Source organism: Notothenia rossii (genome assembly GCF_949606895.1).
Source record: "Notothenia rossii genome assembly, chromosome: 3".
NCBI classification, from domain to species: domain Eukaryota; kingdom Metazoa; phylum Chordata; class Actinopteri; order Perciformes; family Nototheniidae; genus Notothenia; species Notothenia rossii.
The window spans coordinates 62,727,922-62,857,720 of record NC_136901.1 but is presented as its reverse complement, the minus strand read 5'-3'; the positions used below and the strand labels follow the sequence as shown (position 1 = coordinate 62,857,720).

General features: G+C 41.6%; 1 protein-coding gene and 1 long non-coding RNA gene across 4 annotated transcripts; one reads left to right on the top strand and one right to left on the bottom strand.

Annotated features, from left to right (window-relative positions):
- Positions 1-24,564: 24,564 nt before the first annotated feature.
- LOC307031348 lies at positions 24,565-27,177 on the bottom strand. 2 transcript variants are annotated; one of them, XR_013805930.1, is made up of 3 exons: positions 26,784-27,177; positions 25,960-26,039; positions 24,565-25,383 (listed from the first exon to the last, which is right to left on the bottom strand). It is a non-coding gene; the product is annotated as an uncharacterized lncRNA (long non-coding RNA). The 2 variants fall into 2 exon arrangements; XR_013805931.1 differs by lacking the exon at positions 26,784-27,177 and having other exon boundaries at positions 25,960-26,191.
- Positions 27,178-66,648: 39,471 nt separating this feature from the next.
- Positions 66,649-116,660, top strand: pcdh10b (protocadherin 10b). 2 transcript variants are annotated; one of them, XM_079668368.1, is made up of 5 exons: positions 66,649-69,669; positions 70,368-70,426; positions 72,276-72,403; positions 86,388-86,545; positions 114,991-116,660. In XM_079668368.1, the coding sequence occupies exons 1-5, from the start codon at positions 67,156-67,158 to the stop codon at positions 115,042-115,044; spliced, it is 2,913 nt and encodes a 970-aa protein (XP_079524494.1). In that variant the 5' UTR covers positions 66,649-67,155; the 3' UTR covers positions 115,045-116,660. The 2 variants fall into 2 exon arrangements, with proteins under 2 accessions (XP_079524494.1, XP_079524495.1); XM_079668369.1 differs by having other exon boundaries at positions 72,276-72,382; positions 114,991-116,657.
- Positions 116,661-129,799: the final 13,139 nt, after the last annotated feature.

Here is a 129,799-nt window from a genome sequence, read left to right as displayed (position 1 = left end):
TATGAAACTATTAATGTGTAGCACCAGATTAACGGGAAGAATCTCAGCTAACTGAAGATATTAACCATTTTTACCAAAACAAAACACAAGTCTCATAAGAAGCGTCTAAATGACCCCTGAGCGAAAAAATGCAAACTGACTTTGGCACAGAACTCAAGATAAAGATACCCTTATTACTTATCGTAACTGCACATACAATATATCCGATTAAAGCTGAGACTCCAAAGATTATATAGGTATAGTATCCTCACTGAGCGATCCAAACTTGCGACAGGGGAAGCAAGCACAGAGATCACAACACGTAGCTTTACGGAGCTTTTACGGGAGATTGTCTCACTGTAGCTGTCAATCTGATCAAAAGACGTGTTCAATGGCATTAAAACGAGAAAAAACGTGGCTGAATCGGTTAATCCATAGGTTAATAATGTGTCTGTTGCTTTGAAAAAAATATTTATAATCCATAATTTCATTTTTATGTAAAATTGCTCTCACTCCTTATTTGGTAACTTGTTTGTGTGTGTAGAACTTTTACTCGATTCCATTGGCTTTAGCGGTTATAAAGAGATTTAATTAGTCAAAATCCAGGGGGGCCAGAGATATGGAAAATCCACCCAAATGACCCCAGAAGTGTTTTTTTTGTGCTAAATCTCTCTAAAAAGGTCAAATGTACTTTGTTATATGTTGTACTTTGGATTCCTAAAGCTTTTAGTCTACTAACCCATCATCCAAGGGTAATTTTCACTATAAGTACGGACGAACACTATCATTTACTGTTTTTTACTATGTTCAATCTGAATTTTCTTTAAAATATAAAATATCTATATTAATTCTGACTTTTCTACATCCAACTCACAGGTTTATCATTACTTTTAGAACAAAGATTATTAATTTAACCCTTTTAGAAGCGAAGATATGGTCATTTGTTCTCGGAATGTCATTTTCGAGCCTGAGACCTGAAAAACAGGCTAAGGGTTGAACAGGTTAACTAACTAATACTAACATACCTGTTGGGAAGTACACAGCTTAATCAACCATATTTAACTGGCCATTGTCCTCTCAGCCTGAAATATCAATCACTTCAATACATGTTAAAACAAAAAAGGAAAGGTTCTGGCTCAATTACGGTTTAGCTTGTTAGCTTAATGCAGCAGTGCCTGTTGCTAGCGGGTTGCTAGGCCACCTCACGAGTTGCGCCAGGTGATGTAAACAAGAACACCTCTATAGACCAGACCGTCTCAGTTTGTAGACTGCTCGGTTCAGGGTTTATTTTCCAGCTGTAAATGTACGTTATCAAAAATGTTAGCCAATGTCTATATATTTAAGTTAATCATGTCTATGCATTAAAGGTGACCTATCATGCAAAATGCACTTTTGTACGTCTTTTATACGTGAATATGTGTCCCCGGTCTTCCAGGGAACTCACCAAGTGTCAGAAAACACAACCTATTTTCCTCCATACCCAAATCTCTTAAAAAGGGGCTGCAACGGATCTGATACAGACTGATCCAGATTTGATTGTCATATTCCTTTCATGAACCACTTCCTGATATCCATTGTTGCAGATAAATATAAATGATAATAGCCAAACTAACCTAGCAAGAGTAAACTGACAGGCTGCTGTACCGCATCTCACTCAAAAACCCAAACGACTCAACCCAGCGAAAAACCAGTCTTGCGCGCAGCCTTTCATTCAGAATTTCATAGCAAAATAAAAATATGATATTAAACCAATCTTTCAACATAGTTTAAAACAAAAATAAATATTAGGACAAAGCCATACAAATAACAACCATAAACATAATAATAAAACAATTAAAATGTTGTATTCAGCCCTGATTAAAACAACGGGCCCAAATTCTGGATGAGCGGGCCCGGCCCCATGGGAGTAGTTATATTCATGCCGCATTTGTCTCATTAGTATGCATACAAAAGTGACAGGTCACACCTCCCCCAATTATGCAAATGAGCTAAGTCCCGCCTCCCATTTGGTCGAGGTGTGATATCCCGAGTAGTTGTGAGATCCGTCGATAGGAGGGGGTGATGTGTATTCACAGGTGGGAAAAAGCCCCAACTGTAGCACCTTTTGGCGTCTAAAAAAAAATGCTGTTTCCATCACATTAGTATGCATAAAAAGTGACAGGTGGACCCGCCCCCAAGTGTATGTGTGTGTGTGTGTGTGTGTGTGTGTGTGTGTGTGTGTGTGTGTGTGTGTGTGTGTGTGTGTGTGTGTGTGTGTGTGTGTGTGTGTGTGTGTGTGTGTGTGTGTGTGTGTGTGTGTGTGTGTGTGTGTGTGTGTGTGTGTGTGTGTGTGTGTGTGTGTGTGTGTGTGTGTGTGTGCAGGGCTCGACATTAAGGACTGCCCGATGGCCCGGGGCCATCTAGTATTTAGCTCGGGCAATGAAGCCTCACCTGCTGGTGGCCCGATCGGGCAATCTATTATGCCAGTATCATGCAGCTCGTGGATCCAGGTAATGAGTAACCCGACAGTAAAACTAAACATATATATCACTAGTTACGGTAGTTTGAGAGGTAATTAAAATAGCTATGTGTGATATTCTAACCTGAAGTGTGTGTTTTGTCCGCTCACCGCTGCATGTGATCATGCAGCGCTGCGTGTCGACTCGTCAGCAGCAGCTGATCTCTCTTGTCCCGTCAGATTAGACTTCACTCGCGTTTATGTCCATATCGATCAGATCCAGCTAGTTCTAGCTAATGATATGGCTACCTGCTTATTAAAAGACACCTAAACAATAAGTGTCGCTATGCAACTGGGTGTGTGTGTGTGTGTGTCTGTGTGTGTGTGTGTGTGTGTGTTTGTGTGTGTGTGTGTGTGTGTGTGTGTATGTGTGTGTGTGTGTGTGTGTGTGTGCCATTAAAAAGAAACCAAATTCCTTACAAATTACTTCATATTCTACCAGTTGTTAAGTGTTGCATACATCAAAGTGTGTCTAAAAGTATCTTAGTAACACGAGAAAAGAGAAAAAAGCATTGGTGTCAACAAAAACTGGAATGTTCCATTGAAATAGCGTTAAAATCAATAGTACCTTTAAAGAAAATGTATTCATGTTTAAGGTTTTGCATACATAAAAAGTTTTCTCTTGCCAAGATACTTCTAGACATACTTTGAGGTATGTAAAACCTTAAAACTGGAAAATGAAGTACATTGTCTGATTAGATTTGTTCTTAAAGACTGTTTCTCTAAAAGGTATGTTTGTGATTTTATCACCTTTTTTTACTGACACTCTGCAGATGTGTGTGTAATTCTCTCACAAAGGAACTGTAAGATACACTTTTTATGTATGCAAAACCTTAAACATTTTTGAAAATAAAATACTTTTGTCTGAATACATTTTCTTTAAAGGCACTTTGTGATTTTAACGCTATTTCAGTGGATCAATCCAGTTTTGTTAACATCAATGCTTTTTTCTCTTTTTCTTCTGTTGCTAAGATACTTTTAGACACACTTTGATGTATGCAACATGTAACAACTGGTATAATATGAAGTACTTTGTAAAGAATGGGGTTTTCTTTAATGGGTTCAAAAACTTTAGAACGGGGTAAAATATTCATTAATTTGTAGTGAATTGAGTTTCTTTTTTTGATTTTCAACATACTATTGTACACAATGACTTTTCCATATTTTCTTTTTTTTTCTGACAAACTATACTTTTGACTTATTCTGTAAAATCATGACAAACTATTACTTATTCTAAAATTTGACCTCTTACTGCCTGGTTGGAAATGATAGATGAAAAAGCTACAAAGCTTAAATAACTTTTTTAAAAACTCTCAATTCTACAGATGACTCCCCCCATTCAATGCAATAAGTCCCTCCCTCCACTCAGCAAATCATCTAAAACTAAGGACCCCCACTAAGACGACAGTTTGAAAACTAGCCATGGATCTGAGAAAAACCAAGTCTCCCCCCGCGAGTTGCAGCCAGGAACAAACTCCTGGACTACCATCATCACCACCATTTTGGACATCCGAATCTTGCAGTACTACTGCTGCTGATTTTGCTCCTTTGGCCAAGACGTCTCTGTTTATGGACACAGTGAAATCAGTGTTGGTTGATATTGTGGAGGGGGTGATACATCGGTACAAAGAAGAAATCTGCAACGGATGCCGAGTCAGTCACCCCAGCCAGAGGCAACACGATTGTCTGAATGACATGCCCGATTTTTTCTTCAGAAACAATTACAACGCGTTAATGAAAAGACTCTGGCTCACCGACTTCATTACTGAGATCGACCAGACTCTTATGGATAAAGACACGGATGATTGGAGGATCCAAGGCGCTTCGGAGGCTTTTCTGCACAATTTCAAAAATTGCAGACGCCTCAAGGAGAGACTTGAAAAGATCCATGCCGAGTTCCTTAGTTGTGTTGGGGGGTTAGCATCAGACCTGTTGAAGGGGGGCGTTACAGGGGGACGAGTCTTTCTGGCTCTCTGAGGGATGGTGTGTGAGAGGATCACTGAAGATCAAACTTAGATCAGCACTTGTCGCAGAAGGTAGGCTGAGTGTAAACTTGAGAGAGGGGAGGTTTTGGTACACTGATGGCTGGCTTACGCTGCAAACTTCATCACCTTTTAACAAGAGAGTAAGTATATAAAACGTTATTTTGGATATTTTACACATCAGCAAAAAAAAACATATTTGATTTAAAAAAATAAGCTAGATATAAACACATACAGTTTTAAATACATATATACTCACTTTCCACAGGGAATTACTCATATGGGGTTCCACCAAAAGAGTTAATCCTGTGTAATATTCCAATTTTTATTTGGTTCAGACTTTCCTGAACTGAGACACACACAAAAAAGATTTGATTAAAAATCTACACCACATTATTTGTACATAGAGGGGTACTTTCCCAAAGCTTCTAAACCATTACAAGCCATAGTGCTGTTACAAAGAAATACAACAGATACACAGAGGTTGTTTAACACACACCAAGCAACATTAAATAATTACATGATATTATAAAATAAAAATAAAAAGTACTTACCAGAGCTTTTCAGGATCAGATCCAGGTCAAGAAAACGCAGAGAGGAAGTATGGTGCTGGCTCATTAGCCCTCTCACACTTCTTAGAATGATCCTGTACATTTTTACAGTTGAACTCCTATCCCCTTATAAACCAAAATAACAATAGCCCTTAATTAACACTAATCATTTAAAAAACCTTAAATCTAATTTAGAGAGGACAACTAAAGTGTAAGGTGACTGTTTTAAACTAATTCCTCCACTCTGTCTACTGGCATTACAACAACAACAAAACAGAGAGAGATGGCAGGAAGGGGGGAGACAGTCTCACTGTGTTTTAGAGAGAACAATACAAGTGTAAGGTAACTGTTTTTAAATTCCATCCCCTCCTGTGTACTGATAAGCTGGCAGGAAGGGGGGAGGAGGACAGGGTCACACAGTCACACAGTCACACACACACACACACACACACACACACACACACACACACACACACACACACACACACACACACACACACACACACACACACACACACACACACACACACACACACACACACACACACACACACACACACACACACACACACACACACACACACACACACACACAGTCACACAGTAATACAATGTAACAGCTGTGTAAAATGTCAGGCTGGCCTTTCTCAGATATACGGTTTGAACCAATCCAAACGTTACCCTTTCACCAGAAATAAACGAGGAGGACGAGGAGAGAATCTACATGATTTGAGGGATGGAGGAGAAGAGAAGGGGGGGAGTGTAGTGAGCTCCAGGGAATGCAAGACAACAAATACAGAGCTGAAGACACACTGAGGATACAGACACAAGCCCAAAGAGAACGTTTGCAGTCTGACACCGACTCTACTTTGTCTAAAAAGAGCTAACATTTATTCAAATATTTAATTTGAATTATTCTCATGATTTTCCATCACATATTTTTGCACTCTTCAATACTCTTAATCAAAGTAGCACTGTGTGTTTCCTTTTTTAGCAGACAGAAGCTACACCAACGTGTTGCTGAACGACAAGATAAAACCCAAAAGGCCATTCAAAGTAAGATTATTGAAGCAACAAATAAGAAACTGTGTTTATTATTTTGGGGGGGAATTTCTCAAAATGATGTCTTCAAGCTTCAATAACTGGAAGAATTATTAAGTTAAACTTTCATGGAAGGTGTAAATGTAAAACAGCCCATCCACTTCTTGTAACCTGAAGGTTTAACAGTTTTTTTAAGGCTCTACCCTTTTACATCATAAGAGCTTTGGGTCAGAGTCTCTGTGTTAATTAAAAGGAAAAAGGAGGAACCAAGCGACTTAAACGGGGCTATTTTTGTTTTGTCTGAACCATTTCCGGGGATAAAATAGATTTGGGTAAACCCTCTCATGCTTGGCTCATTACTTCTTCAAAAAACTATTTGGACAATGATTTGAAAGGGACCACTGACTTGTTATTTTCCATTGATCCGCACATTCAATAGTTGACTTCTATAAGTTCTGTATTTTGTTTTACTACCTTAAGATTAGGAGACGCGTCCGTCCCTACTCCTGTGCCAACTTTGAAGGTTGTTTGCTCCTGAAGTTGACCTCAACCAGCAATCTGTATCACCTGCTCTTCTTTAAGATGCGTCATTCAAGGGTGTGGTATTTGAATTGTTTTTATTTTAATACTGTGCCTGTCTCTGCCTCTGATCTCTGTGAGTGTGTCTGTGTGCTCCAATCAATTGTGCCTCACTAACCCCTCCGCTCGGTGTTAAGGTGCTTCTGAAGCCATTGAATGTACAAAAAGATGGAGATCCTGGCACTTCACATTTCAATTTGGCCAAATATTAATCGTTGTGAAACTAAATGTAGACATCGAACTGAACAAGGTGTGTGGTACTCCAACCTTTAGCTACAAACAAAACATGTGAACACATTTATAGTTGTTTGACTGTGCTCTGACCTTTATGAACTGATGGCATTTCAATGCTCCAGCACGAGCTCCTTGTCTAGTAAACTGAAGAGGAGGGGCCGTCTGGCATCAGCACTCATATTGAGAAAAGTGAGATTGGCTCCTTCCTCTAGTTGGAATGACAATACACATATTATCATTACACAGTAAAGGTTGTGTACATTATACAGTAAATTAGAATGCTTTTCAGCCATAAAACTTGAACAATTAAATTAAATGATTCTCTCTTCCAAACCATCAACGTGTGTCTTAGACCTGATTCCAACTAAGCTGTTGAAGGATGTTTTTCTATTAATTAGCACTTCTTTATTAAATATTATGAATATGTATTTATAATCAGGCTATGTTCCACAATCATTCAAAGTAGTAGTGATAAAACCGCTTCTTAAAAAGCACAACATCGCAGGTCTCCCTTGAAAAAGAGATCTATGATCTCAATGGGACCAATCTGGATAAATAAAGGTTTGAAATTAAATGAGAGGTTTTAGCCAACTATAGACCTATTTCTAAACTTCAGTTCCTCTCAAAAATGATTGAGAAAGCAGTCGCAAAACAGCTGTGTGATTACTTAAAAAACAATGATTTATTTGAAGATTTTCAGTCTGGCTTTAGAACACATTATAGCACAGAGACAGCTCTGGTTAAAGTAGAAAAAATGACCTTCTAATAGCCTCAGACAAAGGACTTGTCTCTATTATTTTCTTGCTCGATCTCAGTGCTGCATTTGATACTATCAACCATGATATCTTATTGCAAAGACTAGAGCACTTAGTTGGCATACAGGGAACTGCTTTAGGCTGGTTTAGGTCCTATCTATCTGAACGCTCTGTTTGTACGTGTCAACGATGAATCTTCCATGCAAACCAAAGTTAGCCATGGAGTGCCACAGGGCTCAGTGCTCGGACCTATTTAATTCACATTATATATGATTCTGTTTGGCAATATTATAAGGAATCATTCTGTAAACTTTCATTGTAATGCAGATGATACTCAACTATATTTATCAATCAAGCCTGATGAAATTAATCATCTAAATAAAATTCAAGACTGCCTCAAAGTTTAAGGTCATCCAATTTTTTTAACGTTTATTAAATGAACATGCCCTCAGACACTGTTTCCTGCAAGATGTTGCGGCAGTGCCCCGGTACCGGGGTCTCTCGGGCTTAACAGGTTAAATCACTCATTATACCCTACTGTCCAATTAGGGCATTGCGTTCCAAGAATGCAGGGTTGTTGGTTGTTCCTAGAGTCTCTAAAAGTACAATGGGAGCCAGAGCCTTTTCTTATCAAGCTCCACTTTTGTGGAATCAGCTTCCAGTTTGTGTTCGGGCAGCAGACACCATATCCGTTGTTAAGAGTGCGCTTAAGATCTTCCTTTTTGATAAAGCTTATAGTTAGGGCTGATTAGATTCAGCCCCTAGTTTTGCTGCTCTCGGCTTAGTTTGTCATGGGACACCTTACTTCTTCCTTCTCTCTGTCTATACCTGTGTACTCTCATGTTCCAAATAACCCAGCTTCTCTAAATGTCTTTTTGGTGTCTATATACGCCGGGATCCGGAGTCATGGCTGATCGTGTTGCTGTGGTCCTGACTCCTGGATCGCGAGCCCTGGATCTTGAGTCGTGGCTGGGCCTATTGCTGTGGTCCTGGATCATGAGTCCTGGATGGATAATCTCGTGGATTCATCTTCTTATCATAGACACATGCATTTCCAAACAATTGGACTACCTATGTTGCAAATGTATTATCTTTTCAATTTACACACGGCATCTATTGCACGTCTGTCCATCCTGGGAGAGGGATCCCTCCTCTGTTGCTCTCCCTGAGGTTTCTCCCATTTTCCCCTTTAAACTGTGGATTTTCTCCGGAAGTTTTTCCTTGTACAATGTGAGGGTCTAAGGAAAGAAGGTGTCGTATTGCCATGCTGATATTCTTTACAAACTGTGAAGTCCACTGAGACAAATTTAACATTTGTGACATTGGGCTATATAAATAAACATTGATTGATTGATTGATTGATTGATTGATTGATTGATTGATTGATTGAACCGTCTTTTCATTGCATCTTAAGTTCATAAAACAATATTAACAAAATAATCACTTACTGGCTTGTTTTATCATTTATGTTATTTACCTTGGACCTGGTTTTTATGAAAAGGAAAAGCATGTTACCTTTTAGTTACCAGCAGTTAGCTTTAATGCTTCAATATGGACCTTTTTAGTTTATTGTCACTCCCCCAACTTTATGGAAATTTACAAGAGCATTAAAAGATCAAATCAGATCAAATAAAGTTTTCTTTATAAAGCACATTTAAAAACGATGTTTGGTCGTGCCAAAGTGCTGTACATGTAATAAAATGGCCGTATATGTAGTAAAAGCACACTACAATAACATAATAAAAATAAAAATAGAAAAGAGAAGAATTTACAGCAGAAATATAAAGACAGTTTTATATAACGTAATAAATAGCCTAATAAATGCAAAAAAACTGTAGTTTCTGTCTGATATAACAATACATACAACTTTATTAGCTATCAAGCTATGAAATATGTTTTGCGGCTCCAGACAATACATTTTTGTTGGCAAAAGGAGCAAAATGGCTCTTTTGGTCAAAAAGGTTGCAGACCTCTGGTTTAGGGCAATAGAGAAGGCCTTGCTGGACCTGACGGCCCACCACTGGTCAAACTCTATTCTTTAAATGTACCAAAACGTTTACATTTAGTGTATATGTATAGAGCAAGTATAGTGCATTTTACATTGTACATTTTTTTACAAAACTATATTTGATTATATTAACTTTCGTTTAAATTATATAACTCAATATGGCAACCTCCACAGCACAATAAATGTACAAAGCGCATGTCATGTAGTGCACAAATGCATGAGAGATATGCCATTCGTATTACTTAGTAGCCTACAGCTGAGGTGGGAAGGTTGCTCTGTAATTATGTTAGCACTCAGCCTCCACCTTTTTTAAGAGCTATAAATCCTGTCAGGTTCAGGTCTGCTCTGAAACAAAGAGAGAGAAAGATTCCAGATAAGCTTTAGACGGCAGAGGCTCTATCTCTCTCGTCACCACAATACTTGTTATTTATGGCTTTACCTTCACTGTGAATGCATATCTCCTTGCTAAACTAAAATGCTTTTAAATGACTGACAGCAACTGTCGGAAGTATATCCAGGCAGCTATCTGCCCGACATTATCACTCTTTCCTTTCAGCTCAACAACACAGAGAATATCTCCTACGTCCTTGTTGTGTGATATTTCCAACAGCTCCATTGACTGATTTTTCTCGAAAACTACATCTTTACTATTTTCAAACATAATGTGATGACACCCTGGTCTGATGGGTAATACTCTTTTCATTGATACCAAATACAAAAGTTATCAACAAGTAGATCAGGAAGAAAATCCATGGAAATCCATTCAGACAGAGTAATTCATTTTGTAGTTTTAAGGTTTCATCCATAAAAATGTATCTTACAGTAACTTTAATAGAGTTCACTTTATCACAGCTGTACACATCTTATGCTGGGAACAGGTTTGAAGAGCAGGCTGTAAAATCAAAAGAGTGAGCTGAAGGGAGTTATAGAGCTCATTACGCCGAGGGGAACCTCCATTTGAGATTTGGGGGGGTTACGGTAGTTTGGCTGGATGGATGGTATTTCAGCATTCATGGCATTTACTTGCCAGGAATTAGCATGTTTGAACAGTGAAGCTGATATCCAGAATGTTCTCAAAGAGGGAGAAAGAGAGTAAGTTGTGCTTATATATCCTTTTCAGTTTTTTATATTTATTCCATTTTTTTTACATGGGAATACAATTACAACTAAATTAACACATTCTACTGTGATTTAATTGTAATACACATTTCAAAATGATGCCGACATAAGGCCATACAGAGACCGGTTAGTAAAACAACATGAATTAATGCTTTGACAAGTATGCAGACCCTTTTATGTAAATGTGTGTTTCCTAAATGGAGATCTGATGGATCAGGCTAAGCTAACATGTAGCTGCTCTGTCCACACTCACAACAACGTCCTACAGACAGAAATAAAGCAGCAACTGTATTCACCATGCCACAGACAGTCTGTGGTTTGAACATGTAGAACTTTCCTCCAGTTTCAGAACAGATATGAGAAGCAGTGAGCTCTGTGTGCTAACAGCTAACGGCTACTGTTTAGTTTTCTGATTCAACGTCAGTGACGGCAGGCTGAGATCCTCACCGCTGATTAACTTTCATTAGAACGCGTCACACAAATTTGATGCTCCAGTGGAAAATGTGAACTCTCGCGATTAACAGGGCCCCTTCAATTTTGTGATTTACATTCATACAAACCGATGGAGCATAATAAAGGAAAGAGGAAACCCCGAAAAGCATAATAGGGTCTCTGTTAGACCCCAAGCCTGTTTTTCAGGTCTCAGGCCCGAAAATGACATTTCCAGAACAAATGACCATAAAATAAAATTAATAATCTTTTTTCTCAAAGTATTGATAAACCTGTGAGCTGGATGAATTAGGGATCATCAATAATTTTTTCAAAGTGACAGACACATTGGATTGACCTATGGATTAACCTTCAGCCGCGTATTTTCTCGTTTTAATGCCATTGAACACGACTTTTGATCAGAATAACAGCTAAGGTGAACATATCTCTGTGTTTTGCGACCTAAAGCTATCTCGCGTGTTGTCTGTATTTTTTTCCCCAGTCATGAGTTCTGATCGCTCAGTGATGATACTTATATTTCTACAATCTGTGCACTCTCAGGATGTTATCTAAGCTTGTATGTGCAGATCCAATAAGTAAAGCGATCGGTATAAGATTTTTTCGCACAGGGCTAATTCAGAGGCTCAGCGTTAGCCTTGTGTTTTTTTTTGCAAAAAATAAATAAATCATCAGTTAACTGAGTTTCTTCCCGTTACATGGATATGAAACATTCATAGTTTATTCAATCTTAAGAAGCCCTCAGACACTGTTGCTTGCAGATGTTGTGGTTTCAGACCAGCCGAAGGGTCCGTGGAGTCTAAGAGGTTAACCAGTTAAGCCCCGAGCCTGTTTTTCAGGCCTCAGGCTCGAAAATGACATTCCCAGAACAATTGACTATATCTTCACTTCTAAAAGAGGTACATTAATAATCTTTTTTCTCAAAGCAATGATAAACCTGTGAGTTGGATATAGAAAAGTCAGAATCAGAAAATGTTTTTTTTACTTTAAAGTAAATTCAGATTGAACATCGTAAAAAGAATTAAATGATAGTGTCCGTCCAAAAGAAAACCATTACTTATAGTGAAAACCACCCTTGAATGATGGGATAGTAGACTAAAAGCTTTAGGAATCCAAACTATAACATATAATATGTACTCGCGATGGCAAAATGAAACTTTGAATGAAGCATCGAACCACTTGGAGAATTGTGTCGGAAATAGGTTCATTTCTCGAAGCTTTAGTTACAGCGACCTCTCCTGGCGAAGTGCAAGGCTGCAGTGGGTTTAATGTATCTTTGCCTTGAAAAATATTCGATGCACACACACACTAAAACTGAATATCATGTTCTATTTGCAATTAAAGATTGATAATTGTGTATAATGGGTTATTGAGAAGAGATTAGAGTGCTGGAAATTGTTTTGGGCGGAGAGGGCCTTTTATCAGTTATTAAAGTATTAAAGTTGAAAAGCAATGATTAAAAGTTCACCCATTCCGGGCTTTGAACCAGCTGCGTCGAGGACATCGCCGCATTCGGGCTGCTGGCTCTATCCACTGGGCTATCTATTCCTTAAACTATTCAACTGTTTTTATATTACTCATAATTGTATTTTTGTTCACAACTTCTCCACATTTCGAAGTGTTTCCCGAGCCAGAACGACCTATCTGTCTTCCTGGCTTGCTCTATAATGATACAATTCAAATGCAATACAAACGACAACTCAATAGCAACAACGCAAACTACGACAACAACCCACACATTGCGCATTGTTTAGAGCGGTTATAAAGTGGTGAAGCGCTCAAATTCGAAACTGTTTCAACCTGTCACCTGTCAGAATAGAGACGAGGCAGTGCATTGAATCGCGTGATTGGACCACGAACCAGTCAAGTGATTCATTCAGGAAATGAAGCAGTTACTGGTTCGGACGTCACATGTCACGTTATTTGAAGCAGTTGCTGCTTCTTGCGTCATATATCACGTGATTTGAAGCAAGCTTTGAATCACTGCTTCTATGGAATAGGAATTCCAGGGTTGAAGCTCCGTTCGAAGCTTCAGTATCAAACTGCCATCAATAATAAGTACCCTGTATCAAGATTGATGCGAAATTAAGTGACATTTGACCTTTTTAGAGAGATTTAGAAGAAAAAACCCCACTTCTGGGGTCATTTGGGTGCATTTTCCATCTCTGGCCCCCCTTGGTTGATTTTGATGCTTGACACCTCTTTTTAACCGTTAGAGCTAATAGAATCGAGGGGAAGTTCCTAAAATCCATCTAAACATTACCCATTGGTTAATGAGTGATGCGTAGCCAGAATGCCCAACACCGGAAGCTGTCATACACTCTAGTAGCTATCGTAGCAGTTAATATGAAATCTCCTTTATTGACATAAAAATGGAATGATGGATTATCAGTAATCATTTCAAAGTGACACAGACACATTGGATTAACATATGGATTAACCTTGAGCAGCGTTTTTATCGTTTTAATGCCATTGAACACAACTTTTGATCAGACAAATTGGCCGTGTTTGCTCCGTAAAGCTATGTAGTGTGATGTCTTTGTTTGCTTCCCCTGTCGCGAGTTCTGATCGTGCAGTGATGATACTTATATGTCTGGAATCTGTGCCGGGGGCATGGGGCTTAACTAAGCGGCAAACTCTGGGGCAGAGCCGGGAGGCCAATAAGGAAGTGCCTCAAACTGCAGTTCATCTAGTGGCCAGTAGGCCAGTAGGAGCAGTCTGCAGAAGGGAGCAATTTCCATAGACCCCCATGTTAAAATGCCCAACTTTACAGCAGAAATAAACATGTTTACATCGTGGTTCAAAAAACCATATTCTCTGTATAGTTAGATTCCCCCTTTATGACTATGGACCATGTGAATTTTTTCGCAACTCATCTGTTTAACCTGTTTAGCCCTGAGCCTGTTTTTCAGGTCTCAGGGTCGAAAATGACATTCCCAGAACAAATTACCATATCTACCCTTCTAAAAGGGTTAAATTAATTATCTTTTTTCTCAAAGTAATGATAAACCTGTGAGTTGGATGTAGAAAAGTCAGAATCAACGTAGATGTTTTTTATTTTAAAGAAAATTCAGATTGAACATAGTAAAAAACCCTTGGATGATGGGTTATAGACTAAAAGCTGTAGGAATCCAAAGTAAAACATATAAGTACCCTGTATCAAGGTTGATGCAATTTTTTTTAAATCTGACCTTTTTAGAGAGATTTAGCATTTGGGTGGATTTTCCATATCTCCGGCACCCCTTTGTCGATTTTGACGAATAGAATCTCTTTCTGACCGTTAGAGCCAATAGAATTGTAGGGGGATTTTCCCACACACACACATGGTACAAAAAGAAAGGTGGGGCTTCGCGCATGCAGTTTTGCATCAGAGCGAACCTATCTCTCGCTCTGACACCTGGAAACGCAAAAGCAGTTTTACTGCTTATGGATTATCAGAAATCATTTCAAAGGGACACAGACACATTGGATTAACCTATGGATTAACTTCAGCAGCGTTTTTTATGGTTTTAATGCCATTGAAGACCACTTTTGACCAGACTACGACACAGGTAAGCCATGTTAGCATTTTTAGCTACCTAGCGCCACATGTTTTGATGTCTGTTTTTGTTTATAAAGTCGCAAGTTCGTATCATTGAGTGATAATGTCTGTACCCATCGATTCTGTGTCATCTCACGATCAGATCGATGGATTGGATGTGCAGAATGGATAAATAATAAGGTTTCATGAGTGAGTTTCGGTGCAGTAAATCTGTTAGCATTTTTCGCTCGTTGCTAATTCAGAGGCTCAGTATTGTGGGTTTAAAAAAAAAAAAAAAAAAAAAAAAAGTTACATGAGTTTCTTCCCGTTACATGGATATACAACATTCATAGCTTATTAAATGAACATGCCCTCAGACACTGTTTCCTGCAAGATGTTGCGGGAGGGCCCCGGTACCGGGGTCTCTCGGGTTTAACAGGTTAATTAATATTCAGTCTTAAAGTTATGCATAAATTAGGGTGTGGTCACATTGAGTGACAGCTCTGTTCAGTGACTGCTGCTGTAAACTTCTTGTCTCTCTGCTAGCAGCTCCGTGATGCTACAGGGAATCTGCTTGCTCAGTTAATCCGGGGAAGATAACTTGAACTTGACCGTGTTTGTTTGTTCTTCATGCTTATATCGGACTATTGTGACTCGCTCCACGGTTAAAACAGACGGTGCATTAATGCTGTTTTGCGGTAAGTGAAATTTGAGTACTTTGTTTATGTGTTTATGATTTTAATCAGCTACGTAATGAATGTTAAGGCTTGGGTTAATTTGTAAGCCAGTGGTAGCTAGCTACATCTGTGCTAATTGTAGCGTCCAAGTTAAAACGTAATAGAGAAGTGTTAAGCGTTAAGTGGGATAATACTGTAGAACAAACAGCTTCTGTTTGAGGTTGGTAAAATAAGGTCATCCTTGTAACTTAGAGAGATATTTTATTATGTAGGTAACTGTGTGCATCACTAAGGTTAATTCTAAATTCGCTATGCTCGAGTAGACAAGCTAACGTCAAAGTAGTGTTGAATAGCAGCGTAGTGTATGTGAAATCAACCTCACAATAAGATGTGTGTATATTACAATTATTAATGTCATATTTCAAGATGATTACTTAGATATTACAATATGGTTGGTTGAGCTGGAGTTCATTATTGAGCTTACACGTTAACGTCACAGTCGTATCAAATCAAATCAAGTTTTATTTATATAGCACATTTATAAACGATTTTTGGTTGAGCCAAAGTGCTTTAGGCCTACATATAATAAAAATAGCCTACAGTAGAGACACTTTACAGCTAATACAACAGCACAGTTTGTTCAGAATATCAGTATGAGAAAAACGATACCCTCTATCCTTAGACCCTCACATCGTACAAGGAAAAACTTCCGGAGAAAACCCACAGTTTAAAGGGAAAAAATGGGAGAAACCTCGGGGAGAGCAACAGAGGAGGGATCCCTCTCCCAGGACGGACAGACGTGCAATAGATGCCGTGTGTAAATCAAAGAGATAATACATTTTACAGCATAGGTAGGTAGACCGAATGTTAGGAAATGCATGTGTCTGTAAGAAGAAGAAGAATCTATGAAGATGTCAACTACAATCCTGTGGGAGCCTTCAGGGAAGCAGCATGACGAGACCCAGGCAGGACCGCAGAGACAGGTTTAGCCACGACCCAAAGTCCATGACTTAATCCAGAACTCAGGATACAGGATTCAGGACACAGGGCCTCACCAAGAGGTTCAGCCTCGACTCCGTAGATATAGACACAAAACAAGAAAAAATGTGGCAGGGTTAATCGGAACAAGAGAATACACAGACACAGACAGACAGACGGAAGAACAAGCACTCCCTTAGAATAGGTTGAGGGCAAAGGGTAGCAAGTAAGAGAGTAAGAAACATAGGTGGAGAGGCACACTCAGGGAACAAGTTCCCCACTGGAGCCTTAGTTGGAAATTGCGTGTCAACGAATCGTAACACTCCCCGGCCTGTCTAAGCCACTCTGCAAACCTGTTTCCCTCTAATAAAACCTCGAGAGATTAGAGAGGGAAAAAGGTATTGGATATAAGTTATTCTTGATAAGAGAAGCCTAGAAGGCCAGAGAGAAAAAGTGAGTTTTAAGTGTTGATTTAAAAACCCCCAGGGTCTGGGCCGACCTCACATGGAGGGGCAAAATGTTCCAGAGCCTGGGGCCCGCTGCTGCGAATGCTCGGTGCCCTCGGGTTTTGAGCCTGGTCTTAGGCACTATCAACAGCAGCTGGTCAGCCGACCTTAAGGCTCTGCCTGGGGTGTAGCGATGGAGGAGTTCGGCTATATAGGCCGGAGCCAGCCCATTTAGGGCTTTGAAAACAAATAAAAGGAGTTTAAAATCTATTCTTAACCTAACTGGAAGCCAGTGCAATGAGGCCAGAATTGGGGTGATGTGGTCACGCTTTTTATGGCCAGTTAGAAGACGTGCAGCTGCGTTCTGCACTAGCTGCAGGCGTCTAATTGAGGCCTGGTCCATACCCACATACAGAACATTGCAGTAATCCAGTCTCGAGGTAATAAAGGTGTTAATAACCCTTTCTAGGTCTTTAAAATATAAAAACGACTTGGTCTTAGCCAATAGCCGTATTTTAAAAAAGCAGGTCTTGACTACGGTGCTGACCTGCTTATCAAATTTAAAAGCGCTATTGAAGGTCACTCCAAGGTTCTTGACAGTGGGGAGGATGTTTTTATTGATGGAGCCCAGAATATCAACCAGGGAGACTGGAGGTTAGGGTCCAAAAAAGATGACCTCCGTCTTGCTCTCATTGAGGGTGAGGAAGTTTTTGCTCAGCCAGGATTTCATCTCTGTTAAGCATTCCATCAACTGCTGTAGTGAGTTGGCATTTTGATTGAGAGACAGATAGATCTGTACATCATCAGCGTAACAATGGAAGGGGATATTATGTTTTGTGAGAATTAAACCTAGGGGCAGTATGTACAGTAGAAAAAGGATGGGGCCCAGAATCGAGCCTTGGGGAACCCCACAGGTAAGAGGGGCTTTGGCAGAGGAGAAGGCACCTAGCTGCACTGAGAAGCTACGGTCTGTCAGGTAGGACCTGAATCATGCAAGGGCAGAGCCTGTGATGCCAGCGGACTGTTCAAGCCGTGACAACAGGATGTTATGGTCCACAGTGTCAAAGGCAGCTGTCAGGTCTAACAGCACCAGGACAGCTGGGCTACCTGAGTCGGCGGCTAGGAGCAGATCATTAAAAACTCTAAAAAGGGTTGTGTCAGTGCTGTGCATGGGTTTGAAGCCAGACTGAAACTTTGCGTGGATGCCATGCGTGGTTAAAAAAGACTGCAGCTGGGCGTAGACTACTCGCTGCAGGGCTTTAGATAAAAAAGGTAGCTGTGAGATGGGCCTAAAATTTGCGAGAATGGAGGGATCGAGATTTTTTGCTTTTGAAGTAGTGGCTTAACCACGGCATGTTTGAAGGCAGCTGGGACACATACTGAGCTATGAGAGGTGTTTACAAGCAATAAAACACTTGCTCCAACTGATTCAAAAACATCTCTAAGGAAGCGAGAGGGAATGCTGTCTGAGGTGCAGTTTGTCGGCCGCAGGTGCTTGACTACATCCGAGAGAGAAGAGAGGGATACAGGCTCAAAGTGGTCGAGGACAGCAGGGCACAGAAAGGGAGCAGGATCTGGGGTAGCACTAGTGTGGGCTAGCCTAATAGCAGAAATTTAAGAAATGTATCGCAGAGGGTAGTCGATGGCACAATTGGAGAAGCATCACAAGGATTAATGATCGAGTTGAGGACATTAAAAAGAACCTGGGGTTTATGGCTGTTTTAGGAGATTAACAGAGAAATGTGCTCTGTTTTGGCTGCTTTGACTGCCGTCTGGTAGTCGGAAAGGCAAGCACGAAGGATTTCTAAGGAGACATTGAGTTTATCCTTTTTCCATTTTCTCTCTGCACGCCTACAAGCGCGTCTAAGAGCGCGAGTACAGTCATTGAGCCACGGGTCTGAGAGAACTTTGGTGCGTCTAAGCGTAAAAGGAGCAACGGAGTCCAGTATTAGTGTGCATGTCGAGTCAAACATGGAGATAAACTCATCAGCACTAAGAGCACAGTTCACCTCTAATTTACAGATCGGAGAAGTATTAAAAGCATCTGAAAACTGTGAGGAAGTCAAGGGGTTAATTGAACGCAGACAACGCGCAGGGGCACGTGATTCGACGCCTGCAGAAGGGATCGAGGTTGTAAACAGAACCGGTAAATGGTCTGAGATGATACGCGTTGCTGCACAGATTTCATCCACAGAGATAGACAGTCCAAACGATAATACTAAATCCAAGGTGTGTCCTTTATCGTGTGTTGGGCCAGCAACGGACTGAATGAGACCGAAAGAGTCGAGGAGATTTAAAAAGTCCCTAACCAGAGGTTTGGACTCGAAGCACACATGGACATTAAATTCTCCGCAGATCAAAACATGATCATATTTCACCATGATCCCGGACAGAAAGTCAGAGAAGCCAGTTATGAAATCCTTATTGCACTTTGGCGGACGATACACAACTGCGTAGTATAGGCGAGGCTGGGTTCAGTTCAAAAAGCTGCAACTCGAAGCTAGCATAGCTAGTTACAGGGTGAAGCAATCGGCATTGGAGATTAGCTCTAAACACTGATGCTATGCCCCCACCACGGCCGGTGGTACGGGGGGAGCTGAAGAAAGTACAGTCGGGAGGAAGAAGTTCAGAAAACGGTACATACTCGCCAGTGTGAACCCAGGTCTCCGTCAGGAACATCAAATCCAGATCACGAGAGGTGAAGAACGAACCCAAACCTTGTTCTTTTTATTAATTGTATTACCAAATTGGTATCAAATAAATAGTAAGCATTGGTAATACCAATGCTTACTATTTATTTGATTTTCATTACACTTGTGAAACCGACTATTTGTGGCTGTAGAACGTGAACATGTTTATAATGCCTGCATTTAAGGAGGATGAATAGCCTACTCAATACTTTAGGGAGGATTTGTTAAAAAATATTAGATAAGACGTTATGTGTGCTTCAGTTAAAATTAAGCTTATTCATTGCATTTCATTTGTTCTTCCAAACAAACTTCCAAAGTTAGAGTAAAATAAAAAGGCCCCTGACTCCGACAATACACAATCCAACATGGGAACAGGGGCGGTTTTGGCGCAGAGCGTTGGTCATCAGATCAAGGGGCGTTGGTGAACTCCAGTTCGAATCCCGCCTCGGCCGCCACTGCGTCAGGCCGTTGTGTCCTTGGGCAAGACACTTTACCCGTATTTGCTCTTGTGGGTAATGTCCACAGTAATGACTCTTACATGTCTAATATGTGTAATGTGTAATTGTAAAGCGCTTTGAGCACCTGTAAAAGCGCTCTAATAAAAATGTAATGCATTATTATTTTATTAAAATGTTCAACAGAAGATAATAAGTTATATTGTTTGTACACATGTTGCTTTACATATATATATATGTTTGTTTAAAGTGTCCAGGTGATGCAGACAGGCAGACACAGAACTGGACTCCTCACAGCAGTGAACTTCAGCACAGGTACAAATACTCTTACTTACTTTTTTTTGTACTTTTTTTCATACTGAACAAAGAATCAAGAAAGATATTGGTTTAAATAAATGAAGTATTTACTTTAATATACTGATATACATTCCATTAAACAATACTAAATACCAGATCACCTACACATCTGTGAATTTGAGGGTTTCCATGCAAAAGGTTACATTTAGATGTTAACAAGCAATACTACTTTGTCAGCTTTCTAATTTAATGTATTGAAGGCAAAGATATTTGACACATAGTGAGAACTGCTACTATTTATCTCTCAATATTGTCTCTAAAAAACGTGGTAAAAGTTATTATTTCAGTGAGACAACAAAGCAAGCTTCTACAGTTGCACTAAGTTTTGATAACAGTTCAATATTATTTTGATAATAATATACATTTCAATGTTGATGAATTTCATACTGTTCATTCATAATCTGATTGTCTTTGTAGCTCACTGTTGGAATAAAAAAAACATTACAATTACAAAATAATTATATCTACAGCCCCTAAACACACAAACACACCACTTTCATAAATAACACACTTGTTCTGCAATAATATGTTTTATGTTTCCTGTGATTTTTTTTTAGGAAAGGACATGCCTGAAAGACACGACATATTCTCCTTCTCTGAGGGTCAAGAAGAACATCCAAGAGGAAAATTAAATTTTCCTGTAATTTTTGTTAGGAAAGGACATCCCAGCTAGCGGGGAACGTCCTCACAACTTTGGCTAACGTTACCTATTGGTTCTAACAAGGTTTTAAAGAAACGTTTTAATCTGATGTTCAAAGAACCTTTTTAGGATGTTTATTTGGTCAAATAATGTTCCTATAAGGTTTAAGGTTAACTAAGACATAACGTTTTAACTGCAACATTCAGAGGTTGTTTTGAGGATGTTATTAAGGCCTGAGATGACAGAAACTTTTTTTATAAAACGTTCCTTTAATGCATACTTGCCAACCTTCAGACCTCAGAAATCGGGAGCATTTCAAAATGCAAAATTGGGGGTGCTAGTGGATCGTCGGAGCTGTTAGATTAACATTAACATGCTTATTGTAGTTGTAAGTGCACTGCTTTGCGGCCTGTAGCACCGTCCTTGATGGAGCATATGTGTGGGCTGGACCTGTATTTTACAGGAAAGGAGTGAGCAGAGAGTAGAGTAGTTGTCGATTCTTGTTCTGTTTTCTGTGAATATCTGCCTCACCCTCTCAGACTTTGAGTTGCGCGCGCTACTAAAGAGACGTGTTACCATGGAAACCAAACAATGGTGTAGCTTTATTAAAGTCCGAGTGGAAACAGTCGTGTGTAAATCTGATTTAGTCAGAAATCGGGTGAAATGCGGGAGAAATATGACCCCGGGGAGGAAACCGGGAGAGGGCAATGAAATCGGGAGTCTCCCGCGAAAATCGAGAGGGTTGACAAGTATGCTTTAATGTGATATGTTAAAAAAGGTGGAACATTTTGCCTGCAACATTCTAAGGATGTGTTTTGGACGTGTTGGGTAACACATTAAAGATGTTCTTTATAAAACGTTCCCTCAATATTACATGATAACAAATGAAGAACATTTTCAAAGCAACATTCTGAAATTGTTTTCAGGATGTTATTGAGGCCTGAGATGACAAAGTGTTTTATAAAATGTTCCTTTAATGTGATAAGTCAACAAAGGTGGAATATTTTGCCTCCAACATTCTAAGGATGTGTTTTGGACGTTGTTGGGGTAACACATTAAAGATGTTCTTTTATAGAACATTCCCTCAATGTTACATGATAACCAAAGAAGAACATTTTAAAAGCAACATTTGGATAATGTTTTCAGGAGGTTATTATTTTTTTATAAAATGTTCCTGTGATGCAAAATATGAACAGGGTCATGGTCAACATCAGATGTATTTGTAGTGCGCTTTAAAAAACAAAGTTGTTGCATTTGTTTGAAAAGGATGATTAAAAGAAATCTGATGTCACCACATTTTCCTTTTTAGAAAAAAACAAGCACGTAATTCATGATATTGCATGTTTGCGTAGGCATGTCTGAGTTCCCAGCTAGACATTGTTGGTTCTAAAAACATTTTGAGAATGTTACCATTCATTGTTCTAGGAATGGTTTCATCGAGAAGTTTTATTTTGGTTCCTAGAATGTACTTCTGAAAGGTAGGATAATGTTCTCTAAAAACATTCTTAAAATGTTTGGTGATAACATTGTTCGAACATTATACCCCAAGTGTTTTTATTGTTTATGCACATATCTCTATTGTCATATGGATCGAATAACACTTAGAAAACCAAAGACAGACATATAGAGGAACAGTAGGGCATAATGTTCTAACAATGTTATCAAAAACATTTTAAGAATGTTTTTAGAGAACGTTATCCTACCTTTCAGAAGAAAATTCTGGGAACCAAAATAAAAGCTTCTGCTGAAAAAGTTTTAAGAATAGTAGGGCATAATGTTCTAACAATGTTATCAAAAACATTTGAAGAAGGTTATCACCAAACATTTTAAGCATGTTTTTACAGAACGTTATCCTACCTTTCAGAAGAACGTTCTGGGAACCAAACAAAAACTCCCCGCTGAAAACGTTTTAAGAATAGGAGGGCATAATGTTCTAACACTGTTATCACCAAACATTTTAAGAATGTTTTTAGACAACGTTATCCTACCTTTCAGAAGAACGTTCTGGGAACCAAGCTAAAACTTCCCGCTGAAAACCTTCCTAGAACAATGACTAACATTCTCAGAATGTTTATAGAACCAAAAATCTCTAGCTGGGATGCCTGAAAGACACGACTCAAAATGTTCTCCTTCTCTGAGGGTCAAGAAGAACATCCAAGAGGAAAATTAAAAGCTGATGTTATGAGATTTTAAGACCAGTACAGGACATTCACTAAGAAACTACACTTTTATTGTGAAAACAAAGATTTGCACACCGAATATTTGTGTAGTCTATCAGGACCATCATTACATTTATTGAAATATGAACCAACAGTTAATCAAAAATGTTTTAAATAAAAAGCACATATGGACAGAAGGTGTAAACCTATTCAATGTATAAGTAAATATATTTAGTCAAATAAAGTGACAGATTAGGCCTGTGCAGTTGGTATCGGCTGTGCCCAGCATGGGCTCCTTCATCAGGCCTGGTCCTCCTCGCAGAGGAAAGACCCTCAGTCCTCTCCAAACCAACAGACAGGACGTCCATCACACGGAGGTTTCTCCCTGAAGTCTCTGCAGCTCTCTGGACACCATGCTGTCTCAATCCGTCCACACTGAATATGAGAGGGGAAAAATGAAAATAATAAATGCTTTAGACAATAACAAATATAAAGTTAATTGTTGAGTTGCTCAGTTTTTTTAGATTGTCAATACTATTACTGTATAAGTAATATCTCAGGTTAATGTCACGATTTTGGTGTTCTGTCACGGTTTTAGTGTTATCTGTCTGGTAATGGGTTTTGTTTTGCTGTTCTGTTCTCCCTGTCTCTTGTTTTCCTCCTGTGTCTTGATTGTCTCATTGTGTGCACCTGTTGCCCTTGTGTTTCTGCCTCCCTTACCCAGCTGTTTCTCGTCCCGTGATTACCCCTCTCTGTATTTAGTCTTGTCTTTCCCTGTGTTCCCCTGTCGGTTCATTGTTTGTCTTCCCTTCACGTCACGCTAGACTGTATATATTAATGGACGTAGGGTCCGTGACGTCACCCATAGGATTCTGAAGAGTTGCCGAGAAGCCCTTAGTAGGCGGAGTCGGCCACTAACGGCTTGACAGTGACGTCAGAGTTCAACTCCCGCCTTCTCCAGCCAACTCCAAATAAGGGCAAAGAGCCGGAGCCGAGGTGGGACCTGCTGCCACCGAGATGAAAGTTCCAGAGCTAGCTGAAGCTACCAAGCTAAGATAACATGCTCCCCATCTGCACACTGCCGTGGCATTTTACGTTTCTAAGGTAAGCGGACATGAAACTATTCAGCAAAACTATAAATAATAATCTAAGTTATTGAGTTTTTAGCATAATACTTCAGAATCTTAAAATCCCTTAACAATTGTGCTAAATTCAACACTGGAATCAAGCAAATATGAATATGTTTGCATGACATTAGTTATTTATATTTTGATATCACTTAATTATACGTTTAATACATTTAAGTCAAGCTAAGGTACATGTGATGGTAGCTAGTTAGTGCTCTTACCTGTGAGGCCTCCTCCAAATAGCATAATAACCAGACTGTATCATTAAAACTAAGTACCAGTTCTAGATCCTTGACTTTAGACAAACAATTCAAAAGACAACATGTATTTAAAGACCAATCTTTATTTGAATGTGCCTCTTAACCTGATATATTAGTTATACAGTAATAGTATTGACAATCTAAAAAAAATTAGCAACTCAACAGTCAACTTTATGTTTCTTATTGTCTAAAGCATTTGTTATTTTCATTTTCCCCCTCTCGTATTCAGTGTGGACGGATTGAGACAGCGTGGTGTCCAGAGAGCTGCAGAGACTTCAGGGAGAAACCTCCGTATGATGGACGTCCAGTTTGTTGGTTTGGAGAGGACTGAGGGTCTTTCATCAGCGAGGAGGACCAGGCCTGATGGAGGAGCCCTTGCTGGGCAAAGCTGATACCAACTGCACAGGCCTAGTCTGTCACTTTATTTGACTAAATGTGTTTACTTATACATTTAATAGTTTTACACCTTCTGTCCATATGTGCTTTTAATTTAAAACATGTTTGATTAGGTTTTGGTTCACATTTCAATAAATTGTATTTGTATTTGCACTCCTTTTGTCCATTATTCTTACTGAAAATGTTAGATTACACATTCACATCTGACTGAAGATTGGCCCCATTTATTTGTGACACTGCAAACTCTGCGGTACAAGGCACAAGTGATGTGAAGCTCATAAAGCGAGGCAAATAGAAATAATCAGCTGATGGAGTGTAGATGTGGAAATAGGTGCATTCGATCAGCTGACTGTTTTTACAATAAAAGTAGTTTCTTAGTGTACTGGTCTTAAAATCTCATAGCATCAGCTTTTAATTTTCCTCTTGGATTTTCTTCTTGACCCTCAGAGAAGGAGAACATGTTGTGTCTTTCAGGCATGTCCTTTCCTAAAAAAAATGACAGGAAACATAAAACATATTATTGCAGAACAAGTGTGTTATTTATGAAAGCGGTGTGTTTGTGTGTTTATGGGCTGTAGATATAATTATTTTGTAATTGTAATGTTTTTTTTTTTATTTCAACAGTGAGCTACAAAGACAATCAGATTATGAATGAACAGTATGAAGTTCATCCACATTGAAATATATGTTATCAAAAATAATATTTAGCTGTTATCAAAACGTAGTGCAACTGTAGAAGCTTGCTCTGTTGTCTCACTGAAAGAATAACTTTTACCACGTTTTTTACAGACAATATTGAGAGATAAATAGTAGCAGTTCTCACTATGTGTTAAATATCTTTGTCTTCAATACATTAAATTAGAAAGCTGACAAAATCATATTGCTTGATAACATCTAAATGTAACTTTTTGCATGGAAAAAAACCCTCAACTTCACTGATGTGTAGGTGATCTAGTATTGTTTAATGGAATGTATATCAGTGTATTAAAGTCAAAAAATCATTTATTTAAACCAATATCTTTCTTGATTCTTTGTACAGTATGAAAAAAAGACTCTTTGTACCTGAGCTGAAGTTCACTGCTGTGAGGAGTCCAGTTCTGTCTCTCACTCTCTGGTCCAGCCTGTCTGCATCACCTGGACACCTTAAACAAACAGATATATATATGTAAAGTACCATGTGTACAAACAATATGATTGATTCTCTTCTGTTGAACATGTTGGATTGATTGATTGATTGATTTATTGATTGATTAATTGAGTGATTGATTGATTGATATGTATTGTCAGAGTCAGGGTCCTTTTTATTTTACTGTAAGTTTGGAAGTTGTGTTACCAATGCTTGCTGTTTATTTGATACTCATTTGGTAATGCAATTAATAAAAACAACAATGTTTGGGTTCATTGTAAGTGTAAGCTCAATAATGAACTCCAGCTCAACCAACCATATTGTAATATCAAAGTAATCATCTTGAAATATGACATTCATAATTGTAATATACACACATCTTATTGTGAGGTTGATTTCACATACACTACTTCGACATTAGCTTTTCTTCATACTTGAGCATAGCCAATTTAAATTAACCTTAGCGATGCATACAGTTCCTACCTACATAATAAAATATCTCTCTAAGTTACAAGGATGACATTATTTTATCAACCTCAAACAGAAGCCGTTTGTTCAACAGTATTATCCCACTTAACGCTTGTCTATTTCGTTTTAACCTTTATATATACATTCTATGATTTTAACTTGGAGGCTACGATTAGCATCGTTAGCACCGATATAGCTACCACTCGCTTACACGCTAACCCAAGCCTTAACATTCATTACGTAGCTGATTAAAATCATTAACACATAAATAAGTACTGGAATTTCACTTAACGCAAAACCGCATTCATGCACCGTCTGTTTTAACCGCAGAGCGAGTCACAATAGTCCGATATATAAGCATGAAGAACAAACAACTACGGCGTCACCATTGGCGTCCCGGCTCTACCCCACAGTTTGCCGCTTGAGTAATATTTAACAATACGGTTTCATTAAACAAATTTAAAAAAAGGCTAACAGTTGGTTTTGCAGCGAGTCATCATAGGGCATAGGCTAACAGATTACTGTTTCCCTGTAAGACTCACATTTAGCATGTGTTGCTTGTATTGCTGTTAACTTTAAACAAACAATACAATTCACATTACTCACACTCTTACTTTAATTAGTGATTACATCAACAATTATTGTAGGGCACCTAGTTGGCCTTGCCATAATCACCCTAAACCCTGACGAATAATTGTTTTTAGAGCCTTTAATACGGTTAGAAGCTATCATAAGCTAACAGGTGATTGTTTGTATTGCCTTAAGACTATCATAGTTAACCTTAGCTAATCACACTTCATTTCAAGACACCGGAATTGTTATTAATGTTAAACAAATAAAACTTTAAAAGCACTTCACATTACTCACACTCACATGTGCGTTGTCATTCATATTAATGTATCCTGCTCGCTAGGTGGCAGTGTAACTAAAAGCTGATTGCGATCCGCCTTTTTAAAAAGAGAAGAAGGGTCCAGAAACTGCGGGCCAGAAACTGCGGTCTGCGAGGCTGCAGCTTCATGCTACTCCATCTTGTGTCCTCAAAGATGTAGGGTCATTACAGTATGGACACACACACACACACACACACACACACACACACACACACACACACACACACACACACACACACACACACACACACACACACACACACACACACACACACACACACACACACACACACACACACACAAACACACACGCGCCCAGTTTTCATCTATCCAACTGATTGGATGAATTGGTTCTTAGTTGGACCTCGGCCCTATTCACAACAATAACTGTGTGTGTGTGTGTGTGTGTGTGTGTGTGTGTGTGTGTGTGTGTGTGTGTGTGTGTGTGTGCGCGTGCGTGCGTGCGTGCGTGTGTGTGTGTGTGTGTGTGCTGTCAGTGAGTTGCTGGTAAAGCAGAGCTGACAGGTGAAGATGCCGTGATGGCCTTGCAGGCCTAAAGTCCTCTGCTTAATGTCAGCCTGCTAATGGCTCCGCTGACAGGTCCTGTCCCTCGCCACTTCCACCTGTCCCGGCTGGAAAACAAAAAGTAACACACCCTTCACACTTTCCTTTGAGCTGCTCTCACCAATGAAGATCAAGTACAGCAGAGGAGAAACTTTGGAGAGAGCATCTCAGTTAAGACGTAAAGCCTCTCTGTGCTATAGACCAGGGGTTCTTAACCTTTTTGACCTTGAGGCCCAATTTTTATAGTACAAAGTGGCCCGGGGCCCATTAAATATTAACACTGTATAGGTTTAATTGACCTCATTCTCGGTTTGATTTGTATTCAATAATAAACCAAATCCACTAACTGTTTAACAAGCAAAAACCTTATCAAATAAAATGACATGATAAAATGGGATCATCACAAATACTTTTATTAAACATGTGTATGTAAACCTACACATACTGTATCAAGACACCGAACAGGCTGATAATTCCTGGACCAAATCAAGCTGTGACAAGAAAAAATGTCAAGGATCAAGTCAGGCTTTTAAATAATAATAAAAAAGACCAATATTAGGATTTTACTTTAAATTAATAAAAAAAATATATATATATATATATATATAAATAATCAATCAATCAATAAAAGGGGGTGATAAAATAAATGCATTCAAATAATATAAATCTATTTTTAAATTAAATAAATAAAATAAATGAAATTGAAATAAAGTGCAAATGAAACTATAGCCTTATAATCTGCAAAGCTATTTGAAAATTGCTTCAGCAGTCTCCATTTTTGCATGGCAGAACCAGAATAATCTTTATATCTGTGACAAATGAACAATGACACAAATAATAACAACAATGAACAACAATAACAACAATAATACAACTCCCTTTTTATCTTGACCTCTTAATGAGACACTTGGGCCTGCTTCTGAGACATAATCAGATCCAGTCTGGGTGGAATGGGAGAAAGGCTCACTCTCAGAGTAGACTCCAGTGTTGCTCTGAGTCTGTTTCGGGCTTTGGTCTTAGTTGTGGCCACAATGGAGAATCCTGATTCACACAGGTACGTAGTTGTGAATGGGAGAAGGAGTTTCACAGCCCTCAGTGCAAGACATGGGTACTCCTTTGAGACAGCAACCCAGAATGAGCCCAGGTCCAGTTTGCCCCACTGCAGCTTTAAAGTGCTGTCAGTGGAAACGTCCAGAAGCTGGGATTCCAGGTGTGAGGGCAAAGCAACATCATTTGCAGTGGGATCCACTGAAAATGGGTCCAAAATCCACATGTTTCCCTCTCTGGGATCCTCAGGAAAGTAGTCACCAAATTTCTCTGCCAGTTGTGAGAGGTGCTGGGAGACTGAGTCGCTGATCTTCACCTGAGGGGAGTTTTCCAAAATGTCAGACAAAAGTGGAAACATGTCCATCCTATTTTCCTGGGCCCTCTTGGTCCACAAAGCAAGTTTCCTCTTGAAAGCTTCAACTTTGTCTGCAACACAAAATATGTTGCTGTTTCTTCCTTGAAGTGAGGTGTTCAGTTGGTTCAGTAGTGAAAAAATGTCACAGAGGTAGGCATGTTTTGCTGTGAACATTGTGTCAGCATAGTAATCTACAAGATTAGATTTTTTCTCACTGAGAAAAGAGAAGACCTCATTCCTCAGTTCAAACAAACGATTGAGGACCAGTCCTCTGGAAAGCCATCTCACTTCACTGTGATATAGCAGTTGGACATGATCTGCTTCTATGTCCTCACAAAGCTTAGCAAAACATCTGGAGTTCACAGCATTGTTTTTAATAAAGTTTATGGTTTTCACACTTACATCCATCACCTGGTGGAGGTCTGGTGACATCTTTTTTGCTGCAAGGCTTTCACGGTGGAGAAAACAGTGTGTCCATTTAGCTTCTGGTGCACGATCAAGGATCTGTCTAATGACACCATGATGCCTGCCAGTCATTGATGCTGCACCGTCACTGCACACCCCGACACAGTTCTGCCAGTCCAGGCCGTTCTCAGTGAAGTAGTTATCCATGCAGCGGAAACATTCCTGAGCCGTAGTTCGTGTTGGTAGCTCTCCACAAAACAGTATGTCTTCGTGCAAACTACTGTCCCAGCGATAGCGAACAAAAACAAGCAGCAGTGCAGCATTCGTGACATCCGTGGACTCGTCTAATTGCAAAGAAAAAAAAGGGCTGCTTTTTATTCTTTCTATAAGTTGATGCTGTATGTCTGATGCCATGTCCGCGATACGGTGACTCACAGTGTCGTTTGAGAGTGGGATGGTCAGCAGCTTTTTTGCAGCGGCCTCTCCGACCATCTCACGGCACATATCAACAGCGGCAGGCAGAACCAACTCCTCCGCTATGGTGAATGCTTTCTTACTCTGTGCCACACGTCTGGCTACGAGGTAGCTCGCTTTCAATGCACATTTAGAGTTGCTTGTCAGTGACACGACAGACCTTTTCTGCATCTGCAGCCCACTTTCCTTCCTCTTAAAATATTCCACCGGCTTTCCCACGAGATTCGGGTGCTTGGTCTCTAGATGCCGCTGTAGTTTTGAGGGCTTGAGGGCTTCGTTGGACAGCATTAGCCCACACTCCACACACTGGGCTTTTGGCACTGCCTCTGTTCCTCCATTTACGAAACCGTATTTAATGAAGTCGAGATTGTATTTCCGTAAAAACTTTGTCTTTTGGGTGGGGGGGTTGGCAGGACATTCGTCTTCATTTTTTCTTTTTAAAAACTTCTCCATTTTTGCCGCTTCATCTATGTGTATTGGCGCTTGTTAACAACTGAGTGGTAATAAAGATACATTGACAAAAAAAAAAACGCCACCACGTGGTCGAAAGCTGCACGCAGTCTCGCGGCCCTTGCGGCCCACAGGTGCAAAACTGAACGTTTTTTGTGGCCCTCTGGGGGGCGCTGGCGGCCCAAGTGTGGGCCTTAAGAATCACTGCTATAGACTACAGAGTGCTGTTCCATTCTCAGGCTTTTCTGCTTGAAATAGTTAAACAAGAAATGTGATTGTTTGCCAAAAGCTTTTGGAAATACAGCAATGATCTGGCTGCATAAAAAATACCAAAAAGGAGTGAGGTGCTTCAGGAGAAACTCAACACTGGTCTACATGTTCCAGTCTATAGCACTCTGAGATGCTATTTTGTAAAAAATGCAACCTTAGACGTACATTTCTTGGAATTGTTTTTTTTCTCCTAAATTATTTAAGAGTTCCAGGCGAGTTCTACAGAAATCAATTGAGCAGACGCAACATATTTTTTACCAAATAATTCTTTTTAAACACTTTTTAATCTGAAAGTTCAGCAGATCAGTGCATTGAACTTTAAAATGCAACATAAAGGATGAATTTTCCTGTAATTATTCTGGTGATTTTACATGTTAGAAAGTAATATTGTAAATTTCAACATCAGCAGGTTAGCATCAGAGCTCTATTTTTTTCATTTTGAAAGTGCAATACAATTATTTTGTCACACTTGTATTGCATATTTTGTATTTAATTTCTTACTATATTAATTGACAAATGATCATGACCTCAATATTGATCAAAAATAATGGTGATTATAATTTGGGCCATAAGCGAGTGTGATAATGTGTATTCAGTGTGCACACAACTGTTCGTTTGGATATTTGAAAGGTGTATTATAATATTTTAACATATTTGACATAATTTAAATTCCAATTTAATTCATATAAGCCCCCCGCCTCCCTGACATAAGAAATCCAAATGTAACTCCGGTTTATATAAAGATGTTATAAATATATTAAATCAACTACATGTTCCAGGGGATAGACTGTCTCTATAACACTTATATACTCTTTCTACTGAATAGCACAACTGAGGCATTTAAAAAGTACATCTCAGAGTTCTCCTTTCACCTGAAATGCAATGAGAGTGGAGAGGTCAAGGAATAGCTTTGGTTTTCTTGCTGTCTTTCCAAAATGAACAGGTCACTGTGCTGTGATTCTCAGTTCTATTTCCAGTCATAATGGCCTCACCGCACATGGTGAAGATCCTAGTGAAATACCATTCAAATCAGTGGAGATGGAGCCTGGTCTGTGGCCTTTGAGAGGCTGCCATTTTGGTGGAAATGTGCAGCCCTGACCAGCTGCCGGTGCCTAGGGCCTGTCTGCGCTTTCAAACTAAGTTTTGAATACATTTCATTTGGGCCTTTACAGTCCCTTGTGAGGGGATAAAGCTCCTGCAGAGAGTAGTAGCTCCCAGACACAATGTTCCACTGTAAGAAAGTGTAAAATAGCAGTTTTGCAGATACAGGTCCAACTATTTTGTCACGTGCAGGAGGTAATCAGGATACATGGGATGTGCACTTTCAGACTCTCTACCCTCCAGTGGTTGTTTCTCCTCAGTAAATAATTCCACTTGTCCTTATATTCACATGACAAATAAGTGTATCCTAAAACATCAATAGTTGTCATATTAATATGTTTAGCCTGTATTTTTGACAAGCCAACAGATACACAGCCAGCTTAATATTAGCAACTGATGAAGTTGCCAACATTGTGTTGCAGTATTTAACTGACACTCTTCTCATTAGTCATAGAACTGATGGTCAGAGCTCCTCAAGCCCCACGCTGAGAGTTATTAGATGAGATAGGCTTGGAGTTTTAACAAAGCAGCAGTAACTGAACGATAGGACAACAGTGAGGAAGATTCTCCTCTGTGAACAATTAATGCTGGAAATAAGATGTCAGAATCCTCTGTTGGGAATCCTCTGCAATCTTCAGTAGTGAACATGTTCTTTCATGTTCCCTTTTAGAGCGTGTCAGGAGACAGGGGAGAATCAATTATCTTCTATATTGATCAGAAGCTTCCGTCAGTTTTAAAGCTTCCAGATGAAAGGCGTTGACTCTTTAATTGAAACATTTGCTGTGTGTTATATGCAGGTCCTCTGGCAGCTGTTGTATAGAGCCTGCTTTGCATTTTCTATCTGCTTATTGACGTCTTGTCACCCTGCAGCAGCAAGTTAAATGCTAAGATGATTAAGGCCCCATTTACACGGGAACGGAAACGAAAATGAACCGAATTCGATATCAAAAAAGTCTTCCGTTCACACGGAATCGGCTCAATAAACGTGTCCGTTCACACGAGGCCGCTCGACCCGCTGGAGACGCTGTAGTACATACGCCGAGCCTTTAAGTGGCGCTGTACTTCCGCCACAAAATACACCAAAAGTAGTGAAGAACACTTCCCGAGCATGGTTGCCACGGTTGCCCTTCTGTTTATTCTCCGCGGTGGATTTAGCAGCAGAGGTGGGGAGAGGCAGGGCTCTGGCTGTTTCTCTTTTTCTCCCTCCCCGGGGCAAGCATGTGCTCCTGCTGTAAATCTCCCCGGTAGTCCAACAGCAGATGAAAAACACCCACCTCTCCCCCTCTTCCAAGGGACGAGGGAGGTGTGCGGCAGAGTTTCCGTTCTCTCTCTCCTGTCCGATTAGACTTCACTCGCGTTTATGTCCATATCGATCAAATCTAGCTGGAGGCTCCTGCTGGGTGCACTGTCCTGCGAGATGCCGGGAACTGGCTCGAAACACTCGGTTGTTGTTGTTGGCGAAACACATCAGCAATGATGCGGGTAACATGGGGGTGAACAGGAGAGGTGGGGAGAGGCGGGGATATGGCTTACAGACAGAGCCGTTTGACCCCCCAGAGCAGGGGTTCTCAACCTTTTTCACCCAGGGCCCCCCTAAATGACTCCTGTTGGAATTTGCGACCCCCCAAAACTTTGAAACTTTAATTATCGCTGTTGCTGATCTTCCCCCCTGCCCGATCTGTACTGTGCATGTGCGAGATGGTCTGCCATACTGGACAACTCCGTACGGCAACCCAACTAGGACACTTGACACAGTGGCGTTTGGCAAAGCACAAAAAGAAAATGGATTTAACTTCTGTTTGGCAGTTATCATACTGAATAAATATTTACTGTGAATGTATGCAAAAATGTATGGCATATAGCTGTCTGACAGAAGTTAAATCTATGTCTCACTTATTCTGACAATGTACTTAACCCCAAATAAAAGAACCCAATAAAAAGAGTTGTTAAATAAAAGTGAAGTCACGTTGTCATAACAATAACTCATCTCTCCCGTTTTTTTTGTGTTCTTTTTCTGCTTTGCCAAACGCCACTGTGTGAAGTGTCCTATTACAGTTGCCGTATGTAGTTGTCCAGTATGGCGGACCATCTCGCACATGCGCAGTACAGATCGGGCAGGGGGGCAGATCGGGTAGTGACAGCCGTGCCTGGTAACACCGTAAAGTTTAAAAGTCTCAAAATGCTACAACTACTGTCACAAACTGGATGAATGTGAAGTATTTCATTAAAGGAGGATGAAAGCGTAATTAAGGAGCACTATTGTAGTGACTTTGTTAGTTATTGGACTCAGGATTAATGAATTTGGATGCCCGCTGTATCAAGAAATGAAAGGACGGCGCAAGTGGAAACAATTCACAAAGGGGTTCAACTGTTTAAAACACATGCTCAAAGTAAGCCGGATTTTGGCGATGTGTTTATGTGGATTCAAAAATCGTAAATGATCTACAAAATGGAGGAGACCGATCTGATCGGAGCAACTGTGACAAATAATCCAACTGAAACCAGCACTTTACGCGCAGAAGAAACATTTATATTAAAGAAAAAATGATACATTTTTGTCTTTGTATGCTTTTATTAGCTACTAACTTGCAAATGTATGCATCATATTTATTTCAAATGTCGAAGAACAAGACACTTCAAAAGAATAGACTATGTCTAATAAAAAAATGGTAATATGGTTGCATAGGCCTGTATAAAAGAAAAATGAAAAACTGGCATATTAAGCAGGTAAATCAAATGCTTGTCTGCCATGGAACAGGTAGCAGAGAGAAGACGAGGTTCAAGTAGGTTCATTAATGTGAACCTTGGGCTTGCACGCCCGCAGCCAGGGATGGAATGTCCGGTGTAATGTGAGTGACAGCCAGTCTAAAGTCGTTGTGAACGTCCAGTGTGTTGCATGCTTTTGTTTTGATGGCAACAAGTGCGCTGAAGGCTGTTTCTGATAGATATGTCGTACTGAATGGGAGTGTAATCCTGGTCCTGGCATGCAGTGTGATCTTTGGAGCGAGGCTTGGTCCTTTGACAATCCAAAACTTTTTAAATCCTTTTTCCTGGAAGTATTTCTTTGACAGCGAGTCAGCTTGGATGTCGGTGAGCTCATCTTCGCAATCCAGGTATTCCACATCCTCAACTTTGGCAATAAAGGGATCTAAAACCCACAATTCCTTGGAGACATACTCGTCTATGTCAGCGAACCGTGATTGCATTTCCGTTTGCAGTGCATTCATATGGCGGATGAACTCGCGACGTACAGAAACAGGCACCGTTTCAGGATTGTTTTGGGATTGTTTCAGCAGTAGTGGAAACTGTTGCAGCTCCCCCCTCTCCATTTTCCCGACCCTGTACTCCAGTTTGCGCACAAATGCATCATTGGAGAATGTTGGACTCCACGCCTTGCAGACGCTTGTTTGTTTCATTGTAGAGACTGAAGATGTCGGCCAGGTATGCTGTTTTAATCCAGAATGACTCAGTCACTTGCTCTGACAGTGCGCGGTTACGAGTTTGTAGAAACTCTTCAATTTTTTCCTTCAGTTCTACAAAGCGTGCCAGCACTCGGCCGCGTGAGAGCCAGCGCACCTCGGTGTGCAGGAGGAGGGTTTGGTGTGCTTCATCCTCGCACAAGTCTGCAAATAGACGCTTGTTGGTGGGGCGACCTTTGATGAAATTGACTATTTTAATAACAGTTGAGAGTGTTTCGCTGAGGTCTTCTGACAGTTTCTTGCTGGCCAGGGCCTGGCGATGTATCACACAGTGAAATATTGTGCAGTGTGGGGCATTTTCTTTCAAGCGACTGTTAAATCCCTTGTTTTTCCCCATCATTGAGGCAGCTCCGTCTGTGCAACATGCAACTAAATTCTCATAGGGAAGCTTGTGGGATGAGAGGTAAGAATCCACTGCAGTAAAAATGTCCTCACCCCGGGTGGTAGTGGTAAGGTTGACTGACATAAGAATGTCCTGCTTCAAATCTTTCCCATCGATATATTGCACATAAACGATCAGCACAGCCTTGTCTGCTACAGTTGTGGTTTCATCAAGTTGTATGGCAAATGGCCCCTTTCCAAGCTTTTCGAGCAGCTGCAGCTCGCAGTTACTTGCCATCTTCTCAATTCTGTCTTTCACCGTATTGTTTGACAGTGGTATAGTTTTTAGCTTCTCCGCCACCTGCGGGCCGCACAGTTTCTCAACCATCTTAATGCAAGCTGGCTTAATGAGCTGCTCGCCAATGTTGTGCGGTTTCTTTGCCTTTGCTATTAAAAGTGCACATTCAAAAGAGGCCTCGCTGCCAGCCCTAACAAACGCTGTTCTAATATCCATTGGCTTGTTTGCCTTTGCAAGGTGTTGTTTCTTTATGAAAAAGTCCCTATCACGCCCGACTGTTTCTGGGTGCATGGTCTGTTGGTGTCTCTTCATTTTGCTGGGTTTCATGCTTTCGTTGGCTAGCTTCTCTCTGCATATCACACACTCTGGGCGGGTTTTGTCCGTTCCCTCCATGAAACCGAAGTTAAGATAGCTCTCTAGGTAGGTCCTCATTTTCTTTTTGATTGCAGATGAGCTGTCATCTCCTTTACGTTTTTCAGACATTTTTAGACAAAAATATTCACCTTATGAAGTCGGTCGCTAGCTAGCAAGTGCAGCAAACTGTTATTATTATGAAAGCTGACACAGTAACGTCAATGTTGGCGCCAATCGGAGGAGTATCAGATGAATTTTTTGAATTTTAATTTTAGTTAATCAATTAATTTCTATATTTTATTGTAATGTAGACAAGGCTTTTAGCGCCAATCATGTATTGCGTTACAATATGTAAAAAAATGATATGTAAAAAAAAATGATATGTACATTCTTTTTTTAATTTTTATTCTAAATATGATATTAGGCCTCAAATCATCTGAGGTCTGGCAGCCCCCCTGCGATCTTTGGCGACCCCCAAGGGGGTCGCGACCCCCAGGTTGGGAACCAGTGCCCCAGAGTGTTCCGTCCGCAGATCTACCCACCTTGAGACCCGTTATCGTTTGAGGGGTCAGTGTCCGCGGTTCCGTTACGGCCTCGTGTGAAAGAACCGTCTATAACAGGGGTTCCCAACCTTTATTGTGCCAAGGACCGGCAGATACATTAAAAAAAATCGTGGACCGGTAGTCAATTTGAACTGATTTTAATATTTACTCACCAGCAGGTAGCAACAGAGACTCATTGTATGTAACAACCTGAACAAATACTAGAACAATATGCATCCAAAACATATTAACAACGTTTAAAAAAGAAAATAATCTGTGTTTTTCGGAAAAACGGAAAACCCAAAAACTGACGTTATTCAGTTTTTAAGCCAAAACGGGAAAACAGATAAATCAACGTTTCGGTTTTGTTTGTATGATTTACGGATAATCCAGTGAATGCTGGGAAAACGAGGAGAAGGCGCATTATGAAGGAGATGCCCGGTCGCCAGCGTGTGTGTGTGTGTGTGTGTGTGTGTGTGTGTGTGTGTGTGTGTGCGTGTGTGTGTGGGGGGGGGGGGGGGTGTGTGTGTGGGGGGGGTGTGTGGGTGTGTGTGTGTGACATCTCCTTCATAAAACGAGTAATACGGGGAATAATCGGGCAGTTCGATGTGTGTAGCGGTGTGTGTGTGTGTGTGTGTGTGTGTGTGTGTGTGTGTGTGTGTGTGTGTGTGTGTGTGTGTGTGTGTGTGTGTGTGTGTGTGTGTGTGTGTGTGTGTGTGTGTGTGTGTGTGTGTGTGTAGAGGTGTGTGTGGTTAACACGTGGCAGCCTGCAGTCACTCTTAAGCTGTTCTGAAGAAGGTAAACACAGCGAAGGCGGTGCGTAGAAAGGCACAGCTCTCGGCGGGCCACTGCTGCACTTCTCAGAGGTGGAGTTACACGTCCCGCTGCCTCCTGATGCTGTAGCCATTTCATGAAGTGAAGGAGGTTTTCCTTCTATAAAACAGCTGCTGGCAGCAGATACTGTGAGAGTCCCGGACATGAACTCATAGATCAAGGCAGACTGGTTTACAGACTCTCTTGTTTTGCCAATCCGGTGCTTAAACAAATAGCTTTACACCCCTGGCCGAAATGTCCTTAAAATGAAGTCCAAGTTTGAAATATATCTCAAATAATGTATGCACTGCCATTTCTCCACATTAATTTTCAACAGTTTTCTGGTGAAAGTTTAACTAGGCTACTTGATAAAATAATATGACTGGTAGGCTATAGGTGCGAAAATTAAACATTATGATAAAATATTTTTATATTTATAATTCTGCAAATATTCGGATCGAATCTGCGGATAGTCTTTCTTGAGGTTACCACCCAGTATGAACACTTGAAGTGCATTAAATGGATGATTATGCCATAAAGTGATTTCATTTTAAAGCTCTGCAACCTTCGTTTCACTCTCATAGCGTTGTTTTTAGGTGAAGAAACAAAGCTCAAAAAGCCTATTTGCTCTACACCACAGCAAACAGGCACAGTGAGAGGTTAGCTGCTGAACTTATTTAGATTCTTCTTAGGAGTTGGTGGAGACCATAAACAGAGCTTAAAGAGAAAGACAATTGGAAAACCAAAAATATCCCCCTGACATATATACTGTTTTAACTGCAGGTGGGGCATTACAGTTAAAATGGGCTCTGTAAATTATTTGGATTATGGGATTCATGATAGATATTTCAAACTCTGTTTATAGACTCTTTGATCTAATAGTGTTATATTTTTCAGTTTTTTGTCTTTATCTTCACTTTTACTGTGACAATTTAAATTTCTGTGTAATTTCTGTGGGACAAATAAAGCAAGAGAACATTAAAGTCTGGCAGTGGCTCAGTCCGTAGGGACTGGGAGCCGTAGGGTCTCCGGTTCAAGTCCCCAAACAGACCTAAAATATGGAGTGTGGAATGCTACTTGGAGAGGTCCCAGTTCACCTCCTGCCTTGCCTTGGTGCCCTTGAGCAAGGCACTGGACACCCCCCTTCCCCCCTCACTCCCAATGCTCCCCGGGCGCTGCACAATAGCTGCCCACTGCTCCTAGTACTAGACTCCTGGTACTAGGATGGGTTAAATGCAGAGAACACATTTCACTGTGTGTGCTGTGTGCTCTGCATGTGAGACCATTAAAGAGGGTTTCATCCTTCCCAATATATAATAATAATAAGGGTTTTTGAACATTGCTGCATGTAGACATATTCTAGTAGGAACAAAAAATGAATTTGAAAAGTTAGCTAATATGATTATTTAATATTTCAAATTAGTTTAAAAGGGCTTATACTTTTTCAACAGTTTCATAACAGATGCCTCATTCTTTTAGTCTTACTCCACTCTAATGTCCATTAAGTCTCACAGCAGAGATCAATGATCTTGATGGTTGAAATTATGCCTTTCGTTTCTGATGCAAATCAACATTTCTCGACATGTAGAGGTTTTTTAGTCTGCACATACTGTACCTAAATATAACATGCTGCTCAGAGGCCTGTGTGCAAAAGTCTGTGTGTGAAAATATGTGCAATAAAAAAGAGAATTCATAATGCAGGTGATGCTTCCTGGTAATAACGTGTGTGCAGTGGAGGTGGTAGTAACTCCTGACCCTATTAAATTAATTAAGCCCCAGCTTATCATAATGGAGGGATAGAGAGAGAAAAATGAGCGTGGTGGAGTCTGGAAGTACTCCCTCTGAAAGCCCCTCGCTGATGAGGCCAGAGACTCGGCACACCGAACAAACGCATAACTTATTAAATTAGTGTCGGTCTCCACGGGTTGCTCAATAATTGTCCTCCATGTCATTAAATTTAGCCTGCTTTTGGCTGCGCTTCACAGGCTGCTGCAGCCAGTCATGTGCAAGGGTCCACAGCCACTGATATCTGCATGCACTGGCCTTGTGTGTGTCTGTGTGTGTTCAAACATAATGTACTGTCCCAAGGCTAGGGAGGACACCAATATAAAGGATACATCCTGGGCATTATACTGGTAGTTCTGTTTATCGTGATTTATTTTAGATAAAACTTGCAAAGTACATTTCAATTTTTTATTATATAAGTAAATGTATAGGTAGGTGTCTCTTTATGGAGGGCTGTGAATCAAGGACTAGCATGGTCGTCCACTTATTGCAGGGATGGGGGGTTCAATCCTCTGTTCCACCTGTTCACTTGTCTTTTGCACCTTATTTAGGTTGCATGGTAGTTCCAGCATTGAAACATGATAACCTTAAACACTGATTTTAAATGTTGACCTCTGAAGACAGTGGATGATGTAGTTAAACGGTTGGCTTGATAATCTCAATGAATGTCTTGGGTTTCCAAGTGCTCCAACAGTTTAAGCATCTATATCATAACATTTCTGGTTCTTACAGTTACAAACCCATACCTGTAGCAAACATGAAGGGTGTAGTTCAACATAGCCAGGCTTTCTTTGAGTTAGCTTAGTCTTTGCAACAATAGCTTCAGTATAACCTCAGTGTGACATTCTAAAGCAGGGGTGAAAAACTAAATTTCATGGCAGGCCACATCAGCATTATGGTTGCACTCAAAGGGCCGGTTGTAAAACTATATAAATATACATATATAAATATATAATATATATAAAATGATGTATTATATTACATTATTGCCTCTGCTTTGGATTATTATCGGATAGGGTAATAACTTCATAATTAACTACGTCTGAAAGCAGAAGTCAAGGGCAAATAATTACAAATCTCTTCAGTGGCATGTCACAAAATGAGATGCATTAGTTTATGGCCAACGTGCTTCTGTAAAGCGGCATGTAACCATATCATAAACATATATTCTTGGCAAGCTCTTGCGGACCACATAAAATGAAGTTGCGGGCCTGATTTGGCCCACGGGCCTTGAGTTTGACACCCCTGTACTAAAGGACACGATTTTGTAAGTTTTTGTGAAACATATTTTTTTGATTGAATGTTAAATAATAGATATCAGTAGACAAACACATGTTTAATAAGTGCTCTATTAGCTGCAATAAATCAGCAGTGTAAAAAAAAAGGCTTCAGGAAGTCAGCATCGAAAAAAGTCATGTTTTTATTGTATTTATACCATCAATCAATCAATATTTATTTATATAGCCCAATATCACAAATTTTACATTTGTCTCAGTCGACTTCACAGTTTGTACAGAATATACAGGACTGTCTCAGAAAATTAGAATATTGTGATAAAGTTCTTTATTTTCTGTAATGCAATTAAAAAAACAAAAATGTCATACATTCTGGATTCATTACAAATCAACTGAAATATTGCAAGCCTTTTATTATTTTAATATTGCTGATTATGGCATACAGCTTAAGAAAACTCAAATATCCTATCTCTAAATATTAGAATATCATGAAAAAGTATACTAGTAGGGTGTTCAACGAATCACTTGAATCGTCTAATTAACTCGAAACACCTGCAAGGGTTTCCTGAGCCTTGAAAAACACTCAGCTTGGTTCAGTAAACTAAATCACAAGTATGGGGAAGACTGCTGATCTGACTGCTGTCCAGAGGACCGTCATTGACACCCTCCATCAGGAGGGTAAGACACAAAAAGAAATTTCTCAAAGAGCAAGCTGTTCACAGAGTGCAGTTTCAAAGCACATCCACAAAAAGTCTGTTGGAAGGGGGAAATGTGGCAGGAAACGCTGCACAACCAAGAGAGATGACCGCAGCCTTAACAGCATTGTGAAGAAGAGTCGCTTCCAGAATTTGGGGGAGCTTCAAAGACAGTGGACTGAAGCTGGAGTCCAGGTATCAAAAGTCACTGTTCACAGACGTGTCCGGGAAATGGGCTACAATAGCCGTATTCCCATGGTCAAGCCACTTCTGAACTCAAGACAACGGAAGAGGCGTCTGACTTGGGCTAAGGAAAAGAAGCACTGGACAGTTGCACAGTGGTCCAAAGTCCTCTTTTCAGACGAAAGCAAGTTTTGTATTTCATTTGGAAGTCAAGGCGCCAGAGTCTGGAGAAAGGCTGGAGAGGAGCAAAATCCAAGTTGCTTGAAATCCAGTGTGAAGTTCCCACAGTCAGCGATGGTTTGGGGAGCCATGTCAGCTGCTGGTGTTGGTCCACTGTGTTTCATCAAGCCCAGAGTAAATGCAGCTGTGTACCAAGAGATTTTAGAGCACTACATGCTTCCGTCTGCTGAAAAGCTCTATGGAGATGAGGAATTCATTTTCCAGCATGATCTGGCACCTGCCCACAGTGCCAAAACCACCAGTAACTGGTGTACTGACCATGGCATTACTGTCCTCGATTGGCCTGCAAATTCCCCTGACCTGAACCCCATAGAGAATATGTGGGGTATTGTGAAGAAGAAGCTGAAAGACACCAGACCCAACAATGCTAATGAGCTAAAGGCCGCTATTGAAGCATCCTGGGCATCCATAACACCTCAGCAATGCCACAGGCTGATTGCCTCCATGCCACGCCGCATTGATGCAGTAATCCGTGCAAAAGGATTCCCAACCAAGTACTGAGTGCATTAATGGACATTTTCAAATGTTTGATTGTGTTTTGCTGTTATAAATCTTTTTTTTTTACTTGGTCTGAGGAACTATTCTAATTTTTTGAGATAGGATTTTTGAGTTTTCTTAAACTGTATGCCATAATCAGCAATATTAAAATAATAAAAGGCTTGCAATATTTCAGTTGATTTGTAATGAATCCAGAATGTATGACATTTTTTTTTTTTTTTTAATTGCATTACAGAAAATAAAGAACTTTATCACAATATTCTAATTTTCTGAGACAGTCCTGTATATGACACCCTCTGTCCTTAGCCCAGGGTTGGGGAACCTTTTTTGTCTCAAGGGCCATTTCAATTTTTACAATATCCTCCGAGGGCCGTACAAATTATTGACCTCTCCTTAAAAATACTAAAATCACAGCCCATTCATTTGGCCTTTCTTTCATGCTGTGCAAAGAAAAAGCAACTTCTTAATCCAGATATCTTAACATGACTCACGTGCACGGTTGTGGCATGACCACCAAAACAGAAAGATATGGACACAAGATGTGTGCAACTTCAAATGTATTGTATGGGGGGGGGACCTAACCTCCTCTAGGGGGGTCCGGGGGGCATGCTCCCCCGGGAAGATTTTTTTTTAAAGTTGAAGTTAAAAGCATCAATCTGCTGCACTTTAAGAGCAACATTAGGAGATCTATGGATACATCTCTCAACATCCATATGAAACAGAACTGTAAGCAGATATTTATTTTTTCTTTATGGATATTTTACAAATGACTCCTTTCGAACTGTATTCTTGTTTATTAATAACAACTTTTTTTACTGTCATATAGTATTTTATACCTGTTTACTTTATTCTCTTATTTTTTTAGAACTATAATGATAATATAAAGATGTGCCTTTACCTCACTGGTTATAGAAAAAGCTTCTTATATTTGTTAGCATAGCTAGCTAACCAGATGCTAATAACAACAAAGTTATTGACTATGATCAGTATGACAGATGAACAGATCGCCACTGGGATTACAACTAAGACACAGCCACGCAAAAACAGCGGCATGTGTTCGGCTCCTTATGGGCAGTCTATATGGCACTGCTTATGGGTACTGCAATTTTTGGAAGTGCCGGAGTGGCGTTCTGGTGCTCTCCGTCAGAACTGCACCTGTATCAGACGAGACATATACCACGTGATGACACGTTAGGCTCGTGTTGTGTTCCAGGACCCTGATCTTGGCTAGGAAAAACAGGCAGTCGCTTGTTTAATTTTTTTGCGGTCTAGATTTCTCAAATGTTTTTCTTTTTTGCGTGTGTTTATAAGTCACCTCGAGGGCCGTACCAAATTGTCTCGCGGGCCGTATACGGCCCGGGGGCCTGAGGTTCCCCACCCCTGCCTTAGACCCTCACATCATACAAGGAAAAACTTCCAAAGATACCCCACAGTTTAATGGGGGAAATGGGAGAAACCTCAGCGAGAGCAACAGAGGAGGGATCCTTCTCCCAGGACGGACAGACATGCAATAGATGCCATGTGTGAAAAAATACATGGAAATGCATGTGTCTATAATAAGAAGATGAATCCATGAGGATGTCAACAATCCTGTGGGAGCCATCAAGGAAGTAGTATGATGAGAGTCAGGCAGGAACACAGAGACAGGTTCAGCCACAACTCGAAATCCAAGACTCAGGATGCAGGATCCAGGACTCAGGATCCAGGAATCAGGATCCAGGAGTCTGGAACCGAACTGTTATATTGCATTCTTCCACTCCCGGAGCGGCACACCTCGCTAACCCACTAATCTTGCTTTGTCATTCTCCCCTCTGATGTAGGAAACCTCCAATTATAGCTTACTGTTTTGTTGCATGCATGATGGTGAACAGGAACTAAAGATTACACTTGATAAAATATTAAACTGTTTTTCACTTAGATGAATTCAACCATGGTGCAGTTTTGTTCCCAACTGAGAGGACAAAGTGTTCCCTGGTTTACCTGGTTCCAGACCTCGGAATATAACACATGGTTCAGTGATTAAAATAGACCTGATGTTGTGCCATTTGATGGGTTTTGGAGGAACAATCAACCTCTAAAGATATAGGAACTTGTAAGAATGAAGGAAAAGTACATTCCTATATAGCTAGCTGCCTATAACCATGCATAACTATTACAGATTAACGCTGGGTGAGATGCTGCCAGTCAACTAACAAGTCTTAAACCGACAAATTTATTTGAACTATGTGAAAAACAGATAGCTAACTGTTTCCAGCTTCTGGCTTGATTTACAATTATGTTTTAGGTGACAGGTAATCCCTGCTTCTCAAAAGCAAAAATAAAAGACAAGAAAACCCTCCTCCCAACAAACAACTTGAACACAATATCATGCTAGAATATTATCGATTTACACGGAAAACCACAAAATAAACTTGTAGTATTGGTAACCCATCAGGGTACTGATTTATCTCTATGCTGTGGGATATTGATGGCATCAAGGACACTTTAAATAATAACTTGAATTAGTGGATCTGGTTTCTCATCACACATGACAGAAAGTGTTACATGACAAGTTTGACACCGTCATTTGTAGCTTTGAAAAATAATATCTTGCAATTAGGTTGAAGCATGTAATTACAATCCTGTAAAAGAAGTGAATAGGTGTTTGTGGAATCAATGTTGTTCATCATCAAATAATGAGGCATGGAAAAGGCCTGCTTTAGTTTCAGTTGAAAAGTATTATGTTCAGGAGTTGAGCTTCAGAGAATTGCTTCAACATGCTAATGCCCTCCTTTCATATCGGGTCTCTCACTGCGTCTGACATGATGAGGAAAAACTGCCTTTTAAATTGAAGCGTCCTGCAGCGTTTGTTGGGGGAAGGAGACTGCTGGGATCAGACCCGTTTTAACCGTTAGCTCCCCGGTGGAGATCTGAGAGGTATCCATAACCCTTACCTTTCTAATCGGATCAAATTCAGCTGAGCTCTATGCTCTTTTTTGCCAACAGCCTGCTTCACATTCTTATAACACCCATTTGTACAAAGGCATGCTGAATGATTCATGGGGCCCAGAGGTTGGGAACGTGGCAGGGATGATAGATGTTTCTGTATCAGGATCCTGACTGAACAGCTTCCAGACTAATATCTGTGTATTTGACAGTGCTGTTGAAGAGCAGCTGTCAGTCACCTGTAGAATGTGTGCCTCCTCTGAGCTCCCCCTGTTTCAGACACTGTGATCTAACAACCGTTTTCCTCTTCTTGTCACCATATCATCTTCTTGTTTGTCCATTGAGCACCACATGACAACAACTCTCTCTGTAGGATGAAGGCTAAATGTCAAGACAGAGAGGGAAACAGTGGAACAAACACTCGGGTAGAGAGATACCAAACTGTGAGATGATGAAAAAGGCAATGAGTGATGGTGTGAAACAGAAAAGTGAGAAGAATGATGAAGAACGAGAGCTGTGGCGAGCTATAAATAATCAGGAGGTTGGACGAAGAGGGGGAAAAAGACTCGACAATTAAAGCTGCTAAATGATGTGCAGCTCAGTGACAGGACAGGAGGATTTTTCCACCCAAATAAACAAACAACGAGAAGAAGACGAGGGAAAGTCTGAGGGGGAGACTCTGGGAGCTGATAATGAGGACTCGCCTGTAAACAATGAAACACTTCTTGTCACAAATCTGATCCGTGACATGTGCAGAGGGGGATTCAGACACATTCTGTTAATCAGCATGGCTAATTAGTCGCAATGCAACAATAATTAATTAAAAAAGTGATATTTGAATTAATTATTGATTACATTAATTAATTCAGAGGGGGTAAGGGAGGAGTCTGGGGCTAATTAAGATAAATGGTAAATGTGTTGGTAATTAGGATTGGAGCGAGGTGATGATGATAATGATGTAAGGACAGGATGCCAGCAGACTGTCAGGCGGCTCTCCATTCATCAGAGCAGAGAGATGGATGATAGACGGGGAGAGAATAATGCTTCCAGGAGCATTATTCAGCTGGTGCCGATCAGCTGGGAGCCGTGCGCTCTGTTTCCGTAGTGTTCTTACTAATGAGAGCCTATTGATTGTGTAGCCCCCGCCCGGCCCCTTGCTTTGATCCGAGCTCTGAATCACTGTTTAGCACTCCGCTGGATGGACACATACACGTCCCTGCTGATGATTACAACAAGAGCAGACTCAAGACTCCTGCCTTCTCTCTATGTCGACGCACGAGATATCTCCAGAGCCACGCCCACATTTGTGTACAATTATCGCCGTCTGGATCAGCAGGTGTGAGATGTGGCCCTAGAGCTGCAGTCTACAATACGACACAAATCAACACTACTGTCAAGGCAATAATTAGGTCCATCTGACTCAAACCACATCAAACTAAACAACAATAAAATCCAAAGACCCTTGAAGTGGCTACCAAGACTGGATACTGAAAGATGGGACAGATTTATAGACCACTACCAAAGATATTCAGTCATCTGAGCAGACAAATAAAATATGAATAATATTTCTAAATAAGCGTATTATAACTTATGATCAAACAACATTGTATTTCATTAAAGCTGTGTCAGGACCTCGACACAAACTGATGAACCCAAATGCACGACGCAGAGACAAAGTCTTGAATGTAGTAAAATGTATTTATTAAATCCAATGACCAGGAAATCCCTCTTAACAGAGTAGGTGCTGGAATATACAAAAAGCGCTCACAAGGAGGAAAAAACTAGGCAAAACAAAAGGAGAACTTGAGAAAAATCTTAAGGCTACAAAGATATACAAAATAACATAACCTGACATGAGAGAAAGCAATCGTTTCTGAGTAGAGGCTTGGCACGACCATTCGGGGAAACAAACAAGACGAACTGACACAGGAAAGGGCAGAGACAGGACTATTTAAATGTGAGGTGAGTGGGAACAGGTGGACACAATCAGGGGCGGGGCAGACACTGATGATGGCGGGAAAAACACACAAGGGGAGGAAGAAAACAGGGCCTGAAATGAAAGACAAGAGGTAATTACTAAATAAAACAGGAAATGATAGACAAATACATAAACATAACTAACACATTTGACGAGACACAACAGTACCTCCCCCCCCCCTCTAGGGACGGCTCCTGACGGCCCAGGCTGATCAGGACGACGATCATGGAAGTCCCAGATCAGAGTCTTATCAATGATTAGTGTGGGAGCTACCCATAAGCGCTCCTCAGAACCGTATCCATTCGACCAGGTATTGATGTCCCCGGCCCCATTTGCGGACCGCTAGTAGCTTCCTGACCGTGTATACCGGTCATACTGGAGGCGGGAACCAGAGTGCTCTCCTGAACAGGCTTGATTTTGCTGACGTGGAACTTGGGGTGGACCTTGAGAGACCTGGAGAGTCAGAGACGCACCGCGACAGGGTTTATAATGTTCTGAATTTGGAATGGACCCACGAACCTTGGTGCCAATTTCCTGGAATGAACATGTAGGGGTAAGTCCTAAGTGGATAACCAGACACGCTGACCCGGTCTGTAGACGGGAGCCGCACGGCGGGAACGATCTGCCGCTGCCTTCATCCTAGCGGATGTCCGAAGGAGTGCCTGCCGGCGTCGGACCATGGCGTGCGCAGATGGGACTCTGACCTCCTCCTCGCTGGCTGGGAACAGCAGGGGTTGATATCCATAGGCGCACTGGAAGGGGGAGAGACCTGTAGAAGCTGAAGGAAGAGTGTTGTGGGAGTATTCCACCAAGGTGAGTTGGTCGCTCCATGACCTCGGGCTCTGCGACACGAGGCATCTGAGGCAGGTCTCGAGGTCGTTCTGTCTGGCTATTGGACTGGGGGTGGTAGCCGGAAGACAGGCTGACGGTGGCACCTAGGAGCCGGCAGAATTCCCTCCAGAAGACGGAGATGAACTGGGGACCTCGGTCGGACACCACATCACTGGGGAACCATGAATCCTGAATACATGGGTTAGCATGACCTCTGCCATTTCCTTGGCAGATGGAAGTTTAAGCAGAGGGATAAATTGAACCATTTTTTAGCAGGCGGTAGTCCTGTGACGAAGTCCAGCGAGATATGGGACCAAGGGCGTTGGGGCTAGGGCAGAGGCTGAAGAAGACCCAACGGAGCTAGGGATGAGGTCTTATTACGGGCGCACACGGGACAGGCAGCCACGTATTCCATCACCTCCTTCACCATGGCTGGCCACCAGAAACGCTGTTTTATGGTGAACATCGTTCGCCGGATACCTGGATGACATGTGAGCTTAGAGGTGTGTGCCCAGTGGATTACCTTGGAGCGTAACGACACAGGGACAAACAGGCGATCATTTTCTATCTGCCAGGAGACCGCCCCAACCACACAGTTCAGCTCGACTGACGCTGATGTCATTGTTTTATCAGAAACGTGGCTAAAAAAATCTATTTTGGCCTCTGACATCTCCTTAAAGGTCCCATGTCATGGCTATTTCTACTGATCATAATTCCATTGTTGAGGTATACTAGAATAGATTTATATCCTGCAATTTTCCAAACTCACATTGGTTTCTCAGACAGCATCTCTGTATAGTATGTGTATTCACCAGAGGTGGGAGTAAGTCCTACATGTGCAAGTCATGAGCAAGTCTCAAGTCTTGACCTACAAGTATCAAGCAAGTCCCAAGTCACTGTGGTGAGAGTCAAGCAAGTCAAGTCAAGTCATTGCTCAGGTCAAGCAAGTCAAGTCATGCGAAATTCTGATGAATAAGCCCATTTTCCGCATTTAAATCAGTTAAAAGACAGTGGTTATGGAAATGGATTTAACCCACACTATGATCTTCATTACATACACAGTTAATCATTTGAAATCTAATTTAGACCGATGACAATCATATTAGATTCATATTAACCCCAGAACTGCAGACAATATAGCTAGGACTCAATCAAAAAGTCTGTTCAAAAAGGCAGAATTCCAGGTAAGAAAATCATATATGGCATTTGCCATTACACATATTTAATAAACATTTCTGTTAACACTAGAACCGCCAACAGCACCTACAGAGATATCATTTTCAAATCATTTAATTTGTTCCTCTTCATAATTTCCTTATAAACTAAGTAGGACGATTTAAAACTCACTTAATTGGGTTAATTTAGAAATTGCTTCAGTTTATCATCATAACAGATCAAAAAGTTCAGATTCATTTTACAATAAATCAAGGAATGATGCACTTCTACAAACAAAAACAACATAATTAAAACATTTAAACAAACTACTAAAAGTAGATGAACTACATTATTTAAAAGTTTACAGTAACTTCTGATAATAACACAGGGGAAATAAACGAGGCATCTCTTTTCCTCTCTCTCTCTCCCTCTCCTGACAGCCCGTCAGAATCAGGGTTAGTCAAAATGAATCCCTTGGCGGTTCTAGTGTTCATTTACCGCTTTGTCTTCTCTTTGCAATGCTTAATCGATTTGAAACCAAGTCTAACGTAGCTTAAACTTAACGTTAGCTTCCTAGCTAACAACACATTCACGCACCTTTCTCTGTGGGGTTTTTTGTAGTGACGAATGAAGTTGGATGTTCTGGTGGTTGTGTCACTGATCTTTATGCTGCAGACCCTGCATACCGCTGTTCTCTTCTTACTACCGTCATCGACAACATAATCCTTGAATCAAACTTCACTATTTTTGGAGTAAAGCTAGACGCTGCCAAGTTAACTGACACTCCTGCCTTCTAGTGGGTTGCCAGGTTTGTGCGCATGGCGCTATAATCACGTTTTTTGAAAAAACTAAACGTAATATCTCACTACAAAAACAAATGCAAATATTTAATTTTAAACAGTCAAGTCTTTTCAACTCATCTATCTCAAGCTTAAGTCAAGTCTCAAGTCATGAATACCAAGTCAAAGTCAAGTCAAGTCTTTTATCAATGTTAGTCAAGCAAGTCTCAAGTCCAAAAATATGCGACTCGAGTCTGACTCGAGTCAAGTCATGGGACTCGAGTCCCCACCTCTGGTATTCACTCTCTGTCCTAAACGGCTTGTTGGAGCTCCTGCCCCTCCCTTCCCCCTCCCTGTGCTCTGATTGGTCAGCTCGCCCACTCTGTTCTGATGAGTCTACCACTATGGTTTACCACCTTTACAGCGGAACATCAGTGATTATGTGTTACAATGGCGTTGGCAACCAGAAAATGAAACTAAGGACAAACAGATGAGAAGGCTGCGTGGGGTTTGGGTGCCGTGTTGGCGGGACGTTGCGCGCCTCGCTGCTGCGAGGAGCGGAGAGTGTGAGCTGGGTTGATTTCCTGCTTGCTGCGTGGGGTCTGTGAGACAGAGAGACATTGCGAATGGACGCGGGAAGAGGGGGATGCTGAGGGGGCTTCAGCAGCACCATCTGCGAAGCTCCACTAGCCGGAAAAGCATGACATGGAACCTTTAAATGGTTACAATGTATATCGTACCGACCAACCTAATAAAGGTGGTTGCGTTGCCATTTATGTGAAAAATAAGTTTAGTGTAACCAAGTTGGTTTCCAAATCAATCAGTAAACAACTCAAATTTTTAGCCTTGAATATTGAAGTGGCAAAAGGTCAACAAGTCATGGTGGTGGGCTGTTACAGACCCCCCTCAGCAGTCAATGACTCCTTGTCTTCGTTGGCAAATCTTTTATCTCAACTTGACTATAAGGAAATAGTGCTATTAGGCGATTTTAACATGGACTGATTAACTACAGTATCAGAGGATTTTAAAAACCTTTGTATCTCTTTACCTCTTAAGCCCCACGGACCCTTCGGCGGGTCCGAAACCATGACATTACATTGCATTTAGCTGATGCTTTTATCCGAAGCGACTTACAATTAGTGCATTCGACCAACAAGATACAAACTTGAAGAAAACAGAATCATATCAATACATCAGGTTTCATAGAGCTAAAACATTTCAAGTACTACTCAACTGGCTTTAGATAAGCCAGTCCTTTATTAGTATATAAGTGCTTTGTTTGCAATTCTTTGTTAGTAATTCTATCGCTTGAAGTGGAGTCGAAAGAGATGAGTTTTCAGTCTGCACCGGAAGATGTGCAAGTTATCTGCTGTCCTGATTTCAATGCGGAGCTCATTCCACCATTTTGGAGCCAGGATAGCAAACCGACGTGTTTTTGCTGATGGGAACTTGGGTCCCCCTCGCTGTGCTGATGCAGCGAGCCGTTTGGCCAATGCAGAGCGGAGTGCACGTGCTGGGGTGTACAGTTTAACCATGTCCTGGATGTAGGAAGGGCCAGATCCATTCACAGCATGGTACGCAAGTACCATTGTCTTGAAGTAGATTCTAGCAGTTACCGGAAGCCAGTGAAGGGAGCGTAGGAGCGACGTGGTGTGGGAACATTTTGGAAGGTTCAAGACCAGACGAGCCGCTGCATTCTGGATGAGCTGCAGAGGTCGGATGGCACATGCAGGTAGACCAGCCAGGAGGGAGTTGCAGTAGTCTAGGCGTGAGATGACGAGAGCCTGGGCCAGAACCTGCGTCGCTTTCTGGGTCAGGAGGGGACGTATCCTCCTGATGTTGTAAAGAGTGTATCTGCAGCAGCGGGTTGTAGCAGCGATGTTTGCAGTGAAGGACAGTTTGTTATAGGGTCACACCCAGATTCCTTGCAGTCTGAGTCGGGGAAACAATAGAGGTGCCGATGATGATTGTTAGGTCAAGAGTGGGACAATCTTTTCCCGGAAGGAAAAGCAGTTCAGTCTTGTCAAGGTTGAGCTTGAGGTGGTGAGCAGACATCCACTGAGTGATGTCCGCTAGACAAGCAGAGATGCGTGCAACGACCTGGGTCTCTGAGCGGAGAAAGGAGACAGAATTAATTGAGGGTCGTCAGCGTAGCAGTGGTATGAAAAACCATGCGGGCTAATGACAGATCCGAGCGAGTTTGTGTACAGGGAGAAGAGGAGGGGACCAAGAACAGAGCCCTGAGGGACCCCTGTAGTGAATTGACAAGGGTCGGACTCGGACCCTCTCCAAGTTACCCTGTAGGTACGGTCTTTGAGGTATGAGGTGAGGAGGGAAAGCCTGAAACTCCAAGTTCTTGGAGAGTGCGAAGGAGGATCTGATGAGTCACCGTGGCTGCTTTAGCCGTGTGCAGTTCCTCAGAGAGAGCAAGGAGGGCAGTTTCTGTGGAGTGACCTGCCTTGAAACCAGACTGGTGCGGATCAAGAAGGTTGTTCTGATGGAGATAACAGGAGAGTTGTTTAAAGACAGCTCGTTCAAGTGTTTTAGAAAGGAACGGGAGGAGAGAGACAGGCCTGTAGTTTATAACATCGGAAGGGTTGAGAGTGGGTTTCTTTCGGAGAGGGTTTACTCTTGCCTCCTTGAGACTGTTTGGAAAGTGACCAGAAGTTAGAGAAGTGTTGATGAAATGGGTGAGAAACGGTAGAATATCAGGAGCGATAGTCTGAAGGAGGTTTGAGGGGATAGGGTCCAGAGGACAGGCAGGAAGGACAGGCAGAGGACGGACACTATAATTTACAGTTTTTTACTATGTTCAATCTGAATTTTCTTTAAAATAAAACATCTATATTGATTCTGACTTTTCTACATCCAACTCACAGGTTTATCATTACTTTGAGAAAAAAGATTATTCATTTTCCCCTTTTAGAAGTGTAGTTATGGTAATTTGTTCTCGAGCCTGAGACCTGAAAAACAGGCTTGGGGCTTAACAGGTTAAATATTACTCAGATTGTAGACAGTCCTACTCGGCCTAACATTAAGTCCCCAAATAATTCCTCCTTAATTGATCTCATTTTAACAAATGTTCCCCATAAATACTCATCTGTGGGAGTATTTGCAAATGATGTGAGTGACCACTGTGTTGTCGCCACAATTAGGGACACAAAAGTCCAAAAGGGTAAACCTCACATTATAATAAAGAGAGACACAAAACATTTTTGTGGAGCAAATGATCTGTTTGGGTTTGATAGGGGAAAAATCGATCTGTGTGATGATGTTGAAACTGCATGGTCTTATTTTTATATTGGTTTTATGGAAATTATTGATAGACATGCACCCCTGCGTACATTTAGAGTGAAGGTACGAGGCAATCCTTGGTTTTCTGCTGAATTGTCTAGTCTCCAACATGAGAGAAACAAGGCCTGGGCAAAGGTTAGGCAATCAGGCTCAGAGGTAGAATGGCTGTGATTTAGGCAGCTAAGGAATAGCTTCACATCACAAATCAAAAATGCTAAGTCTAAGTATTATCTATCAGTTACCACAAAGAACCTGAATAATCCTAGAACATTTTGGAAAGCCATAAAATTGTTATCCACCGGTTAAATCCGAAATTAGCCTTACCTCTTATCTATCCTTACTATTATCCTTGCCTTACCACAGCATCTGGCACTATATCGGACAGGGCCGCTATTTTAAATTGTTTTAATGAGCATTTTGTGTCCTGTGGCTCTCTGTTTGATTCTGTTACAAACTCTGCTACCGTGAAAAACGTGGTTTGGAAAACCCAAGTCGTTCATGAAGCCTTAACCAAGTTAGATCCTAAGAAACCGGCTGGTCCGGACAACTTAGAACCTTTCTTTTTAAAGATAGCTGCAGATTTTATTGCACCACCTCTTATTTCTCTTTTTATCCTCTCCCTCAGCACGAATACAATTAAAAAAATATGGAAGTCAGCTTATGTCCTTCCTCTACTAAAAGGTGGGGAGGCCACTTTATGAAATAATTATAGGCCCATCTCTAAATTGTCAGTTCTGTCCAAGGTTCTTGAAAGCCTAGTGAGTGAGCAGGTAAAGGTGTTTTTATGTAAAAATGACATCCTATGTAAACATCAGTCAGGCTTCAGAAAGCAACATAGCACCATCACTGCGAAAATGAAAGTGGTGAATGACATTGCGGGTATCTTAGACAAAAAGCAGAGTTGTGCAGCTCTTTTTATTGATCTTTCCAAAGCTTTCGATACCGCCGATCATCATATCCTGAAGCAGAGGCTGGCCAGTATTAGCATATCCAGCCATACAGTGGGGTGGTTTGTGAACTACCTCTCTGAAAGGTCCTAATGTGTTCATTTTGATGGGCTCACTTCGGAGTGGTTAAACATTACAAATGGTGTACCACAAGGTTCGGTTTTAGGTCCACTTTTATTCTCCATCTATATAAACAGTTTAGGTCAAAATGTGGATGAAGCAACTTTAAATTTTTATGCGGACGATACCGTGATGTATTGTGCAGGTCCCTCCGTCAAAGGTGGGGTAGGTAATTTTGGAGAAACCAGCTCGAGTGCGCTAGAATTTGAAAATACACAGCCGGAAGAAATCTGCTACTTCCTTACAGAGCCTCTCCTCCAACACACACGAACGCGCACATGACCAATGAGGGCACTAGATAAGTTTGTGCACAGATGGAAGGCTGACAGGCAGGTAGGCCATCCAGTTATTTTAGCCGGGCCGGCTAAAATGTTTGGTCGTGCTTTTTACAGTACTACGGCTTCCACAGATGACATTTTTTTATGGATTTTTTGTCAAAGCACTTAAGATATTCATTGCTATCGGGATGTTAACAGCATTCAATGGAATATAACAAAAAGTGTATCTCGAGCCGGTTTCTCAAACTTACCTACCCCACCTTTAAGGAGGCCGTTGTTAAATTACAGGCTATTTTTAATATTATTCAGACTCAGGTCTCTGAGCTTAAGCTTAATGCTATTTTCAAAAGCCAAAAAGACACCGGAGACTGGAGTTCCGGTATTCCGGTATGAGGTGTGCTGAGTAGACGTGTGCTCGGCTGGCTCCAACTTTCCCACTCTTATTTACCTTTTAAACCTCGTCTTTTTTCAACATAATTTGTTTGCAACAGTTTTATAAGCCAGTGTTAACTGCAAAGACCTCCGGCAATGTCGAAAGCAAAGGGAAAACAATCTGAAAAGGGCAAAGTGTCTCCATCAGCGTCGACTCCTAGCATAACTCCAGCTTTGACTCCTAGCATAACTTTTGCTGACATTAGCTTGCTACTGTATCTACCCTGGACAGCATACACTCCACTATCACAGACCCATGGGCAGCGTATACATTCTCTGGAAGCCAATGCTACTGAAGTCGACCAACGTCTCCAGCAACTTGAGGACGCATGCTCCGCTCTGAAGGGGGACAACGAGACACTCAAAACTAAGGTAGCGGATTTGGAGGGACGCAGCAGACGCCAAAATCTTCGGATTATTGGCCTACCTCAATCTATCGAAGGTCCCCGCCAGCCTGCCTTCTTCTCTCAACCCCTCGTTGAGACCCTCGGCACCAAGATTCTTGCTTCGCCCCCTGAGCTTGACCGAGCTCGCCGAAGCCTCGCGCCCAAGCCTGCCCCAGGAGGGAGACTGAGACCTGTCATCCTGCGCTTCGACCGCTTCCAAATTAAGGACCTAGTGATCCGTGAGGCCCGCAGGCAGGGTGAGCTGAACTACAAAGGCCATAAGAGAATTGTTTGTCCGATGTTTTTTCAGTTTTTTATTATATTGTTTATTTTATTTTTTCTTATCCTTTGCCTGTGGGCTGCTTCTAGACTTATACTAAACTTGGTCTCACGCCACACCTTTTCTCTCCCTGTCGGCGGACAGCCCGGGGGCAAAGCAGAACCCGAGAAGGGGGATTCGGGTGTACGGCCCGGGGGCAAAGCAGAGGCCGAGAAGGGGTACTCGGGCGGACGGCCCGGGGGCAAAGCAGAGGCCGAGAAGGGGGACTCGGGCGGACGGCTCGGGGGTAAGGTAGAGGAACAGGAGGTGGTCTCGGGCGGACGGCCCGGGGGCAAGGCAGAGGAACAGGAGGTGGTCTTGGGCGGACTGCCCGGGGGCAAGGCAGAGGAACAGGAGGTGGTCTCGGGCGGACGGCCCGGGGGCAAGGCAGAGTTCATGGAGGGAGTCTCGGCGAGACAGGTATTGGCGGGACCCCCAACAGGACAGGACATTGGGTTGGCAGGACCCCCGGCAAAACAGTAGTCGGTGGGACCCCCAACGGGACAGGACATAGAGTTGGCAGGACCCCCGGCGAGACAGGTGTCGGCGGGACCCCCAACGGAACAGGACATGGGGCTGGCAGGACCCCCGGCAGAACAGTAGTCGGCGGGACCCCCAACGGCACAGGACATAGAGTAGGGATCTGAGTAGGCACTAGAGAAGGGATTTGAGTAGGGACTGGAGAGGGGACTTGAGAGGGGACTTGAGAGGGAACTCGAGAGGTGACTTGAGAGGGAACTCGAGAGGGGACTCGAGAGGAGACTTGAGAGGGGACTTGAGAAGAGACTTGGAAAGGGACTCTCGAGGGGACTTGTGTCGGTCCCCTCTCGAGGGGACTTTGTTTTGGTGCAATTTCTCCACTATGTTGGCTCGACTGACTCAAGACCTCCAAGGTTGGTCTCTCCTACCTCTATCTCTGGCTGGCAGAATAAATTGCATTAAAATGAATGTGCTCCCCAAATTTCTATATATATATTTCAGTGTATACCAGTTTTCATTTCGAGACATTTCTTCCATTCACTTGATCGCTCAATTTCTCAGTTTATATGGAACAAGAAAACACCCAGAATTCGAAAAAACATTCTTCAAAAAACCAAGGAAATGGGTGGCTTAGCATTGCCTGACTTTTTATTTTACTATTGGGCCGTGAACTCTCAAACTTTATTGTCCTGGCGTTGTATTAACAAACAACCTCCACCGTGGCTGCAGATTGAGGATGCCTCATGTGGCTCTTCTCCTCTGTTGTCCCTCTTGTGCCTCCCCCTGGCGTTACCATCCTCAACATACTCCAAAAATATTGTAGTTAAAAACTGTCTCAAGATCTGGACTCAACTTAAACGGCACTTTAGGTTCCAGGGAATACCTCTACTGTCCCCTGTGCATTCCAATCCGCTGTTCACTCCCTCCATCACTGATGCTGCCTTTTCAATATGGGAGATCAATGGGATTGTGTCTGTAAAACAACTTTACATTGATGGAACATTTGCATCTTTTGATCAGCTAGCCCATAAATTCAATCTACCTAAGTCCCACTTCTTTAGATATTTACAAGTCCGAGATTTTATTCGTAATCGTTTTCCAAGTTTCCCCGCTATTCCTCCTTCTACCTGGGTTGACACTCTCTTAAGTATTAACCCTAACCTCTTGGTTACCATTTCAAAGCTATACAATACTCTTTTCACATGCCATGCTCTGCCCTCTGATAACTTTCACACTAATTGGTCAGAGGACCTCAATATAGAGATAGGGACTGAGGTTTGGCAGTCTATTTTGAAACGTGTCCACACATCATCCATTTGTGCCCGCAACAGGGTTTCACCTAGAACCAGCTAATCTCGCCCCCATGTTTTGGACTTGCCCCACCCTATCTCAGTTTTGGAAGTCTGTCTTTGACTCACTCTCAGCTATCACGTCTGTTACCATCCATCCCTCACCCTTAATTGGCCTGTTTGGTGTCTTGCCTGTTGATCATTTACTGCCATCCTATTTCGCTGAACTTGTAGCTTTCCTCACATTGCTGGCTAGGCACGTTATTTTGATGCATTGGAAGTGTCCTCGTCCCCCTTCTCATACACATTGGATAAAGGATTCCCTATACTTTGTGAAATTGGAAAAAATGAAACACTGTATTAGGGGCTCAAACTTAAAGTTCACAAAAATGTGGCTACCCTTCTTAGAACATGTTAAGTCCCTCCAGTTGGAGCCTGTCCCCATTGGCTGAGTCGCCCCCCTGTGCCACAACAGTTCACAGGAATGCTCACAAAATTACTTGAAGGTATTTTATTATTTTTTTTATTTGTATTATTATTATTTATTTTTTTCTGTAGTATTTATGTTTACATGTGTAACCAATGTGCTGCAGGTCTCCCTTGAGATGAAAAATAGATTGTTCATCTCAATGGGATTTCACCTGGATAAATAAAGGCTAAAAACAAACAAACAAATGGATATTTCAGGCACCGTCAGGTGAACAGGTGAATGTAAATATTTGCTGTTGGGAGAGGAAGGAGACAGACTACCGGTAAAAAAGAGGAGAGCAGACGCTTCACCTCCAAATCTGTTGACAGGCAAAATGATAATGTGATGGAGCGAGAGACTAAGAGCGGGTGATCAGTTGGGGAGGGAATTGGGAATAGATATGCAAGCTAACTCAATTAAAGAGGCAATTTCCACCCTCCCCTCTTGCCCTGATAGAACTAGAGCAAGTGAAGCCACTTACAATGGTGTCAGAGGACAAGTGGAACGCAGAGCAGAGAGAAGGCTGGCACCAAGATATGAAAACCTCCTGACAAAGAACCAAATCACAGCCTCTGGAGAAGAGTCAAAATAACTTTATTTATCCCCGGCGGGAAATTGGGTGATACAAATATATCGGAGATACAAAAAATATATAGGTTGAATATGTAAAGCTAATTCAGGATCTATGATTAAGTGTTAAAATGCAACAATAGAATAAAAAAGAATACTACACAAAATGTACACAGAATCAGAGCATTGGATAGCTGAAATGTTTAGTGGAGTTATATAACAGTTAGGGTTAGGGTCAATAATGCAGACTTCACATAAAACAATGATGGCGTTATAGCTGCTTACATGTGAAATAAGTCAAATGCCAGTCTATGGACTCAGTGATGTTGAGGGAGTCAAACAGTCTGACGGCCACAGGCAGGAAGGACATCCTGTGGCGCTCTGTGGTGCATCATGGTAGAATGAGTCTGTCACTGAAGCTACTCCTGTTCCTGACCAGCGTGTCATGGAGCAGGTGGGAGACATTGTCTTAGATTAACCGTACATTAGACAGCATCCTCTTTTCTGACATAGCTGTCAGAGAATCCAACAGTCTCACAAAAAAAACATGTAATATCCATGTTGGTCCACAGGGCAAGACGTACTACTGTATGTTCACAAATAACCTCTCAAAATGCGACATGGCTACAATATTTTTTCCTATTCATTTCTAATGATCGGTCACCATGACACGTGATCGCAAACTTTCCCAGTGTGACAAAAAAACATTGTGGACACCCGATTTCATTTGTGGAAAATCCTAAACTGTAGGATAGTTTAGCCTTTAAAATACTTTTTGATTAGATTTTTAGCGAGAAGTGTATATTGCACTGTTAGAATCTACGTCCAGTGGATGTGTAGGATCTATATTTTGATGGATATTACAAAAGGGATGTGAGGTCACTCCAGGAAATCGTGTATATACTACGTATGTTAGCTACAGAGGTTGCTCTGCGCGCACCCCCTGAAATTGTGAGATTGTTACTTTTTTTTTAAACCTTTCTGTCTGTGACATTTTACAAATCAGATATTCAGATGTGTAGAACTAAAATATGTGAAATAATATAGCAATATCCTGTAAAATGATGTGAAAACGTGAATCAAACTACACATCTTCAGATGTTACATTAGTGTCCTACACTAATAACACAAAAATATTATGGTATTGTATGCTGTGTGTACCTTATTTGTAACATCCTCAGAAATTACCTTTCCAACTCTCCATCGGCCTGTTTTTGACTGTTACAGGTGTATATAGGTTCATGGTACATTGCAAAAGCTTCAAATAGTCCATCTTTTCCTTGGTTATGATCATTACACATGTAAACTAACATAATAATTTATTTTTGTTGGCATTGTATAATATGTGTACTTTAAATGTCTGGATCATCCTCAGAAATTACCTTTCAAACACCTCACTGGTAGACAGTTTTTGACTAAAAAAATAATGTATGGCTAAAATAATGTAGCCATGTCACAGTTTGAGAGGATGTTTTTGTGATCATACTTACGTAGCTGTGTTTGTGGGACTGGGTGGGAGAAGCTTGAAAGGCAGGAAGACCACAGCCGCTCAGCTGGAACTAAGTAATTGTTTCTGAAGTTATGGTATGGACATGATTTATCTGATAACTAAACAATAGTTATCAGATAAATCATGTCCATACATGACCTTGTTGTGTTGAGTTCAACTTTTATTCTGAAAATCAACGGTTCCCAACTGGAGCAGGAAGGAGTGAACTGAGATGAAGCAGCAGGCTTTTGTGAACACAAGAGTGTTCACAAAAGGGCATGTTTACCTTTACGTGGCATTGTCTTGTTTGTTATTTTCTTTATTTCAGTTTTCTTATGACAATTTCAACCTCTCAACTATACACAGTTGGGAATTCTCATGGAGCTGACAGATCAGAAAAATAATATTAAAATACATTTATATAGGTTTATATAGGGATCACCAAATCGCATTGGGAGGCAATTTATTTATATTTATAGATCTATAATCATTTTATGAAAAATGTAATGTGAAATTAATGTTTTGTGTAATTCAAGGACTTTACAACATTTTGCGAACTTTAGCAGGTTTAATTTTATACTATACATCTAAACATCTGACTAAGACCTCTGCCTTGTTGTCTTCTATTAAATGCTTGCATCAAAACTAAATATCAGCAGCCAATTAGAATGTAGCGTGTCTGCGGCCTGCCTCACAGATGGTTCTTCTGTTTGTTCCTGTCCAGCCGTGACTTACTCCCATAATTCCTCTCATTCAGGATTATACCGAGCCCTGTCTCTCTAACCGCTGTACACCTGAAGTTTCAGAATCCCACACAGTGTAACTGACAGAGTTGGGTGTAACGCGTTACTGTAATAATATTACTTTTGTCGGTAACGGAGTAGTGTAACGCGATACTTTTATAATTCAGTAATCACACTACAGTTACTAACATTGCCCCGACACGCGTTACTTCGTTACTTTTATAAAATAATCACACTCACTGACAAGAGGGGTTTCCGCCGCAGGTTTGTATACATGTACGCCTACGTAATCTGCGCGATTTGCCCGTCCACATCTCCACGTGCAGTGCTGCATAAACATGGCTGAGTCTTTTCATCTGTAAACTTCCTCAACGGGGCCGCTCGCTCTCTTTTCTTGATTGCCCTCTCACGGGTGAACAGTTCAATGTCCAGCTTCATTGTAGGAATTCTGCCATATCTCTACCACTTTAGTTTGACCATCTCTGTTACTAAGTTATGGAAAACTAAATAAATAAGTAATTAGATACCTTACCGTTACTGCGCTCATAAAGAATGATAAGAATAAGAATAATGCGTCTTGAACTGGTTTCATTAATTAGTGTCTTTACGTTTCACAGACTGTTAGCTTGTTGTGGTAGGCTGGTAGCCTATTTTATTAAAGAGCATATCAAAAGAAAGACTTGTGTTATGTCTTCCTTAATGCAATAGTAATTGGGGGTGCAAGTGGAGTCTCGCAGAGGCAAAACTGTGGCGCGCTTACACTGAAGGTGCGCCGCAGTCTGCGTGATCTGCCTGTAGGGAGGGGCGGGCCGGCCCTGCGAGTAAAGTAACGAGTAAAGTAACGAGTAAATGCACACGTAACTCCAATCACATACTTTTACAAAGTCAGACAGACGCTGCACTCTGTAATGCACAGCAGTGAGCCACATAATCACATGTAATCACTGTGTTTCACATTAAAGCACAGCCTGCTCATATTGTGGTTCCTGATTCACATCAAAACATGTAGAGTCAGGGTCTTCATTAAAGGATACATTTATTACAAGTTGCTTCTTAATTAACTCTAATCCCACACCGAATCACTGCCCCCTTTAATGTGACTGTAATGATCACTGTAGTGTGTAATGTGGTGCTGACTGTGTTCTCAGATCCCAGCAATAACTTACGATTACACTGACAGTGAGGATAGCTGAATGTAGAAAAATAGCACCTAATTATCCTTTAAGTTTCAAATGATTGCCTTGGTTTACTCTGTCAAAACCAATACTCCTTGCGACAGCTCACAGTATTTTTAATTGACATGTTTCTTAAAAAAAGAAAACAAATCATCAACAAACTCCAATAGCCTACATCCAGAACTCCGCCGCCCGTCTACTCACCCACGCCCAAATCCGTGACCACATCACCCCCGTCCTCATCAAGCTCCACTGACTCCCCCAGAGAATTCAGTACAAGATCCTCCTCCTGACATACAAAGCCCTCCATAACCTGGCCCCATCCTACCTGACTGACCTGCTCCACAGACACACTCCCACCCGCTCCCTCCGCTCTGGTGCTGCCAACCTCGCTTAGCCCAAGTCTGAAGTTGAAACCAACAAGTCCCACATTAAGGTCCAAGTCAAGATCAATTTTAACTCCTAGATTGTGTTTCCTTCTCATAGGTACTGTATAAGTATATACATAATTATTTGATCCAAACAAATGCAAACAGAAATGTTAGGACTTATAGTTAGACATTTTACAGAAATAATGCTTGCCATGACAGATGGTCAGGGTTAAACATGAATTATTATGACGAGAAGAATAAGAATAAATGAAAAATCTCTACAAAAGACAAATACACTACAAAAAAAGAAACTTATTGACATAGGTAATATACGTCAAAAAGGCTTCAAATGTATTCAGTATTGTATGAACATGTTTGAAATGGGGTCACATCCTCTAGGGGGGCCCGGGGTATGCCCCACCTGGAAGATTTTTTTGAACATTTTAAAGTAAAATGCTTCAATCTGGTGCACTTTGAGCACACAATTACTAGAGACCTGATCTAGGGGGTACAATTCTAAAACACCCATATGAAAAAGATCGGTTTACATTTTAATAATCAAATAAGTATGTGAACATAACCAATAACCTACCATAGCCAATAACAAATAAATGTAACTTATTTTATTTTTGTTGTTCATTCATATCTTATTTGACCTAGTTAACATTTATTTATTTATGCATATTTTTGTATCTCTTCAACTTTAAACAATATACATTGGAATGATTTCAAACTTGTTTTTATGTATTCTAATAATTATAAAGGAGTGCCTTGGAAATATGTGTTTACATAATTTGTGGTCAAAACGTTTGAGACCCACTGAGATAACTTAGACTAAAATTAACTATCTAAATAATCAGAGAGTCCTTTACCTCACTGAGCCTCTCAGTCTGACAGGAGAGCTCTCCTCCACCCTGGTTGTAGAAACATCTACTTCTTATATCCGTTCGCGCAGCTAGCACCAGATTCTAATAGCAACAGCGCCGGTACCGGTGCGCCCTCCCTCGCTCTCTCGCTCTCCCTCGCTCGCTCTCTCGCTCTCCCTCGCTCGCTCTCTCGCTCCCACGCTCGCACTTTTACTTTACTTAATTATGAATATTTTTACATCAAGGCCAAAAATTAGGATGAGCGCCAAAGGTCAAAAATATTTTTTCCCCTCCCAGAACTACCAGCGCAGCGCCCCCCCCAGATCTGCCGCCTATGCCAAAAATCGGCCCTGCCTAGTACATACAGTGGCAATATCTCAAGATTTAGCAAAAATACACCTTTATTGAACATACGAAACACAAATACTACAAATCCACATAACAAACAATCAAAAATGAAAATCGGTCGCCACTTATTATTATTTTAATTAAAAAAGAAAGATTTAAAAAAAAAAATGTATAGCCGCCGCTATTTGTATATAGGGGAAACACTGACCAGCCCCTCTGTGTTGTTTATAGATCATTCTTAAAAACATGTTTTTTAGGAAGTCTGACATGTAGAGCACAGTTTGCTGTTGACCCCAGCCAGGTGTTCTGACCTGAGACACATCTGTCAGTCAGCTGCTCTGCATCCACAGACTCACATTGGCCTCTTACTTGTGAATAGTGTTTGGCTGCCATGAGATTGAGTAAGTATAAGACAGGAAATGTAGACTTCACAATATGACTCAACTTCATGTCGTAAGGCATATGCACACACCTCTGATTCCCAGGAGGTGTCAGTGCAGAGTCCTTTCATATTAAAAAACGGCCTTTTCTTTGGTACAAGGAGCTGATTAAATATCAGACTTTAAAAAGAAACACAGCCCTGTGCAGTGTGTAGGACACAGTGTGTATTTTTGCCATAGACGTGCTTCGAGCAGACTTTGTTGTGCTTTATGTGGCCCAATGTTGCCATCCTAACATCTAAATGTCCCCATGTGACACCACAGGGACATTTGATAGTGTGCTTGTTAAAGCTTGGTTTCAGATTACTCTTTGGTGCCTGTAGCTTTATAACACTTGATGATTACATGCTCTTTCTCCAGCTCTAATGATCGAATGGGTGCGTTTGCTTCAGGTGCCCTTTTTTGTTTTATTTAAAAACTAACTGTTCCAACTGCCCACTGCAATGTTTGAGGAACTTGATGTGTGAGAGAGACATTATTTTTACCCAGCAAAAGACAGTCACTACTGGTCGCTACACTATATTTTTACCTTTAAAATTACAAGAGAATAGGATGTTATGACCTTGTAAATCAGGATAAGAGGCTGCTCTGCTGCTGTGTGTATGAGAGACTGCTGTAATCATTTTATATAGTTAAATCATTTATTGTTCATGACTGCGAAGATGGTTTCTGTGTCAGTGCTTCATCTGGGTTACTGTGTGCATGTATGATGCATGTCTGACTGTACCACTGACCAGATGGAAGTTGATTTAGAGAAGTGATGATTCTCCTCTGTGAGCTCTGACAGTGAATCACCCACTGTGTGTTGAACTCTCTGCAGCTCAGAAGGTGGATGTGTGGCCATCATGGACTCCGCACAGCACACAGTCAGGGTGGAGCAGTGTTGGGGTGTGGTGCTGTAGTCTTTCACTAGGGGGAGCACTCGGTCTGCTGCTCAGATCACACACTTCCTGTTAGGACAGATGAGTTCACAGATAGGAGTCCAAAATAAAATTCTAAAATAAAGAAAAAATTACAAAACAACTTCTGCACACATTCTGCCTGCTAGTATATGTACTCACAAAGTTCAGGTATATGAACACGCTTCTCGGTTCAACATCAGAAACACACAGTTAATGTGGTAAACGCATTAATAACTCATTCGTCTTAAACCACATCTGAACCATCCGTTGTTTTAAAAATCTGAATACATTAAGAATTCCTTTTAAGTAAATAGTTCCACTAGCTGAGAAAACTAGGGCCCATTTCTCCCTTTGTAATGTACCAATTATAAATAATACATTAATACTCAAACAACTATGGCTTTGATGTCATGTGCAATTGCTTGATTGCTGGAATATTAATATTCTAAAATACAGACAGAGATGGGGAGTCGTGTCTGCAAAAGGAAAATGGCTCAATTGGATTCTCTGATTAAATTCCCGAGTATAAACCCTGCTGTATGTAAATGACTCCTTTGGTAGTCTATTCTCAGACTACTTTTAGTAATACTGTCGGCTTTTAATACCGTTGTATTATTCATGTTGTAATATTTTCTCTCCAATTTAGTAGGCTGCAGTATTGGGCTTGTTTTCCAACCTCATAAGACTATTCCTGTGAACTAAATCTCATTCAAATGACATGCACATTTATATTTGGATGTTAGTGCTTCCAGAGCAGTGAGTGCACCTCTGTGAATGACAGGTACAGACCATAGACTGCACACAGACCTGTGTGGCCCTACATGTGTCCATCCGTCCATGTCACACTGTCACAGTAGATATCTAATAAAGACCTTAGTTGACACATTTAGTTATTCATTGTTTGATATAGGGTAAGGAACATTGACATTGAGTGGACTTAAATTAGGTCTGAAAGGGTTTTCTTGTAATTGTTTTTGTAATAAGCACAGCATTATGGTTAACATAATTTAGTCTATTTGCTTCTTGTTATGAGTCAGACTCTGGTTAGCACGTGTGCCGCTAGGGGTCGCATGAGCTCTGCATATGCCCCTCTCCCTGCCTCCCTGTCCCGCTGCTGCGGCTGGAGGTGAGTTAATAACGTTTCAACTACTGGGTGTAATGATAACGCACATCCTTAAGAGCAGCACGTGGATGGCTGATGATTCCCTGCATACACTTCACAACATTTGCATGCATTAACATAGCAAGTCCTCCTCACTCTGAGCACGCAAAGGCTCAACTGGTGCGCTTTAAATTACGCATAGGTGGGATTGGGGGTTAGCAGCCGATGGGATAAAGTCATATCTATCCAGCCTTGTCTTTCTCTGTCCCTCTTCGCTTTTGCGTCAGGTATTCTAAAGGGAAGAGAAGGGAAGGTAGAGCGAGGTAAGAGACACATACAGAGAGAGTATGGGCTGAGCGGGCACTGACAGGCAGCCCCGTTATCCAATCAGGGAGCTCTCAGCGTGACTTAAACCCGCGGGGGCTGAGAGGGGGAGGTGCGATGCAGGGGAAAAAGCAACTAGTTGAGTGAACAGCGTCAGTAGAGAGTGGAGTGGAGGGGACGCAGTGAGGGCGCAGGGTGCCAAAGACACAGAGCCAGAACGCAAGAGGACAACACTGACTTTTATTTCTAAATAGGGATAATAACAGAATATAAAACGTTTCTGCTTTTTCTTATAAATGGATATTTATTTTCTATTTTTCCAACTTCTCTCCAGACTGGTTTCATCACCAGCAGCACTGTGCCTCATCGTAATGCGCGCTGGAGCTTCTCCGGGACACATCTGAAAAAACAAGGCAACGGGAAAGAATAGAAAAGAGCTTTTGCTGTTATAAAAACTCCTTTAATAAACCAAAATGCCTCTCTTTTAATGGGGCACATTTCTTCGGACGCCTTACGCTTTTTTTGAGACTTTTACGCAATTTGAGACTTTATCTCCCGACTAAAATGGGTGATGGAAATGGAAATGTTGTCCAATAACAGAAGATAATAAGGTTTATAATATTTTTTACCCAAGTGCACTTGTTTTTCCGGCGATGATTGTGCTTTTGCTTGTCCTGTGCATCACGGATGGAGTGCTCGCCCAGATACGCTACTCTGTGCCGGAGGAGGCGGACCATGGCATCTTGGTGGGGAATATTGCCGAGGACCTGGGACTGGACCTTACCAAACTGGCATCCCGCCGCTTCCAGGTGGTGCCCAGCTCTCGGACACCGTACCTGGAGGTGAACCTAGAGAACGGCGTCCTGTTCGTTAACGAAAAGATCGACCGGGAGCAGATCTGCAAGCAGAGCGCCAGCTGCCAGCTCAACATGGAGGTGTTCTTGGAGAACCCGCTTGAGCTGTTTCGGGTCGAAATTGAGGTGGTAGACATTAACGACAACCCGCCCAGCTTCCCGGAGACAGACATCACGGTGGAGATCTCAGAAAGCGCCGTCCCGGGCACCCGGTTCCCTCTGGAGAGCGCATTCGACCCGGACGTGGGCTCTAACGCTTTACACACGTATGATATCACCACTAATAACTACTTTTACTTGGATGTGCAGACCCAAACCGACGGAAACAAGTTCGCAGAGCTGGTCCTGGAAAAGCCTCTGGACCGGGAGCAGCAGGCGGCGCACAGGTACGTGCTGACCGCGGTGGACGGCGGCCAGCCTCCCCGAACTGGCACTGCGCTGCTGGTGGTTAAAGTGCTGGACTCTAATGATAACGTGCCGGTGTTTGACCAGCCCGTTTACACGGTGAGCCTCTCGGAGAACGCACCGGTGGGCATGCTGGTTATACAGCTGAACGCCACCGATATGGATGAAGGACTAAACGGGGAGATAGTTTATTCCTTCAGTAACCACATATCGAACCGCGTAAAGGACCTTTTCAGCATAGACCCGCGCACCGGGCGCATCGAGGTGCGCGGAGAGGTGGATTTTGAGGAGAGCAGCTTGTATCAGATCTTTGTCCAGGCCAAGGACCTGGGGCCAAACGCCGTGGCCGCGCACTGCAAAGTGCTGGTCAAAGTCACCGATTTAAACGACAATGCTCCGGAGATCACCTTCAGCACCGTCACCGAGTCTGTGAGCGAAAAGGCGGCTCCGGGCACCGTCATCGCGCTGCTCAGTGTGACGGACCGGGACGCAGAGGAGAACGGACAGATCCACGTGGAAATCATCGGTGATGTTCCGTTTAAATTAAAAACATCCTTCAGGAATTATTTCACTATAGTGACTGACGGTCCGTTGAACCGGGAGCAGGCAGACTCTTACTCCATTACTGTGGTGGCGCGGGATAAAGGGACGCCCTCTCTTGCCACCAGTAAATCCATCCGAGTCCAGGTGTCAGATGAGAACGACAACCTGCCCACCTTTACGCAGCCCATATACGATGTGTATGTGACCGAGAATAACGTGCCGGGGGCCTACATACACGCTGTGACGGCCCTGGACCCGGACATCGGGCTGAACGCGCTCATCAGCTACACCATATTAGAGTGTGACATCCAGGGCATGTCAGTGAAAACCTATGTGTCTATCAATGAGGAGACGGGCTATCTGTACGCGCTCAGGTCCTTCGATTACGAGCAGCTGAAGGATTTCACATTCATGGTGCAGGCCAAAGACGCGGGCACCCCGGAGCTGTCCACCAACTCCACAGTCAAAGTCATCATCGTGGACCAGAATGACAATGCCCCCCTGGTGCTGGCTCCCTTGGGGAAGAACGGCACAGCCAAAGAGCCTCTGCCGCGAACCGCTGAACCGGGCTACCTGGTGACCCGCATCGTGGCCATGGATGCTGATGACGGAGAGAATGCCCGTTTATCCTACAGCATCCAGAGGGGGAACGAAAATGGTATGTTCCGGATGGACTGGAGGACAGGTGAGCTCCGTACGGCGAGGCGGGTGTCTGCCAAACGAGACCCCCACCAGCTGTACGACCTGCTGATCGAGGTTCGGGACCACGGCCAGCCGCCGCTGTCCTCCAGCGCCAGCCTGCTGGTGATGCTGGTGGACAGCGTGGCTGAAGGCCGCGGCGTAGGGAACAGGGGGGGCACAGCCAAGGCCAAAGAGGGGACCCTGGATCTCACCCTCATCCTCATCATCGCCCTGGGCTCCGTCTCTTTCATATTCCTGTTGGTCATGATCGTGCTGGCCGTGCGCTGCCAGAAGGATAAAAAGCTCAACCTCTACAGCTGCCTGACCAGCGAGTGCTGCCTGGGATGCAGCTCTTGTTGCTCCCGGCAGGCCCGGGCCCGCAAGAAAAAGCTCACCAAGTCAGATATCATGTTGGTGCAAAGCGCCGGTAACGTCAGCGGGGCCGGTACGGCTCAAGTCCCCGTGGAGGAGTCAGGTAGCTTCGGCTCTCACCATCAAAATCAGAACTATTGCTACCAGGTATGTCTGACTCCAGAGTCTGCCAAAACCGACCTCATGTTCCTAAAGCCGTGTAGTCCGTCTAGGAGCACCGACACCGAACACAACCCGTGCGGGGCCGTAGTGACAGGGTACACAGACCAGCAGCCAGATATCATATCAAACGGCAGCATTTTATCAAACGAGGTAAGAGTTTAAACACACACACACACACACACACACACACACACACACACACACACACACACACACACACACACACACACACACACACACACACACACACACACACACACACACACACACACACACACACACACACACACACACACACACGCACGCACACACACACACACACAGAGAGATAATTCAGAGACCCTCAGCATGTCCAAACCGTTATTCACATCATAGGACGTGAAACCTGCCTGTTTTAAACAGTTTTAAATCACACATAATGGATAGGAAATATTTTTCATACAGAAGCCTAGAAGCCCTACCTCAGCTCAGCGGGATGTCAGGTCTAGAAATGGGTGTTATTGAGAGCTGATAATCAGCATGGCGGCATCCTCTGACTTATTTGAGGAAATGCTTCACAGTAGCACACTGACAGTAGACAATCTCCTTCACCAGTGCTCAGCGCCCTGAAACAGCACTGCATGTTTACAGCTCTCCCAACTCTTTGAATTTATAACACTGGGTAATCCATGGTTGCCCCCATCACCAGATGTGAGTGATATCAGTAATGCTTGTACACAGCGCAGGCTAATTCACAGTTTACATCAGTAGTGCACTGTGTGTTTTGCATCACTTCGGTCTGGGTGGTGTTGATGGTGTTACACATGGGGCCCGAGCACACACACTGATATGTTCCTCTTTTCTTTCAGACCAAACACCAGCGAGCTGAACTCAGCTACCTGGTTGACAGGCCGAGACGCGTCAACAGGTACATATGCTGCTCACCTGTCACCTTAACACTTCATCGTTTCAGAACCAGAGCTAGGAGAAGCAGTGGCGTAGTTGTGGGTGGGCCCGGGTGGGCCTGGGCCCACCCACATGCACGTCTGGCCCACCCACAGCCAATCAGCGCTTCATAGCGCAGAGCCAGGAAGCCCAGAAGGAAGTGCCACAAACTGCAGTTCATCTAGCGGCCGACAGGGGCTGGATGCAGAAAGGAGCAATTCCCATAGACCCCCATGTTAAAATGCCCAACTTTACAGCAGAAATAAACATGTTTCTAGCCTGGATCCAATAACACTTATTCTGGATATAGTTAGATTCCACCTTCATGACAATGGAACAGGGAGTGCATTTTTTTACCGTTAGTTTTTATAGTAAGTAAAGTAACTTTTGCCGTGAGTGAATGAAAGTAGTATTCTCAATTCTTCTTGAAGTCTGCAGTTTAGCGTGTACACATTTGATGAAAATGAAAACACTCAGTGTGTGCCCATGTGCGACTGTCAAGGATAAAAAACCTGTGGCCGTCGATATATATATATATGTCATGTATTATTGCTACACAAACATTACATTGCAGTTGTAGTGTCGCCAACTCCGTTTCTAATATGCAAAAAGACAGCAACATGCGTCTTTTAGATCTTTCCAGACGAGAGATCTCTCTCCCCCGTCTGTGTGCGAGGGGGCGGGGCAGTTTACACACACGCTCTGCTACATGCATGCAACACACACACACACACACACACACACACACACACACACACACACACACAAACACACACACACACACACACACACACACACACACACACACACACACACACACACACACACACACACACACACACATTTTTTTACTGGGTGGACGGGGTGGTTGGTGGACGGGAGACACTCGCGTTCGTGAACTGTCAAGGGGGGGGGGGGGGGGGCTTGGAGGACCTCTGTGTCGCCCTTCAGCGCAACTTACATGATGCAGTTTAGACAATATAATAATAAAGGGCAGTGCCGGCTGTCAGCGAACCGATCCGGCCTTTCTGCGTGACTATCACTCAAATGCGGTACATAGTCTCAATGTGTGGGACGCGGGACACATAATAAAAATGCTGTGTGTGCAGTCAGGCACAGTGCGGGACACCTGGTCACCCGACACACACGGTTCACGCTTCAAATCAAGTTGCATAAATGCTTGAGCTACGTTTTTATTATAATTACTGTGAAATCTGCCCATTATGTTTTCGTCATTAATACAACAAACACACACTTGCAACTGATAACACTGGCAATGATTTTAGATGTATTAGACTATTAAAAACAGAAATCATGCTTCAAATAAGTGGGGGTACGGCCTACCCCCGCGTCCAACGCCCACTACACCACTACTAAAAGGACCGGATCGATAAGCGCTATCGATACAATTTAAAACCTTAACGATACCCATCCCTGTCAGTTTTACACACATTCTGAGGCCGCCGTGCCTATGTTTTTATTTTCACTGCTAATTTATAATTATGTTCTATTAGTGCATTAAAAAATCATTAATGAAGTTTCAGCTCTGACCCCACGCTTAATATGTCTCCCCCTAGCCCACCTACATTTCTCCAGGCCCACCCACATAATAATTCCTGGCTACGCCACTGAGGAGAAGTGCTCAGATATTGTACTTGAGTACAAGTAGAAGTACCAGAGTGTAGGACTACTCTGTTACAGTAAAAGTCCTGCATTCAAAATGTTACTCAAGTAAAAGTAGAAAAGTATTATCGTCAAAATATAGTTAAAATAGCGACAGTAAAGTAAGTAAGCTGTGTGAGGCTTTAATGAAACATTCTCTTTGGTTTCAGTTCGGCCTTCCAGGAGGCAGACCTGGTCAGCTCCAAAGACAGCGGCCACGGAGACAGCGAGCAGGGGGACAGCGACCACGACGCCACCAACCGAGGACATTCCTCCGGTAAGAAGCGCTCTGCTGCAGGTGTGTGACCTGCCTCTTCCTTCACTGTGCTTAACTTGATTGAAGCTGTGTGTTCAAAGGGTAAATCGATGAAGCACTAGAGTAGGCTTTGACGATTAGCAAACGGCTGTGGCTCTGGGAGCAAGTTGTCTCTCCGCGGCTGTATACTGGACTCTTCTGCTCAGATGGAGCACATTGTGTAGGCTGGAGAAAAAAAACAGGCCCATTTTAATTAGAGCCAGCGTACCACAGGACTGGAGTCAGCTACATCCTGTGTCCGAGCTTTAATGCTGATGATGCGGTACTCTGAGACATTCTGATTTCTCTCTTGTGATTTCTCTCTTCTCTCTCTCCTCTCACTGTCGTGTGTGGTTGTTAAAGAAAAAGAAAAAAAGCTTATGATGGCTGGGAGCCTGTGAGCCCTGGATGGAAACTTGTTTCTTAACCCTCCTGTCGTGTTTGTTTCTCCCCCCTTACTTTGTGTTCCCCACTCTGTTTTATCTGCTCTTACATTAACACAAAAATCACGAATCATAATCACATTTTATTTAACGCCCAAAACAATGTCTTAGATTACTGTTTTTTATGAAAAACTGCAGTGAATATACAAAGAATGGACACTGAAAATGTATTCCAAAATTAACGTTGTCAATTTGGATGTGTATTATGACGGATGCACATAATCACTAAGGTAACCCATTCATGTCCTGTAGGGATCATTTTGGACCAGGTACACCATAGCTTTTTCAAAGTTGATATGTTCAAATGTCTACTGTGGAGAATATCATAAGGCCTTGAAGCAATAAAATGTAAAACACAATATTTATGATTGATGTAAGTAGTAAAGCGGTCAGATTTGACCCGAACACGACAGGGGGGTTAATGTTACTCCGAGACATTCTGATGTCTCTCTTATGACACTGTGGCTTGTGGTTCTTAAAGAAGAAAAAAGCTTAAGATGGCTTGGGCTCTGTGAGCTGCCTGCAGTAGGAACATGTTTCTTAATATGTATGGCTGTCTTTTCTGACACGTGATGATTCAATGAAAGGTGTTGCTGGTAAATATCTGGCAGGGTTAATGAGGAGCTGCTCCCTGTGCCGGGTCACTCGGTGCTGGAGTCGCTCCGCAGAACGTGACAGGCTGTTTAATGAGGCCGCGCTCTGTGGTGCTGGGAAGTGGACCAAATAGGTTGGGCCGCTGCAAACAAAACAGACGATTCATTCGTTCATTGAATTAATTAATTAATGCAATCATTCATGCAGCTCCTCTTCAACTGCACTCCCTCTGCACTTCTCTTTATCCTCCCTGACCACATTGTTTCCGACCCATCCTTTTTTTATTTCTAAAGGAGCCTATCTTAGCTCATACAATAGGGCCCCACTGAATGCTGATTTTATGACTCCATTCAGCAGCAGCTCTCTGTGGACGGAGCCTGTCAGCCTCACCGGGCCTAATGGAGCCTCCACTGTCACACCAGTGAACAGTGTGTTTCAGCTGCAGCGCAGTCAGACCCTCACCCAGCTCCAGGTCTCTCTTTGTCCCCATTGTGGAAGATCTCTCCTAACCGGGTCCCGAGCCAGTTGTGTGGGTGTCCTATTTTGGGGCTTTTGCATGTGTTGTGTGAGGCAAAGGAATGTATACACAAGTTCTGGTCTTAACAGCAAAGGGACATTCTTTGATACCTTACTTTAAGCAATATAATCCCTTTCTGTATCATTTAAGAAAATATGCTGCGGTGCCAAATGTTAGATCCTTGCCTGGTTAAGATTAATCTGATAAAATACAACTAGATATACCCTAAATATAGCACACATTTGAAACCAATTTCCTGATTCTCTGTGTGAAAGTAGTTTCATGCTTCCTAAATCAGTTTAGTATTTTCCATGCATGGCTCCCCATCTAGCTCAGTGTAAAAAGAAACATGATTTTAACAAAAAGTCGTCGAATGTTAGATGTTGTCCAAACAATTGCTAAACCCCACATATTTAAGGTATTAAAATGTTATTCTAACAAAGGGCCCTTTTGCAGGAGAGGGTGATCATTGTAGTAAATTTGTGCTGAGTTACCTTAAACCCGTTCCATTACAGGTTACATTTCATCTCGTGCGGCTGTTCAACTCTCCTCTCTCCAGTGGTGCAGCAGCCTAGCAGCACTCTTCTGACTTTCAGAACCCTTGTTGTGGCAGAAAGGATGCTGTTACTTTGTTGCAGTGTTATCAGCCAGTTTAGGGCCCTTAAACAGATGATTTGCTGTGCATTAAATCTTTGTTTGATTAGGATATTTGATAGTGTGGCTAAGCGTCCCGCAGTTGTGCTCCCACAACACTGACAAAAACAGCGCCGGCTTTACTCTCTGTGTGCTAATTTAGTTTGTCAGCAGTGAGGGTACAGTCAGGGTTTCACAAATGCTAATGTCAAATAAACACATGTCCATGTCAGCCGCCACAGGCGTTAGCCTCTTCACTACGACAGGGGACGGCAGGGCCAGGAAATCATTTTTTTCTTCTTTTTTTTCTGAGAGACGCTTTTCCATGTAGGACTAATAATGCATCTTGTTTTAATTGTGGGCTACATTTACTGAACAATGAATAAGCATTACACATGGACAGATACTCCATGATTAGTGTGACTGTGTGCTCTCAGGGGAGGGTTTGCCCTCATTGCCCCACAGTTTGTCTTTGTATTTCTGAAAACACCAATACCAGATTGTTGTTCTTGCTTGCTGCTGCCTGTGTTGTCGTGCCAACGCATCCCCAGCCTAAACTACTCAGCCTTGTTTTCAACGAGGACTTAAAGAGTCACAAATCTCATAGGAATTGGAGGAAATATATACTTCTATTGTATCTATACCATGCTGTACCTCTGCTCTAATTTCACACTGATTATTTTTACTTTATATAAATTCTGACCCTTTTAATCCTTACTAAGACCATTTCAGAGGTGTATCTGTGTGTGTCGGAGTGTGTGAGAGGGAGAGGAGGATTTGCAGTAAAGGTCAAAAGCAGGATTCAAATGTACAAATACTGCACATTAAGTCCCGTAACACGGTGCCGTGTGCAGATATGTGAGAAGGCGCAGTGATGCAACTGTGAATACATGTTTCAGTTTGATTGAAGGCATACGTTTTGCATTATAGGTACATAACTGCTGCTGCTATTATTTCTTTAAAATCTACCACCAATACTTGGACTGACACTACTATTCAACATTTCGCTGTCAAAATCTTCCCTTTAGCTTTTTAAACTAACTGGTGAATGCTCCACCGAATAAATCATATCAAACATGTTAGACCACCTGAAAGTTTATTTTTTGCCATGGTTATTCTATTTATAATTTTAAGCATCAGTGCCAAAAAACTCAGATCCTTTACTTAAGCAAGAATATACTGTAAATATCATATTGCAAAAAATAATTTCAAATAATAAAAAATATATAGACGTAGTATATAGGGTACATGTTTTTAATATACAGTATACTTTATTCTACCCTTGCATTCATTTACCCTCTCATATAATATATATTTCTGGATACCCATTATTACCCGTAGAAACATGCATTAATACATTAATGCATTAATCAACATGGTTGACCAGGTTGGATACTCATTTAACCTCATCCCTGTTTTTCAGGTCTCAGTCTCGAAAATGACATTCCCAGAACAAATGACAATAACCTCCCTTCTAAAAGGGGTAAATTAATAATCTTTTTTCTCAAAGCAATGATAAACCTGTGAGTTGAATGTAGAAAAGTCAGAATCAATATAGATGTTTTTTATTTTAAAATAAACTCAGATTGAACATAGTAAAGAAATGTAAATGATAGTGTCCGTCCAAAAATAAACCATTACTTATAGTGAAAACCACCCTTGAATGATAGGATCGGAGACTAAAAGCTTTATGAATCCAAACTATAACATATAATAAGTACCCTGTATTAAGATTGATGCAAAACAAGTGACATTTGGCCTTTTTAGAGAGGTTTAGCAAAAAAAAAACCACCTCTGGCGTAATTTGGGTGGAAATGGGTCTATTTGCCGTTTCTCTGGAACCCATTGGTCGATTTTGATGATTGACATCTCTTTTGAACCGTTAGAGCCAATAGAATCGAAGGGGGATTTCCACATACACACACACGTTACCATTGAGAAGTCAGAGCAATGCGCACGTAGTTTGCCCAAATCTTACGCTCTGAAAACTGAAAACTAGGTTTCTTGCTGATGGATTTTCAGAAATCATTTCGAAGTGACACAGACACATTGGATTAACCTGGACTAACCTTCAGCAGCGTTTTTATCGTTTTAATGCCATTGAAGACAACTTTTGATCAGAAAACAGCAAAGGTAAGACATATTGCCGTGTTGGCTACCTAATGCTACGTGGTGTGATGTCTTTGTTAGCTTCTCATGTCGCGAGTTCGGATCAGTCAGTAATGATATAAATACCTGTCGAATCTGTGCAATCTTAGTTTGCTAATCGATATCTTGTTTTTTCAGATATGATAAGTAATAAGCAGGGGCGGACTGGCCATCGGGACGTTCGGGGCGAATCCCGATGGGCCGGTACTGAAGTGGGCCGGTCGGACGATGTGGGCCGGCCGGTAACAGGCAGGGCTCGGCATTATAAATGGCCCGCTGGCCCGGAAGCACTATTTAGACACCCCGGGCCAGCATAACGTACTTTCCACTTGCCCGCTCGGGCCACTAAAAATATTGCTTTAAAAAAATGTGTCCTGTGGTATTGGTATTTTGACTAGCAATTTAGTTAAATTGTTTAGTTTATCACAACATAGCGTTCCGTGAGTCGGTTGCAGGTCGGTTGTCGTTGTTGGGTGAAAAGCAAACAGCTGTTTGCTGCGGAGCGCAGTGCGAGCAGGCTCCCGTGAGCGGGAGCGCGCTCCTTCACTACAGACTATCGCGCCACCTAACCATTCGCCAAAATGTTTTTAATACCAGCGGTAACCGGCCAAGCACCGGGCAAAAAACAATCTTCAAATAAAAGAAAGTCACAGAAGGAGTTAAAGGAGAGTGACAGGGAGCATGAGAAGAAGATGGAGAGAAAGTTTCAGCCAGCTTGATCAATGGAGTTGGCTTCTAGTGCAGTGACGCGTCCTAAAACCCTTTTATAATCTATCGATTAGATTTATGATTAGAAAATTATAAAAGTAGGGTAGACATGTGGAGATTATCCAACTGAACAAAACGTGCATTTATCAAACAGGTTTGTTTTCCACAGACCTTATTTCCAGCTATTTTCCAAAACCCTGTGGAGAAATCCCATTGCTTTTTGTCGAGGGAACCAGCGGCTTACTTCCTGGTTTTAGGACGCGTCACTGCACCTCTCAATATGATCCCAATATAAACAAGGTCTTCTGTCGGCTCTTTATACCAATGCCAATCGAAGCTGACAAGTAAGTGAAGAGTAGAAAATATAAAGGTATTGGCGAAATGTCCCAACAGTTTAGGATAATGAAGGTTCTAATCAAATCAATTACATAGCCATTACATGTCTAACTCCTGATGACAGGAAGGCAGAAAGTGCATTATACAAATAATAATACTCATAATAATAGCAGACATTTTTTAACAATGACCACAATATCATTATTTGAATAAACCAAATATGAACAATTGAGGAAAATGAGGAAGAACTGATGATTCAAATGTTGTAGTACAAGTAGTAATGTAGTTAGTGCATACATTACTACTGCAACAAATGTGTTAATTTTCTTCATTATTAGTCGATTTCTTTTTGGACGAATGCTCCGGGCCAGTGGTTACAATGGTGGGGCCAGTGATAATATAATGCCAGTGGCATTTTAACCTTAATGTGTAACTCTGCGGTAAGTCACGAGCACCGCGGTGGGCTGGCGGTACCGAAGTGGGCCGGTCGAGAGTCCCGAGCTGATTTGTAGTCCCAGTCCGGTATTTTACCGTGAGTTCTTGTGCTAAGTGCGTTAGCATTTTTTTCACTCAGGGCTAATTCAGAGCCTTTGTTATTACCCTTATGTTTCATTTAGCTAAAAATGGTTCATATTGTCTGATAGCTGAGTTTCTTCCCGTTAAGTGGGTATGACACATTCATAGTTTGTTAACTTCCTTTTTGACTTTGAAAATAGAATTTGTCATAATAATTTAAATGTAGGCTACAAGCTAGAAAATGTTTTGTGTCATGGTGAGTTAATGTTAAAGAACATTCTGTAATTTGCTGGAATTAAAGCTCTAAGTGTTAGCCGTGGACCCTATAGAGCCTCTTCTGGGGCCCCCATCAGTCCTGCTACACGTGTAAAGTACATATTATCAATACAGCCAATGTCACGCACTTGGAGAAGATTGAGTCTCTGTGCTTATCCCCCATCTCTCCCGCTGCCATGATGGATTCCTCCTCAGGCCCGCTTCATGTTATCACTGTGGTAACAGCTCGCTGATCAGTAATTCATTTTTCAGACCCCTGCATACCAATTACCAAATGAAGGTTATTATTGAGACTTTGCATTTGCCCTGCGCCAGCGCCGTGCAGAATGCTAAAATGAGATGAGGCGTTAGCAGTAACGAGGGTCAGCACGCTCCAAAATCACATTACCCCCCCCCCCCGCCCTGTCTGCTTGTTGGTTTCTCTGCTGCTCTGTCTAAGTGTGAGACATGATGACACTTCTTCTTGGTCCCGGCTTAAAGTGGACGGCAGACCGAGCAGCAGAACACTGTTTGCGCTGAGAACATTGTTAGAGAAGTACGTGGTGCAGAGATAAGGGCATTAGCCACAACCTTTATTCTCAATTTAAGCACTGCTCACGCTCTGTCTGTGTGTATGTGTGTTCAATTTTACAGTGTGGTGTGCCAGAGGAACCTCTTGTTTAGCCAAAAATGTCACAAAATATCAAGATGTTTTAATCTGGCTCTGTGGCTTAAATTACCCTTCCTCTCCCATTTTGAGTGTGTGTGTGTGTGTGTGTGTGTGTGTGTGTGTGTGTGTGGGTGTGTGTGCGCGCGTGCGTGCGTGCGTGTGTATGTGTCAGAGAGAGAGCCTTATCTCTGTGATAAAGTCTAAATGCCACATCTCCCATTTCCCATTTTAAGAATTAACACAGCATCCATTTTGTAACGGAAGCAGACCTGTGTGTTCTCATTCTTTTTTGCTGCCCATAATGCATCACTCCCTGCGTGTCCAGGTGCAGTGATACGGTATGTCAGCCCCCAGCATGCGCTCTGGTCCCTCCCCCACCAGGCTGTACACTGAGTTGTTTCCTCCCCTGTAAAAGACCGTATTAAAACGTAATGTGATGGTGTATTTATGGCATGTCGGTTAATATTTAATAAGAAACCCTCTCGTTAGGAGACTGGGCACTTTTCCAAGCTGTTAGTGACGGCAAGCCAAATTAATCCGCTTTGTAACAAAGCAAATTCCCCCTTTGCTGACCGCCACATACACACTCAGCAAAAACACACACACACACACACACACACACACACACACACACACACACACACACACACACACACACACACACACACACACACACACACACACACACACACACACACACACACACACACACACACACACACACACACACACACACACTTTGTGCTTACTGGGACGGGAGCAGACCTTAGTCTAATCAGTCTGTGTTCAGAGGGATTAGTAGCAGATAGCTGGACAGTTCAGATTGCAGCTCCAAACAGCGACTCAGACACACACACATACACAACAAGCGGATTTAGAGTTTCAAAACACATGCAAATGCGGGATCTGGGCCCTGCTGCAAAAAAACATATGGGGCAATGAAAGCACAATTTGGCTTAAGGCTTACTCTCGGCCTAAATAGCTGTTTACTGTTAACTCCTTTCCCCTCTGCTCTCTGACAAAAGGTGATTTTCTCACAGAGAATTCCAGCCGTTAAGACTCCTCACAAAGTAATACTCCACGCTCAAACTCGTTTTCAGGTCTGAGGGCAGAGGGCCCGGGACAGGGGCCGGCTGGGTAATTCAACGGCATTGAGTTTGTGTTTGGTTCATTTGATGCACAGGGAGCATGTTCAGCGGGCTGGTATGATGCTATATTTGTCTCAATAATATTTGTGTGAACATAAAAATTATCTGTGTGTAAATGTGCATTCAAAAGATTTGCAAACTCACAAAAATGTAAAACGGATCTGCAAATCTGCAAAATGTTTTCACAAATTAAAAAAAGATCTGTGAATGCTCTAATTAATTTACAAATAAACTAAAGGAATTTGTGAGTCTCTCTAACATTGACAACTTTCGATCAGGCATTTGTGAATCCATTTTGTATTTGTCGACCAAAAATGCGTTTGTGGATCTCAAATCTCTGCTTGTGGATCATCTTTTTACACACACAGAGTTTTGAGACAAACTTTCCGCCGGAACACGGGTACTTGTGCTACTTGTGTCACTCGGAAACCACAAGATGGCCTGCTGATGACGACATTTCCGCATTTCATTTCAAGTAATTAGAAAGACAGATAGATAGGTAGGTAGATAAATGGATAGATGGATAGATGGATAGATGGATATATGGATAGATAGATGGATAGAGAGCGAGACAAAGAGAGAGAGAGAGAGAGAGAGAGGGATGGATACATACATACATACATACATAGATAGATAGATAGATAGATAGATAGATAGATAGACAGACAGACGGACGGATAGATAGATAGATAGAACATAAGATTAGATTAGATTAGAATCTTTAATGACCACACAGCCAAGCTGGTGGAATTCGTGTTCAGTGCAGATGATTACAGCTTGTTCCATACAATTCAACATACAGTAAACAGACAATAAAAAGTACAACACCCAGCACAGGGCAAATACATACATCATGACATATACAGTGGGGCAAAAAAGTATTTAGTCAGCCACCAATTGTACAAGTTCTCCCACTTAAAAAGATGAGAGGCCTGTAATTTTCATCCTAGGTATACCTCAACTATGAGAGATAAAATGAGAAAAAGAAATCCAGAAAATCACATTGTCTGATTTTTAAAGAATTTATTTGCAAATTATGGTGGAAAATAAGTATTTGATCACCTACAAACAAACAAGATTTCTGGCTCTCACAGACCTGTAACTTCTTCTTTAAGAGCCTCCTCTGTCCTCCACTTGTTAACTGTATTAATGGCACCTGTTTGAACTCGTTATCAGTATAAAAGACAACTGTCCACAACCTCAAACAGTCACACTCCAAACTCCACTATGGCCAAGACCAAAGAGCTGTCAAAGGACACCAGAAACAAAATTGTAGACCTGCACCAGGCTGGGAAGACTGAATCTGCAATAGGTAAGCAGCTTGGTGTGAAGAAATCAACTGTGGGAGCAATTATTAGAAAATGGAAGACATACAAGACCACTGATAATCTCCCTCGATCTGGGGCTCCACGCAAGATCTCACCCCGTGGGGTCAAAATGATCACAAGAGTGGTGAGCAAAAATCCCAGAACCACACGGGGGGACCTAGTCAATGACCTGCAGAGATCTGGGACCAAAGTAACAAAGGCTACCATCAGTAACACACTACGCCGCCAGGGACTCAAACCATAATGTGCAAATAAATTCTTTAAAAATCAGACAGTGATTTTCTGGATTTTTTTTTCTCATTTTGTCTCTCATAGTTGAGGTATACCTAGGATGAAAATTACAGGACTCTCATCTTTTTAAGTGGGAGAACTTGCACAATTGGTGGCTGACTAAATACTTTTTTGCCCCACTGTACACATAAAGTTCAAGGTGTGATTGATTGTGATTGTTCATTGGGGTTATTTAGAATCCATTTAGTGTCTGTATTGCAAAGGGGAAGAGGCTGTTTTTGAAGCGGGCGGTTTTGGTGGACAGTGACCTGTAGCGCCTCCCTGGGGGCAGAAGTTGGAAGACATGGTGAGCTGGGTGGGAGGGGTCAGAAATGATTTTCTTTGCCCTTGTGACAGTTCGTTGGTGGTGAAGTGATTCGAGTGATGGAAGGGGACTGCAGGTGATTTTTGATGCTTTATTGATGATACGTTGGAGTTTATTCCGGGAGAGGTTGTGTGAAGTGCTGTACCAGACTGTGATGGATGATGTGAGGATGCTTTGGATGATGGCTGTGTAGAACTGGATTAGGAGATGTTTCCTCACTCTGTATTTCTTGAGCTGCCGCAGAAAGAATAGCCTTTGGTCGGCTTTTTTGTAGATGTGGTCTGTGTTGGTCTTCCATTTGAGGTTTTTGCTTATCTGAGTGCCAAGAAATTTGAGTGATTCTGTGGTGGAAATGAGTTTGCCGGAGATAGATAGAGATGATTTGGGCTGTGGTTTTCGCCTGAAGTCGATGATATTTCTTGGGTTTTTGCTGTGTTAAGTAGGAGGTTGTTTTCTGAGCACCATGGGACTGCTTGATGGATCTGAGTGAGGTATTGTGTTTCATTATTATTTGAGATGAGTCCTGTTATTGTTGTGTCATCTGCGTATTTATATATGTTGACTGTGGGGTGCTGAGATGTGAGTTGGTTTGTGTAGAGTGAGAATAACCAGGGGGATAGGACACAGCCTTGTGGAGCTCCTATACTGAGGTGCAGAGGGAGAGATGTGGAGTTGTTTATTTTGACCCGTTCTTGTCTGTTCCACAGGAAGCTGTGTATCCAGTGACAGATGCAGGGGTCAGTGTTCATGTCCATTTGTTTATTGAAGAGTTTTTCCGGGTTGATGGTGTTGAAAGCGGAGCTGAAGTCCAGGAACAAGATGCGGGCGTAGGTGTTGGGGGATTCCAGGTGTTGTAGAGTGTGATGGATTGCCAGGTTGACAGCGTCATCCACGGATCTGTTGGTTCTGTAAGCAAATTGATATGGGTCCATGAGGGGGGAGGTGCTGGTTTTTAGGTGCCTAAGAATGATGCGCACAAATGATTTCCTCGCCACAGATGTGAGGGCTATGGGTCTGTAGTCATTGAGGCAGGATATTTTATTAGACTTGGGTACAGGGATGATGGTGGATTCCTTAAAACAGTGAGGAACTGAACACTGGCAGAGGGAGGAGTTGAAGATGTTGGTGAAAACAGGGGCCAGTTCTGCAGCACAGTGATGGAGTGCCGCAGGGCTGATGTTGTCTGGGCCTGCCGCCTTGTTTCTCTTCAGTCTCCTGAATGTGCACCTCACCTCTGCCTCTTTGATGAGGAATCGTGGGGGAGGGGGGGGGAGATGGGGGTGATAGTGGAGAAACTGGAAAATGTTCCAACCTGCTGTAGAAGGCGTTCAGTTTGTCCGGAAGCTGATGGTCATTTTCAGGTGTGGGGGGGGGGCTTTGTTTTGTAGTTGGTGAGGACCTGAAGTTTTTTCCAAACTGTGCTTGTGTTATTGTTTGAAATGTCCTGTTCTATTTTTGAAGCATGAATTTGGCTTTTCTTATTCCAGATCTAAGTTTGTATTTTGCAGCCATATAGTCCTCTTTATTTCCGGATTTGTATGCATAGTTTTTGTCCTTTCTTAATTGTTGAATTTCTTTGGTGAACCGGGGCTTATTGTTGTTGTGTTGTTTTACTGTTTTCGTCGGGATGCACAGCTGCTCACAAAATTGGACGTATGACGTCACTGTGTCGGTAATAATAAAACATAATAAAATAAAAAACAATTAAAAGCAATAAACAGTAAGTGTTGTGTATATACCATGGTATATACATATAAAGTAGAAAGGACATGATAAATATTACAACATTTAAAGCAGCCTTACTATGAAGGCTAACCTAAATACGGTGCTTTTCTACAGATTACCTTACCACTGTACTGGTAAGGTATAAGTAGGCAGATTAATAAGATGTGAAGTGCTTAGTAACTTTGACCTGCTTGAATGAATACACAATACAAATATGAAGAAATAATTATCTCTGGGGCTGCTTTGCTGCCAGCTGTAGCCCCCCGGGACCCGAAAGTGGCGTGGCCCAAGTACTTACTGTGGCAACATCAATACGAATTTGCTCGATATAGCCTGTAGTGAACAAATAAACTAACTGTATCACTATAACATTATGATGATGGTGATAAAGAATGCACCTAACGTACCGCTGTTCATTATAGTAATACAAAAACTGTGCATTAAACAAACCACCATGCTCTTACTTTGAAACCATGAAATGCGGAAATGTGGTCATCAGAAGGCCATCACGTGGTTTCCGAAAATATCCGAGTGACACGAGCAGATTTTAGCCGAGACCTTGAGGAAAGTTTGTCTCAAAATGCTTTGTGTGTAAAAAGACGATCCACAAACGTATTTTTGGTCGACAAATACAAAATGGATTCACAAATGCCTGATCGAAAGTTGTCAATGTTAGAGAGACTCACAAATTCCTTTAGTTTATTTGTAAATTAATTATAGTATTCACAGATCTTCTTTTAACTTGTGAAAACATTTTGTGTATTTGCAGATCTGTTTTACATTTGCTCATTTTTTTTTGTGTTTGCAAATATGTTGAATGCATTTGTGGAAGGTGTTTTACATTTACATTTACACACAGATAATTTGTATTTTCACACACATATTATTGAGACAAATATAGCCCCATAGGCTGACAATGACTTTGAAGACACACACACACACACACACACACACACACACACACACACACACACACACACACACACACACACACACACACACACACACACACACACACACACACACACACACACACACACACACACACACACACACACACACACACACACACACACACACACACACACACACACACACACACACACACACACCGTGATGCTGTGATGTCATTGAGATGAATCTGAGGCTGTCAGTCCTGCAAGACAAACCCCAATTCACCATTTACTTTGGGGGGCCTAACACATCATTACTGTCTTGTAGGAACCTTGGGAAAGTTTCGATTCAGCCAATAAAGTAATCAAAAATGTGTAATAATCTTATGTAACTAGTTGCTTTACAAATTAAGAGTTTTACACACAAAACATATGAAAATGTTCTGTCAAAGATTATGGGTTCCAGTTTCTATAATGTGAAGATATGCTGCTTTTTCTTTTCATTATTTTAATTTGAACACTAGCTGTCTGCAATATACTGTAAAATATTTTGATACGTTTGAATATAATTAGCTTTAATATGTGAAGGAATTGAGTCGGGTGTTTTTTGCAGTGAAGCAATCTGTGTTTTACAATCCATTCTGACATTATTTAAATATAATGCTACACATTTAAAAGTCATGCCTTTATTCCTTTGAACAGTGTAAAACCTCTCACACATAGACATTGTGATAATGATAGGGCTACATTGAAATCGAGTCGGATATATGTCCCTCTCTAGTCTTAGTCTGACTGATAGCTACATGATATTAATAAATCCCGAACACAGGTTATTCAAATAATTAAACAGGGTTGAGCATTTACAAAGTGATCCTATGCTTTGTATGTTGAGTCTTGTAATTAATAAGTAAGTATTTTATTACATGAAGAGGAATGTAATGAAAAAAAAGTAATGAAAATACTCAAACTACGTAGAGGCACATCTTTTTTTGTATATGTTGTATGCTTTCCCAAAGTATATCCAACAGTCCTATGAGTCACTTTGTTCAACCGTCATTGTGTGTGTGTGTTTATGTGTGTGTGAGCAGAGCAGTTTTTCTCTCTATTGTGCGGGCGGCTTTGATCTTATCAATGTTAAAACATCCTCATGTGCCTTGACATGAGGATTCAAAGAGCAGGTTACATAAATACATATTGTGAAAGTCTCGTGGAAATTAATCAGACTGTGTCATATAAGTGTGTATGTGTGTGTGTGTGTGTGTGTGTGTGTGTGTGTGTGTGTGTGTGTGTGTGTGTGTGTGTGTGTGTGTGTGTGTGTGTGTGTGTGTGTGTGTGTGTGTGTGTGTGTGTGTGTGTGTGTGTGTGTGTGTGTGTGTGTAGGTATCATGTTTCCTGTTTGCCTTGCATAAGAAATGCAAAAGACTTAAACTTATGTTTTCTTTCTCTCCGTCCCTCCCCCTCTGTTCCCTCCCCCCCAGGCGCTGACCTCTTCTCTAACTGCACAGAGGAGTGTAAGGCCCTGGGCCACTCGGACCGCTGCTGGATGCCGAGCTTCGGGCCCTCTGACGGGCGCCAGGGCCCGGACTACCGCAGCAACCTGCACGTGCCCGGCATGGACTCGGTCCCCGACACAGAGGTATTTGAAAGCCCCGAGCTAACGGCTGATCAATCATTCTCCACCTTTGGCAAAGAGATGCCTCTCAGTCACCAACACCTCCACCACCATCTCCTCAAAAACCATCTCCACCAGCAGGGCTCCCTAGAGAGGAAAGAGTTTGTGCCCTATAACCCGGCTTATTTAAGTGAGTACTGTATTTTCCCCCTCTCTGATCTGGTGATCGAGTTAGGTGAAAAATAAAAAGATTCAAATATCAATTTCCCCCTGGATTGGCTGCTGGAACATAGCGTTTACTCAAGTACTGTATTTAAGTCAGTTTTTAGTGTAATTGTACTTTACTGAAGTATTTCAATTGCTACTTTTTACTTGTACTCCACTACATTTTGGAAGCCAATATGGAACTTTTTACTCCACTACATTTATTTATCAAAATGAGTTACTAGTTACTTTAAAGATTCAGATTATAGATGATATTATTATAAGCTCAATACTTTTACACATTCACTTAAGTAACATTTTGTATGCAGGGCTTTTACTTGTAAGAAAGTATTTTTACACTGTAGTATTTCTACTTTTACTTCTTCCACCTCTCTATAAGTTTGCTACGGCGTCAGCGTTGAGGAAGCTCTGTCTCAGTTTGGGAGTATGGCTGCCGTAATATAAGCAACACTGCCCCCTCATTGACGGGGGGCCTCAAAGAGGCTGTTTTCTCTCAGTGAAGAAGAAGAGCGGGTAGCTTAACGTCTCTCTTCATCTGCCGGGTGTTATTGCGTAGGAGCAGATGATCAAAACATTGTTTTAGGCCAGGGAATTACTGTTCCTTAACTCTCATTCAAAGGCCACAAAGAGATACATCCTCAATCACTGCAGTTTGGTGATAATGCTTAATTAGAATTTTGTCAAGCAGCGCCTGAAGAGCCCCCCCCCCTCTCATCATCCGGCACAGCTAGCAGGAATTATCTCACTGTCAGAGCACCGCTGCTCCCCGTGCCGACGTTTAAAACCACAGCGTCATGTAGCAACAGCTGGGAAGTCTTTATTTCCCTTAAATTGATGTTTGATTCATTTGTTATGCTTTTTAGTTTTTGTTTCTTCCTGGATCAAAAAGTTATGTCAAGAAAGCTACCATTTGCTAACATCATAATGTCTTCTCTGGATAATGTTATTCAATATAAAATCCTACTGATTACAGCAACACTGTATTTCAGATGATGAGAAAATAATAAAGAAAAAGCAACCACAACAGTAAAAGAAAGAAATACAAAATAAAGAGAGCAAGAAAATGAATAAAAATGAAATAAAGAAATAAGTCAAACTGTTGCTCTACAAACCATTTAAAAAAGATTAACAAAACATGGACAATTCTGAAAAAGTATTACCATAAATATACATTAATGAGATATATTTGACAAGGAACAGAACAAATAAATACAATTTAATATACATGAGCATTGACAAGCATCGATCTATCTATCTGATGCAAAAATAAGAATAATAAAATAAATAATAATGCCTCATTCATTAAAAAAAACTATTATAAAGCCATTGCTGCGATAAAAGGCAAGAAAACTGGGTCTGGGAATGTGAGCAGCACCAACCCTGCTGATGTCCCACAGTGGAGAGAAAGGACACATTTCTCCTGCAACCTCAAAACCAGCAGCTAGCATCACCTAGTTCTCCTTTAATGCTGCCCAGCCTTCAGTTGAAGCACCTTGTGTTGTTGTGCGCTGCTCGGCTTCTAATAGTTACCATGGACTTGCTGATGCAGCGCTCAGAGTGAAGGGCTCAATATCTCTGTTTCCCACCTCCACTCACTCCCTCCCTGCAGGGGGGGGGGGGGGGGGGTGTCATAGCAAAGAGGGAACAACAGGGGGGGGATAGAAGATGCCAAGAGGCTGAAGCTCCCTAATCTGATCAAGTGAGCGAGTGATACACAGAGAGCCTTTTGTGCTGGGGGGGCCAGCCTGGGGTGGGGTCAGGGTGGGGTACAGAGGAGAGAGAGGTGGGGGATTGATAGCCAGATCCCGTTGATTACCGCCATCAAACTCAGACTCCACGGAGGCGAGGGGGGGAGGTTAGACTGGTTCGACTCTTTTGTTGGTGTCCTTTGGCCATGCAATATTCTCCATCCCCCTCTCACTCACACACACACACACACGCACACACACACACACACACACACACACACACACACACACACACGCACACACACACACACACACACACACACACACACACACACACACACACACACACACACACACACACACACACACACACACACACACACACACAAACACACGTACACACACCGTGATGCTGTGATGTCATTGAGATGAATCTGAGGCTGTCAGTCCTGCAAGACAAACCCCAATTCACCATTTACTTTGGGGGGCCTAACACATCATTACTGTCTTGTAGGAACCTTGGGAAAGTTTCGATTCAGCCAATAAAGTAATCAAAAATGTGTAATAATCGTATGTAACTAGTTGCTTTACAAATTAAGCAAAACACACACACACACACACACACACACACACACACACACACACACACACACACACACACACACACACACACACACACACACACACACGCACACACACACACACACACACACACACACACACACACACACACACACATACATACACACACGCACACACATTTGCTTGTCTTTATTGCATTCTGGGGGTACCTGACCAGACCATCCCTTTTGGGATCCACCCTTTTTGAAGGTTGTCCAGCACTGTAAAAAATCAGGCAGAATCCTGAACTGGACTCAAACAAAGATTTCACTTCAAATTATCAATCAGAGAAAGTAGAGGTCACTGACCGGACTATAAACCATTTCATGGAGTCTTTTCGGGTAGAGTTACAGGAGGGGTCCATATATACACACTTTCTGGCTTTTAGTCATGCGTGGGCTCCAAAAATACACTTTCTGGTTTAAAACATTAGTTGGGTCACTTTGCACACTGTATTACTAAACTTACTTTAAGTAATAATTTAACAACTTTGACTGTCAAAGTGAGGGCTATAATGATGCAGAATGATTTTCACCTTTATTGTCAATATGTAGCTTCTGTTAAGTGACACAATTATATTGAATTCCAATGTAATGATAGCATTTTAATTAATATTTAAGCTATTATCATAATGTTTTTTATTAGTCTATTTAACCACTGTGACACTGGCACGTATACAGGTGGTTGGTGCCCCAGAAATGTCCCCATCTTTAGTGAAACATTTCCACTATCCCTCGTTCAGACATTGGGTTCCTTTGTCAGGGATGTCTGGACTCGCGAATGCGACTCACAGTACATTTACTGAAATTGCATCAGTTTCCTTCTTTTTAAATAAAGAGGGGTTTGTGTAAGTGTTAATTATTGAAGCCATATAAGTCATGCTTATAAGGCTATTCTGCTTAAATAGTAATAGTAATTTCCATTTCAGCAATACAATGTTATTATAGAGCTTTCCCGTAAATACAAGGAGATTGTCGTTATTAGACTTTTAATTTTCAAATGAAGAACTGTATTCAGTGTACACAAAAAGGTATCACCATTTAAGAATGGCATTATGACAGATGTCCCAAAAAGGGTTTAAACAACCTGTGGCTGATTTAAATGAGGGTCAAAAGTCACTGAAATAATTTAACCTTCAAAACTTTTATTTTAGACATGAAGGGAGATTACTTTAAGTAATGATATGGGATTCAAAGGTAATGATACAATAAAATGGTAGATAAAGACGAGGACACCAGATGTGATATTTTGAGAAATTGAAAGAAATAAGGAAATTGTGAAGTGTGAAAAGGGACAAGATTAAATCAATTGTGTTAAAAGAAAAACAATATAATATGAGAAACTAGAAGAGATGATAAGGTAGTTGACATAAAAGGAAGATTACAAAAAAGATGAGATTTAAAAAGCATAGAGCTAAGAGAAGATTAAATAGATAAGGTTGAAGAGATAAGGCAGGAGGAAATTGTGAATAATTCAGATAAAAGAAAAGGAGATGAGGTGAGGTATTAAGAGGACATCAATGAGGGGAGAAAGAAGAAATAAACTACGATCTATATATTTGTATAGTGGCTTGCATCAAACATTTAACTTTTGCAAGCACTACACTTGACAACAACAACTAATGGTGTCAACAGACAGTAATAATCACTTTAAAATTTGCTCTTGAGAGCTTTGATCCGATTGTTTATGTAAAACTTTATAGCCATTGAGTGCTTCTCCTTCCATTTCAAGACACTTATCGCAGTTAGTTGCTTTTCCGCGGAACGCGACATGTGTAGAACCATGAAACATTACATCAACCATGGAAAAACATTCAGTAACAAAGTGTGGTCTAAAAAGTTGACCTTTTTGCCTTATCTGGGTCTGTGGTCTTCTTCTTCGAGTCCGTAGCAATCTCAGATGTCGTTCTGCCAGTATCGGGCACAGGCCACAGCTGATGGGGTAGGTTCTGCCAGGTCTTCTGGACTGCACCGGTGGGCATCGGCACATTCCAGTAGGTGCGACATTGTCTGCACTGATCCACAGCTGCACCTGTCTCCTGTGTTGTAGTTCAACACTTTTGTCAGTGCTTTGCACCTCCCTTGTTCCACACGCAGTCTATTAATTTCCAGGTTGTCCAGCCAAGGTCATGGCCACTAGCGAGGCTTTCTGTTGGTGTGATTCCTCTGTCCAGCCATTCAAGAGCTTGTGTCTCATTTCTTTGCCATTCATCTTCCAAGATGTTGGTCCTTGCTGCTTGTTTGGTTTTCTGGAGGGGCAGGACCGTCTGTGTATGTGTAATAATCGTATGTAACTAGTTGCTTTACAAATTAAGCAAAACACACACACACACACACACACACACACACACACACACACACACACACACACACACACACACACACACACACACACACACACACACACACACACACACACACACACACACACACACACACACACATACACACACACACACATACATACACATACGCACACACATTTGCTTGTCTTTATTGCATTCTGGGGGTACCTGACCAGACCATCCCTTTTGGGATCCACCCTTTCTGAAGGTTGTCCAGCACTGTAAAAAATCAGGCAGAATCCTGAACTGGACTCAAACAAAGATTTCACTTCAAATTATCAATCAGAGAAAGTAGAGGTCACTGACCGGACTATAAACCATTTCATGGAGTCTTTTCGGGTAGAGTTACAGGAGGGGTCCATATATACACACTTTCTGGCTTTTAGTCATGCGTGGGCTCCAAAAATACACTTTCTGGTTTAAAACATTAGTTGGGTCACTTTGCACACTGTATTACTAAACTTACTTTAAGTAATAATTTAACAACTTTGACTGTCAAAGTGAGGGCTATAATGATGCAGAATGATTTTCACCTTTATTGTCAATATGTAGCTTCTGTTAAGTGACACAATTATATTGAATTCCAATGTAATGATAGCATTTTAATTAATATTTAAGCTATTATCATAATGTTTTTTATTAGTCTATTTAACCACTGTGACACTGGCACGTATACAGGTGGTTGGTGCCCCAGAAATGTCCCCATCTTTAGTGAAACATTTCCACTATCCCTCGTTCAGACATTGGGTTCCTTTGTCAGGGATGTCTGGACTCGCGAATGCGACTCACAGTACATTTACTGAAATTGCATCAGTTTCCTTCTTTTTAAATAAAGAGGGGTTTGTGTTCTAAGTGTTAATTATTGAAGCCATATAAGTCATGCTTATAAGGCTATTCTGCTTAAATAGTAATAGTAATTTCCATTTCAGCAATACAATGTTATTATAGAGCTTTCCCGTAAATACAAGGAGATTGTCGTTATTAGACTTTTAATTTTCAAATGAAGAACTGTATTCAGTGTACACAAAAAGGTATCACCATTTAAGAATGGCATTATGACAGATGTCCCAAAAAGGGTTTAAACAACCTGTGGCTGATTTAAATGAGGGTCAAAAGTCACTGAAATAATATAACCTTCAAAACTTTTATTTTAGACATGAAGGGAGATTACTTTAAGTAATGATATGGGATTCAAAGGTAATGACACAATAAAATGGTAGATAAAGACGAGGACACCAGATGTGATATTTTGAGAAATTGAAAGAAATAAGGAAATTGTGAAGTGTGAAAAGGGACAAGATTAAATCAATTGTGTTAAAAGAAAAACAATATAATATGAGAAACTAGAAGAGATGATAAGGTAGTTGACATAAAAGGAAGATTACAAAAAAGATGAGATTTAAAAAGCATAGAGCTAAGAGAAGATTAAATAGATAAGGTTGAAGAGATAAGGCAGGAGGAAATTGTGAATAATTCAGATAAAAGAAAAGGAGATGAGGTGAGGTATTAAGAGGACATCAATGAGGGGAGAAAGAAGAAATAAACTACGATCTATATATTTGTATAGTGGCTTGCATCAAACATTTAACTTTTGCAAGCACTACACTTGACAACAACAACTAATGGTGTCAACAGACAGTAATAATCACTTTAAAATTTGCTCTTGAGAGCTTTGATCCGATTGTTTATGTAAAACTTTATAGCCATTGAGTGCTTCTCCTTCCATTTCAAGACACTTATCGCAGTTAGTTGCTTTTCTGCGGAACGCGACATGTGTTAACCTGTTGAACCTCATCCCTGTTTTTCAGGTCTCATGCTCGAAAATGACATTTCCAGAGCAAATGACCATAACTACACTTCAAAGGGGAACATTTATAATATTTTTTCTCAAAGTAATGATAAACCTGTGAGTTGGATGTAGAAAAGTCAGAATCAATATAGATGTTTTTTTATTTTAAAGAAAATTCAGATTGAACATAGTAAAAAACTGTAAATGTTAGTGTCCGTCCAAAAATTATTTTTAACTTAAAGTGAAAACCACCCTTGAATGATGGGATGGTAGGCTAAAAGCTTTAGGAATCCAAAGTACAACCTATAATAAGTACCCTGTATCAGGATTGATGCAAAAACAAGTGACATTTGACCTTTTTAGAGAGATTTAGCAAAAACAACTCCACCTCTGGGGTGATTTGGGTGGAAATGGGTGTTTTTGCAGTTTCTCTGGAACCCATTGGTCAATTTTGGTGATTGACATCTCTTTTTAACCGTTAGAGCCAATAGAATCGAAGGGGAATTTCCACATACACACACACGTTAACAAAAAAAAGTGGGGGCTTCGCGCATGCAGTTTTGGCCAGAGCGAACCTATCTCTCGCTCTGACATCTGAAAATGGAAAAGTCGGTTCATTGCTTATGGACTATCAGAAATCATTTGAATGGGACACAGACAAATTGGATTAACCCAGCGTTTCTCAAAGTGTTGGGCACTGTTGGCGCAGAGATGTGATAGGTGGGTCGCGAATGGACGGCGGATGCGGCGGCGGATGCGGTACCGGCGGATGCGGTACCAGCGCTGTGAAAGTCCACGGCCCACCTATGCCAGAGCCAGCGTCCCACCAACGGCAGCGGCCCACCGGGAAAAGTCCAGAATCTCCCGATGGCCAATCCGAGCCTGCTCACACACACACAACTGAAACCAAAGTCATTTACAGACATATGTAAAAATCTCTCATACACACATGTCAATTGCTCTCACACACACACACAACAGCGTTGCAGTCGGGAAGAAAAGCAATGTGGAGCGGCACCTCACCACTTCATAAGGAGTTTAACCGTGACACTTTTCGAAATCCCGTTTGTGTCCCCCCACTTTACAATTAGGCCTATGTTTATTATTATCTTTTAACGCAAGCCATCATCGCCACGGAGGAGCACACAGCCTCTGTGAGCGAGCGAGACAGAGAGAGAGAGAGAGAGCTAGAGAGAGCACACTTTATCTATTTAATATAGCCTAGTTCAGGGGTGGCCAACCCGCGGCTCTCGAGCCGCATGCGGCTCTTTGCCTGGTTTCATGCGGCTCTTCAGTTCATATCGAATTTTATATGTGTGAGTTTGGGGGAGAGACACTGACTCCTGATTAGTGTTGCACGGTAGGGCTGCAACAAACGACTAATTTGATAATCGATTAATCTATCGATTAATGAAACGATTAATCGATTATTCGGATCGTTAAGGTTTTAACTGTACTACTACTTATATCAATACTGCTTATCGATCTGGTCCTTTTAACGATAGTATTAACGGTTCTTTTGACAAGAAATAAGGTAAACTAACTAAACAAATTGTGAACAAAACTAACATTGCTTTTTATTTTTAATTAAATGCATAATATTTCACATCAAAAGAAACAACAATGTTTTAACAAATCATATTAAATAATGTGATGACAGAACTGTAAACAGAATAGCTGAAACTTTAACAAAATAACTCAGTTACCTCTAATCATTAACCTATGTTTTTATAACTGAGTTAACTCTGTGTGTTGCTGCTAGCATACATAACACCTGACGTGGAAACGTTACTCGTGGACGGGGCTACAGAGCTACTAGAAAGACAGTGGAACCCGGTGCATTCCTCCGTCTGAATGTGGTGCACTTTTGCTAAATGTTTAGACAAATTGCTCGTTTTACCGCCTTTATATGATAAACTGTTATTGCACTTTTGGTAACGAGCATTGTCCACATCGAGACGGCTAAAGTTTAACCACACCTCGGAGCGCGTTCTCTCCGCCATCTCCTGCATGTGTGTGTAAACTGCCCCGCCCCCTCGCAAGCAGGCGGGGGAGAGATCTCTCGTCTGAATTGGGAAGATCGAAAATACATTATAGACGCATTTTGTAGTCATATTGCATATTAGAAACTGAGTTGGCGACACTAAGACTGCGATATAATGTTTATGTAGCAATAATACATATGACATATGTTTTAAATCTCTCCTGTACCGATAAAAAAGAGCGATAACGTTGGAGCTTAACGGGGTGTAGAACACATGTGATGACGTCACCAACGAATCGACGACTGAATTAGTTTCCAACTAATTTGGTAATCGATTTTAATCGATTAAGTCGATTAGTTGTTACACCCCTATTGCACGGTGTACCGATACTTGAAAAGTATACCGTGATACCTTGCCGTTAAAAACTTTATGATTCCTCCGTTTCATTAGTATCGGTACTTTAAGAATGATGGGGGAAAGTACTCCGGTGAGAAAGCGCCGTTTTAATAAGAGCCGTGTGTGTTCAGCGCTCTGCTTCCAATCCCTGCACTGCAGCCGTGCCTGGAGTCCCTCCCCTCTCCAGCACGCTCTAAGTCCCTCCCCTCTCTCGTGCACGCGCTAGCTGCCAGAGCATGTGAGAAAACGAGAAGCATGGCTGCAAGTGGGAGTGCAACTGCCGCTGCGCCTCGGCTTGTTGACAAAAAAGACGCCAGAAGCAAAATTTGATGTATTTTAGCTATATCTCTGAAAGTGAGGGCAAGCCTACGGACACCACGAGGCCTGTCTGTAAGAAATGTATTAATTTTATTTAATAGGAATTCTTGTCATTTATTTGTATTTATTGTTCTCATTGTTTAAAAGTTTGTGTTATGGTTATGGTTCTGGTGTGAAATAAAGCACAATAATTACATTTAAGACTGTTTCCCTTTTTTTAAGAAAAGTATCGAAAAAGAATCGGAATCGCAATTCTTGACTTGGTATCGGTATCGAAACCAAAATGTTGGTATCGTGACAACACTACTCTTGACAGTTAAACCTGATATTTAGTAGGTCTGTTAAGTATTGAATGCTGATCCTTCTGATGTAATTTGGCCGGTCAAAGTTGTTTGGGCTCGGATAAAATCACTTTCGTCCCGTGTTACTTTTGTCCGGGCTCTCCCTACGTGTGTATGTGTGGTGTCTGTATGAGAGGATGACAGCGCGTCTAATTTTGATGTGGCCCAAGAGCCAATCACAATAATACCTGCGATGCAGAGAACCAATCACCTTTGAGGGGGGGAAAACCTATCGTTGATTAAACACTATCCAGTGTTTCCCCTACCATTGTCTTGGAGGGGCGCTGCGCTCCGCCAACGGAGCCCCGCCCCCCCCCCTGAAATTCAAGGTGTTTAAAAAATATATATAATTTTTTAATATATATATAGCACCAAATTGCAAATAATCTATAACTACTGTCACTTTTCACATTGAACATGTGCTCTTTTATTAAATAAACTAAACGCTTTCATTTTAAGTTGTGAGTTTAGTGTTTTTGACCCTAAGAAACACTGATGCATGAGTCAATAACAATAATCCACAGCTCCTCTTTCTGCTCCAGAGGATTTAAAAAATATATATCCCAATGCCACAAAAATGCATCAGTGATGTGGTTGAAATCTTGTCTCCAGAAAACAAAAAACTGAAACAAGGGGTATCAGAGACTGTGTGTTTGATGTGGCTCTTTGCAGTAACATAGAAAAAATGTGGCTCTTAACCTCTGACTGGTTGGCCACCCCTGGCCTAGTTGTACAAAATAAAGTAAGAAAACATTCCAATGTGTGCTATAGGACAGTAACCGGTTTAAAAGGGGAGTGATTAGTAAAATATGCATAAATAAAAAGAAAGAATGCTAACTAAGAATAATCTTAATAAGATAAGAATAAACAAGTTTAAATGATTTGTTATTGGTTATGATCATATTCTAAAGATGTTTGAATATTGATAAGTATACAGCTCCCTTTCATATTAGTGTTGAGAGCTGTATCCATACATTCATGTTGTGCTCAAAGTGCACCAGATTGATGCATTTAACTTCAACATTTAAAAAAACCCATACATTTTATTTTAGTAAACACTGAAAACAGGTCCCACAGACCCAAACAGCACACAAAGGTTAAAGGTAAGCATATACAAATGTTAAAATGTGCTAAATATATACACAGAAAAAAACAGAAAAAGAGGAGTGAAAGTAGCTTACGACTTGTTTAATTTTTTTGAAAGTAGCTCATCCTAAAAAAGGTTGGAGACCCCTGTTATAGAACGATATATTTGACAATTTTAAGCTTGGCCTACCATTTTATTGGAGCGACGAGGAACAGGTGGGGCTTGAAAAGGCCCACCTGTTCAAAGTGGGGAATGACAGAAAAAGTTTGAGAACCACTGGATTAACTTATGGATTAACCTTCAGCAGCGTTTTTATCGTTTTAATGCCATTGAAGACCACTTTTGACTAGACAACGACAAAGATAAGCCATTTTGTCGTTTTAGCTACCTAGCGCCACATGTTTTGATGTCTGTTTTTGTTTATAAAGTCGTGAGTTCTTATCATGGAGCGATTCTGTGTCTTCTGACGATGCTAATCGATGGGTTGGACATGCAGCTACGATAAGTAATAAGGGTGTTATGAGTGAGTTTCTATGCAGTAATGCGTTAGCATTTTTCTGCTCGTGGCTAACTTAGAGGCTCAGCGCTAGCTTTGTGGGTTTAAAAAAAAATAAAGATCAGTTAGCTGAGTTTCTTCCCGTTACATGGATATAAAACCTTCATAGTTTATTAAATATTAAGAAGCCCTCAGACGCTGTTTCCTGCAGATGATGCGTTTTTCCGCGCGGGGGGATAGGGTTCAACAGGTTAATGAAGGTCATCATGTGCTTCTCAACAGCTTGGATCTCCGACTTTTCCCACAGCTTTTTCTTGAAAGGCTGCCGACCTGTATAAAAATGACACAAATAAATAATTTAATGTTTTTCTGGAACTGATAGGGAAAAGTTATTTGTTGATAAACATACAGTATATGAATAATAACACAAATAGCATAATATGTAAATACATTCTGTCTCCATTATAGATTCTATGATAAATCAATATTGATTTGTACGGGAACAAATGATAAATAATAATACACATTAAGTAGTTTTACTTATTCTTCCAGAATATCAGCAATAATTCGGATTCCATTGACCTTTGATATAAAGGGCATGGTGGCAGAAGTTTCAGAGGAGAATATCTCAAAACCTCACACATGAGTGCACAAAAACTAACTACATAAGCCTGGTCTATACATTTTCTAACGCGTTTGAAATAACTCTTTTACATTGGATTGAAACAAAGAAAAATTGCTTTCAATATTACACCAGTAACTGAAAATGCAAGAGAGCAGATAAGAGGATGCAAATTATAATGTTATATATTCAAAACAGTTAACATTATACACAAGCATATCTAAAATATATCAGTGTAGAACCATGAAACATTACATCAACCATGGAAAAACATTCAGTAACAAAGTGTGGTCTAAAAAGTTGACCTTTTTGCCTTATCTGGGTCTGTGGTCTTCTTCTTCGAGTCCGTAGCAATCTCAGATGTCGTTCTGCCAGTATCGGGCACAGGCCACAGCTGATGGGGTAGGTCTTCTGGCCAGTCTTCTGGACTGCACCGGTGGGCATCGGCACATTCCAGTAGGTGCGACATTGTCTGCACTGATCCACAGCTGCACCTGTCTTCTGTGTTGTAGTTCAACACTTTTGTCAATGCTTTGCACCTCCCCTGTTCCACACGCAGTCTATTAATTTCCAGGTTGTCCAGCCAAGGTCATGGCCACTAGCGAGGCTTTCTGTTGGTGTGATTCCTCTGTCCAGCCATTCAAGAGCTTGTGTCTCATTTCTTTGCCATTCATCTTCCAAGATGTTGGTCCTTGCTGCTTGTTTGGTTTTCTGGAGGGGCAGGACCGTCTGCACAAAACTGGCTCTGGATCAGAACCTGCGTGGGGGTGCTACGTGGCCATGCAAGGGGTGTCTGATGTGTTATCCGTTCATCTTGAGCGATACCTAGTCGTCTGATGTGCGGGGGAGAGATGCCGGCTAGCGCATAGAGGCACGGGACAGGTGTTATCTTAACGCATCCCGTGATGATGTGGCAGGTGTCATTCAAGGCTGTGTCGACCAGTTTGGTGTGACGTGATCGGCTCCAGCTTGAGCAGGCATACTCTGCTGTAGAGAAACACAGGGCCATGGCAGTTGCGCGGATTGTTGGTGGATCTGTGCCCCACTTGGAGTTCACTAGTTTGCGCAGGATGTTGTTGCGGGTGTTGACCTTGGCTTTGGTGTTCTCCAGGTGTTTCTTGAAGGAGAGTGTCCTATCCAGTGTAACACCAAGATACATGGGATGCGTATGGTTGGACAGTTTGTGGCCATCCCAAGTGACGCTCAGTTCTTTTTTAGCGTCTCGGTTCCTCAGGTGGAAGCTGCATAGTTGGGTTTTTGATGGGTTGGGTTTCAGGTGGTTGTTATTGTAGTAGCTTGACATTTCTTGGAGGGCACTTTCAAGGACAGGCTCAATCTTGTGGAGGTCTACTTGTTGGGTGGTGATGTAGAGGTCATCTGCATAGATGAAACGTTGGCATTCTGGGGGTAATGGCTGGTCGTTTGTGTATATGTTGAACAGGAGGGGGGCCAGCACGCTACCTTGTGGGAGGCCATTCTTTTGGGCTTTCCACTTGGGTCAGTGGTTGAGCGGCTTGTGGAGGTGTCATGGTGCCCTGTTGCGATCCTTCATCTTTATTGCTCCCTTCTCTCATTGTTGTTTTATTCTCCTCCATCTGAGTGTATGTGACTTGACCCTCTGAAAACCAGATATACAAAATAATCAATCATGTGTTGCAAGTGATGCAAAAGAAAATTAGATATATCCCAAGCTAAAACTCGAAGATTTGATCCGGCTTTTTTCAATGGGTGTACAATGGATAAAAACAAATCTGATCCTTTCTTTACTGTGTTCTCCCTCCTTTTTTCTACCCAAACACACTTGTAAATGTATTTCTACGATGCTTTTATTTACAGCTGAACTCTACAGGGTGAACTGGTTTGTAATATCAAAGTAATATTTCATTCATGTCACATCAGTAATTTAAGTCTTACAATTTAGTATTTATGATGCAATACTTAATGTATTTTTATGAAGTAGCTCATGATACAAATCTAATTGAAATTTGACTTGCCATAAGCTGATACAAAATGGTACAGTACAAAAGATCAGGATCATATACCACAAACTTAAATGGGATATAATTAAAAAAAACTTTTTAAATGTCTTGATGATTTAAAACGAATGAAAAACGTTTCAATTATTCATTAGGATTAAAACATGAATAGGAAATTATCTTTCTTTTAAATGTGTACTTTATCATCCAGTTACCATGGACCCCAAAACAACAGCACCCCTGACATGTGTGTGTGAGACTACTCTGCTTAACGCCCCCTGACTGGACCCCATTTAATGAAGTCTGGCAGCATGAATTGACCTCTCACCAACAGTTGGTATGACTGGTAAAAAGTAAACTGAACTAATGTTAGAGCACACATGTCGAACACGATGTTTCCTTCAGTTTATGATCAGAAAAACAGAAAGAAGTGCAGTTTAATGTGGTTCTAGTGACACAGTAACGTGGACCCCACAACAACAGCACCCCTGACATGTGTGTATGAGAGTGTTCTGCTAAAGGCCCCTGACTGGACCCCATTTAATCAGAAAAACCTGACTGTGTTCGGCAGCACAAATTTAGAGATACACTGATCTACAGAAAAGCCAATTGAACCATCAAATGCCAATACAAAATATCAATAAAACAGGAAATTGTTAAATACTGAATTATTAGGGAAATTATGTCAAGGGACAAATCCATTGAAGTGTGTGTTGGAGATTGAAGATCTCTGAGGAGCTGGCTCACTTGTACTGGGGGTCTCAGCCTCAGAAGACTCGTGGCAGTAGATTGCTCTCCAACCTGAAGAATAATTCAACATTATTAATGAGAAGACGGTGCATTTACCTGATCCAAAAGTATCAGACGTAGAAACAACTGTGCTAGTCTGAATGCGAGGAAAGAGAATAACTCCTAATCTAATATTGAACACACCTATAAGCAAATAAATCGTTGTCAAATCTATTTGAAAGTTTGTTCTCTGCCACGACCTTCTTCATTTTGCTGTTTTGATGTTTGTGGTCATCATTGACTAATCTTCCTAGACTGGAATCTTCTTGTGCTGCATCAACACTTAATAAATAAAAATAAACCACGTTTTATGTTCATAAAATAAAACTGACAACTCAATTTCCACCATGTTCTTTCTTGCCAGTAGAAGTCAAACATAAAGACAGCACAGCTGACATGATATATCCTCCTCCTACTTTGTGATTCTTCAGAATGTATTAATTCCCCTCTGTACTCCACCACAAAGTCTCCTTTTTGTAAATGAGCAGTGGAAAAGACCCCTCGACCTATCCCAATTACAGGTTATTATTACAATGATTAAATGTACAGTGATTCACCTTCTTGCCATGGTTTTTTATTAAAATCCACCAAAACTATATAGTATTATAGTAATAATAGTTATTTGCTCTGGTTTGGTTTATACATTATCCTGGCACACTAGACCAGGCAAACAATTCAGCTTTCCCATCAGGCCCTTCAATGCAAAATCTATCAATAGTATGAGGATGCAATTAATGCAACATTACTTTAATCAATGAACTCTAAGTAATAGTAAGGGTGTAGGATCTGATACAACTTTGAACATAAAAACATAAATTGTACTGATGACAAAAATGCATACCTTTAAAAGAGTTGATGTACATCACTTCCAATTTTGCAGTCTTGTCAACTGCCTCGCTCGCATGTTCGATCGCATCCGTGAGCGAAGGTTTCCTGCGTCTCAGTCCCGAAATGTTTTGTCCTATAATCAAAAACAATGAAGCGTTAATGTGACCAGACACCACCCTAATTATTGCAATTCATTAAAATCCTTTATGTATTAGACCAGCGGTTTTCAAAGTGCGAGGCGCGCCTCCCCTGGGGGGCGCCAGAGAGCTTCAGGGAAGGCGCAGCGTGAGACACAAAAGAACGAGAAAAAGACGAGTAAAGTGACACTTGCCCACTTGTGGCTGTCTGTGGAGACCGAGTTCCCCCACCTCGCCAAAAAGGCTGGAAAAGTGCTCATTCGCTTCACCTCCACCTACCTGTGTGAGTGCAGGTTTTCCGCATTGACTTTAATCAAAAGCAAGTACCGGTCAAGGCTGCAGCCAGAGGATGATCTGCGTTTATTCCTCTGTGCATCAAAGACGCAGACTCATTGTTCCCACTAAAGTAGGGGTGAGTGTAATAAGGAGGCAAAGTTGACGTTCAGTGTGTTGCCGGGAGCATATAAGGATGTATCCACGATGTTGAAAATGTTAAAAAAAAAAAATTCTTGAGAACACGGCGTGCGGAAATATACGGGTCGTGCTGCAGCTAGATGTGCCTGTCCTCTGTAAGAAGGTGTCGGCGACTGACATGCAATGAAGAACGGCTGTCCACAGGCTGTTCCAACTTTAACAACTGTATTAACTTCCAGGGTAGTGAATTGAACATACAATTGTAATTGGGTGTGTGGTATATTTTCATGCACGGACATGCATGTTCCACAACACACAAACTGAACAACACTCAATTTTCCGATCGCTACCAGCGTCCTTGCGATCTTGTTATAATAACAAGTGCACGTTACTGATGCAATATGGTTGAGACCATTCGGGCTTATTCTAGAGGGGTGCAAGGAATAGTCCAAGTAGTGGGCGAGTTTTATACAATATGTTTAAAACATAAAAATAAAAAGGTTTAAAAAAGTTATTGTTTAATGTTTAAGGAGGTGACGCTACTCAGCCAATCAAATCGGTGCAGTCAGCACGATAGATTCAAACACACACAGAGACGAGACAAGAGGAGAGAAACAGTCGGAGTAATTTCAAATGGCGGAAGGTAGACAGCGAAAACAGAGCATTTAATTAAATGTTCTCTTACTGGACCTCTTTGAAATGCAATTGAATACCCGTGCATTATAACAACAACAACAACAACAATAATAATAACAGCAATGATCATTGGGAGGGGGGGCGCGGCTGTTCTTATGTTCTCTGGGGGGAGGCTCACCTTCCCACACTTTGAAAACCGCTGTATTAGACAACTACATCTAGGACACTGTGGGCAGGATGATGCTGCTGGTTTTACTTAAGTACAATTGAGCCTTAATAGGTTCTAGCTCAGTTTTAAGCCTTAGTAAAATGAAATACAAACCCATCCATGTCACTGAAACTAATCTGCGAAAAGAGGACAGCATGGCTGAACACTGCCCCGGAAAAAAACTAAATAGTGTGATAACAAATGTGAACACTACTTGGATGTCAATAAGATAATTGGATAGAAAGATTTATACAAACAGGGAAATCACTGTAGAAGTACATTTAAATGTAAATATATACACGTTAATAACGCGTTAACGCAAACAAAAATTAACGCCACTAATTATTTTAACGCGATTAACGCATGTGTATTTTTTGTCCTCGGTCGCCCCGTAGTTTCAGAGCGCATCGAGTTTAAAATACCATCTACAAGCTGATGCTGACAGCCCCGCTCCTGTGGTCCGCTTGCGGCAGACCACACTTCCACGCTCGCCGGCAGGCACCGACTGGCCATCGGGAGGACCGGGAGGATGTGTGTATGTGTGGCGCGAGCGAGCGAAAGAGAGAGAGAACGGGCACACCTTACGTGTATTGTTGTTGTTAGCATCTGGTGCTAGCTAGCTGCGCTAACGGATATAAGGAGCTGTTTCAATGAAAACAGAGGAGCGACGTTTCGCTGACAACTGCGCCGAGCACTTGACTTTATGCAGGTAGCCAGACAGTGGGACATTGTACGAAAAGTCAGCAAACTCAGCACGGATAGTGCGCGCAACATGATTGCAGCGTCCAGGCAGCTCCCGTTCGAGCATTTGCCTTGAGTTACACATAGCTCCAACGATCCATCACAGTGTCTCTCCACACACACACACACGCACGCACACACACACACACACACACACACACACACACACACACACACACACACACACACACACACACACACACACACACACACACACACACACACACACACACACACACACACACACACACACACACACACACACACACACACACACACACACACACACACACACACACTTTGTATTGTATTGTATGAGAGAGGTTCCAGGTTGAATTGAGGCGGATATTTGTAATGTTCAGAGGTTGTTATGTTTAATATTCATGAGAATATTTGTCATTGATCAAATGATAATAAACAAACATTTGCATAAAGCATATGTGTCCACCCATATGTTGATAAGAGTATTACATACTTGAAAAATATCCCTCTAAGGAACATATAGAACAGATACAAAATGTGTGATTAATCGCGATTAACTATTTTAATCGACTGACAGCCCTAGTTATAATAAACTTACATACATACTGTATGTTAAATTGATATACCCGCCTTCTTTCATTTATCTTTCCATTCCCACAACAATATACATAAAGAAATGGCATATTTTGGACATAGTTCGAATGGTGATTAATCATGATTAATTAATTTTTAAGCTGTGATTAATTTGATTAAAAATTGTAATCGTTTGACAGCCCTAATTTAAATGGAATGATCATAATACAATACTGATAATAAAAATGCATATATGTATACAAAGTGTTTCCCACAGAATTTGTTTCATCTCTCTAATCCATTAACTAAAATAAGGATTCTGAATATCTACACAATTACACCTTTAGCTTGCATTGTACTGAGGTCTTATTTGGGTTTTTTGGCTTGGTTTTTCGATGTGATCTTTCAATGAGTCCTTGAACTTTGTGTTGGAGGGAAGACACAGACTAAGCCATAATATAAATCTTATTTAGGAAGCTATAACTATAGCTTCCTAAATAAGATTTATATTGTGGCTTAGTCTGTGTCTCCATCTCTCCTAAGTGTCTGAATTAATTTTATCAAAGCAACCCCCCAGCTTAGCAGGTACAGAAGGTGTCTGGAGAACAGCTACAGAAAGTCCTATAAAAGTCTCTGGAACACCGCCCACTGGTGATAACTAAAGACTGGTTCACCTTTTGAAGGGATCAAATAACACAAGGCGTCTAGAGCTAATGGCATCCCTATCCTTGCTTTTAAGGCACGTGCAGCTTGCAGATGTGTTCTATGACATCTTCAACATGTCACTGTCTGTGGTCCCTACATTGTCCCCTTCCCTAAACTAACTCCCTAACTTCCCTGACTAAATTACGCCCTAGCCCAGCAGCGCTCACCTTCTAATTATGAAGCGCTTTGCGTTGATTGTCAACTTCATCAAGGTCATCATTTTAAACGTCACAATGGTAAAGTTTTAAAGATGAGTTTAGAAATCGATATTTTTGCTTCTTGGTGACTTTATACCACTTACTGTATTGAGCAAAAATTAAAGCAAACTGGTGTTGTTTGATAGTTTAATAGCTCCAGAGTTTTTAAATGGGCTTCAAGTCATTAAAATGTCACTCAACAACTGTAGGATGAAATCAAGCCATCAAAGTAGCAAAAAGCCAGATAAGGGCAGATTTGTTTTTCGTAAAGGAGCTATTAATCAAGCAACATACAACGTTAACATGGAACACATTATTCCATGTTAACGTTCCATGTTAACATACAACGTTAACATGGAATAAGTCATCTCATGTGACAAAGTTCCCCAACTATGAGGATGATTTTTTCCGGCAGGAAAATGCTCCATGCCACACAACCATGTCAATCAAGGTGTGGATGGAGGACTACCAGATCAAAGTCAAAAGTCAAAGTCAACTTTAATGTCAATCTTTCAGTTTGTGTGTACAGACAGAGAGATCGAAATGGTGTTTTCAACAATCCCGAATACAAAAATACAATTATACAATATACAGATTTGAATACAAATATGTATAAAATATGTACTATATCCTATATACACAATCAACAGACACATTTACACATATGCACACATTAAGATAAAAAAACAAACAATCAATATATACAAAATAACAGTCACTTCAATATCAATATCAATATATTTGGTGCAAGATTGTCCATAGCAGCGTAAAAAAAAAAATGTCGTGCTTGATTTGAGTGTCTGAGTGTGTGTGGGGAGCAGTGGCGGCCGGCCCATAGGGGCGCTAGGGGCGCCGCCCCCCCTTTTCCCACAAGTTTGATTGTCATTAAAAATTTAAAATAAATAAATATATATAAAAAATAAATATATTTTTTATTTTTATTTTTAATGAACAAGGTAAATATTATATAGTTGGTATCAGTAAAATGTATTATCTACAATAAAATCTCGTTTAAAATTGTGTTACGATGTCTAAAGTTACTGATAAGTCACATGTTTCCTGCCTGGCCGCAGCGTGTATCATTACCCTCTCTCGTCTGGGCGTTAAGAAAGGAGCCCTCAGCTAGAGCAGCAGCAACCAACACATTGCTGACTGTTGCTATCTGTAAACTATGCCGCCGAAAAATAATTTCAGTCAATCAGCGTCGTCAGATCTGATGCTCAAAGGGCGGTAATTTCAGCGCCCGGTTCAGTCTGTGAGTTGTTTGGACTCGTATCCAAGGTGACGCTACAGTATAGTTGATGAGGATGGCTGCGTCTGCAGGTGGAGACTCCGGTGCTAGTGGATAGCTGGAGCTGTAGATTTACATTGACATGCTTATTGTAGTTGTAAGTGCAATGCAATGCACCATGGAGCATATGTGTGGGCTGGACCTGTATTTTACAGGAAAGGAGTGAGCAGAGGGTCGAGTTGTCGATTCTTGTTCAGTTTTCTGTGACTATTTTCCTCACCCTCTCAGACTTTGAGTTGCGCGCGCTACTAAAGAGACGCGTTACCATGGAAACCAAACAATGGTGTAGCTCTATTAAAGTCTGATTGGAAACAGTCGTGAGTAAATCAGATTTTGTCAGAAATCGGGAGTAATACGGGAGAAATATGACCCCGGGAGGAAACCGGGAGAGGGCAATTAAATCGGGGTCTCCCGCGAAAATCGGGAGGGTTGGCAAGTATGACAGACACACACACACACACACACACACACACACACACACACACACACACACACACACACACACACACACACACACACACACACACACACACACACACACACACACACACACACACACACACACACACACACACACACACACACACACACACACACACACACACACACACACACACACATAATGTTCGTATTTAGTCTCCTGATGTGAAATGGGAATTAAATCATTTGAGTGTTCCCAAAGCACCAGTGTTCTGCAGTTTGTGTGGGCCTATTGTACTGTTGCACAGTTTATGCTGTAGAAACTATGTCCAGGACAAGGTATTTGGGAGTTTTGGAAGATTCATAGCTAACCACACTGAAGATTATGGATTATCTCATATTTTCAAGCCTCAATTTGTCCTCCCCCCCCCCTCTAACATCACCAGAAGTAATAATTTAAGGGGTCATTTCTCAAAATGTTCTTCCGGGGGGGCATCCCCCTTGTATGGTTTGCACACCATTTCCGTATCCCCACCAAAAATATTTTCCACCAGCCGCCACTGGTTGGGAGTTATAGTCGAGTGGGAGCAGGGGGGGAGGGAGGGGAAGGAGGGAAGAGAGTTCAGCCTCCTGACAGCCTGGTGGAAAAAACTGTTCTTTAGTCGGGTGGTGCTCAACTTCAGGCTGCGGAACCTCCTACTTTAAGACAGGAGGGTGAAGAGGCAGTTGGAGGGATGGGTGGGGTCACCAGCGATGCTGAGTGCTAACGGGTGATGCGGTTGTGTCATCCGCAAACTTGATGAAGTGGTTGGATCTGTGGGTGGGTGTGCAGTCGTGGGTCAGCAGGGTGAAGAGAAGGGGGCTGAGCACACACCCTTGGGGGACCCCCGTACTGAGTGTGATGGAGCCTGATGTGTTGTTGCCGACCCGTACAGATTGGGGCTGGCAGTGAGGAAGTCCAGCAGCCAATTGCAGAGAAAGCGCTGAGGCCCATGTCTGTTAGCTTGCAAACCAGCTGCTGGGGGATGATAGTGTTGAACGCTGAGCTAAAGTCTATGAACAGCATCCTGATATACGAGTTTATCGTGTCCAGGTGGGTGAGGGCTGGGTGGAGAGCAGAGGTGATTGCATCCTCTGTGGACCGCTTCGCTCGATATGCAAACTGAAACGGGTCCAGCGAGGGGGGGGGGGGGAGGTTGGATTTGGAAGTGGAAGCACTTCATGATGGTGGAAGTCAGCGCTACGGGGCTTCATTGACAGACAGATAGCCTGGTCGTTGGGTGGAGGCATTGTTTTCTGCGCAGGTGTGCTGTTCTGTGCTTCAAAACCTTGATTGTTCAGCAGAGAGGTGTCACTGTCGCAGGTCTGTGGTGGTGGTTTGTTGTCCGTGATGATCCTGATACCCTGCCACAGGCTCTGTGTGCCTCTGCCAGTGGCGGATTTAGGATTGTAGGAGATCCAGGGCTTAGCCCAGGAGTTGTTGAGCGGGGGGGTTGGTGCAGGGGTAATCATCTGCAAGTGCTATTTTTTTACAAGTGGGGGGTGGACCGAACATCCTTTAGGGGGTTCGTCGCCCTCGGGAAGATTTTTTTTTTTAATATTAAAGTTAAAAGCATCAATCTGGTGCACTTTGAGAACAAAATTAAACCTACCTTAAAGCGGACAAAAGGCACTGGAGAACACTTATTCATTAACACCCTTTAATGCCTTAACACACAGTCAGCAGCTGGTTGAAGTCACTTCAGATCACTGATCCAGGGAACATGCCTCACATCCACTGAAAGAAGAAAATATAAAACAAAATTAAGATTAACCATGTAAACAATAAAATAAAATGCATCTTATTCTCTTACAGTACATGTGATCCTGACTGGCACCTCATAAACTTCAGATGTAAATAAGAAACCTGAAATGTATCTTATTCTCTTACATGTGACCCTGGCTGGCACCTCTGTTCTTCCCTCCCTTCTTCTAATCCTGTTTTCTTCTTTTAGTGTCTTAAAAGTAGACTGAGGTATGAAGGGTTAACATTACATTTTAGGATAATTTTGAGTGATGTTCTGTATACATACTAACATATAAGGGCATACATAGTGTGGTTACTCCATGTTTACTAGCTATAACATTAACGTTACATCACTCTTTTTCACTTGTTACTGAGTCAGCTAGAGTGCAGATATCACCATTAGCCTGTTATTCACTTTATTGTTAGAAAACCAGCAGAGTAACATTTCAAATAAGATTCACAAACCTAAAACATCATCCATTTCTTCACTGCTAGTGATGACATTGTTGTCAGCTGCTGATACTGCTGCTGCTGCAGCCTGTGGCGCCTGCTTTGGTGAAAATAACTTTCTAATATCCATAACTTTATAGGCTATTAGCTTAAAACTCGTCAGGCAAGGAAGGATCACTTCTTCTTCAGGGGAGTGAAGGCTACGCAGTACGCAGGCTACTGTCCCGCATCGGCTGCCTCTCTGGTGGACTCCGGTACTGCACAATACTCACGAGACGTTTTCAAAAAAAAAAGTTTTTAAGTTAAACATCCGGGGCTTTTCAGACAACATCCGGGAGCCCAAGTAGCCACCCCCTAGCTCCCCCACTGGTCTCTGCTATCACTGAAGTGAGCTGTAATCTTCCGGGTGTACTGTCGTTTGGCTTTCCGGATGCCACGGATAGGTCGGCCCTGTCTGCTCTGAGACCAGCTGGATTGCCCTCTCTGAAAGCAATGTTGCGGGCCCTCAGCAGCCCGTGGACCTCTCATGTCAGCCATGGCTTCTGGTTGGCCCTGATGGTGATGGTTCTTGTGTGAGTCACATCCTCAATGCATTTAGTGATGTAGCCTGTAACAGTTTCTGTATATTCCTGGATGTTGGTGGTGTTGTTGTATGTTGCTGCCTGCTTAAACATGTCCCAGTCTGTAGTTTCAAAGCAGTCTTGCAGTGCAGCTGTGCTGTCCTCTGACCACCCACGTTTGGTGACTTTCACCCGAGGTCTGTATGCCAGTTTTAGCAAAACAGTGAAATGATCAGAGTGTCCGGTGTGGGGGAGGGGGGAAGCCTTGTAAGCTCCCTTGATGGTGGTATAAACAAGATCCAGAGTATTCTTTTCTCTTGTTGGGAAGTCAACATGGCTAAATTACAACATCCCAGACACTGCCAACTTGTTACGACGTTTACTTCCTGTAGATAGTCAAGTTTGATCGTCTTCGCGGCGTGTTTGGCATGAACGATTTCAGGTGTGCATGATTGAAGTCCCCAGCAACGATGAGAAGTCTGTCTGGCTGTGTTGTCTGCTGGTTAGAGATCACAGAGTGCTTCCTCTCTGTCCTTGTTGTTAGAGGTGGGGGGGATGTAAACGGCAGCTAGCAGGATGGAGTTAATTTCCTACATAAACTCCGCCAGCATTGAACAGTGTTTGTAGACAACCACAGCGTCCGTACACCATGCATCACTGATGTAAACGATCACACCGCCGCTGCGGCTCTTCCCCTCGCTAGCCGTAGTTCTGTCTGAGCGATAGCATGTTAGCTGGTTGAGCTGAATGGCAGAGTCGGATTCCATGAAAATGAACACACAGCACTCTTTCACCTCACTCTGGTTCGACCGGAGTAGTCTTATGATGTCCAATTGTATTGTCCAATGAGCAAACATTAGCCATGAGAATGCTCGGAATAGCGGGCCTGTGTGGGCTAGCTGCTAGCCTAGCTCGGATGCCTCCGCGCTTACCCCTCTTCTGCTCCCTCTCACACCGCTTGCGGCGTCTCCTATTCAGCATGTAGGTAGCAAGCAAAGGCGAGGTTGAACGTATTCCAAAGACAATGAATACCTCTGCCAACGTAGCGTCTATTGTTTGTTTTGTTGTTTCCTCGTCCAGCAGGAACTCACGACTGTACTGTATACTCCTGACTGTACTATCGGTTCGGGGTGTTTGAAGTGAACTAGAAAAAACATTAAAAACACTCGAAAACACTAAAGACTCGGGAGAGCTAGGGGTCGTTGCTGCTGTCTGCACCGCCATCTTGTGCAGATGCCCTCACGCTTAGCCCAATCTTAGGACTAAGAGCCCATTGAAAACCATAGGAATCATCAAGAGGAAGATGGACGGTCACAAGCCACCAAACAAAACTCAGCTGCTTGAATATCTGCACCTGGGTGGCAGAAAGTCACCTAACAGCATTCTGACAGATTGAAAAACGGATGCCAACATGCATGAAAGCTGTGATTGTAAATTAGGGTTATTCTATCAAATATATATAGAATTCCCAGCAAATGTCTGTATATATATATATATATATATATATATATATATGTATATATATATATATAGTATCAACTTATTTTCTTTGAATTATGTTTATAGTTGCATCTGTTCATACATTATATCTTTAGTTACAGCACATGTCCATACTTTCTATGTATCTGTTTAAATATAGGCCTACATGCTCATACATCTATTTATATACATCTGTTAATAACACCTTCTCATACTTCAAAACATTACAGTACAAAGTATTCAATTTAATGTGCATATTGCAAAGAAAGAAAGCTTGAATAAAACTACCTTTGCCTATTATTCATTGTTAATAGTGATTAATACTCTCTGCATTTAACATAACATCACAAGTTTTAAGTTTTTCTTTGGATTTAAATTAGGTGTGCTGCCCCTTTAAGGGAATAAGAGTGTTGGCTGTGCAGCACTGTTTGTCCATGTAGATTTGCTGTAGCTTCATTTAAATGGAAAAGTCTAAGAAGCAAAACAGCAGTGTTTGCCCTTGTTACCCTCTTTTCTCTGTTGAACCTTCAATTACACATTTTTTCGTGAGTAATTGGTTATATTTGATTTAAATACTTACCTGGAATAGTTAAGAATAGAAAGCTGTAAAATAATCGCAATGCTAATCCAATTAGCTTGTCTGTTGATTTTTCAATGTTAAATTTGTATTTTGCTAACTGTTAGCCTCTCTATGGCGTTTTCAATGTTAAGTTAGCTGTAGTATGTAATGCACTGTAAATCTCACAAATCTTTTTATATTTATGTCATTTACCTAATTAATTATTAATGATTCATTGCTTGTTATTGTGACAATACGAGTCAAACTCACCAAAAATGTATACATTTGTGTTTTTAATTCTGTATTTCATGAAAGACACTAAGCTAAGGAGCTAAGTGCTACCAGCTAATCAAACAGATAGTCCCCTTGGAAGATGGCTGCTTGCACATATGCAGTTCAGCCAAGTGTGTGTGGAGAATGGAATGTGTGTTTGGGATGCTGTACCTGCCTTGGCCAGTAGAGGCCGATACTGAGTTACCTCCTGTTAGCACACTTCTACACACTAAGTCAGTAAAAGTGATTTTTGGGGACAACCCTGAAACCTTCACAGGGCATAGTTCTGACATGTGGACACACACACACACACACGCACGCACGCACGCACGCACGCACGCACGCACGCACGCACGCACGCACGCACGCACGCACGCACGCACACACACACACACACACACACACACACACACACACACACACACACACACACACACACACACACACACACACACACACACACACATCCAATGTCACTATTCCCATGACTGCCCCAACACCCACCCCCCTATCCTACTTCACACACATGGTCGCACACACATTATCCATGAGCCATTTCACATAACTGAATCAAGCCGAGGGATGGGAGACTTCCTACTTGTTGTTAGTGTGTGTGTGTGTGTGTCTGTGTGTGTGTGTGTGTGTGTGTGTGTGTGTGTGTGTGTGTGTGTGTGTGTGTGTGTGTGTGTGTGTGTGTGTGTGTGTGTGAACCCCCTGATTCTGTGTGAATGAGGCCATTAAAGTGCTGCTTTTCTTTCTTTCTGTTTTCTGTCATCCCTCTCAGACAAACGATGAATACCCCCCTACACAAACACACTTATTCACATTTACATGTACATAGACTCCTGCATTGACTAACATTTAGCTTATTGGATTTTATTCGACATGTATTTAGTTTCTGCCTTACTTGCACATTGAACAGCCACATAATCCGCACAATTGTATTTCTACTCTGTTTCATTTAGCACTCCTATTATTGCTTTAAATTGGTTTAATGGTTTTATGTGTTATATATATTTATGTTGCATTGTTGGAGGAGCCTGGGACTTCTGATTTCCATTGCCATATCTACAATTTAGCTACCAGAGGTGGGAGTAAGTCCTACATGTGCAAGTCATGAGCAAGTCTCAAGTCTTGACCTACAAGTATCAAGCAAGTCCCAAGTCACTGTGGTGAGAGTCAAGCAAGTCAAGTCATTGCTCAGGTCAAGCAAGTCAAGTCAAGTCATACGAAATTCTGATGAATAAGCCCAGTTTCCGTATTTCCACATCAGTTAAAAGACAGTGGTTATGAAAATGGATTCAACCCACACTATGATCTTCATTACATACACAGTTAATCATTTGAAATCTAATTTAGACCGATGACAATCATATTAGATTCATATTAACCCCAGAACTGTAGACAATATAGCTAGGACTCAATCAAAAATCTGTTCAAAAAGGCAGAATTCCAGGTAAGAAAATAATTATGGCATTTGCCATTACACATATTTAATTTACATTTCTGTTAACACTAGAACCGCCAACAGCGTCAGCACCTACATATATATAATTTTCAAATCATTTAATTTGTTCCTTGGGTTCATTTAGAAATTGCTTCAGTTTATCATCATAACAGATCAAAAAGTTCAGATTCATTTCACAATAAATCAAGGAATGATGCACTTCTACAAACAAAAAAAACATAATTAAAACATTTAAACAAACTACTAAAAGTAGATGAACTACATTATTCAAAAGTTTCCAGTAACTTCTTATAATAGCCCAGGGAAATAAACGAGGCATCTCTTTTCCTCTCTCTCTCTCCTGACAGCCCGTCGGTATCAGGGTTTGTCAAAATGAATCCCTTGAGGTTCTAGTGTTAATTTACCGTTTTGTCTTCTCTTTGCAATGCTTAATCGATTTGAAACCAAGTCTAACGTAGCTTAAACTTAACGTTAGCTTTCTAGCTAATACAACACATTTCAACAATGTACATAAAATACAACACACCTTTCTCTGTGGGTTTTTTTGTAGTGACGAATGAAGTTGGATGTTCTGTGTTCCTGTCACTGATCTTTTTGCTGCAGACCCTGCATCCCGCTGTTCTCTTCTTATTACCGTCATCGACAACATAATCTTGAATCCAACTTCACTATTTTTGGAGTAACGCTAGCCGCTGCCATGCCGACACTCCTGCCTTCTAGTGGGTTGCCAGGTTTGCGCGCATGGCGCTATAATCACCAAATCACGTTTTTCGAAAAAACTAAATGTAATATCTCAATACAAAAACAAACGCAAATATTTTATTTTAAACAGTCAAGTCCTTTCAAGTCATCTATCTCAAGCTTAAGTCAAGTCTCAAGTCATGAATACCAAGTCAAAGTCAAGTCAAGTATTTTATCAATGTTAGTCAAGCAAGTCTAAAGTAAAAAAATATGCAACTCGATTTGGACTCGAGTCAAGTCATGTGACTCGAGTCCCTACCTCTGGTAGCTACTGTGCTAATGGCAATGAAGCCTTTGAATCTTGAATCTTTAATTTAACCAGGCTTTGTGTTATTCTCTTGCAGCGTGGAAAAGGGTTTGCTAACTCCTTTCGTGTGGACATACCGGAGACTGCGTGACTTTGCACAATCACTCCCCGATGACTGAGGCTACAGTAAAAGTGTTCAACCCATTTTGCCCCCCTCCTCGCCCTCGACCCTCCTCAACCTGCAGCGAACATTGAAAATCACACTCGACTTCACACAAAATGAGAAACCAACACCCTGCTGGAATTCCTAAGAGCACTGCCGGGCTTTGGAGCACCCTACTCCAGGGTTTAGGAGACGGTGGTCCATGGGAGGGGGAGGGGTGCTGATAGCCTTACATGGAGGAGCCTAATGTCTCAGCGGGACTGAGAAACGGACAGAGGAGGAAGGACAGCGATGGCGGAGAGATAAAAGTGGACTCTGATTTCTCCGTCCTTTTCCAATCTGCGTGTGCCTGTTTACAGCACTGATGTATACATCTATGAGGAAAATAGAACCACTCCAAGATGACATGTGTACTGACAGACTAATCAAAGGAGAGCCACTCAGAAAACCGCCACTGAGCCCTTTAGGCGTTTGTACTCAAAGAGTGACGCCAAATTGTACAGGAGAATCTTTGTGCATTTCAAAATGCAATACCACTGTTTTAGATTTTTCTATTCTGTTTGTGTGGTCAGGTGTCTCTATTCGGATCTACTTCAAACTTTGTAAGAAAAGATTGTGGGCAGGATATCTTTTGATTTGTGTTTCTTTTTTCTGTCCTTTTCACTTTTTGGCTATGTTTTTTCCTTCACATTGTAGGCTTGGACAAAGTTCCTACACTTTTCTGATTCTGAGGTGTCAAGTAGTTTCTATCATGTGTGAGAAGTGTTTACTGTACTCTTTTAAAGTTTCAAGCTGAATATAAAACTATATATAATTCTCTCTATATCTTCTTGTGCTGAAGGCGTGCTATCCATTTGCTGGGTTCCACATTCTGGTTCAGGTCTGACTCTTCTTGTTTTACCGGGGGGGGGTGGGGGTTGCAGAGACACAGAACAGCCTTAGCAGATGTAAGCTCAAGTTCTCATTGTTTGACTTATTTCATTTCTGTTTTCCACTTTGGGATATTGATACAGATCATGTCTATAAATAAAAATGAGGTAATAATTTAGATTGAAAACCATGGTAATTTTGTGTCATTGTAACCAAAACGTTAAGAGTCAATTTATAAAGAAACAAACAAAAACAGGGCCAGATGCAAAAGTTGTTGTACACAATTCAGTGGACTCGAGTATACACACACTTTTTTCTCACAAAAACACCAATATGCCAACAATAAACAGAAAAATTGTGAAAAGGAACGTCGTATGTGTTTTTATTTTGGTATTAGAGAAAGTCCGAGTTGACCTGGTTATTGGAATTATATTTTCTTTTATTGTTCATGGGTCAACAGTCATGGCCTTATACTCCCGAACAAACTGTGTCCCAAAGCTTTAGATTCAGTGTCACAATTTGCTTTAAGTGAACTGATTACTTGGTAATTCCTCTGGGAAATGTAATTAGTGTACCAACAAGAACAGGTCATCAAAGCTGATTGTATGCCACTCCTGCTTTATGTAAAAAATGACACAGTAGTTCTCTGGACCACTGTAGGCACTCGAAAGAACATGAAGGGCAACAGAAACAATACATAAAGCACATAATGCAGCTTGTGCTCTTGGCACATTATCAAATGTGTTTATAGGGATTTAAATGAGCTGCTAATCAATTTTCAGATAACATCAGTAGTAGAGGTGGAAGACGTATGCAGACATGTTGGAGTAAAGTTTCTCTCAAATGCTTGCATAACTCTCAATAGCAATTAAATCTGTGCAGGAATAATAATAATCCATAATAATAATGCATTGCATTTTTTGTTAGAGCGCTTTTACAGGTGCTCAAAGAGCCTTACAATTACACATTACACATGTAAGAGTCATTATTGTGGACATTACCCACAGGAGTAAATGCGGGTAAAATGTCTTGCCCAAGGACACAACGGCCTGACGCAGTGGACAAGTAACCCGAGGCGGGTTTCGAACTGGAGTTCACTATCGCCCCTCGATCTGATGATCAACGCTCTAACGACTGCAACAAAATCGCCTACCGAATGGGTACAGTCGGTAGATATGAGCCATATTGTGCGCATGACAAACCACCGGGTGATGTTGCAGTGCTCTGCAGCATTTACCTCTCCACAGAGACACACATATGGCAGACTTTTATTACAGGCCCAGACAGTCATTCGGGTTATGGCCGGCAAAGCTTTCAATGCTGTAAACCTTTAAACAAATTGATACTTTATTTGTAACCTTGCAGCAGGTTTTAGTTTTCCGTACAAGGTAGCATAAATAAAAACTCTTAATTATCTCCATCAGTGGCACCAACGTGTATTGATTAAGCTGAGTGATAAAAGCCTTTCCGCAGATTAGTATCAGCGTGAAATGAGCACTTGTGATTACTTCCTCTAAAACATGACCCCAATGTGTTCCGAATTTAATTACAATTCAAGAAGAAAATAATCGTTGTTGTCCTTCACTGTCTCCTCTGTCCAGTGCACACAGTCTGTAATCCACTCAGTCCTTTCTACAGCAGCCGTGGAGATTTAGAGATGCTGTTGTTGTGTGTTTTATCAGCCTGTAATCCGAGGTAGATTATGTCTGCAGATGGTGATGAACCAATACCACATTGGAGTTCAGAAACACATGCTTAATCATCTGTAGACCTGTCTAATCTTCCAGTGCACACTGAATATTCATCGATTTGCTTGTCTGATAAAGCCTTTGATGGTTTCACACTATAAATATTACCAGCAAACAGAAAGGAAGGGGAGTAAAAAACATGTCTGTTCATAGAGAATCCCACTGTGATTTTAAATATAGGAAGTGAACAGTGGCAGGGTGAACTATGGGCCCTTTTGTTGCTGCGTAATGAGGCCACAGCTATCGGAGCAGCACCGTTTAGATTGAGGACAAAAGTTGAGCGGAGAGCATGTGCAGTATAATTATATCTATTTCCCTGCTAAATGAAAGCTATTATATTTGACCTCCACTGGACACTAATCTCTTTCATAAACCAAAAAGTTTTAATTTCCACATGCATTTATGCACACCAGGATGGCTCCAAATGAGGAAAACCAATAGAGGATAATGAAAAATTATTTAAGAACAAAAAAAGAGACTTACAATTCCCTAAACAAACGGGAGGATTTGGAGAGAGACGGACAGACAGTTTCTCTTTCTATTTCCGGTGAGTTGGGTATGACAGAGTGGGGGGGTAAATGTGATAGCGAGTTTCAAAGTCACTCACTTGACAAAGGCAAAGCGGATTATAGGAGGCTAAACTTTTTCATGTCGGAGCTCTCCTCTTTTTCCAGATGCCGTCAGACACACAAAGAGTCATGGCGATGAATTCCCCTCGGTCAGTGTGGAGGGAAATAAAGCCTCAGGCGGGTGTCCATGGTCCGCGTGAAGGTTGATTATGGGCTCCTCAGATGTGGATGAATGGGAGATGGACTTTGAACAAGTCTCAAAAAGAAAAACAGGTCAGGAGAGACACAGAGCAGCACACTGTGATGCTGCTATAATGGCACATTCTGGAAAAATATAGGACTTTGGGAAATACAATATAAAGTTCCTCCTGAAATCCACTGTCATTGACTTACAAAAAATAAATGCAACACACACAGACACACACAAAAGATACAAACTACAACCAATTACCATGGTTACACTATGTTTTATAAATTTTGCACATACATGATCAGGATGTGCAAAGGTGTAAAGAAAATGAGTGAAATGTCCGAATGAGGAGCAGAGAAAATGGAGAATGTACACATTATCTTATGTATCAAATCACAAGGCAGTCAAACAGTGAGTTAGAAGACATCCCTGCAACAGAGCAGAATACGTTCAGAACATCCTGTCCGGCAGGGTCTCAGTCAGTAGGGGCTTGGACTGGGAGCCGTAGGGTCGCTGGTTCAAGTCCCCGAACAGACCGAAAAATGGAGCGTGGACTGGTACTTGGAGTAAGGAACAATGCACCAGACAGAGATGATTGATTATCAGATTTGGTGCTGAAGACTTAATTGATGAGCGCCATGGGTGTGAGGAAGGCTGACCCCGCCCCCACCTGCTTTCTATTTTTTAAGTGTAAGGTAAATGCATTCATTTTGAATGTGTTATTTTCAAACATTTATCTAATAATTAATGTTAATAATTATTATTTAAAAATAATATTAAAGATAATATCAGTTCTCTTTTGTACTTGTACATGTTTATTACCTTTGCCGAATAAGTTAAAGTTAGTATTAAGCAAATAAAAAAACTGCCATAACTAGTAGTTCACACACGCACGCACGCACGCACGCACGCACGCACGCACGCACGCACGCACACACACACACACACACACACACACACACACACACACACACACACACACACACACACACACACACAGTTCAATTCATCTTTTATAAGGAGTAATAGTTAGCCTTGCTGGGGTATTTGCAACAACAAGGGACAAGATGTCCTCTTACTACACACACACACACACACACACACACACACACACACACACACACACACACACACACACACACACACACACACACACACACACACACACACACACACACACACACACACACACACATGGGTGTCATTTCCACTGGGGACAGGGGGGACCCCACTTTTTAAAATCCCGTTCGTCCCACCCCACTTTTCAAATGTGTTTATTTTTTTTTTTTTTTACGCAAACGGTCATCGTCACGGAGGAGCGTCTGTGTGTGTGTGGCACGAGCGCATCTTGTGAGAGAGAAAGAGACAGAGGGTGTTTCTCAATGTCGAGGAAGGCTCTTCCAGAGCCACTATTTAAAGGATGCTACGTCATCGAGTCCCGCCGAAGGATTGTTTCAATGTCCAGGATCCTTGGAATTCTACCGAGGCCGGCGTCCTTCATTGCGGGAAATTTCGAGGCTGCACATGGTATCCTCCGCGGTCTTAAAATCCCCACAATGCTTTGCGCACGGAACAATTTCCAAAACCTTTGGCGGAAATCGCGCTCCATTTAAGGCATATGACGCACACCTGCACACCTGTAAGCCTGTTCCAGCAATCTTCATTTTCCGAGGCTAGGAAGGATTCTTGCCTCACTTCTGAAGGACCTGAATTGGAGGGACATGTCCTACCAAGGAAGCGTCCTCGACATTGAGAAACACCCACTGATAGAGAGACTTACGGGGGTTGTTGTTAGCATCTGGTGCTAGCTCGGAGCTAACGGAGATTAGAAGCTGTTTCAACAATAAGGAGAGGGAGTTTCCTCTCCTGTAGGACTGAGAGGCTGAGATAACGTCAGCTCAGTGAGGTAAAGGACTCTCCGAGTGATTAGATTGTAAACTTTAGTCTAAGTTATCTCAGTGGGTCTCAAACGGTTTGGTCTGCTATGTAAACAAATATTTCCATCTATTTAATATAGTAGTAAAAGATAAGTTAAGAAATCATTCCAATATAAGTCAGTACAAAAATAAAAAACACAGTTTAAAAGGGGAGTGATTAGTAAAATATGCATAAATGAAAAGAAAGAATGCAGACTAGGTAAGATAAAGATAGGAGAGAGGAGTTTATCAAATATTTGTTATTGGTTGTGAGTAGGGTTGGGTACCGAGAACGGTTCCAACATTTCGATTCCAACGGCATCATTTAGACGCGTGAATTTCGGTTCCGTTTTTCGATGCCTGAGGAAATGTTTCTCGCCGCCCTCCGTAGCCTACTGTATGACTGCGGCGGGGCGGGAAATGTAGCGTTGTACCCAAGCGGAAAACTCTGTGGAAGAGCCGGGACGCCAATACGGAAGTGGCACACACTGCAGTTCATATATTGGCCGATAGGGACTGACTGCAGAAAGGAGCAATTTCCATAGACCCTCATGTTAAAATGCCCAACTTTACAGCAGAAAAAAACATGTTTCTACCCATGGATGCAATAAATATTATTATGAATATAGTTAGATTCCACCTTCATGATTATGGATCTGTGAGTGAATTGTTTTCTAACACTACCCTTTTATTTATATTAGGTCTTAAAGTGTTTGCATAAATTAGGGCGTGGTCACATTGAGTGACGGCTCTGTGAAGTGACTGCTGCAGTTAGCTTCTTGTCTCTCGGCTAGCTGCAGGCACTCTGCCTGTTCAGCTCATCCAGGGAACACAACTTGCCCCCGGCCGTGTTTGTTTGTTCTTCATGCTTATATATCGGAATATTGTGACGCGCTCTGCGGTTAAAACAGACGGTGAATGAATGCGGTTTTGCGGTAAGTGAAATTCGAGTACTTATTTATGTGTTAAGGATTTTAATCAGCTACGTAATTAATGTTAAGGCTTGGGTTAGCGTGTAGGCGAGTGGTAGCTACATCGGTACTAATAGTAGCCTCCAAGTTAAAATCATAGACTATATTTATAAAGGTTAAAACGAAATAGACAAGCCTTAAGTGGGATAATACTGTACAACAAACGGCTTCTGTTTGAGGTTGATAAAATCCTTGTAACTTAGAGAGATGATTATTATGTAGGTAGGAACTGTATGCATCGCTAAGGTTAATTTAAACGGCTATGCTCAAGTATGTAGACAAGCTAATGTCGAAGTAGTGTATGTGAAATCAACCTCACAATAAGATGTGTGTATATTACAATTATTAATGTCATATTTCAAAATGATTACTTAGATATTACAATATGGTTGGTTGAGCTGGAGTTCATTATTGAGCTTACACGTTAATGTCACAGTCATCTGAAGAACAAACCCAAACCTTGTTGTTTTTATAAATTGCATTACCAAATTGGTATCAAATAAACAGTAAGCATTGGTAACACAACTTCCAAAGTTCCAGTAGAATAAAAAGGACCCTGACTCGGACAATACACAATCCAACATGTTCAACAGAAGAGAATCAGTTATATTGTTTGTACACATGGTACTTTACATATATATCTGTTTGTTTAAGGTGTCCAGGTGATGCAGACAGGCTGGACCAGAGAGTGAGAGACAGAACTGGACTCCTCACAGCAGTGAACTTCAGCTAAGGTACAAAGACTCTTTTTTTCATACTGTACAAAGAATCAAGAGAGATATTGGTTTAAATAAATGAAGTATTGACTTTAATACACTGATATACATTCCACTAAACAACACTAGATCACCTACACATCAGTTAAGTTAAGGGTTTTTTCCATGCAAAAAGTTACATTTAGATGTTAACAAGCAATATGATTTTGTCAACTTTCTAATTGAATGTATTGAACGCAAAGATATTTAACACATAGTGAGAACTGCTACTATTTATCTCTCAATATTGTCTGTAAAAAACGTGGTAAAAGTTATTCTTTCAGTGAGACAACAGAGCAAGCTTCTAGAGTTGCACTACGTTTTGATAACAGTTAAATATTATTTTGATAATAACATGTGGAAGCTATTCAGTATTTTTCACATTTATTTAATGTATTTATTTGTTATTTTTTGTTTTGTAGAATTAATTAATTTACAGCCATATTATTTAAGTTAAGTTGTGTTCCAGCTAAAATGCTTTTATTTTTAAGGTCATGGGTCAATTTGGGCACACAGCTGGGTTTATTTAAGTCAATCAGGACACAGCAGCAGTCAGTGGGCAACGGGAAGGTCTATGGTTTTTTACCAGTATCAGGGCTGAGTTCAGCAAACATTTCAACATCTTTTGCTGTATTGTTCTTGCCAAGGTGAAGCTAATAAATACCACAAAAACGTTGATGCCTTGTCTGGACAATGGACAAATTACCAACTCATGATCTGCGTAAGATCCACTATACCTGGTGCCTCAGTGGCCTTTTGAAGTTGTATTGTTGTTGACAAATAGCCACTACATAAAGTAAAAAACCTCCCTTATTGAAGCGGACACTTTTATTTTTATTTTTTTTAAATTTTGCACTGCATGGACGTTTGGACTGGAATCACCACCACGCTCAAACGGAGATGATCATGCTGATCAAAGGAAAAAGGAACATGGACGCAGGCGCATCAGCGTTTTGATCTGGAGATCTGAGACAATGCTCATTGACTTTGTGAAACTTTGAATTGCATGTTAAAGACACGATCGGAGAACAGAGGACCACCCACGGGCCACGGCTTAAATGGACGCCGCACAAACCTACTCCACAACAACATAACATTGGTATGTGAAGGATAATCTGTCAGCTTTATTGGAAAAAAGCAAACTCATTTGGAGTGAATGAATGAATGCATGTTGATGAATATTGGGAGTTGTTGGACTTGAAAAGACATTTATTCATAAATCTCCGACGTGAAGTGTCAATATAATTGCCTGTGTGAACTCAATCAGACAATGTGGAGCAGCTGGTTGAGACAAACGAGACAATGCTTGTGGTTGATTCAAATGTTTCAAGTTTGGAGAATGTTGCTCCGCCCGAGCCCTCTGTAAAACGGGGCCTCAAGTTTACCCCAAAAGGCTTGGCGTTTTACATAGAAACGTGCCAAGAAAAGAGATCGGCAAAAAACAAGCAGGCCAAGAAATACATTGAACCAATACGTGTCTGGATTAAATCTACTGACAATGTGAAGTCTGTGCTAGCTCATTTGTGCAACTTCATCAAGTGTTATGAGGACGCTAAGGACATACATGAGTCTTTCATAGATATGGATTTGCCCGAGGAGGAGGTCAAAACGCAAAATACATATTTCAATGCAACAATGATGACATTTTGTAATTTCACTGAGTCTGTAAAGGATTGGTTGTCTGCTGCTGGGCACCCTCATGTGGAATCAAATGAAAATGTTGACAATGAAGTGGAAAATAATGAGAATGATGTTAGCAATGTTGAAACTGATGTTGAGACTCAAACTAAACAAAGTGGTGTTATTGATGATATCAATCCGGAGGACAGTGCCTCTAACATTTCAGGTCCAAAGGAAAGGCAACACAAAACACACTCTAATGTATCTAACACATCATCCACCGCATCTGCCAGGCTTAAAGCAGAGGCTGATAAAGCAGCAATTGTGGAGCGCATGAAGTGTTTAAAAAGGAAACATCAGTTGGAAGCAAAGGAGGAGGAACTAAGAAAAGAAAAGGAGCAGTTTGCTCTGGAGACCGAGCTAGCTGCAACTAATGCCAAAATCAATGTTCTGGAAATTAGCTCAAAATGCAGCTCCAAAAGGGATGGAATGAACTCTTATCTGGAAAGGAACAAGGCTCAGAGTACAAGGCAACTCAATCCTCAGGCTAATCAATTTGTCCCACTGAGAAATGACAAAAAATAACATGCAAAATGAATTTCACCCTAATGCCCAGGCTGTCACTGTAAGACCAAAGGAAACCTCACAGACCATCAGGTTTAAAGACACATCACAAACTGTCAGGCCTAAACAAATGGTAGTGTTACAGACGGACCTCAGACCACTATACACTCAAGCACCAACGCAGGTGGTTGATGATGCTCAACAGACAGAGCGTGCATCCTCCTTGAATATGACATGCAATAATGACACCCAAAATGACATTGTGAATATCATGCAACGCCAAACTGACATCACTACAATGTTAGTACAGCAACAGTTAGCATCCTCCCTACCAGTGAGAAATATACCCACATTTGATGCTGATCCTCTTCAGTATCATTCTTTCATCAGATCCTTTGAAAATTGTGTTGAGGTTAAAACTGATAATGCAAGTGATTGTTTACATTTCTTGGAGCAGTTCACCAGGGGGCAACCAGGAGACCTGGTGAAAAGTTGTCAGCACCTACCCCCTGTTCAAGGATACCAAAGAGCCAAATCCCTGCTTGCTGAACATTTTGGAAATGAATACAAAATTGCTTCTGCTTATATGGACAAAATTGATAGCTGGCCTCTGGTTAAAGCAGAAGATGTCAAATCACTGAAATCCTTTTCTCTGTTCTTACGGGAATGCTCAAATTTAACACAGCGAATCATGCACATGAATGAGTTGGACATGCCATCAAACCTCAGAAACATCATGATGACGCTTCCTTATAAGGTGAGGGAGAAGTGGAGGAGCCATGCATGTGATTTGCAGGAGAGACGTGGTTGCAGAGCACTATTCATTGACCTTGTGAACTTTGTTGAAAAACAAGTTAGAATTGCCTCTGACCCACTGTTTGGAAATATTCAGGTTTCAAATTTTAACAGCTGCAACAAACCCCCCACTGTCAGTGAACCAAGGCATAGGAAACAGGGCACCTTTGCCACCGGTGTCACTGCAATGAAAGAAAGAAACAAAGGCTACATGGATAATAAGATCAAGTCCTTTTCTGCCCAAAGTCACAACAAATGCTGTTTATTCTGCCAACAAATCAGCCACTCACTTGAAGAATGCTCGCAGTTTAAGTTAAAGACACAAAAGGACAAGATACATTTCATAAAGGAGCATGGAATTTGTTTTGGTTGCTTGAAACGGGGACACATTAGCAAAGACTGCAGGAGTCGATTGGATTGCAGTGTGTGTCAGCAAAAGCATCCTTCAGTCCTTCACATTGAGCAGAAGGGTATAAGTACACCTTTTAATGAAGCAAAATAACCTGTGAGCCCTCTGAGTGTAACATCTGGTCAGTCTCAAACATGTGGCCATATAGGGGCCGGAGATGAGTGCAATGCTGTGTTTTCGATTGTTGCAGTTCAAGTGAAAAGCCAAATGAGTGACAGAGTTGTACAGACCTATGCATTTTTGGATCCGGGGAGTTCCGGTACCTTTTGTACTTATAGCCTTGCAAAGAGATTGGAGCTAAGTGGCAAGCCAGCCAGTATTCTATTGAAAACAATGGGGCAAAAGAAAAATTGTGAGTACCAATGTATTGTCTCACTTGGACGTGTCTGGCATGGATACGGATGATTTTATTGAATTGCCCAATGTCTTAACCCAAAGAGTTATGCCAGTGTCACGTGTGAACATTCCACGACAGGATGATGTGGAAAAATGGCTTTACTTGAGTAACATAAAGCTGCACGACTTGAATACAGATGTGGATTTGCTCATCGGAACTGATGCAGCAAAAGTAATGGAACCATGGGAGCTGATCAACAGCCAAGATGAAGGCCCATACGCAGTCAGAACAAGAGTCGGCTGGGTCATTAATGGACCACTTAGGAGTGGAAGTAACGGAAGAGTTAAGACTGGCTGCTCTGTTGTCACAACAAACCGCATATCTGTGGAACATCTGGAAGAGATGCTCATCAAGCAATACAACCATGATTTTAATGAAAAAACATCAGAGGGGTAATTGGAAATGTCAAGAGAGGACATTCAATTCATGAATATAATGAGAAGTAGTACAGAACTGAAAAATTGACATTATTACATTGACTTACCTTTCAGAGAAGAGGAACCGGTCTTGCCAAATAACCGCTGTGTTGCAGAGCAGCGACTTCAAGGCCTGAAGAGGAAATTTGAAAAGAACATCAAGTTTAAAGAGTTTTACACCTCATTCATCAATGATATGCTGGTTCAAGGTTATGCTGAAGTTGTACCCATTGAACAGCTGGAACAAGATGAGGGAAAAGTGTGGTACGTTCCCCACCATGGAGTACATCACCCCACCAAAGGAAAGCTGAGGGTTGTATATGACTGTGGAGCCTCATACAAAGGAACATCTCTGAACTGTCAGCTCTTGCAGGGCCCCGATCTCACCAACACTCTTATGGGGGTCCTCATTCGCTTCAGAAAAGAGCCTGTCGCAGTCATGGCTGACATCCAGGCCATGTTTCATCAGGTGCGAGTGCCTGATAAATATGTGAATTTTCTTCGCTTTCTTTGGTGGCCTCAGGGCAACACTGACCAGGAACCAGCAGAATATCGAATGAGGGTACATTTGTTTGGAGCTGTTTCGTCCCCCAGCTGCGCCAATTACGCCTTGAGGCGAACTGCAGAGGACAATGCAGCTCACTTCACCTCCTGAAGTGATCAAAACAGTCAATCACAACTTTTATTTAGACGACTGCCTGAAGTCTACAGCCTCGGAGGGAGAGGCAATTAAGCTTGTAAAGGATTTGACTCTGCTCTGTAATCAGGGAGGATTCAACCTCCAAAAATGGGTGACAACCAGCCGTTGTGTCTTGACGTCAATCCCAGGTGACATCAGAGCAACAGAGATGAAAGAGCTGGATTTGGACACAGATCACCTGCCTATGGAAAGAGCACTTGGACTGCAATGGTGCGTGGAGTCCGACCAGTTCAGCTTTAGGACTTCATTACAGCCACGCCCACAGACCAGGAGAGGTATCTTGTCGGTGGTCAGCTCTCTGTATGACCCTATAGGATTTTTGGCTCCTTTTAGAATGCCAGCCAAGTTACTGTTGCAGGAGCTTTGACGGCAAAACCTGAAGTGGGATGAACAAATGTCCCCCTCCTTCTCCAAACAGTGGTCTGATTGGCTGAGCGACCTCCAAAGGATGAGTGTATTCAAGGTGGAACGCTGTATCAAAACCCTGGACTTTAAAACATCTATGAAAACACAAATTCATAATTTTTCTGATGCCAGTGAAGCTGGTTATGGTACAGTGTCGTACCTGAGACTGGAAGGTGGCAATAAGGTGCATGTTTCCTTTCTTGCTGGAAAGGCCAGAGTTGCACCTCTGAAGCACATCACTATTCCTCGTTTGGAGCTCACAGCGGCAGTCCTCGCTGTCAGAATGGATGGAACGCTTCAAAGAGAACTACAATGGCAACTGGAGAAGTCAGTGTTTTGGTACAAGCTAGACCCCATACTGGAGGATGACATTCTCAGAGTTGGTGGTCGTTTGCACAAGTCTGCATTACCATCAGAAACAAAGCATCCTGTTATTCTTTCCAAAGACCTGCATGTCTCCCAGCTCATTTTACGTCATATTCATCAACAACTAGGACACGCTGGGAGGAACCACATGTTGTACAGACTTTGACAGAGGTATTGGATAATTAATGCCAATTCAGCTGCAAGAAAGACCATTACAGAATGCATGGTGTGTAGACGGCACAGAGGAAAACTTGGGGAACAGAAGATGGCAGACCTGCCTGAAGAGAGAGTTGTGCCAGACAAGGCTCCTTTTACTACAGTGGGAGTTGATTATTTTGGCCCCATAGAAGTGAAAAGAGGAAGAAGCCTTCTAAAAAGTTATGGAGTGATTTTCACTTGTCTGACCAGCCGTGCACCTGGAGGTGGCACATTCCTTTGATACAGACTCTTGCATTAATGCCTTGAGGAGATTCATTTGCAGAAGAGGCCCTGTGTCAAGTTTAATATCTGACAATGGCACAAATGTTGTTGGAGCAAACAAGGAGTTGAAGCAAAGTCTTGCTGCTTTGAATAATGCAAAGATCCATAATGCCCAAAGTCAGGATGGAATTAAGTGGAGCTTTAATACGCCAACAGCCTCACACCAAGGTGGCGTTTGGGAGCGTCTCATTCGATCAGTGAGGAGTATACTGACCTCTGTTCTTGGACAACAGGTTTTGGATGATGAAGGCCTGCAGACACTGCTTTGTGAAGTAGAGGCAATACTAAACGACATACCCCTCACAAAAGTGTCTGATGACCCTAATGACCTCAAGGCCCTCACCCCAAACCATGTTCTTCTGCTGAAGGGAAAACCCATCTTTCCCCCTGGACTCTTTGAAAAGAGTGACCTGTACATCAGAAGGAAATGGAAGCAAGTACAGTATATCGCAGAGTTGTTTTGGAAAAGATGGACATCTGAATACTTACTTGTGATGCAAGAAAGACAGAGATGGGCAGCCCCAAGAAGAAACTACTCCCCAGGAGATATTGTCATCATTGCCGATGCTACAGCTCCAAGAGGATCCTGGAAGATGGGTCGAGTTGTGAGTACCAAGTCTGACTCCAAAGGATTGGTTCGCTCTGTGTGCATCCAAACCAAAACCAGCGTCTTGGAGAGACCTGTGACGAAGATCTGCCTGCTGGTGGAGGCCACAGAATAAGATCATGGACAATTCTATCTATTTTCTCTTCCTATCCTGTCTTCTTACCATCTGTTTATCTTTCAGTGGCTACAGAGAAGGTGACACAGAAGACACTATGGCTCATGGATAGAGAGAATAGCTCCCTTATATGTTTTACATAAGGGTAATTGTGATTCTCACAATTAAGGGCCGGAATGTGGAAGCTATTCAGTATTTTTCACATTTATTTAATGTATTTATTTGTTATTTTTTGTTTTGTAGAATTAATTAATTTACAGCCATATTATTTAAGTTAAGTTGTGTTCCAGCTAAAATGCTTTTATTTTGAAAGGTGATTGGGTCAATTTGGGCACACAGCTGGGTTTATTTAAGTCAATCAGGCCACAGCAGCAGTCAGTGGGCACCGGGAAGGTCTATGGTTTTTTACCAGTATCAGGGCTGAGTTCAGCAAACATTTCAACACCTTTTGCTGTATTGTTCTTGCCAAGGTGAAGCTAATAAATACCACAAAAACGTTGATGCCTTGTCTGGACAATGGACTCATTACCAGCTCATGATCTGCGTAAGGGTGCATTCACACCTAATAGTCTGCTCTCTGACAACGTCCGTTAAAAAACAGCGGAGAAGTAACGGGAAGAAACCCTCCTTTTTATGCAGCGGTCCAGACATAGACATCAGACAGCGACACATATTCTATTGCCAGTTACTTTGGCATTAGGGCAGGGATATCTAGATACTTTCCAAGGTTTGACATAATGAATTGTGCTACTTTTAAAGCAAGCAACGATGTTTTCAAATCTGTAATCAAAAAGCTCCTCAAAAACGCTATCGAAGCATTTCCTGCCGTTGCTACGTTAGTTCAAACAGT

Coding starts and splice junctions, on each gene's coding strand:
- pcdh10b (XM_079668368.1), top strand. CDS start 67,156: ATGATTGTGCTTTTGCTTGTCCTGTGCATCACGGATGGAGTGCTCGCC. Junction 69,670..70,367: donor GCAGCATTTTATCAAACGAG/GTAAGAGTTTAA, acceptor CTTTTCTTTCAG/ACCAAACACCAGCGAGCTGA. Junction 70,427..72,275: donor AGGCCGAGACGCGTCAACAG/GTACATATGCTG, acceptor CTTTGGTTTCAG/TTCGGCCTTCCAGGAGGCAG.